The sequence below is a fragment of the Lathamus discolor genome, chromosome 4, assembly GCF_037157495.1.
Source record: "Lathamus discolor isolate bLatDis1 chromosome 4, bLatDis1.hap1, whole genome shotgun sequence".
In the NCBI taxonomy this organism is placed as follows: Eukaryota; Metazoa; Chordata; class Aves; order Psittaciformes; family Psittacidae; genus Lathamus; species Lathamus discolor.
The window spans coordinates 8,144,277-8,277,061 of NC_088887.1; the positions used below are offsets into that span (position 1 = coordinate 8,144,277).

Consider the following 132,785-nt stretch of genomic DNA (forward strand, 5'->3'; position numbering starts at 1 on the left):
GATACTTTGTATTTGTGTGTGTTCCTACTCTGGCTATACAAGCAATATTAACTGAAGCTTTTGCCTGGGCAGTAAAAGTACCTTAAAACACCACTCCTTTTTCCTTTCCTTTCTCCCTCTCATATGTGCAGGAAAGGAAAGGAAGAATAACAGGGAATGGCCACCCTTCTGATTACAGCAGCAGCTCTTCATGTTTCAAGAATACAAAATATTCTGGAGGAAAGCCACCAATATCACTTGGGCTGTTGCAGTAGATACCTTGACTGTAGTAGGAGTCTCTTTTTTCTACCTTTCACTGTACATGTCTGGGCAATTTGAAGTAAAATAATAGTGTCTGTGGTGACCTTGCCAGCCCCTAAATCTCTTTGACTCAGACACAACAGTCATTGGACCCTCCATGGATTTTGCTCTGCTAATATGAGAAGAAAAAATTGCCTGAAAGCCAAATTGCACAAGAAGCTTTAAAACCAAAACCAAGATGCTTCAAAAGCATCCAGAGAAGAAAACTTCCTGATTCAAGTGCACTCCTTACATAACCTCTAATACATATGTCAACCAATACAGTATATTGGATGGCAAGCCTTCCTAGCTCTTCCAGGTGATGTAAATACAATCAAAACGCTTTTCATGTGAAAAGGTGAAGACAACAGCAGATTACTATACAGGCTTAAATGATTCTTTGTGAAAAAAATGGAGATCCTCTGTAGCTCCTGATGAAAAGTTTCTGAGCATTGGTCAGGAAAATCTAGATCTTGGCACATTAGGACCTTCACAGTAGCTCAGTGTGAGAAAATCAGAGAAATTCCTTAGTGTATTGTGGCAGTACTGCTACTGAGCACATACTCAGCATTCAGTGGGAAGATCCACTGCTTTGATATATAGCTGGTAGTGTCAGGAAGAAGTGAGTTAGATTTTACACTGTATAGAATGCAGATTGCTCTGACATGTTTGTCCAGTGATCTTCTCCCAGTAATTAACTGAAGAGGAGCGAGCTTACTCTCCTCCTCATTCTGAGAGTTGGAAGCAGCTGATGTGATTAAGTAGCTGAGTGATTAAGTTGCTCTTAACTGGCTCTGGAACCAGTCCTGCATGAACCGTGCTGGGATCTAGTAGAAATACAACAGCTTCATCCCTGCCTTATCTTTCTGGTAAGTGCACAGAGACCAGCATCAAAAGGAGAATTTGTCTGTGTGAGTTTGCATGTTTGAAGATGTGGGTGTTTGGTGCTTCTTTACATGGGAAAGAGTAAAGATGTTTGCCTGAAGCTTCATTCTGTTCAGAAACTTCTGCAGTGCAGTGACAGGTGAAAGTGCTTTCAGTGAAAGAGAAATGTGGGTGCCCTGTTAAGCCATCCAGCCTAATTTATAATTAAACTTGTGTGATGTATCTTAAGGAAAAAAGTATTAAGATGAATACTGGGGGGGAATTTTCCTTTTTTTTTTTTTTTTTTCCATTAAGTATGATTTCTTGATTCACAGACCAAAGGAGGAATCCGCCACCTTTAAGTCATAGAAAAAGAATTACAGGGTCCTCTACAATGTCCCTGGTGAGAGTAAAAACCAAGTCACTGGTGTTGTGGGTCCCTACTCTTAATAATTTCTCTCCTGCAGCTTAACTACCACAGAAAAATAGAGAACTGAGACCTGGCCCACAGCTGTCTCCTACTGGTTTTCCTGCTTTGGAAACATATCCTGAAATGGAGTCTTGGCCATAAGGAAATGTGCCTGAGTGATTAAGTTACCTTCAGTGAGGGAGCCATGTGAAGGCCTATCTAATTCTGTATGCATCCTATTCATTCTGTGTTACAATTGGCTGCAATCTGATTTATAATCGGGCAAAAATTAAACTTTTCAGCAATAGGGAAAGCCTGGAACGGAAACGATGGAGCTAAATGGCTCCAAAGAAGAGCTGAGGAAACACCTAGGAAACTAACTTTAAGGGAAGACACATATGAAGGTCGAAGCGTCTTTGTAACAGTCAGGTGTATGTCAGGGCAGACACAGAAATTGGCATTAGAGCTATCTAGACATTTGGGTGCTTGATTCGTCAGCATCACTATAACATACAAGAAATTCCCAAGGGATGTAGACAGGTACTGTCATGCTGTGCCAGCCATGGGAGAACCAAAGCACAGAGTTCAGCATTTTGGCTGAAGCCATACAGGAAAGCTTAGATAGAGAAAGGTACAGAATCTGATCTCCTAAGGATCACTCCATTCTGACTCACAAGACCATTCTTCCTTGTTGAGTGAGCTGCTTGACAACAGATCTCAGTCACTGCAAACCACTTTTCCAACAGCAAATACACATTCTGGGCTTTGCTTGAACCAGGTTAAAAGAAGAATGTAGATGTTTCTGAATGGCAACTGGGTAACAACCAGGTTTAGAATCTGGGCAGGATACAACCTGCGAGGAAAAAAGACCACAGTGGAGGAAATAAGTCAAGTCAGAAACTTGAAAGTAGCAGTTTGACAAATCTGGATTAAAGGAAGTATTGCTTTATTGGTTTAGGCATCCTATATTCTTATTGGAATATATGCTTTTATACTATCTAAAGCAAATATCCCTGCTTGTCATCCATCAAAACAAGTATACTTAATCTTTCATTAATAACTCTATTTCTTAAATCAGCCATTGGCATTTCCATTGCTCCTGAATCCTAGACATGTGCAATCAGTACACAGCAGTGTTAATAGATTTTCCATAGTAATCCTTCTGTAGTTGCTCACTTCCCAGGCACCTAAAGAAGCACGTTGCATCAACAGTACAGTGCAGATATAGCTAATGGGAAACACCAGAAAGCTGTCAGTAGGCAGGAGGGACCACCTTACTAACCTGATCAGACACTTTTGAACTTTACCATGCCGGAGAATATATAGAAATAGACTGATTACCTTGCAAATAATTTCTTGTCTCATGTGCAGCTATCAAGAACATGCTTTCTTATGCGTGCATATCCAAGTGGCTAATTGATGTCTCTGGTAATTCCAGTCCCTGTAAAAATAAAACCCAACAAACCTTCATGTTACCATCTTTTTATCTTACATGATCAGTTCTCCTACGCAGGATACCTGCATCAGCACTTTTCTTCTGTGCTGATCTTGCTGACCTGTACCTTTTTGACAGCTCTTAATACAAAGCTAGTTACCGCAAGGTGATGCATGTGAGGAGGTTTGCATTGCTTTTAAACACAGTCCTTCTTGCAACTGGTTATGGATTTTTTTGAAGTAATGTTGTTCATTAGGAAAAGCCATCTCTTTGAAACCAGCCCTGCTAAGGAGAAAGATCACCTTTGCATAAATTGACTCAGTAAAATCTGAGGAATTATGCGGTTATGAGATCTGAATTTAATGTTTTCAAAATGAAACCTTCTTTTTCAACTGGAAAATCTTTTTGTTTCCAATATTTGTGTTTTAAAAGGTTTAAAATATTCAGAAGCTCAGATGGAAAAAGTGGTTTTCAAAATCAGTGTAACGACATTTCAAATCTCTCTAACCTTTTTCTTCCCCCCAGAATGTCTATTCACTATATTTGATAAGCTTAGGGGTGTTGTGCCACCTTAAGAAGAGATAATTCAAAATCAGACCTTCACAGAAACAAAAAATTGCTTGAGACTCCTCTGTAAACTTTCATTATTTTTTCACATCACTGGTGCCTATTCAGATATTGCAAACCAGGCACTCTTCTAAAGTGGTTCTTACTGGGGCCTTTGCCAATAACTTTGCCTATTTTCCAAACATCTGCTTGTGTTCAGCATGTTCATTTAAAATCACAGCCGCTGGCAAAATGACTACATTCCACCATGCCCATTCCTGCAGATCACTACAGGACACTAGGTGTTATTCAGACTTTCTAGATCAAAGAAGCAACCATTTCGTAGTTCAGTTCCAGGGTCTGAAATACTGCAAGAACTATCGTCTGCCTGTACAATACTGTGCAATTTCTACTTTCATTCTTGGCTGATGAGGGAAACTGAAGAGATATGTAAGCACTTGAAAGTATAAATCAAATCTGAACTTCGAGTACTGATGTTTAATAGCTTGGACAAAACACACCTGGCATTGCTGTTGTCAAGCTCTGTATCCAGCAAACAGCTTCTTTTATACTGATTGTGCTAGTCCTGGGTCCCCTGTGGAGATTTGATACTCGTGTTTCAGGGAGTCAATCAGAACCTCAAGAAGGTGAAGATTTAAACAAAAGTATTGCTGCATTACATGCTGCATATAACTGCACGTGTTTCAATATGTGTGCTCTTATAAAAGTGGACAGAGTAGAGATATGTACACATAAAACTGTTGCAAATGTCATTCATTCTTTCATTAGAACATGGGACTGAGCATTGACTATCTCATCTCTAAAATAGGAATAATACTTCCTTGCCTGGGTAGATGTCAGTCTCCCCTTTGGTAAATCACACGTTTTGGTAGTCTTTTAGCTATAGGAAGGGTTAGTCATTTAATAATTACTCCACTAACAAAGTATTTGGCCCTCTTAAAAATTAAATCTTTGATGCTGTAAAAGCAAGGTCCACAGAGTAAGGAACAGTGTCTGCTGTTGCCAGCCATTACTTTCTGATTGCATGACTTGATTTTGCACCTCAACTTTGCTCACATTAGTGTCCCTGGTCGTTAGATAAGGTAACAGTCCCCCAAGCTACAAAAACACTTCAGCATCCCTAGACAAAAGGTACTATGGAAGCACAAAAGAACTGTTTACATGAGTTAAAATATAACTTTCAACCTTTGATCTTGAAGATCTATTTCACCATATGCTCAAAGGCCTGACTGATTCAGCTGCATCTTTTTCCTGCAGATGCACTCTTTGACTTCACAGCCCTTATGCTTTTAGCCTGATGGCATCCAAGATGTTCCTTAGCAATCATATTCTGCCAGCAACACGCATTCTTTGCTCCTCAGGATCTGGGAAATTTGCTGCATTCCTCTCTTTTTCCACACTGCTCTTTGGAGAAGTTAACCTCTGAAGAAACCCAGGCAAATAAACAGAAATCCCTCAAGCATAAGGGATCTGCAGCGTGTTGAAAATACATAGGGGTGGAAAAACAACTCTGTAGTTGTCAGCTGAAACTGATCCAAACAATCTGATCAAAGATGATAACTCGACTTTGTTTGGTGCAAAAAGACCTTTGTTTATACAACAAGGGGAAACCATTAGCTATATTAAAGTAGCTGGCTTGGAATAAGAAATATGATGGCTAGAAGAAAGGAACAGCACCCTGAAGAAGAAATTCAATTTTTATAGGGCTTCTGGTGACAAAGGAGGAGATGGTATGGAATGTGGAAAGTTTGCGTCAGGGCAAATATTTTTTAACTGACACTTTGCCTCTAATAATTGATTTAGAGAATCTTTTGGGGCTATGAAATGGGTAGGAATGGGAACAGAGATGGCCATGAACACCTTACACAATGCACCTGTATGGTGGGTGTGTTGAAAGGTTTTGAAACAAAAAGCAAGGAGGCTGCTTGCCCATTCCAAAGGGTCACAAAGAGGATGAAAACGTGAGAGAGATAGGAGACAAGCAGCTTCACGCTGAAAGTACTCAAGCACTTTCAAGTATTTGTAGATGAAAAGTAGGACAAGTAGATGAAAAGGCAGATTCTTTCCATGCTCTCAACTCTGCCTTTCTTGTCTAGCACTCAACTAATAATCACATCACTCAGCACTGTCTCATTGATGACTTGATCTCATATCCTAATGCATTCAGCTCTACTCTCCACCTCTCCCTCCTGGGTCCCACTCTTCCTAAGTATGTAAGAACACCATCCTCAGTTGTACTAAGAGTAAAAGAACAGTCCCTATGTGGTTTAATTCTCTTCCAGGTTCTAGAAATCCACCAGTTCAAGTCATCCCCAAAAGCCAGAACAGTCCTGGCTGGAACTTTCTGTCATGAGATTGTCAAACCCCATTTTGAGCATATTTGTCCTTTTGGCCTCCATGACACCCCTTGTCGCTGAACTCCACTCTTTATCAGGAAAAGACATTTTATCCCTTTCTTTGTTTGACAATTCTGCATATTGTTTTCCCTGACTCCCAACCCACTTGTATTATGAGAAATGGCGAATTTCTTTTTCACTTTTTCCAAAGCATTCATGATTTTGCAGACCTGTACCATAACCATAACATACCTCAGCTGTACCATCTCCAGACTGAACAGCCTATTTTAGTCTCTCCCTGTCCATAAGCTATTCCAGTGCACTGATTATTCTTACTCCTTTAGTTTGTGCTTCTCCTTGTTCCAGTATATTCTCTTTTCAGTGCGAAAGACCAGAACTGAGGACAGCATTAAAGATGTGGATATGTCAGGCTTTTAGTCTTCCCATGGCATTTCCTAGTCTACTTGGATTCAACAAAAAGCTGAAAGGCAAACAACTGGTAGCTGAACTGCAACCAGTTGCGATCAGTGTTAAGATGCCTCGTGCTTTACAAGACGATAGATGATGATTTTATATCAAACTCCAAACAAAATAAATTGGATTCTGGGAAAGTTAAAAAATTAATAACTGTAATACTTTGTGAGGGTGGAAGGTGCTACTTGGAAAAGCAAACAATGCAAAGTAAGTGTAATGACTAAAAGAGAAGGCAAATGGTGAAAGCAGTATGACAGCTACTGATGGAGGACTACGTAATGATCAACATAAAGTAAAAGGCAGAATACTAACATTAAGACTCTGAAATACTACATGAGATTTCATCTGTGAGTACTGCCATTCAGTCATTCCAGATTGGAAAACTGTGATGATACTGATTGCCAAGCCTTTGTTATTACAAGCAAGTTCTGTTTAAAGTGCTTCCTCTATTTTCAGAGTTTACAATGTGTAATGAGCTGAGTAACTAGATTATAACCGTACTTCTATCAGTCTTTCCCCAAATTTCTAGAAATTTGAGGTGAGCACTGAGAGGCGAAAACTTAAATATCATTGAAGCTCGATTACACTAAAAGTAGGGACCTTTCAATCTGAGGAGTGACTTTCTCTTACAAAAGCATTTTGAGAACTCCTAAGCAAGGCTTAGCCATTTGGAAGAATCTTCCTTGAGCTAATCAATGTTTTCTGGGTTATTTCTCAGAACAGTTTCAGGAATATTCAAGGAATAGGAACATCCAAGGAATAGGAACATCCTTTCTGGCCACTTTTTTACAGCTATTTCTCTCAATTCAGGCAGGTTCCCTTTCTGTTCCCATCTGGCCTCCTTAGTTGTGATTATATGAATGATTGTGAGGCTGTATGTGGAACAGGACCAGATTCAAAAAATTCATTTTCAATTTAGATTCTTTAATCAGAACAATTCCCCAATTTCCTGTCCATGCTCACAGTCAGCCACACACAACAAAGAGGGGTAAAGGAGTTTTGGGGATCAAAGAAACAAGTAGGAATTTCTTAACTTTGTGGCTCTGCTAGGAGGATTTGTTTGGAGCTGTAGCTTCAGATATAGACAGGGGATGTGTATCTTATGTTAGGCTCTTTCTTCCTCGTAGAAATCCAGAACTATTGGTGTTAAGACAGTATGTCCATTTGTTTTATTTCTATAGGGACTTAGTCACTGCATCAGCTTCCAGGCAGAGGAGAGGATGTGGTGTTGGAATCAGTTAGATAAACTGGCCAGTCATTGACAGATAATGAGGTAAACAAGATCATATCGGGATCTGTTATAGCCAATTAGACCAAGTCACAGCTGGTAAGGCGGACTAAAGGCCTAAGTAATAAATCACTGCCCAGCAGCAAAGAAAGAGAGAGACAGTCTGTTTGCACAGTTACTGATTCTTGTATCTGTAACTATCTGTGCAATAATGAATATGGATATTAATTCCAGTGAATTGATACCGATTTGCAAAGGAGAGGCAATACTTAACTAAGTGTGTCTTTGGACCAATGAACTTTTCAGAAGTACTTCCTTAATGGAGGCATTTTGTCATAGCAACTAGGAAGACTGATGTAGAAAAAGCAGGTAGTAGGACATATAGCTAAACATGGTAACACTTCTTCCCTTGCCCTTCAAATGTGATGTCAATATTGACAAATAACTGAGTTTTTAAAAGCCATCCAGGAAATTTTCATTTTCTATAAAAGCCTAAAGAGTCACTCTACCGAAGAAATATGTTCTAAGGCATAAGGGTGGAGAAGTATATGGCAAAAAGTATGTGCAATATAGTAGCCACATTTTATCTTCCTTTTCATGTTTTTTTTTTAAAGAAACAGAATGTACTTTCTGATGTACATGATGGATATCATATCATCCCATTAGCAGCTGTGACACAGAACACAAGGAATTAATTATTTCCTTTCTTTAATGACTTGATTTATTTAGTTATGTCTGAACAGTACATGTGACCATTTCACAGGAAAGCAGAGGTGGTTAATGAGAGCTTCATTAAGACTGATGATCAAACAATACTGTAATAAAGGCATAAATGCAGAGGCTGGGATGTTATAAAGACAGGAGAAAGCACTGTGGACATTAGTCCGACCTTTTCTGTAACAGAGACTGCTAATTTGGAGTCAATGTCCTGACTATTAAAAAAACCACAACAAACAGTTCTGAATTGAACAGATTTATATTGCAGGAGATTGTACCATAAATTGTTTGTAATTGTTCTGACAACTCTATCAGAAATCTTACAAAACTTACTTGATTTCAAGTCTAAATTTGCAGAAATTGAAAACCAGTGCCTCTTGCACTGCTAGGTGTCTGTAAATGCAGGCACATGGGTGTTTGTCCATTGCTACCCATCTCTTTTTGCCTAGCTTGGAACACCAAGCAGGTATGGTTATCTACTTTTTGCTTTACTACCACAAAACTGTCTTCGGCTTTGAAATTGAAGAGTTCTCTGTTATCACTTTCCCCCTGCCATGTTGATACTTGATAGCTGTAATAAACTCACTATTTCATCTTCTTTTTCATAAGCTAAACAAATCTGTCTCTTTCAAATTTTCACGGAGGCATTTCTTTCCAAATCTTTAATAATTCTTACGTCCTTTTTCTTGCCCTTCTTGTTTTAAGGCCATCTGTATTAAAGTGAGAACGCTTGCACTTGATACACCATCCCATCTGTTGCCATGGTGCAAATCAGAGGCAGAAGATTTATAAATGAATCACAGTTTATAAATGAATACTTTTCTGTGCAGCATTGTTCAGGTGAACCTGACATTCATCTACATGCTCAAGCTTTCACAGCAGTTGAGGACTACGCCCTTAATGAATACACGCATGAATGTCAGTGTGTGTGGATTTCTCATAGTGAATGACCCAGCATCAGCTAAAGAGATTAGATTGTTGTGAATGACTGAGTAGAAGTACTAAGGTAAGACTGATGTCATTTTGTGTGAATCTAAAAAGATACTGATGATACTGAGAACTACATCTTGGATTTAAGATAGGGGAGAGTTTCCATCTACATTTCAAGGTCCTGGCTGAAGTATCTTGGTTAGGAGCAAAAACTGCCCCATGCTGCCTCTCTACTCCACAGAGACAGCAGATCTCTTGATAGGACCATATACTTTCACTCACCTTCTGTTATTTTTTATATAGTAAGTATCCTAAAGGATCTGCATTACAGATCATGCTTGCACTGCCAGTTCTTCATCTTTCTATTGTTATTAGAGAACAATGGGAGACAGCAACTAATTTGTAGAAAGGCAGGTCCTTGTGATTTATATGGAGGAGTGCATTAGCATTCAGCCTTTCCTACAGTACAAACTTTCACTTACCAAGATTGTAGGGAAAAGTAGCTATTAACCTTCATCATCATGAATAATTAACCACAAGAGCAGCTGAAGATTCATCTCTCAGTTAATGCTTGGTCCAGACAGATAATACCAAACACAAAACCCACACCCCACCCAGGCAGTCTGTTAGAATCTGCTCCCACCTGCAACCGCATGAAACAGAATTGACTCTTTAAAGAAATCACATTTTAAAGTTCTTTTGAGCGTGTGAGCTAATGAAGATCAGGCTGTTCTTAGAAGGCTGTTTATTATTCAAAGCGTACATTCTCTGGGACAGATCGTATGTACAACTCAAAACTGGAACAGAAATTACAAGAGAAAGAAGTTGGGAGAATAATCCAGAAAAGCAATCTTGTGTGAATGTGGCTAGAAATCTGGCTAAAATGCAGCACTTCTGTGGTATGCTCTCGTAATAGAAGTGCAGCAGAGATCGGGAAGGATGGGGGCTAAGGAGCTGTGGGAAACAAAAGGGAAGATCACGAGGCTTCCTAAGAGTAAATGAACAGTTAAAGTTCAGTTTTGACCTTGACATTTTTTAATACACACATACAGATCCTCCAAAAGCACTTCAAAATGTAGGGGAAGAAACATTCTTTAAGCTATCCATCTGTAGCTTCAAAGTCTGATTTCAATGTAGCTCTTCCTTTGTTTTTAATCTTATGGTGTAAATTTTGCTTGGGTTGTCAGTACTGAAGGGATGTTTGGAAGTCTCCTCTGAGGTCAGATTTGATGGTTCTCCATCCCAGCGCTTCACTTGCGCTAACTGCAGACTAACGCAGGGAGTAACATTTACACACCTGCATATGTACTCATCACTAATAACTCAGAGTGATGTGCTTTAGTCTGAGTGAGGGGAAAAAATACAGGGCAGTGTGCACAAGATTTTTTTCTGTAGTTCTCCTGAACCAAACTTTGGAAATACAGGGAAGAAATAAAGGTGAGAAAATGAGGGAAGACAGTGAGAGAAATAACACCAAAAGGAAATGGGGCTGGGAGATGGGGAAGGGAAAAAGAAAAATCAAACCAAAACAAAGCAAAGCTGACTGAGGAAAGAAGATCAGAGAATAGAGGAGGAGCCTGACTTGAAAAAGCAGACAGCCAGACACTGGTAAACTTTGCCTTCATCTCAGTTATTGTGCTGCCACTGGAAAGTTTTGTATTCAGTGGCCTGTTTTTTTTTCAGGTTAGTTTTCTCTTTTCATTGGTGAGAAGATTGCTCACCACACTCATTTTTGAACAGTTCTTACCAGGCTCTAGAGCTGCCACGTGGAAAGCAATTCCTGCCTCTCAGAATTACTGTTTAAGGTAGCAGCATTCTGGTGAAGATATCACTACGTCCATTTTCACTGTGTCACATCTAGAAAGTTTTCTTTGCCATCACAAAAGGTGGACATGAAGCTGTTCTTGTATCCATGGCTAGCTCCTGAAGCACAAGATGACTGTCATGAGAGAAAACAGCCAGCCCACTAAGCTGCACCAAGTAGGCCAAATGTGACCTATAGAGCAAACAAATGCAAGGACTGAATAACAAAGAAAGGAGCTACAAGAGTAATAACACTTCTAACAGAAAATTCATTGCTGAAAAATTATAGCAAAATAGATTTTTAAGAAGAGTGTGCTCGGCTGTGATTGACAGAGGGACAATGTTCTCTGTGTGCTTCTGCTTTGATATTCAGCAAATACCTTGGAGCTTTGGTTTTAGCTTTTCATACTCCCCAGAGCAGGATATTCCAGTGTTGCTCAACAAATAACTGCTCAAATGATATTGCTTAGGCTGCTTGTATCTGCCAGAGTAGCCCTGCCCAACCGTGCATATCCTTTACAGAAAGCTAAAGAGGGAGAAGAAACTCTTAAGGATAACCGAGTAAGAAGTGCCTGTGCCTGAAAAGGGAATACAAGAACAAAAAGGCTGAAGAGGGAAATGAGCAGAGAAAAGGTAAGAATGGATGTCACCATCTGTTTCCAGATCTGTACACAAAGAACAGAGACCCAAGAAAGTAGAACATTTCAAAATGAGTTTGGAGGTGGTCCTGGAAAATATACATGCAGAACAATTCTGCAATGGCAGCAGGGGGGATGGACTGGATGTGAACTTAGTGGGTCTTTTCCATCTCCAGTTTCTATGAAAACAGTCACCATTCTTTAGCAATATGGTAAATATTTAAAAAATCATAGATACAAACTACATAAAACATATTAAATAACAAGTTCAGCCAATTTAATCATGACTTTTCAACTTTTCAAACCAAGACAGCGGGGAGGAAGAAGGAACAGGCTTGAGATTTTTAGTCCTCTTTGTTTAAGACTAATTCACATAGGACACACCTTCATGAGACTTGTTCAATAACATTTGTGGAGCTGGGCTGGAATTGTTGTTGGATTGCCCTCAGTCCACAGGGCTGCTGGTTTTATCCAATGCACACTGGGTGCTGTCTCTCTCTAGCAGCTTTTAATTCAGATTTTACCTTGTTTATGTTTCACTCCTAGCTGGAGCAGTAGATTTCATTTTGGGTAGTGTAATAGCAGTCTAGTCCTTTCAGCATCTAGATACCAAAACCCGATTCCTTTCTTCATTCCTGCAATGACCAAAACAACATCAGCTGCCCTGCAAGAGAACCTGCTCCTCTGCAAGGGATCCATGTGTTGCAGATACACAGACATCATGGTCCTCAGCAGGGGAAGAAGAATTTTTGGCTTGAAAAACACAGAACTCATTATCTGAGCACGTGGTGTATCCATAAAGTCTAGCTGCAGTGAGGGGACTTGTGTTCCGTGGGGCAGCCACTAGACAGTGGTATAGCTACATCTACACAACCAAAGCATGTCAGCTTCATACCCCTGTAATAGCCCCAGCCTTTCTCTAGCATTTCCTTCCCAGCCTAGCAGCTCAAATTTTCTCTGAATCCCAGTTGAAACTCAGCCTGCATACACCCCTTCTGAGCAATCATCATTTGGTCTCAGCAGAGAGGAAGGCTTGAATAAAATCTTTTGTCCTATACAAGCCAAAGATGAGGAACCTTCTGGGTTAGAGGGAGCCAGGGATATGCCTTGCCTGTGGTGGTCAGCTTGTCCAGTGGAAAGAAGACCTCACCTTCTGGGCTGCCAATCTTCACCAGAGTAACAATGAAAGTAGTTGAGGCAAACATAGCCATTCTCCCTCTCACATACTACCCTAAACTTCTGTAACAGAACAATAGAGCCTGGTTTAGGCTTTATCAGTATAATTCTATTCAGCACGTTCAGCCACCAGTAACCTGGCTCAAATTTGGGCTTCAGCTTCCCAGGCAACTGGCTCAAGCCGCTTCCATCCACACCTGTTGCATTAAGCATATGTCTGGCAAGCACCAGCTGCATCCTCTGAAAGCTTTGTCAGAACAAACATCAGACTTTTCAGTTATCCCATCTGACTTTGCACCTTGTCATCCAGCCTTTACACCTTCTTCCTCACCCTTTCTTCTTCTCCTACTGCATGCACACCCTGGATGAAAGACTCAGATAAGCTGGAAGAGGCCAACTTACAGGAGCAGCAAGTCTGTCCTAGCACCAATCCACCCTCCTACTCAGGGCCAGCTGAATAATGTGGCTGTCCAAGACCTTTTGGAGAGCTGCGTGACTGCTGCACTTGAGAGCTACATGAGTTCTGTTTGGGATGTCACCTACATCTTTGCCCAGATTGTGGATAGAGTTGTCCCTCTGCAGAGTTACTGCAGGAAAATGCTTTTGTGAAGAGCACCCAGAGGGGACCAGCTTGTATGCAAAGAGCAACCTTCAATACTCTGCCTTATAAGCTGACACCTGCCCTGTTCGCACCAATGCATTACCTCGCCACTCCCCATGCCTCTGTGAGACTCCATAGCATCTGCACATTCCCTACTCTGGCTGCTCAACAGGAAAGCAACTTAGTGTGGAGAAAGTCATCCACATAGACAGTATAAGATGGGTGTGCAATGCCATCCAACAGAGCAGTTATTCCTGACCAAGGATCGTCAGAGGCATCATCAAAAGTATCAGCAGCCTAACATAACTTGTCCACCTGTACCCTATAGGACAGGCCATGATATCCTATTTGCCTTAGTTCTGCACAATAAGATGTGTTATATACATAAAATCTCAGCAGGTCCAAGTGACTACAGATGCCATTCCAGTCCATGGTCTCCTCAAGTACTCCTTCCGAGAATCTGCCCACCTCTCTTCCAGCCTGCTTTTGCCTCTGGGTTGCTAATATGCCTGGGCATCTGACAATACACAGTAGAAACCATACCAGCCCTGCAATCAAACAAAACCCTTGCAAGAGGAAAGTAGCTCTTTTTGAGGGTCCTTCTGAACTCTCTCCTTATTCTGTGAGGCACCCCTTGCTCCTCACTGAAGAATCTCCCTACTGATACCAAAGACATCTTTCCATCACAGGGCACCTGCTGCAACTTGACAGACTGGCTTGACAGTACAGCCTTTGATCCCCTGCAAGCAAACCCTGAAGGAGAGGCTCGGTGTAGTAGAGGTGACCACACTATCCTGGAAACCAGAGAAGTCTCTTGTCACCTCAGCTTCTCTCTCCTTTGCCCTTAGGTCTGGTGTTCCAGCTTAGCACTTCCTGACTTTTCTTTCTTTAACTGCTTGCGGTATTTCCAGGAACTAGTCAAAGGTGTTTTGATTTGTCATTTAAAAGTCACAAACAGCTGCATGTTCTCAGTAGTTCTGTGTATTCCTTTTCTCACGTATGGATCTGAAGTAGTAGTGCTCCTCAGTATTTGTTGGTTTACTTCTTCCACAGGCAGTGTACCACTGAGCTACTAATGCTGTTTAGTATTACAATAAATAGGGAATGAAATAATTAAAATAATATATTTGGCTTTCACTTGTTATTTTTAACGCTGTATTTTAAGCATATGTTGCACGTGGCAAAGGCAGAAAGAAGCTGGGACGTAAGGACTAGCTCCCAAATCAAGCTGCTACTGACGCTGGCTTGGATCCAGAGACTCTACTAAAAATGGCCCTCCAAGAGAGTGATAAAGTCAAAGCTGCAATCAACTGTCATTAGCAGAGGATTCAAAATATGAGCATTTCCCCAGTGCAAGGAATTTAATCTTTCTTTTTTCCCCCACCTATTTCAAAATAAAATGAGGCCATGTGCAACAAAAGGAAGGATAGCATAGGTTTAAAGTAATTCTTCCTTTGGGATGCTCTGTGGCCAACCGTTTACTCTATTTCCATGCTAAGTGAGAGATGAGGGTTCAAATCTGCTTAGACACAGGAGGAGGTGAACCTTCTACATCCTGGCTGAGCTCTCCATACACTAGGATTTGAGGGTGTCCTGACAAAGGGCATTCTGGCATGGTCTGCTTGATGCACCATAGGTGAGACACAGGAAGAATGCCTGTTGTGTTGCCCAGGCTTACATGCAGGGGTGTAACTTTACTACCTTGACTTGTCTGGCTGCAGGGAGCAATGAGTTGTCCAGCAGGAGTACAGACGGTCCCTATGGGCTTGATATCCTGCCTCTCCACTGTCCCATTTTTTATCAGTGGAAACAGTTTTTGCTCTGTTGCTACTTACCATAGTGAAAGAAGCAATCACAAAGTGATGAAATGACAGATAACAATGAAGCTACAATTAATATCAAGAGAAATAAAAAATTAAAACCTTCTGTTACATTGTTTCCTGTTTGATAGGGCCACTGGGCCACACAAAACCTATGGTATAAATAGCATGGTTGGTTAAGTGGGGGTAGCGCAGCAATAGCTGATTTACAGACTTTGTGGAAGAAGTTTGGGAAGGTACTGCAATCTGACATCCGACCTGGATCATTTCCCATTTTAGGGGTTTTGTTTTCTTCCATCTTTTCTGGCTCTGCCCGATAACTATAGCTAGATGTTAAACTAGCCAGCTTCCTCTTCTCTTCCAGTTTCTGCACAACCAGAGAACAACCTTGGAAAAGTTTATTTTTGCTGCCATGCCACCTTGTTGTCCTGAAAAACCTGGCTCCAAATACTTGGTGTACCAAGAAATATCTACTCTTTCTCCAAACAAGAGTTTATTTTGACTTCGGATTCGAAACATTAATGCTTCTGTCTGCTGCAGGGAAGTGTTTTGTTTGCTTGGGTCCCTAAATGAATGTTTAGTAACCTCAATAGGGAATTCTCTGCATTCGTAGACCTTTTGTCTGGAACCATCTCCAATTAAGCACGATGAAGAATTAAGGAAGCTATTTGCTCACCTCTGCAATCAGTAATTTCTTTCTCTTTTTAATCTGAAAAGTATTTGCAGTCATTACGCTTATGCAATTGTACTGAGAAACTATCATAAGGATGATGTTCTGTTTCTTAAAAGTTTAATGTACTGCAGTAGAAGCCGGAAAAGAAATGCAATCGTTTACCCAAATTAACTGCATTCTAATACAGGAAATGCTACTTGAGGACCTAAGAGGGCTGAAGTCCCTTCGTAGTTCTGCAGTAATACTTGGACTAGTCATTTACTAAAGTTAGGTCTTATGGATCTCCTTCAGAAATAAAGGTGTCTGACACTTCTTCAAGGTAGAAAATACAATACACTTTTAATATATTCTAAGTGTCACTCTCAGCAGTACATTGCAACACTAACAAGATTTTTGTTGTTATAATTTGGGAAAATGAAAAGTGGACTCTCAGGACAAACCCAGACTGGTTGGGCTAGGATGTAGAGTGGCACCAAAATCTAAGTATGAGATTATGTGCTACTTTTCCTTAAAGAAAAACAAACAATAAAACACCCCAAAACCATTTTATGTGGTTAAGAGATTTCATATATAAACTGTGTAGTGATCCCAAAAGACAGTGCTGTTCTCAACCAAAGCTGGCACATCTTTGGACATGAAAAGCGATGTAGCAACAAACGCACTCGCAAATAATGATGAAAACATTTCGTTCTCTGCATTTCAATTCTTAAGATGGAAATAAACCATCTGATGAGTATAGCAAACCTGGAGCGTGCATGGCCGCACAACCACCCAACACTTTAACTGTACAGACAGAGATGCTGCTTCTGCTCGAAGAGATATAGGTCTTGGTATCTGTACTGCATGGGGTTCAGGTACCAGAGAAGTGGGCAGCCAAGAAGAGATATAGGTCTTGGTATCTGTACTGCATGGGGTTCAGGTACCAGAGCAGTGGTCACCCAAACCTTTTCGGCGTGAACTGGAAAAAGACCCCAGTCATGAAAATAAAACTGAGAGAGCAATGGGGTGCTTTTCTGTCCCCATAGCGGTGCTCGGCTGCAGGGTAAGGACTCGGGTGCCAACCTGTCGAGTGCCGCTGCATGGGGAAGCGCTGGCCCTGCGGCCGTACCCCAGTGCCGTGCAGCGGCCCCCGCACGTCCATCAGCGCAGCAGCGGAGCAGCTCGCCGAGAGGTATCCGACTTCGCTGCCCGTTCGGGCCGGTGCGCGCGATGCCCTGGCCGGGGACGCCGTGCCCGGGAGCAGCGCGGAGCTACCTGCGGGCACGGAGCGGGGCGGCGCGGAGCGGGACGCCCCGGGCGGGTCCCCGCGGTAGCCGCCGCCGCCCGCCCCGCCTTGCGTGGCCCGTGGGAGCGGGCCCGGGTGCCGGAGGCGGCGGGGAGGGCTGGGACGGGGCCCTGGCCAGGGGTTTCTCTCTCCCCCACCCCCTCCTCCCCTCGCCGCCGGTTCCCGTGAGGCTGCAAGTGCCGCCGCGGCAGCTGGGGGGCCGGCGGGGGATGCTGCTGCCGCCGCCCTGCCCAGCGCCGGAGTGAGGGCAGGAGCTGGTGGCGGCAGGAGCAGCCCCGGCGACGGGACGAGGTGAGCGGGGAGCGGGGCCGCGGGGCAGGTGGGTGCGGAACGGGGCCGGGGCCGGGGCCGGGGCCGGGGCGGGCAGTGCTGCTCCCGCTGGGGACAGCCCCACCGCGCTGGGGGCGCCCGGGAGAGGGACGGGGCGCAGCCCGCGGGGTTTGCAGGCGGGGCGGGGTGCGGGGAGAGAGCCCGCAGTCGCGGCCGCGGGGTCTGGCTTTCGGGGTGCAGACACCCGGAGGAGCAGAGCCCCCCGAGAGGCAGGCTGGGGAGCACGGCGAGGGCGGAGGGGAGCCGGGGGCATTTCAGGCTGAGCCCGGCCGGTCATGCCAGATGCAGACGTAATTCCACGGAGGGACCCCTCCGCCTCCCCTCCCCAAATCTTGGGCAGGGTGGCTTCTGAAACATGTAGGATCAGGCAAAAGGCGAAGTTTCCGTAGAGCTCTGACTTGTTTTCTCTGGCTGAAGTTATCAAGAAATAATATTGAGGGGAAGAACAGTCATTCATAACAAAACTTTCAAGAGCATCAGGTTGTTTTACTGAAATCACACGCACTGGGGAAAAAATCACCTCAGGTGGTGCTGATAGAAAACGGCCAATAGCAGTATCCTGCATACCTATTTATAACATAATTAGGAGATTTGGAGGCTCTTAGCACTACTCAAAGCCAATTTCACCATATTTCTGGAGAATCATACTTTCATATGTTTGGCTGAAGTGTTTGCCTTTTTACTGATGATTTTCCTACTTGAAACGGGTGGTCCATTTTGCACAGCCCTCCTGCTCACTGTCAGGCTCTGCCCCCCAAAACCTTCTCTGTGTGTCTTTCTTTGCAGCCCTGGTGCAAACTAGAACTAACCCTGGGTTGGAGTCAGAGAAGTAGGGGGGGTAATGGACCAGTAACCCTACGTCTCCCAGCCGTGCCCGGTGCAGTGCTCTTGTTTCATCATGCATATGGGGAAGAGTGGCCTTGCAGGCTCTTCTTGATTTTCCTTTTCCAGTAGTGTCTCTGTCACAGTCAGAACTTTTTTGTCTCCTCCTCGAGTTTCACCACCTGGTGTAAATGCAGAGAGGATGTGCTGGGAGGGGCAAGGTCAGGGGAGTATTAGTGAGGCATTGCTACGGCTATTTCCCAGGCAGTGCAGCGCCCCTGAAAGCGTTTATGCTAATTGTGGACCTTAACTCCTATTCTGGATTTAGGCTGGGGCTGGGCAGCTGTGGGCTCTTTTCAGTTAATGTCCTCCCCTTCTTGCCTCACCGTGCTGCAGGACTAAGCTCTCCTTTGCCTGAGAAATGTGAGTTCCAACCCCGGGGACAGGATCCGGATCTGTTCCCTGTGCATTTCACTGGGGTCCTGTCACTGATCCCAGTGTTGTAAAGTCTGGATCCAGACATGTCTTCTGGTTGTGAGAGAGGAAGAAAATTAGTAGGATGATTATCAGGAATATTTTTTGCTGAGCTTTACTGAGTGAGGGAGAAGGGAGCTGATGCTGTTCAGATGAAGCACTGTTTCAATAACTAGCTTACATCTAATGAATGTGTTTGAAGTTCTTGAAAAGTAGACAGTTTTAAAGCGGATTGATTATGGCAGGTTGATGATGGGAAGGCATCCCAAAGTGATTTCTTTTATTGTAGGACGTGACGTGGCTGATGTTTGGAATGATCTATAGAATTATTAGGAGGATGATCCCAACTCTATGCCCAAGTGTGTGTCAGTCTCACCACAGTATTTGACACAAGACTGTCCTACCCATGACCTCTCAAAGAGGCAGGTGATGGAGTGGGTGGCATGCAGGCAAAATTTTGACATCATTCTCAAAGTAGCACTAGAGCAGTACGGAGAAGGCTGTACAGTTACCTCATGTGCTAAACTTTATGGCTCAATGAAAGAATTCCGATCCCAGGCCTGTCAGTCCGACATCCTTTGCACTATCCTCAATACTTTCTCGATATTTGGTAAGCTTGTTAGAATTATCGTCTCAAATACAAGTAAAAATGTCAAGTGAAACAGGGGCAGCTTTTCAGTTCACTCCTATTCCTTCTGCATATCAGCTGCAAACTGTTGCATTTACTGTTGGTTGCAAACAGCCTCTTCTGCATAAGTTGATAGAGTTTTTCAGTCACTTATTAACTGCAAGAGTGCGAAATGCTTTACCTGCACTAATCTGTGCCAACGATTGCAAGAACATTATTGACACTCGGGTAGACTGAGGGGGGCATTGACAGAGTGGTGGTAGCTTTATTACCAAAATCTTCTCTGCTGCTGTATCAGAGATAGTTTTTATTCAGCTGAGAAAGTTAGGATAGATGGACCACTCAGCTTACAAAATATGAGAGATTGTAATCTCTTCATATACACATGAAATGCTAGTGAAGGCAACGCAATCTGGAGACTTTGTTGTAAAGACAATTTCAAAACCAGTTCTGGGCTTGGATACTGACCTTGGGCAAACCATTTCCTTTCAGTTTTCCAGTTTCAAAAGTGGGGATAAGAACTATGCCTCACAGGGTCTTGTGGAAATATCTTGTTTAGAAACAGAGGTTTATAAAGCACACTGGAATTTCCATGCAAAAAAGCTCTGTGTTGTTCTGAGGTATGGTTACCATATGGGAACGCGCAAAGCAGAAGGGTGCAGAAGTTTCTGAACCTTTTGCCCTCCATTTCCAGGAGGGTTCGACTGACTGTTGTGGTGCACGGCGTCAGGCAGCCACTTCTTTGTTCTGCAGTCTTCAGGTGGGCCTTGTAACTAGATCCCCTGTACCTGAAACTAGCTTTACTGATCTAAATCCATTTTGGAGTTGGAGGGAAAACTTCATGCTACTGAACTTGATAATAATTTCTGTATATTCATAGTTTGGGGCACATGGAGCTAGCATATTAAACTGTCTCTGCCTGCAGTGCGTGGCACTGGAACAGAGTCTGCTTGGTGGACAAGATACTGACCACCTGCAAGAATGTCTGATATGGGTATGGCAGTTAGTGCCCGGGTTCTGATTTTTGGTTGTTGAAAAATGGAGGGGCAGGGGCATGAAACACAACTGACATTGCAGATAGAGATACGCAACATGCTCTTGTCCAGAAAGTGAGGGCTGTAGCGCTGTGTCCAAAGTCTGGAGGTACATTTGAACCATTGCACATCAGGACTTGTCCGTGTGCTTGTGGTTACTGGTGGCACTTTGCATGCTAACAGTGACCATTCCAGCACATTGCACAGGGAATGGGAATTTGTGGTGCCACACACAAAGAGAAGAAGACAGAGAAAAGAAAGAAGGATGGGGAAAGTAAAAGAGACAGGAGCAAGGGTGGCAATAATCCTAGCAAAGGAAACATTTTCCAGTAAGCAGTTCTAAATGTGATATAAAAAAAATAACAACTGAAAGTTTTATTTTACTACATGGAGCCCAAATTCTTCCTTTGATCTCTGTACAAGCTTCCTTTTGGCATCTGTGGGAGATCAGTGGAGAGAGGGGAGTGTGTAGTCTTGAATTTATGATGCAGCTCATGGACAGTCATAGAATGGAATTCAGTCCTCTCAAAAAATGAATACATAGCTGGGAGTCAACCAGAAAGGTGCACTCATGGTCCTAAAATAAATGCTGAAACTCAGGATGTTCACAGACATCTGACAACCAAAACAGTATGGAAGTTATCTGAATACTCTGTTCATTGCAGCTAAACTGTTAGCATGTATTTAAAACAAAACCAGCCAAAACAACTCCGTGTCCATGCTACTGTCTACAGGAATTCCTAAGCCACTTGATTTGTGTAATAGTTCACACAACTACACAGTTTTTGAGACTTTTACCAGTATTCAGCATCTACAAACAGTTCTCTCAGCTTAATAAGTTAAGAACACAGTAAATAATGAGTACCAATAAGTGTAGCACTTTCTTAAATTATGCGATCAGATTAGTAAATTTTGGTAATTAAACTTACTACTTGAAAATAGCTTTAAAAGATATATAACAGATATAGCAACGTTTCTGAGCAAACCAAACATACAAGAATTCATAGAACTTCAGATGGTTGATTTCAATATTTTTTTCAGCTGTTTGTGATAAGTTATCCACATATAGGTCTATTTATCTACAGAAAGCACACATTAGCTGGAAAGAGTGTGACATCTGATGTTTCTGTTTCCCTACTGTGCTATTGCTGTACTTGGACACTTAGTATCTTGAATTAAACTATTGGGACACTAGGGGCTTTGGGGTTTTTTGCATACATCTTACAAGAAAGAGAACACTTAGGAGCAACTATAAATCATCCCTGCTGTAAGAAGCTCTGCCCGCTCCCTGCTGTCAGTCAGCAAGTCCTTCCAGCACAATGACACTGCTCAGAGCAGCCTGCTGGGTTTTGCAAGTAGCAGGGCTGCTGACCGTTACTTGTCTCCACTTAGGAGGACATCTTATAAACCAGGATAGTGGTTCACAGTATCCTCTTGCAAACAGAAGGGAGAGCTGGTCCCTTCCATAAAGTGCTGAAGTTGTCTCATGCAGATTAGGTTAAGGCGATGAAAGACAGTTCATGTTTCCATTTCCTGTCATCATCTCCTCAAGGCAGAGTTTAACAGATTTAAGTCCTTTTTCATGTAACCTGTATTTTCTGCTTTCTGTTCTCTGTGCTTTATTTTTGTCTCGTAACATTAGTCTTTTTGAAAAGTGGACGTTTATTTCCCATTCCTCTTTTTCTACCCTCTGGCTCACAAATGGCCTGGCACTGTTTTTTAGGCATTTGCTTGTGAGGTTTCTGTGAGACCTGCCTGTGCTGAAGGAGTGCCACTGAAGACAAGCTGTTGGAGGAATGTAATATTTTGGGGAGGTTTCCTCTATCCCCATTACTCCTGCCTCCTCTAGTACCAAATGGAAGCACCAGGAGGGGATGGGAGCAGACTGATCATTTCAGTGAATGCACAACAGATCTGTGTGTCCTACACCGTTAGGGTCAAAGCGTCCAGCAAACTCAGGAGCTCTCCAAGAGCATCTGCTCGTGGCTGTGGTCCCATGGTCCATTGCACAAAACTTTCCATGGAGGCAAGGCAAAAAGGGAAGTTGAGGACTGGTGGTGATGGGTTCATCAGTGAATTTACAGGTTAGTGACTGAGGTAGCAGATGGGTTGTCATCCAGTCTTCTACTTAAATCCTTTTTTAAGAAGTCTGAGCTGATCTAGAGCTTGCAGGTGATTTTGGTGGCACCCCTTTTCCCAGAAAGGATCAGGTACCTTTAAAATACACAGTGAGTACCATTTCAGGTGCACAGCAGTATGGCACATAGCCTGCAGCAGCTGTGCTCCAGAAGTGCAAGGATCTTTTGCAAGTTACATCTGCACATCTTCCAGTGCAGCTCTGATATTCTAGCGAGGCATGGTGTAAGTGAGTTTAAATGTCTAAACTAGTGTCCCAGTAGTCGGTACTTGTGGCAAGGATTGGCTCCTTATTCCCATCTTTTTCCACCTTTCACCTCATTGCTGTGCAATGCAGTGCATGTTTCTGCTCAGCTCTGTGGTGGCACTTGAAACCAAGTTGGAGGAAGCCATGACTGGATAGGTCCTCATGTAATATGCTCAGTCTGCTATGGTAGCTACTTTCAAGATGACCTATTTAGCTGTATGTGTTTTTAAATATTCCAAACATGTAATCACTGGTTCTTATCAGGACCTTCTGATGAGCCCTGAGCAAGTCAGCTGTCCTGCCACAGTAAGTCCTGCAACAGCAAGCCAGTCTTCAGGTACCTGTCTTTGTTTACATCTTAGAATGTTTTACCTTTAGCCTTTGAGGAGGAACTGAACTAAGCCGTACCCAGTCTATGCCAAGCAGTACACTCTGCACCATGCAGTGTTACAGCAGTTCAGATGCCATTCTCTCTACACAAGTGTTTTGTAAGTGTTGCGAATTGTGGAGGTAGCTCCTTCCAGGTGACTTTGTACAGGAAAGACAACAGTCTGCTCAAAGGACAGCTAATCTACAGCACGTTGAAGTCCCACAGGTGTTTTATATCCTCTGCAGAGCCAAGTATTTTGCAAGACTGTCATATTCTTGCACAAATTATAAAATGTCAAACCCTGCTGATGAGTTTCCTCAATTCAGTGCCCTTCAGCCTTGGGAAAATGCACAGATTTATAAACTGAGCTCTAATCCTAAATCTTCCACTGCCTGTGTTTATTATTTCAGGGAACCTGTTTACAGTCCTTATCTTACCTTAGGGAGGCAACTGTAATTCTCCTGGTTTATGTATTAGAGATTGAAGGGGCTGAACACAGTGAGTGAATGACAAATCTGGTTTCTAAACAGCAGAAATAGGTTCCATCTGTTGTGCCACAATGTCATTTAAATACATTACTCCATATGATACCCTTGTCCAAAGCATTGCAATAAGGATACAAATAGTAATAACAACGGTAGTGTGTGAAGGTATATATGAATGAATAAGCATGAATTCTTGATATGATTTAGACTTTCACCTTTAAAAACACATCAATAGCAGATTATGCTTCTTGTATTTCCCAGGATGGTCTTAGCTTGAGTAATTGCAGCAGCTAGCTAAGGTACGATTACTGCTGCTTCCATTTCTCGGGAAGCAGTGTTTGCATAGTTAATGATTTCTGATGTGTCATGTCTATTTTCATGGACATTTACATGCGTAAACCTTTGAAAGCAGCCTCGGTCAGAAAGCTTTGCTTAATCTTAAGGAGATCCTCTATGAAGTGGTGCAGCACAGCGTCAATGCACTGGCTTGCAGAGACGAGATCTCAGCCTGCTAGGCTAGCTGGATGGCACTTCTGAGGGTGGAAAGATCTGTCCCTCAAGTGGATGATGAATATCTGAATGGGTCCAGGGGAGCACTACGGAGAGAAGTGCAGTGGTTCTCCTTGGTTGGACTTCCTGTGAGCAGTGACAAAGCTGAAGATACTCAGCTAGGGGCCTGGATCTAGCCTTTTTTCAGTACTTGTGAAACTGGAAATACTCTAGCTGAAGTAGGACATGTTGTATCATCGGCACCAGGCAAGGTAGCTGTCAGCACAGTGAGACAAGAAGCCTTGCACTGAAACCAGCAGTAGTGAGAGGGCGTGGAGCACATGTGGAGATCTCACAAGAGGCAGTGATGGGTGGGAGCTGAGGCTGGCACTGTCCTGTCTTACAGACTTGCCTAAGTGAGAGGAACAATATGCCTTCCGTGGCTGTGAGAGTGAGCTGGGTCGGTGGGGTAAAACAAGGGCCGACAAGACTGACCTCTCCCCATTTGTTGCGGTGTTTGTGTGAGGGTGGTGTGCTTTCCCTATATAATTCTTGGTTCCTTTCTCCCCTCATAAACTATTCTTTGCTTTCTACATCAACCTGTTATTTGTAGCAATAGACTTCTTGCCTGTTAATGCCACTGAGTCATAACACTTAATTACCGTAATTCTAAGTGAGGATTGCTGGTTATGGCTGCATTTGACATTTTTGTAGACCCTTTAGGTTGGTGACAGTGCCAGGCAAATGACACTAAAGATGCCAAAGACATCCTGCGAGAAGAGACTGTTGACCAGGATTATTAATGCCACTGTGTCAAAATAATATAAATAACTTATTTTGAAATTACTTCTTTTTCCTATAAGCAATGCCATGATATTGTTAGTGTTTGCAATTTTTAGAGTGAAATCTTATTCTGGGAGGTGATTTGTAGTAGTCTTATTTTCTTATTCAGTACCTCTGTTGCCATATTTATCAAGGTGATGGCTGCAGTTACTAAAGACTGGAACAAATCTTGGCACTGTGGTTTATTAACATTGCAAGACCAGCGGAGCTGACACAATGGTTTGTATCCTCTCTGTTCAAGTGCATTGCATAATTACTGACTTGTAATTGAGAGTTATTGACAGTTGTGCCAACAAACAAAAAGGTGTACAGAAGAGTGTAGCTGAGGGCACACTGAGTGCACAGTTTGTTCTGACTTTCTGTTGCCATTAGCAATTTGCAAGACTGAAGGGATAGCCATTTAAAACAATGACATCTTGTAAATTATAAAGAATATACTAGCATACAACACATGTGGAGTATTGGTTTTATAGGCACTTTTTGAAACAGCCCTACATTATATGGCCTTGTTTGAAAGCTTTGCCTGTAGTAAATCAGAGCATGTTGAAATAGCTGTCTCAGAAATAACAAAAGCTGGCTTGATTGAGCCAGGATTTGAACATACAATTCCGGACAGTAAAAACAGTTGACAACAGCTTGGCATTCAGATATTGTCTATCATCCAAAGATCTAAAAGGGCTTTTAAAAATGTCTAATTACAACATAATGGGTTACCATTTTGTATCAAGGATTATCAAAGTAGAAAAAATACACTGCTATAATTTCAGATTCACATTTCAATTGTTGAGTACTTACATTCATATTATGCTCATGTTTTTGACCTAAATATGGGGTTTAGATGGCAACTTGCATTCGCATTTGAAAAGTATCTTATTTCCAGACCAGGATGAAAAGTGAGAATTTTTTATGAGCATATAAAACATTTAAAAGCCTGAATATTTTGTTTCTCCCTGGGATTTGTGCTTTTAAATTTCTTTTGCCTCTGATAATTTTCTCTGACTTCAGGCTGTGGTTGCCACCTGACACATCCATGACAGTTACACTAATATTATGCCACCTTCTTCAGAAGCAAAGCAACCACGAAAATTATTCAGGAAACATTGCAGGAACAATAACTAGGAAGTCCTAATTCTTCGTTAAGCATGTAACATGGCAGTGCTGGCGTGCACCTAACAATGCACATTTCCTCCTAAATGAAGGATTTTTAGGTGAGCAAGAGTTCACATCCTGCTGGAAAAAGGGATTATGAGATATATACCTCTTAATTAAGGGAATACAGTTTCACTGAAACAGTGGCATTAAATAACTCACAGGTCTCATTTTTTCTTTTATATGCTGTGGACTGATAGAAATTTAAGATGAACACAGTGATAAAGGGATGTCTCTGATTTGCCTATACACTTTGCCCAGTTTAAATTTAAGTGCTATCATATTAACTTTATGGCATAGTTTCATCCAAAAAGTACATGGAGTACAGTTTTTCCCTTTCCTCAGTACATGCCAGCCCCGCCTTGATGTTTCTTATAGTTGGGGAAATACCTGTGGCAATTAAAGTTCACCTTCTCCCACTGGCCCTCAGTCATCAATACCCCTGCTGGAACCGCAGGCAAGTGGGTGATGTACAGAGTGGTCCTGTAGCTACATGGTGGCACGCAGGGCTGGAGCTGGCTTCACTGTTCGCTACTCGATTTGGGCAACTGCAAAGATGGCATAAAGCTGTTTTAGTTTCACCTTCTCTGGGCTTATGCCAAGAAAGAATCTAGGCATGACTTGTACAGCAACTTTTTTGTATGTGTAATTGTTCATTGCTGCACGTAGTCCCTTCTCAGTCAGATGTTTAAGCTATGGGTTGTAACTGATGCCTAGATTCATTGTTTGCTGCTATCTTTATTTTTTATTAATAAAGTAATAAAATCTTTATCTGCATGGACTGTGTAAATCTGAAGGAGGCAAACAATAAATCCCTCTTCTACCGCTTATTTAATTTGTACAGCCCACTGCAGTCCTGACATCTGTTTAACACAGTGCATGTTAACAGGTACAACCTAAATGGTTTGGAGTAATAATTACATATAAAAATGTACAGATGTCCTCACTTCAAACAAAATCCATAACTGTAATAAAATGGCAACCCTTATCCCTTTACTCACTATACCTCTATTTATCCTAATGCTTGAAGAAACAGAAAGGATCTTGTGGCTCCTTTGCAGGTTGCCAGCTGAGCTGTCCTTGTTACACTATCTTCTTGGACCACTTTTTCAGACATATTCTGCATGTTCCAAGACTCTACATTGAAACGTATAAAATTACAATAACAGCTCCTGACATGCTATTATTCTAGGAATATATTGCATGACTGTGTAAATAAGCATGGCATGATAATGCGCATCTCTGCTAGTTGAGAAATCAAAAAGCCATTGTTGTTTATTCTATACTGTGATGAAAAATGAAAAAATGGTTGAATAGAGCAGTACAAATTTGGGCTCGCTGCGGAGCTGAGCCAGTTAATTCTTCAGCTCAGTGCCACCACGACTGAAGTTATTTCAGCTTATTTAAACAAAATAGCTGTGATTTGAGGAAAAGCTCCTGCTCCCTGGTTACAGGATGATTTAATCATGCATAAGTAATCAGATAGTTACAAATTGAATATAGATAAAATTGATAGCAGGTTCTGAAATTTGAATTAACTTTACACAGCTTTTAATGTTCAGAAATTTCTATCAGGAATTAATTTCCTTTGCAGTTCGTCATGTATTGTTTGCTATTCCATAGTCTTAAATTAGTAGTTTAGAAATTAGAAAGCACATAAGCAGCTACTGGATCCTCTTAAGGCCATCTGATACCAAGAGAAAGAAGCTTTCTCAAATGTTATTTTTCTGAGCAACTGTCCTGCACCTTTGTTCAAATCTGTGTCCTCTTTTAATCCATCTCCAGGCTTCTGGTACTGTGCATTTTTCTCCCACTGAACCAGGATTTCCTCTTGTCACACCTTCCCCATGTTGCTAAGACGGATTCAGTCTTCTTGCTGTGTGGTCTGGCCAGTGGCAGAGCATGTTTGAAGGCTGGTGCTCTGCAGGCAAGAGGTGTGTTCTTCAGCCTAAGTTAACAGCCCTGCCTCTGGACCTGACCAGGGGTCTGAGCAGTCTAGAGTGCAGGTACATTCACAAACAAAACAGCAGGTTCTTGTGGTTCTGTGTGAATAGGGTAGAGTCTGAGAATGTTTTGGATTATACAGCTCTAGAGGAAATGAGTATTTGATGGAATAAGTGCAATGATGTTAATCAAATCATGGAAGAGTATGAGTTGTATTGGGAAAGTTGTTGGTTTTTCTTCAAATACACAATACAGTTTTGGGTCAAAAAGAGGAAGAACCGTTTCACTGTTGAATGATCATAACCTAATGTGCAGGTGGATTACTTGCTAGGTAGGATGGCCCGGTTCTAGCCTTTCAGCCAGATCAGGGTCAAGTAGACCTAGTTGGATTCCAGAAGGTGTGTGGGGCAGACAAGAGCCCATCTCACCCATGGTACTGGCCTCACTGAGCACTGAGCAATGTTTCTTACATTTCTAGCTTAAAACTGGGAAAGTTCTTGCAGTTCTTCTGATGTGGAATGGAAAAAATTACCTAAGTTCTCTCAGAATTCACTGCATGGGGGACCTCTTTTTACATAGCTTCATTATAGGGGTGGCTGACGCTTGGTTTTGAAACTCCAAGTGACACCTATATAGTAAACAAGTACTCCTTAGACAGGTGTAAACCAAACTCCTGATGCTTTTCAGCACCACCTAGGTTGTTAAGAGTTAGACTTTTAATCAATACCTAAATATACAATTAGTAGCCTACTGGGCTTTCCCAATGCCCCTAATCACTTAGCTCTTTCTAGGCTTCAGTTCCCAAGTCTGAGGACCCAGGCCTGGAGCGTTCATTGAGATGGCAAGTGACAGTGGTATGTCATTAAACCGTAGTCCAATATGTTATCTCTCACTAAATCTCCACTTCTTACCTTCAGTTGTTAATTTCTTCATTTCCTATTGTTAGCAATTATTGTAGCTGTCTTTATTCAGAAATTTGTTTTGCTGGAGGTATATCAGAAATAGGTCTCTATTTATAGGCATACATATTTATAGGCCTATATAAGACACTCTGGCTTAGGGAAAGCTGAACTAACTACAATGATTCATGCATTTCAACATGTGTCAAATGCATAACAGCAAATGATGCTTTACCAGCTGCCTGCCCTCAAGGCCTGAACTTTGTAAGGTGATAGAGCTGTGTAAACCATGCTGGATTGGATCCCGTGTTCCGACTGCAAATGAGACATCATTTTTTCCCCCTAAAACCTGCATTGTTTTAAAGCTGCAGGTAAAGACTAATTTGGTTATTTTTACTGGGCTGACATGATGCAAACTTCATTCAATATGGCTATGTCCCAGAAGACAGCATAGCTGACAGTCTGACTAGCAAGGCCAAAGCCAGGAAGGACAGGCTGGCAGACAGAGACACACTGCTGGGTTTATATTACTCTAAATACATAAATACATTAAAGACCTGAATATAAATCAATGTTTATAAATTCAGAAATATTCATCCCCCAAATACGCAAATAAGAACAGTGATGGTGTGTGGTTCGTAGTTCTTAATGGAAGATATGATGACAAACACACATGGTAAGGGCAATTGAGTTAAAAATGGCTCACCTTTGAAGAAGAAAAAGGAGCAACTGAACTTCCTGGATTTTCATCAGTGTTCCTCTTTTTTTTGTCTCCTAAGTACAGTTTCAGCATTATCTCTTCCTGAGGATCTTCATGTATGCACTATAATGTGTTTGGGGACTCTTACCCAGCCCTTCAGTCAGGATAGATACTGAAAATCAGTATAGGTTTTTAAAAGCATTCTGGATATATACGTCATTCAGTGGAAAATTTAAGCAGCAGAGAGAATTTATAGGCCCAAGAATATAGCAGGCTTGGAAAAATGCTTTATTTCTAAAAGAAAGTAGTTATGAATAGTCATAACAGTAAAGATATTCATTGCTAATGATGAGACTTACTGATAGAAAGATGAAGTCCTTGGGGCTTAAACAACTTATAACTGTTGGAGATGACGGTGGGACCTGAGGTGGGAGGTTCATTATCCCAGCTCAGTGTATCTTGTTCTGAAATACCCAGGGAGGGTTTCGGCTGGAGAGAGAATCATAGAATCATAGAATAGTTAGGGTTGGAAAGGACCAGGCAAGTTCTGCAGAGGTGTGGATCTATATTTTTCTGTGTCTGTACATAAATGTTGGTGCTTTCACTGGAATGCTGATGATCAAAATATCTGTTAAAATATTCTCCCCTTACTAAGCTCTTTCTAAAAGGAATGATAGAAATTTTGTCTCTCCAGAAAGCCCTTTGTAGGCTTCCTCTAAACTCTGAAGACACTCAGTATCCCTCGATACTGACATGCCAGACAGAGCTATTAGTGCTGAGCCTCCAGACACAGAAATTGAATTTACAGGCTCAATAATTTAAGGCTTCAAAGAGCCGAAGGGATGGAGAGATGCTGGCATGAAATAGGATACTTTTCCTGATTCCACTTTTGGGAAATCAAATAAACATTTGCAAATAAAATAATTAAAACATTTTTCTAAAATTAGGTGTATAAGCATTAGCTGTTCATTATATTCTACCACTTGCAAATTATAGTGTGGAGCCATTAGTCTTCCAAGACTGTGGTAGCAAGGCTTAATTTTATGTTTATTAGGAAGTCTTGGATCCTTGGAGAGAAGCTGTAAGAGGAGTATGCAGTATCAGTATCATAATTTTATGTATAATAATATTCTGTTATTTTCTTTTGCTGAGGAACAATGATTCAGTCTCAACATCCTTCATCCTCCACAGAAGAGGTCAAAGCTAATTGTTACTGGCTGGGGGAGCAGAGATTCCTTTCGCTGCATTCAGCATAATAAGTAAATGAAGCTGTCAAGAAGTAAGGCATAACCAGTGAGCACCTGAAATCTTACTGATGTACTTGTTTACAGGAGTACCTACTACTACTGTTTTCTTAGCGATGTTTTTGTTGCTGAGCTCAGAAGGAGGTTACAAATGCTAATGATAGTTTTGTGCTGTGATTCCTTGCAGAAAGGTCATGGAGGGGATGCTTTGTTTGGTTTGAAATTATTTCCTTCAGCTTTGCAAATAGCAAGATACAAGAATATGCTGTCTTCTGGAGGTTTAGGAGCAGCCTGCCTTGGTATTTTATCATTTAAAAAGCTGATTGTACTGAGGCTTTAGCAAGGCTCCTTCCAGTGTTATTGCGTAAAACAGCAAACAAACAAAAGGGCTGAACAATTTGATTAAAATTTGCTGCTCCTGGTCTAAATGTTTGTTGCCTTGACTTTTTCACTGCCTATGTGGTATTTAGGGTTTTCTAGTTTACAGAAATCCAGATTAGCTCATGTGTGTTTCTGTGGTACACCTTAGGTCTGTCTTTTCATTAGTGGGAAGGTAGATAATATGGCCATTATTTTCCACTGATAGATTAATTTTAAGAGTGTTCACTGTATCGTGTTAGCTCTTTAGCTGTCTAAAGATCTGGTAGACTTGGACTTACCAAGGGTGCATTGTGAGTAGTGAATCTGTACAGTCAAAAAGAGGGGAAAACAGGATATCACTTTAGTGAGAAGCCTCAGGAGGGTTTGAAAATGAGTTTTCAGGTGCGGTGTTTGTACTTCCCCTTGTAAGTATGGGCAGCTCTCATAAAAGCAAGGTATCAATGAAATGACCTCTTGCTCATCTGTATTTATTCTCCTTTTGAGGTTTGCTCTTTGCCCTATTCAGTTTGTAAGTCAAAACAAAGTATCACACCATTGCTAACACTGCAGGTTTTAGCCTGCTATCTGAACATCGAGCCAGGCTTGTTCTGCTTCACTACAGTAGCACCCACAGGAAAAGGACTCTGGATCTGGAACTTATCAGTGTTTCTTGTTTATGCTTGAGACAAGCGTACATGTGACCTAGACTTCAACTTTTACTGTGCTGACACTATAGGAAACACTTCCCTTGTCAGTAAGTTGATATGTCAACAGCAGAAGGAGTTACAAGAGTTACAACTAGTGGCTACTTTTTTGGCTATTTTTCTGGTCATTCTTTTAGATATTGTAAGAGAACTGCCTAAACAACTGCAACTTGACAGCTCTGCTCAGGGACTTAGTTCCTCTACAACCAAAGTTCAGATGACCTCCAGCAGGACTCGGTGTCATATCCTTCTTATTCCGTGACAGTTACACATCTGTAGCATATTCTATACACATAAGGCTTGCCTTATTCCACCAGCTTGTGTTATGCCCTGAGGAGCTTGCAGTAAAACTGTCGTGGGACCTACAACATCATAGATACCTTTCCTTTATCCAAATACTATGCATGTCTTTTGCCCCACATTTACTGAGAAGAAACAAGCCTCTGAGTCATGCGGTGATTGCATTCCCTGAAGAAATATGTCTGATTTCTTAAGATCTTGTAAATCTATCAAATCTCTGGGTTTAAGTTTGTTATTTACATCTCCCTGTGCAAGTCTAGGGAGATAAGAAGAGAAAACAGTGAGTTAGCTGCGCTTGGGATTCTCGCCAGTCTTTGTGGATGGAAAATTCCTTCCTAATTCCATATCTGACTTTAAATTTGACCCTCAGCGTGTGAGCAAGATAGACCAACAGACACACTTCAGGAAAAGAAAAAAGATCCTTTCTGTTCTAGCAGGACACTGGTGCAGCTTTTTCAGGGTCCCAGTCTAGCCGCTGCCAATCAGCGAAGCTTTGTCTTCCCTCCAGCATCCGAGCGCCTGCGAGTAAATTGGGTATCAGAAAAGGGAACTGTCCTCTCCCTCCTGCAGGCTGTCAGCAGAAGCCTTGAAACATGAGATTTAGCTGTAGAGTTCATCTCAATACAGAGCTACCAGAAAGATGGGTATGTTGAGGACAAAGCAGGAAACCACTGGTCCTCAGGGAGAGTTGTAGTTTTGTATATTCCAACATTAGTGACCACTGATACATCAAAACTGTCTTCTTCACTGCTAGCTTTGTGTTCTTCTCCATCTTTAACAAACAGTTTCAGTTTGCTATCTAGAGGACTGATTAAACAATACTGGATAGGTTCAGAATGAGATTGATCTCTGGGTGATGTCTTTAGAAATTACTCTGCTCATTGATATCAGGCCTTTAACAAAACTTTTGAACTCTATCCATAAACTAGTTTTGAATCTTTCTATTACTGGAACTTTTTACATTTATACAGTCGTATGCCTTGAAGAAGTCCATGTTTTACCCTGTACACTTGCCTTTACCAAGTCAGCTTTTCATAAGAAGAGCAGCGGGGTTTTATTTTGACAACATGGTGCACATTAACTGTATTTTATCCTTGTTTATTTTTAGGAAAAATGCCGTCTCAACTCATTTCCACATTGTATCCATATTGATGTTGGGGTACGGTGTCTCTAATTTCCTGGGCCTTCCTTCTTTAGTAGCTATTTAATACCTAGGTACACTTGCAGTTCTCTGACCCTTTGGAATTTTCCCATTTTTCCATGAGTTGTTCAGTATCAACACTAGTGGTTCGGAGAACTCCTCATTGAGTTTATGTAAGACTCCAGGCCTGTTGATTCGAAAACATTTAATTTTAGCAGACCTCGTCTCACATCTCCTTTTATTACCTACAGTGAATTTTGTTGTGCTGACGTAATATGGGATGATACATTCTCCAGCTTCATTCCAAGGACAAAACAATGTGCGAAGGACAAAATGTTTATTGGATATTTCCGCCTTTTTTGGATTGTCAGTTGCAGTTTTATCACCCGCATCCAGCAATGGGCTCATGGCCAGGCTCAAGCACACTGATACTCATAAAAATATCTTTTTTGTCTCTTTACCTCTGTTAACTATTAGTACTTCCTTGATTTTATTAACTGCCTTCATAAGTTCCCTGCATACGGTATCTTAAAATGGTTATTAACTTTTACTTTCCTCTTTCTTCCGTGCTACAAATAAGTGATTTTTAGTGTGTTTTATTGCCGTTTTTTTTCCCCAGACATCTTCTGGTTTAGTATAAATATTTTTGTGCTTGTAAGTGCTTATCTGCGCTATGATTGGGTAGGCTTAACACTCCAGTTTACATTTCCCATTTGATTTTACAGTATCAGTCAATTGGATTGATTATTGTTCTAAGCTTAAAGCTTGGCCTGTTGAAAGCTCCAAGCCCACACAGTGGAACCAGTCCTCTCTTACTGGTTGATGACACGTTCTGCTTGCGTACTGTAATTGTAACCATATCACCCAGTGTTGGTACCTGGGAAGTTGCAAGGTTCAAGGAAAGCTCTTAAAACTTCTAGTCCACCACAAACAAGTCAGTGGCTGAGCTGTTTGAACTTCACAGGGAAAATTCTATGTTACCAGTAGAACCCAGGGAAACTTGACCTTCATTTTGTTACTGGCCACTTGACAGGTATAGCACATACCCTTTGCAAAAGCACATTCCCATGACCCAGTTTATTTTAACATAGCTACAGATTATTTCAAGTTAGCAAGGGAACTGTAATAAGAAGTGGGCAGGAAATGTGAGCAAAAAGTCATTGAGAACAATTCTGATGAGATTTCTAAAGGAAGCATGAGGAGTTGCCTGAAAATCCTTAATTCTTTTTTTCCCTTCTGCTGGTTGCTCATGCTTGCTCCATGCAGTTTGCTGCCCCTGCTGTTGTGCTAGTGGAAGCGTTTATGGAGCTGTGCTGTAAATAAGAGCACCACAACCCAATCAGACTTTGTAACCAATGATGTGTTCTGATTTATAGCAGCATTCCCTGGAAGTTTTATCAGACAAATATCTATTCTTGGCAGTTTTAATACCAGCCTGAATAAAGCACAGGACAGTATATCTTGTCCCTGTCCCCAAAGCAGAGAGCTAAGCTGGATATAGGTTATTCTTTACACAGTGGCCCAGTGGGTCGGGGCAACCCCTGGTATCAATACAGGCTGGGGGATGAAGGGATTGAGAGCAGCCCTGAGGAGAAGGGCTTGGGGGTACTGGTGGATTAAGAGCTGGATATGAGCCTGCAGTGTGTGCTTGCAGCCCGGTGTATCCTGGGCTGCATCCAGAGGAACATGGCCAGGAGGTCAGGGGAGGTGATCCTGCCCCTCTGCTCTGCTCTGGTGAGACCCCACCTGGAGCACTGTGTCCAGCTCTGGAGTCCTCGGGACAGGAAAGACATGAAGGAAAGCTTGTGAGGAAAGGCTGAGACAGTTGGGCTTGTTCAGCCCAGAGAAGAGGAGACTCCAGGGATACCTTATTGCAGCCTTGAGTTCTCAAAAGGGTAAGAAATAAGAAAGATGGGAGAGACTTTTTAGCAAGGCCTGTTGTGACAGGATGAGGGGAGATGGTTCAGAACTAAAAGAGAGAGATTCAGGATGGATGTGAGTCAAAAATTATTTACATGGATGTGAGGAAAAAAATCTTTACATGGATGTGAGGAAAAAATTCTTTACACTGAGGGTGGTAAAGCACCGGCACAGGTTGCCCAGAGAGGTGGTGGATGCCCCATCCCTGGAGACGTTCAAAGCCAGGCTGGATGTGGTTCTGGCCAGCATGATCTAGTTGAAGATGTCCCTGCTCATTCCAGGGGGTTGGACTAGACAAGCTTTGAGGGTCCCTTCCAACCCATATTATCCTATGATTCTAAGTGTAGCTGACATGCTCACTTCTGTAACTTCAGTGCTGTATGAGCAATCTTGGCTGCATCTTAAGGAGGTTTTACTCTGAGATATTATAGGGCTCCCCCTTAGAGAGAAAAGGGAGAAAAAAGTCAAGTTAAATACCTGGGATCTTGTTGGGGATGATGAAAGCGCATGAATGAAGGACAATCAGAAAGGAAGGTTGCCCTTTCCACTATGAAGTACAGTTTGGTTTTATTTTTTGGCGAAGGGGAATCTCATCCGCTCTTCTTGCACTCATGTCCTTGCTAAAGGACAGCAATACTAGCCCTAAATGAAGAGGGTCTTCACCTTTTGACATTAAAAAATGGACTGTCTTGCCTCCCTCCAGTTCTTTTTCTGGCATCTCCCGAGGGAAGCCCTTTTCTGAGGGGCTTTGTAGCCTGCAGGAAAGATTACAGGAGTAGCTCAAGGGAGGGCAGGATTCTTTTCTTTCAGTAGGGAGCAAAATTCCTCCCGGGAGAGGGGAAAGTATGGCTAAGAAATGGTGAATGAACATTTGGTTAATATCACAAGTTCATTCCATTCCTGCACCTGGAATAGTGACTCTCATCACTCACCTTTTCTCCCTTTCGCCTTTCCCCTCCCACGTAGAAAACGAAAGCGCCCATTAACTGTGCCTCTGAGAACCATGTAGGGATGGAGTGAAGCCCTACGGACAGGGGGCTGACTCCCATGGAAAATGTTGCTGGAGGTGAAACACATCCAAGTCTGCCCCTCTCTTGTGTTCTTTCATTTGCCACTTGAATCCTGACAGCAGCATAAGCAGTCAGCAAAATGCCCCATTATAAACAAATATACACAGGAAATACCTAGTCAAGGCAGAACATGTGGGTTTGTTGGGGTTTTTGTTGGGGGCTTGGGGTTTTTTTTCTATTCTTTCCTTTTTCCACTTGCTTAAATAAGCACAGCAGAGCTGGTTTTTTGTCACGCTCCTGCTCCTGCATTTTTCCAACCCAATTAGGCCATTACCAGGGCTAAATGAGGCATGGAGCCTCCAAAAGTCACACCGTCGTCCCGGAGATGAAACACGTATCGCTGCAGAGTTGGCAGGCAGGCGAGGTGCTGGGGCTCACCGGAGTGTGACCCCACGTGTTTTTCTGTTCCAGAAAGATCACCTTCAGAGTGGAGCAGGAGGCAGTCAATGCAAACATATTGATTTTCATAGTGCTGTGTTCATGAGGGGTTGCCACACCGTGGGCAGTTAAGGTGGCTGCATGTCTTAGGGATGCACGGAGGAACTGAGTGGCCACAGTGTCTTGTGAACATGGCCAGAAGGGCTGCGAAGGCTGTGAAAGCTGTCGTGTGTCTTCCAGTGGTTTTGGTGGTAGTTTTTCCCTTGCTGGTCCAGGGCTCCCTCCCTGCTGCAGCCTGTGCCAGCTATGCAGTGCTCCCAGGCAATCCGGCTCTGCTGGGGGACAGTCAGTACTCCAGTGACCAAGCCTTCTGTCCAGCTGAGGACCTTCAAGTCGTTCCTAGCTTGTGCAATGAAGCAGGGTGCTCCTCAGCTCTTTCCAAGACACAAATACCAGGTTTGCTTCTATTCCCAAGCTACGGGGAACTCTTTGTGCTGGATGCAGAAATGATGCAGAGGAGGGGGTCACCTGCCCTGAAGCTCTAGTAGCCCTTACCAATCATTCTTAAATTATGAAGTGGAAAAATAATGTTGGAAGCTTCTAACACAAGGGGAAAAAAGCCAGGCTTCATGTAGAAAGACAGAGAACACAAAGCCTAGCAATTAGACTCATCAAAGACAAGCCTGGGATCTCTTTCTTTATTTCAGAGAGGAGCTCTGCCAGGAAGGATAGCAATTTTCTGACACACTGTTTTAAGCAGATAAGATTTTTTGTGCTGAAAGAAAATGAGCATGTGCACTTTTATGAGTTTTATGTTTGTACAGTGAAAAGAATGGATGAAGTCGTTTGCTGTGGAAATAGGTAATGTTCGAAGCTGAATAGCTTTCCTTGTCCCTACCTTCATGTCAGTTCTGCTGTCCTTTCTTACACTGAGCAATAACATAGTTACCAGCTAAATCACATGAAACCTGTTGCAGAATATGGTAGTAGAATCAGATGCATTACTTGAGGTATCCCTCTTGGCAGGGGGGTTGGAACTGGATGATCTTAAGGTCCTTTCCAACCCTAACTATTCTATGATTCACCAGCTAAGTAAATCTGGAAGTGAGAAAGATACAATTCCTTACCCATTCTCTATGGATTAAAAGCATGTTAATGGATTTGTTGAGATAAATGTAGCCAGATGAAGCCCACACTTAAACATTATTTGTCGTGTTCTTCTGGATGTAGCTGCAGGAGTTTGAGGAATTATTCTTACATCAGCATGGTCTTCATCTGGGCTGTCTCCCCAGCAAGAACCATGCTTTAGTGTCATATTCTAGCTAATTTGGTCAATTGCATCCTCAAAGCAGTTTGAGCTAAACTGCCAGAATTTGCAGGAAAAGCTAAGGTGAAGGATTAAGATCTATTTTGATGACTCTTTCGAGCTCCTGATGACCTCCAATAGTGAGTGGTGCAATAAATAATCACAAGTGAGCTAGGATATTTTAGGTGTTCATGTTAGCTGAGCAGAGTGACAGGGAATTTCCAATAGGGGAATATCACTCAGGGATATTAATCAACTGCTAACTAGTGGAGCTAGAAATCTTCCTTTTAAGACAGTGATGCTGTAATTGCCTAGCACACTTGGCATTTTTGAAACTGGTATCACTGGGTACTTCTGGAGACAGTTTCTTACACTAGATGGACTTCTGAGTTGAGTCTGGATGGCAATTTCCATCATCCTCCTATGTTACAGGGCAGAAAACATGCCTCTGTAGGGTTCAAGATGAATCCTCTAAACAATCTAAATGGGATTATTGAAAGCAAGTTTACGCTTGTCCTCCCCATCTGTTACAGATGAGCATGGAAAGTTTGCTTCATACAAACTTGCAAATAACACAGTGCATCTCTAAGAAGGGCAGGTGGAGCAATAGGGGAAAGCTGCTTTGGTATTGCTACTTGCCAGTACTGGCAGTGTGTCATGGGTCTGTGGAGTCATCTTACTGATATCTTCAGCAGGGAAGTGCAGCCCCACAGGCCAAGCCAGCATTTCTTAGGTGAATAATGTAAATAGTTCTAACTGATAAACAAGTCCTTGCATATCTCATTGATCTTCCAGTGCATTGCACAGGCAGGTAAGGGTCACTGTTCCTGTTCAGGGGTCAGTGTACCATACAGTATTGTATTCCACCCTGTGCTCCATCCCCCATGAGACATGCTAATACAAGCCAGCTCTGCAAGGAAGAGCCAGCAAAACCTGCCTTCTCACTCTAGGACTACACTGGGACATGTGCCTGTTCAGGCCAGTTACTCACCTCCCCTCACACATGAATTTCTACACTTGATTTTCTTCTCTGCCTTCCACTGGTACATATTTAGTGATTTGATGCGTTCAACAGAACTTCTGTCCTTGCTAGAGTCCAACATTTCTAGTGAGCTTATGGAGAAAACTTAAACAGGGGAAGTTTAGATTGGATATAAGGAGGAAATTCTTTCCTGTTAGGGTGGTGAGGCACTGGAATGGGTTGCCCAGGGAGGTTGTGAATGCTCCACCCCTGGCAGTGTTCAAGGCCAGGTTGGATGAAGCCTTGGGTGGGATGGTTTAGTGTGAGGTGTCCCTGTCCATGGCAGGGGGGTTGGAACTAGATGATCTTGAGGTCCTTTCCAACCCTAACCATTCTATGATTCTATGATTCTATGATTCCCTTTACATTGAACCTATTTTTTTTTTCTGGGGACCCTATTCACTCGTGCCTTCTTTAACAGAAAGAGGTTACACATAGTATACAGGCAAAAGAAATACAAAAAATAGGAAAGAGTGTTTGAGTATTAGAATAAAAGTAGGGGAGGAAGGAGGGCTGGAGAAGGAACAATAATTATGCCGTTCAGAAAATCGTAAAGAAGAGAAAATAAGCAGTGGGAAAATAGGCAGCAAAGACATCGTGGGACAGTACAGAACTAGAAATGTAAGGGGAAGGGTAGAAAAAAAGACCACAAAAGATTCATAAAGATTTATTAATAAATCATGTTGGACTTAATGTAAAAATAAACCATCCAACACAAAGAAAGTGTTTATTTGTTTTTAATAATAGCATAAATGAGAGTGGAACAGCCAGCCAGGGGCTACTTTAGTCTCTGATTCAGCAAACCACCAAAGTACATGCTAAGCTTTTAGAATCTACTAAATTTCATTAAAGTCAAGTCTCACTAAAGCTAAGCACATACTTTAGTGTTTTTTCTGAATTAGATTTATGTTGAAATTGGCTCGGAATTACAGTTGTCCTTATTGTTTGGTTCACTGAGGATTCTGCAGGGGAAAAAAAGGGATCAAATAAAACATCTTGTTCAGACAAAGGTTTTTTTTTAAAAAAAAAGTAAAATTAAAGGAAATTAGAAAGCAAATTATGGCTTTCCCTTGTAAGCAATTGACAAAGTTCAATTTGAAAAAATGTTCAACTCTCAAATCTGTAATTTATTTTTTTTTCTAGAGAAATGCTGAATCAGCCTTGATTCAGCTGATCTTCAGCTTGACATCCATTGACATGGATGGAGCATAGTTGCGATACATTTCTGAACTTATTTCTGGACACTATAAGACAGATGAGGTGGCACAAGGCTGCCGAGCCAGGCAGAAGAAAGAAGCAGGTGTCATGTCAAGGGTCCTTCTCCACGCCAGCTCTGGCAGAACGTGACTTTCAACAAGACCATACTAAGTGGTGATCAGAAATCTGTTCTCTTAGTTTATTTAGAAGCTGCACTTTACAGGCAGATGGACTTTTCTAGTGGCTTGCTCCTAATACTAATGCATCGCAGAAGGTTTTGGAAAGAATAATTTTGCTGATACAAACCAGATTCTTCTTCTCATGTTTATTTACATGATCTGACCTTATTTGCTCCTGCTATTTTCTAAAAGAATGATCAAAAGCTGGTTTGATTAATGCAGAGAAATACTGAAAGTTAGTTATGCTTTCCCTTATTCTAGTGTTCTTACTCTGTTATTTCACGTTCCCTGATCTTTTGGCTCGCTAACCAGTAGATCTTACTCTGGCCAGTCAGAAAGTGTGACATCCCTTTGAATAATGCTGCACTAAATTGTGTGATTTTAATTACTTGCAAACAGCTGACTGCTTTGGCATCTCCTGAACCACTCTCCCATTCTTTCCTGCCTCACAATGTAGCACAGAATGAAAACAGTTCAAAATGGCTTTATCCTGGTGACCAGTCTTTCTAATATCTTATGTTCTAAACATACGAGACAAAAATTAAAGACGAATGTCTTGGCAGTGTTCAGGGGCAGGTTGGACAGAGACTCGGGCGACATGTTGAGTGCATGGTGTCCCTGCCCATGGCAGGGCGGTGGAACTAGGCAATCGTAAGCTCCTTTCCAACCCAAACCGTTCTATGATTCTAAGATGTAGGGTATATTGCATCCAGGAGGTGATAACAGGGATAGTTCCTTCTTATTCTTTCCAAGATAGACTAGAGCAGCACAGTTTCATAAATTATGTTCTTGGATTGGTATTTCTTGATATTAAAGGATTGAGCCGAACCCTTTTTTCATTTGCTTTTAGAGAAGTGCATCTCAAAAAAAAAAAGAAGCCCTGATGCAAAAGACCCTAAGACAACCATGTTGTCTTACAGGCATGCCTAGCAGGGGAGAAGGACTGTTCTAGAGGGGACTGAGCCCTCTTGTCAACCCCAGAGATGTTTCTTGTGAGCGAGGAAGAAGACAGACCAGGAGCTGGGAAAGATGGAAAAACTTCCCAGTTACATGCGCAGGGTTGTTCTGTAGAGCAGGGATGGACTTTACTTCTGAGGGCTATGAACACAACACCCATTAACACTTCTGTATCCCCAGAAAAAATATTAATCCTACAAATTAGGAATTAAGAGCAATTCAGTTGGGTGACAGCTGCTGGTGAAACTTCTTCACTGGATGTAGGAGGAAAGGTTTGCATGAGATGCAGGAATGTATATAATATGCAGGAATGCAAGGTACCTTGAAAGGCACACAGGTTGAATACCTGCTGTTTCACCTGCAGGCAGAAGTCTGAACTATTCCAATTCCGCTAACAACATCCCAGTGCCATATGCGCCATCCCACAAGGATGCAGAGTGACTTAATTCTGCAGAGCGTTCCCAGGCTTGCTTTCTCCATCTAGTCACTTCCCAAAAGTATGGAGTGAGGTAAAGTAGCTGTCACTGAAATACATGTTCATTAGTGTGGTTGGTGGAACTTTCTTTAGAAACAAGGACAGCTGGAAACACCAATTTCATGAAAAATGGTACCTTAGAAATATATTTCACCTCCTGTTTTACTGCAACTTTTAAGGCTCCTAATCTCCCCTGTACTTGAAGACAAAAATCATTGAAGCTACTGAGAAGCCTTAGACTGATCTTGTATCTAAGGTATCTTTTAACTTTAATCAACTGATAAGATGGTAGGCTTTTAACAGGAGGGGCAGGAAACACCCAAGTTAGTAAACCATGACACAGCAAGAGAAGGTCAGTCTAGAACACAGAGAGGCAAAACAGGACGGCTTTAAGATGAAGACAGATGGATTCCCTGGTTCTTATATTCTCTAAATCTGAGATTGCTTAGGGGTCTGGTGCAGCTCACAGCATAAATTAGGGTAGTTAATAACTGGTTTTGGCAACTTCCCAGAAGGCTGCAGATGGGCTGCTGTGGCTCTGGAACTCCCTAGGATTTGGTAGTCACTCCAAGCCCTGCTGTTCTGCTATGGCTCCCGTGCGGTGCTGTAGCTCTTCAGCATTTCTTGCCAGTTCGTTAAGCAATCTAATGAATTTGTCACATGTTGTTTCTTGTCTAGGCATTTCACAGTGAGTGCTGGGGTGCACCAGAGTGTTTTGCTTGGTAGGATGATACCTTGATAACCTCATGCATCTCAGTACTCCCCATTATGAGTACACACATACACTTTTGCTGCACTTGTAGTGAAGAAGTCACAAGAGTGGAAAGATGAGAAGTTGCAGAATGATCTTGATTCATTCCAGTATTTGTTTCAAACTTTGTGATATGTCTTGTAGAAATGAGCTTTAGCTCTTAGTGCATGAAACTCTTACCCTACAGAGGAGTAAGAGCAGTCAGGCCTGTAAGGCCCTTAGAGCTGCTTCTCAGGCTAGCTTACGGCCATGCCTGTGTGGAAATGGCTCCAAAAACATAGATCACCCTCCACACAGATTTTCACCAAGTACTCATGACTCAGAAAACACTTTCAGCTCTGTGTTGGCTAACACATCCCTGTGTCTGCTAATGGTGTTCGCTGAGTGCATTCAATGAGTCTCTAAGGTATTTTCTGTTACTGCCTCTGTTTCTGTTTTTTGCTTACCACCATCAGCAAATACAGAATTATTTCCACAAAGGGATATCAGTTCCCAGGACCCAAATTATACTGATAAGGGATTTTGAACATGATAGTTATACAAGTTACTTGAGAAGTGTTATGTGAATCCCAAAGAACAGTCATGGTTGAAAGGAGGTTGCTATAAAGCCATCAACCCCAGCTACATTGCTTGGCATGTGATTGTGTGCTCTTTATGAGCCAGTGATGAAGTGGGAGGGAGACCAAAGGCCTCATGACCGCATATTAAATCCGCACACATGGTAAATGCTGCCTTTGGGCAGGTTTTGATTTTTACCTGGTTGTGCAAGAGACAAGAGCCCATGCTCTTCGTGACTGCTTGTTCCTACCACCAAATTTGTATGAGACCCACTGAAGCAAAGTGTTCTGGTTTCCTTTTTCAATATCTGCAGTTCCCCAGAGGCTCTGACAGGACTCTGAGGCTCTTATCAGTTTAGGCCTCCTTGTTCTGAAGTGTCTGTGTTGAACAGAATATCAGCAGTGATATCCTAGGCGTATTTCTGCCACTTTGGTATTGTTCGTGCTAAGCATGGGTCAGGGTGTGCCTCCACACGCTTTCACAGTAGGCTGCTTATTACTTAGACACCTGTACATGAACTTAGGAGTAAGGATAAACTGATTTTACGACTGCCACGTGAAATAGTGTTATAGGTATGGATGTTCTAGAGATTTAAATGGTAACTCACTGACAAACTTAACGATGTTGGGCTTCTTAGATGTAGCAGAATTAAATGTGATGCAATTGCCTGGTTATACTGTATTTTTTAGAATGTTTTATTTATCTTGTAGAATTGATAGTGTTACTGTATGACAAGTGCTTTGGTTTTTCATGGCTAACTTTGGCCATGCCTGAACTCTTCCTTGTCTGTTGAGGGCAGGTGTGTTGATCACGGCTTCACACTTACCATGATCTTACTGTATGCCTTTCATCAATAATTTCAAGGTACAGCAGGGTATCTGCGGAGGAATTCCTGTCACTTCAGCAAGATACAACTCTCTGTTAGAGTGAGGCTTAGCGAATCCCAGATTTAAAAGCCACCAAAACCCCTAATGAATTATTCTGGCACCTGCATTATACAAGGTACAGCTCTCCAGATAGTCATTATTTTATCACATGCACAGGTTCTGAATAAGCTATACTGGATCTTCTGGAAAGATACAGAAACATTGAAACTTGACCAAGAAAAAGCTGAAGAGGGGGTGCTCAAAGCAGCATCTTCTGATAAAGCAGCATTCCATCAGGAAACAGTGATTTGTCAAAAGTAAGCAGCTCTGTGGAAGACTCCCAGTGGGACAGTGCTTTGCTGAGGTGCACCTGGAGTTCTCACACGCTTTTGCTTCGTGCCCATCAGGCCCCAGGGGTTGGGTGAGCAGCTTGGTTCCTCCAAACTACCCGATTTAGATGTGAGAAAACATTTGCCCCTGGTAAGAGCAGAGAAGCATGGGAATCGGGTGGCCTGGCTGACTGACAGGGCTTCCTTCTCAAAAGGTTTTAGAGAAAATATGCCGGGAACAGCACTACCATTGCCGAGCCCTTGTTAGGCTAAGGTACAGGCTGCATGACCCCTCGAGATCCTTTCCAACCCAGCTGTTACGTGAACGTGAGAAGCTGCTGTTTAAAGCAGTGGTTAGTTACTGTTTCATTAAGTACTTCATAAGTAATATATGCTATGAGTCTGCCATTCAGCTTCTTTTCATCCACAGTATGAAGATTCATTGAACATTTTTGGCTTTTCTGCATGGTTTGATCTGACAACTAAAACTTTCACCATCCCTGGAAGTGCTTACACACCATGTAGACAAGGCCCTCAGTGCCATGGGTTAGTGGTGGCCTTGGCGGTGCTGGGGAACAAGTGGACTTGATCTTAAAGGTCTTTTCCAACCATGTTGATTCTATGATTCTAACTAGCATGGTACCAATTGCTGCAAGCCTTGACAGTACGTCCTCAGGTACTGTTTCTGCCATGACAGTAGTGGCCTGATGTCTCCCCTGGATGTTCCTGGAACCACTTCAACTTCTTCTACCAAAGCTTAGGTGAGATAGCTGCTACCTTACTTCCAAGAGAGCTCAAAATCAGAATGTCTGATAGTTATAAAACCGAGTGGAAAAAGAAGTATTAAAGAATATTTTGAAAAAGGGGAGAGGATGAAAAATAGGGCCATATAAAAAAAAAAAAAGAAATTATAATATTTATTGGTTTGTATGTTTCTTGCAAATGAATTCTAATGGCATTGTATTTGCTGAATATACGTACAGGGAAAAGGTGTTCTGCACTGAAGTGCTCATAATAGAAGAATTTTTGTGCTAATAGTAAATGTCTTAAATGTAAAAATACTTGCAAAGGAAACAAATAGCAATGGATTCCAAGCTGCCTTCATAATTCAGATGCTTGTTAATTTATTCTTTTCAATTTATTAGCTGATAACTGTGAGACCCCAGCAATTTGTTCTCTTAGTAATATAATTTCCAGCTATATTTTGCTAAGTTTTATGTCTTCAGGCATGCATTCACAGGTAATTCAATCTTTGGCTGCATAATGCTTTCCTTTAATAAGGAAGAGGCTCATAATCTTAATCCAATTAAAGGAAAGAGAACTGAAGGAAGATTTGCCACAACGAAAGATGATACTAGAGGATATTACTTTGGGGTACTGGCATGAAGCTAATAAACATTCATCAGCAAATCAGTATCTTCAAATATTTTCAACCTCAGGCATTGAGAGCACTTGAAAGCAGCTGGGAGACCTGCATCTCCTATTAAATGAGTTTGAGATACTTGGTTTCACGGCTATAGTTGGTATTTAGGTACAGAGAGTTGTAAATTTTGACACTGAGATTTACAAGGAGCTGGGCAAACAGTTTTGTTTTTTTCTGGCTATCACTTTGTGCCAGAGCATCTTTGGACATTGATCCCTCAGTTTGCTGCCTCAGGGATGCCTCAGGGATATATCTACATCCTACATCCCATCTTCTTCACAAACAGCACCTCTGATATTATCTCACTTCTGTGTTCTGTGCCTAAGACTAGGTTGTTCCAAAGTATTCAGGGGATATCAAGTTGTACCATGAATCAATAACTTTGTTTTCATTGTCTAATCCCTTGTCGTGCTCTTAAATGACATCTTGAATACTGAGTGCTGTAAACGCTGTTTTAAAATGAACCCTATTTTACCAGTTTAGATCTTCCAACTTTGTCTACTGGTAGAAAAGAGAAATAAGAATGCGAATTTACTCTTTCTACACTTAAAACTTCAGCCACGTACTGTCTGGTGGCAAAGAGTGCTTCCTAAATCTTCCATTGCGTCAGCTCAAACCCCTCCATAGCATCCCAGAAAGCTAAATTACATTGCCTGCCTGTTCATGATGAAAACAGTTTCCTTTTTCATAAGCAAAGAACCCTGAAGGTGAAAGAAAGCGTTATTAAAGGAAAGGCAGAAAACCAATAATATATCAGCAGGCTGTGGTCTCAAGCTTACCCTCTGTCCACAGCAGATGGGGAAGTCACTGATCCCATCTCACCTTGGTTGAGTCTTATGTTTGGTTTCAGGCTCAGGAGACCCCATGCTGGCCTCCTCCATCCCTGCCCCTGAAGGACCATGCAGTCAGGTATCTTTGCTAGCCAGGAGGAAGAGAGGGGAGGTGATGCCCTAGGCTAAATAGCATTAGTCAGACCATCACATCTCTTTGTCCCTTCAGAAATTGTTCTACCTGCTTCAAACATCTCTCTTGTAAGTCCTGACCCCAGCTGCACTGGCTCTCACCTCAGGATAGCTGAATCAGCTTCTTACCTGCTGCTTCTTTGTTTTATAACTTATGAAGGAATTAAAATCCACACCCCCCTTCCTCTTGTTTCCCTTTCTTAGGGCTCCTCCCTGCTCTCCTGGAAGGCTACATTGCTGACTGGGGTGACACCCCCCCTCAACAGCCTACCCCTGAGCACAGCAGGGTTTGCCCATTCCTTACCAGATGTGATTAACATCATTTTAGTCATAGAATCATAGAGTCATAGAATAGTTAGGGTTGGAAAGGACCTCAAGATCATCTAGTTCCAACCCCCCTGCCATGGGCAGGGACACCTCACACTAAACCATCTCACCCAAGGCCTCGTCCAACCTGGCCTTGAACACTGCCAGGGATGGAGCATTTACAACCTCCCTGGGCAACCCATTCCAGTGCCTCACCACCCTAACAGGAAAGAATTTCCTCCTTATATCCAATCTAAACTTCCCCTGTTTAAGTTTTAACCCGTTACCCCTTGTCCTGTCACTACACTCCCTGACGAAGAGTCCCTCCCCAGCATCCCTGTAGGCCCCCTTCTGGTTCTGTAAGGCTGCTATGAGGTCTCCACGCAGCCTTCTCTTCTCCAGGCTGAACAGCCCCAACTTCCTCAGCCTGTCTTCATACGGGAGGTGCTCCAGTCCCCTGATCATCCTCGTGGCCTCCTCTGGACTTGTTCCAACAGTTCCATGTCCTTTTTATGTTGAGGACACCAGAACTGCACACAATACTCCAGGTGAGGTCTCCCAAGAGCAGAGTAGAGGGGCAGGATCACCTCCTTCGACCTGCTGGTCACGCTCCTTTTGATGCAGCCCAGGATACGGTTGGCTTTCTGGGCTGCGAGCGCACACTGCCGGCTCATGTTCGTTTTCTCATCGACCAGCACCCCCAAGTCCTTCTCCGCAGGACTGCTCTGAATCTCTTCTTTGCCCAGTCTGTAGATGTGCCTGGGATTGCTCCAACCCAGGTGTAGGACCTTACACTTGTCGTGGTTGAACTTCATAAGGTTGGCATCAGCCCACCTCACAAGCGTGTCAAGGTCCCTCTGGATGGCATCCCTTCCCTCCAGCGTATCAACCGGACCACACAGCTTGGTGTCATCAGCAAACTTGCTGAGGGCGCACTCAATCCCACTGTCCATGTCAGCGACGAAGATGTTAAACAGGACCGGTCCCAACACCGATCCCTGAGGGACACCACTCGTTACCGGTCTCCAGCCGGACATTGAGCCATTGATCACAACTCTTTGTGTGCGGCCATCCAGCCAGTTCTTTATCCACTGAGGGGTCCATCTATCAAATTGATGTCTCTCCAATTTAGAGACAAGGATGTCATGTGCGACAGTGTTGAATGCTTTGCACAAGTCCAGGTTGATGATGTCAACTGCTCTGCCCCTGTCCATCAGTTCTGTAGCCCATCACAGAAGGCCACCAAATAGGTCAGGCAGGATTTCCCCTTAGTGAAGCCATGCTGGCTGTCACCAAGCACCTTGTTGTTTTTCATGTGCCTTAGCATGCCTTCCAGAAGAATCTGCTCCAATATTTTGCCAGGCACGGAGGTGAGACTGACTGGTCTGTAATTCCCTAGGTCATCCATTTTCCCCTTCTTGCAAATGGGGGTTATATTTCCCTTTTTCCAGTCGTTGGGAACTTCACCTGACTGCCATGATTTTTCAAATATGATGGCCAGTGGCTTAGCAACTTCATTTGCCAGCTCCTTCAGGACCTGCAGATGGATTTCATCAGGTCCCACTAGTTACACTATCCTCAAACCTAAACAAGAATGCTGTGCCCTAGCACAATTGCTGTGCCCGTGATGACAGCTCCCCTGCACCCCCTCAGTCTCTCACAGATGCAGGCAGAGGGCTCCCCATAGAAAGGGGCCTCTGGCCAAAGTCCTAGGTTGCTTTTCTTTGCCCTCAAATGTCAGCCATGAGCTCTTAACTATCACAACAGGCTCCATGTACTATTTATAATCTCAGATCTTTTCTGCTCTTCCTTTGTATCCTCTCTTAATTTAAACAGTGCCAACCTCTCTAAACACAAAATCACTCCTGGACACAGAACTTTTTTGCTGGTTTTCTCAGCTGCTTTCATTTGGGCTCTATGCTACACTGGGAAAGGTGTTTCTGAGCCAACAGTAGCTGCAGGCATACTTAGATTGACTTTAATAATACTGCCGCATTACTTCATAGTTTTTAATCTCGCTTTGCTGCCCAGAAGAGCATTTTACTTATTTTTGACTGATCTTTCTTACTGAACTGTCCAGAAGAGAACCCAATTTTAGCCTGTGTTATTGATTTTCTTGTGACTGCTCATTCTGGAACATGCACAGAAGCTAATCAAAATGAGTGTAAAATATATATTGTTCATCTCATAGTTGCTTCTAAGAACAGAAACTCCCAGCATAACTTTTCATGCCTGTGCCAGACAGAAATGGTGGTTAAGCAGGATGTGTATCTACTCAGATATATCAATGAAGCAGGCAAAGAGGCAAGTGCAATCAGTTGCACCAAAGGCAGAGCACACTTCTCCACTGGGATGCAACACTGGGACTGGCTGGACCAGAGCTCGTGTGTTGGACCTCACTTGTCACCCCAGTCCCTCACAGGATATTTGCAGTCCCCAAAACAATTCATGAGGGCCCTGCCCACCTCTGGATGTGGTTGAAGAGCAGACTGAAAAATAGGTGAAGCAGTTCAGCAAGGACAAGCAGAGTAGCGGCTGGGATGCTCTGGCCATGGTTCTCCATGTGGGTGGAAATTTTCCAAAGTGCTCCTCACACTGGGGCAGGGAAGGGGCTGTGAGCAGATGCAGACAGCATGCATGGCATACTTAACCTTCCCTTCTGCTGTATGTCTGATGCACTCCTGAAGCACAGAGCTTGCTGCACATTCACTGTTCTGTCTGGCTGTATGCACAGGAAGGCTAGCTATGTGTCAAGACAGAGGGCCATGGTGTAAAACACTCTCCTGCAGCTGGCATTCCATGTCTGTCTTCCAGGCACAAGCCCAGAACACCCATTCATACTTCCATGGGGCATCAGATGGCAGGAGGGCTTTGTGAACCAGGACAGAATGGAAAGTGTCTGCAGCTGACTGCAATGATTGTTTGCCTTCCAGTAATGTGTCTCATAGGATCTGGCAGAGTTAGCCTTAGCCAGGTGGACAGAGAGAACATCCATCTGAAAAATGTCTGATATGCTTTTTCATCTTTTCTGAATCCATAAGTGCTGGGAGGAGGATGACCTTACCACAGCTGAAATGTGACAGTGTTCCCTTCCTTATTCTGTTGGGCACCAAAGAAGCAAGAGCTACCATGCATCTGCCAAGAAAAATGGGAACCCAAAAGCTTGGGGACACTTACTTGTGTATCTCAACAGCTAATCCTGGCTCTGATTAAAGTTTGGTCATCCTGCTGTCAAAGGTCACATGCCAACAGTGGCTCCTTAGTGAAGGATACCAGTCAGATGTTAAGACAACACACGAGTGGTAGACAGTATTGCATCCTGACTAGAGCAGTGTGACATAATTCCAATTGCTTGCCAGAGGGACATCCTGAAGTGTTCGACTGACAGGGTCAGCCGTAACTGGACATTTCATGTCCATGTTTTAGATTTTGAGAATGGTGTTGGAATCCCCAGTCAGGAGGAGGGATCTAGCAGTCAAGTTTGTAAAACACGGGAGTTTCTGACTTTGGATTGAGTCACTTGGGTGCTGTGAACATGAAATACATATTTTTTCATGTGAAAACCATATGTTCCTCCAAAATCTCTTCATGTGACTCCCCATTTCCTGGTAGAAATTTGTTTACTTAGATCTATTTTGATCTCCAGCTGTAGATTTGATTGCCCTTGCAAATAAATTGCACTTATTCAAGCCAAGACCAAAGAACAGAGTGGACCTACCACACACAAGTGCAGCATCTACCCAGCTCTCTAAGTGTGTTGACCACAAAGGCATGAGAATGATGCAAGCTTTGTCTCTTCCCCCATTGACTGCTGCATCTGGACCTCCATTTTAATAAAAACATATACAATATTTGCAAATGCTTGGCGTTCATACAGCATGTGTAATCATTAAGGGTAGCTGCTAGAAGAACCTTCATGATCACAGTGTTTCCTGGCAGTGTCTCCTTTTTTTACCTAGGTAGAGATCAGGTCCGTCTAGGTACATTTAGTACATACGTTGTCATCTTCATAAGAAGATTCCCAGCACTTGAAAACTCTCAATGTCTTGCTTCAGAAACGCACTGTCCTCAGGATTAGCAGCATATGCCTAACTTCTATTCCAAATTTTACTAACTCTAGATTTGTTCTACTAGCTTTAAGACCTATTCCAAATAGGCTGAAGAGCTGTGTATTGTGATTTTTGTGTGTTACTTCCTCCCCCATAGCCATATCCATTTTCATAAGCCGTAATTAAGTTAATTCTTCATTTGGCAGGCCTCTAGATGTGCTGCAGGGAAAATATACTGAGCACAGAGAAGCTGTAATATTTCTCATCCCAGGATGTAGGCTTTAAGGCTCTACAGCTAAGCTTGCAATGACATGATCACTGAGGCTTGCAAGCCTTCATGATTCCTTATGGAGAATTATCTGGATTTCAAAGGCTTCCCTGGAAGTCATCTTCACTTTCAATCAGAAGGAAGTCTCTCTTGTGTCCTTGTTTCATTTTTAGCAAGGATAAATTCAAACCAGAGTCAAGAACAGTCAAGGGAAAGGAGGGGTGGACCAACATCAACAGATTATCATAGTTATTTGCTTAAGAGAAAGGTCTGATTCTCACTGCATTTGATGCGTCCTTATTTCACACTTGCCTATCCAAGTCTCTCACTGTGCGCTGTCTTTATGGACATCCAGTCACAGGTTTTACAGGGTCTCCTGTGACCAGTCACACAGAGAACCACAGACTCAGGCATCTCACACTTGTTTGAGGAGATGTGGCTGGCATCAGTGGGGTGCCTGCCTTGCTCTGTCAGGGTTGGTATGTGTCCCAGGCAGGTTGTTGAGTGGGGGCATACTTAGGGGCATACTGAGAGGTTGATTTGACAAAGCAGAGCCACCATGGCAGCGTGGGGCGCTGGTGTGTAACTGGGATCACTTTCCATGTCTTTCTTTTACAGTTCTCAGAGATGGGCTCTCCGTAATGCTTTGGTTATGAAGAAAGAAGGACTGCTGAATTGTTGTTTTGCAATGGAGAAGACAGAGGGAGAAACATCAGCACTGCGGCTGCCACCTTGTTGCTTATTTCCCTGCAGACATGTGTCCCATATCCTCTCTGTGCTATATTAAGGAAAGGAAAAGCTTAGACATTACAACATCTGCTTTCTTACATCATCTTTTCCAATTTTGCATCCTATAACTCCCTGGTGAAAAGAGGAACAATGACTTTATATAGCTGCTGCTTGATTCTTTTGCTATTTACCTGGAACACTGCTGCCTATGGGCCAAACCAAAGGGCACAGAAGAAGGGAGACATTATACTCGGAGGATTGTTCCCCATTCATTTTGGAGTGGCTGCTAAAGACCAGGATCTAAAATCAAGACCAGAATCAGTGGAGTGCATAAGGTAAGCCAGAAGAAGTTTTGCTGAGGAGGTCTTGACCTTTCTCAACTTCAGGTGACATGCTATATGTTGTATAAATACACTCTGTGATCTGATGCTTTTAGGGGCAATGGGAAGGTATGGTGTAAATAATAGAAGAAACAAGTGTGTAAGGTCAAGAAGTGAATATGTTAAAGAGTAACATAAATATTTGGACAGTGAAGGGGGGTAATCTTTGTATTACTCGAAGCTACCAAAACATGAATTTACTGATCTATTTGGCCATTCACAGTAGATACTTGAATAGAATCTGAAAAGCAGCTTTCCTACTAGAAGGATGATAAATAACCTATAGCGCCCTTAAGTTCATTTGGTTACAGTCATGCACAGCAAAATAGCTTAGAAATACTTTTTTCCCCCAGTTCTGCCTCTCACCTTCTAAGATTTTACAAACTGCTCACTTGCCTGAAAACTGAATAGGTGAAAGTGAGATAGGTCACTGCGTTTTAAAAGTTCCCACTGAACACATAAGTGTCTCTTCAGGACCTTTACAAAGTCCCAGACTTGAACTCCTTACACAGGCTTTCCTCACCCGAAGTCCTTTCCTTCTATGCAGACAGGGCATGTAGGTTTTGTCTTCAGCCGTTGGCAGTTACGCCTGGAGGAAGAAATGTACATGAAAACAATTTCTCTTGTTATTGAAGTGTAGCCATTTTTAGGATGAACCTTGAGGAATTTTTAACCTTACAACCTGACACATAATACACATCCACAAATGGAAAGTGTGACAGAAACTGATTGCAACTGAAAAGTTATATAAACAAGATATAAGAAATTCATGTGGAATTTTGTCATGTCCATGCATGGAAAAGCACTTCAGTGTTATGGGACCTCTTCCATAATCATACATGAAAAATTGTGTACCTGGAATTCTTTGGACTGCTCATCCTAGATTGGTGATGTAGTACAGTTTTGTTGCAGATGGCAGTGAAGAATGGCTGACAGCATTCCTGATATTCCTGATATTCTTGATATGCTTACAGATTTCAGGTACAGTTTCCCACTGAACAAGACACGTCCATCTAGGTTAGGAGACTGTCCCCAGATGCTTTCACACGCAGCACACAGAAAGAAGTGCAGTTAACAGGGGTTCTTTTGGCTTCTTCTGTACATGCATAGGAAAGACATGAACTAAACGGATGGGGAATGACTACTTCATGGAGCAAGAAGCTCTGCCAGGTTTTCATAATTTTTTATGATGTATTTTGAAAGTGGAATGCTGAAAAGCAATAGATGTTTTCAGCTTCATTGTCTTCTTCACTTACTCCAGGTGGCAAGCAGGACAGTGCAGATATTTGCAAACTGAACATAGCTTTCATTTCTGTCAGTGCTGAGTCAGCCTCAGTGACTGTCTTGACATGGTCTCATTATTAGAATGGATCACAGGACAATGTTCCCCCACAAGTAGTAGAAATGTGTGGTTGCCAAAAGACTTATTAATGAGATAGCACTGCCAGCAACAAATGAATCCTGAAAAGCCAGACCAGCTGTTTTGAGGACACAACAGGAGATCCTCCTGAGCAGCATTTGATCTGCTCAAAGGTATCTTCCACCTGAAATTTGCCTGGGTAAAAAATCTGTGTGCCCGTTATCCCTGCACCAAGAAGCTGCAGGTGCAAAAAAAGAGGAGTTAACTGAAGAAGCAGGCATTTGTGGCACTTTACTGCACTCCTGCAAGGAACTGGGTAAACTGTGAGTTGACAGCATAATGCAAATGGACGGAGAATTCTTAATGAAGGTCAGAGGTCTAGCTGCAGAAGTAGTAGCAATTACGATAGGAACAAGGATAGGATGGTTGGACCAGAGAAGACTGGAAGTTCGTTGGTTGCAGATGTCTTTACCAGAAAATGACCATTTCCAAGAACTTTAATTCAAAAGAAATTGGGTTGAGAAGACTTTTGTGACTGGTCATCGTATTTTAAGGATGAAGATAATTATTCCATGGGACAGTTTATGTGTATTCCTTGTTACTGCTACAGTTAAATTGAGAGCAGATAATTTTCCTGAAAGGATTTTCAACTTTCAGCAGCATTTAAGTCAGAGATTTCCTCTGGCTGGACTTGTACAGAGATCTCTCAACACAACCGTGGTGGTCCTTTACGGTTTTGGACTCCGTGGTTCGGTGGTAGCCTGTGGCAGGTTTGTGCTTGCTGACTCTAGGAGTCCAATACATTCTTCAAGTCATGAGCTAAAGGCTTTCATACCGCGTTTGAGTTTCTGCAGCTCTAGACAATTGCGTGGTCTGGAATGATTGAAATGATATTTTCAGGGAGGGAAAGGGGGGCAGGGAAAGGCTCCAGTTTCTTCCCAAAGTAAAATCTCCCCAGTCTTCCAGTGTCAAAAAGTTCTGTGGGGTGGGAAATCTGCTAGAGAAGCTTGAATGTGGCTGTACCTGGCCAACCCAAATGTGCTATATCTGTCCCATACCTTTGGCTGTTCTTGTTGCCCTTCTCTGAGCCTTCTCCAGCACTGATGTATTCTTTTCAAGGCTGAGGCTAATCAGTTTAGACCTGTCCCCTTTTCAGATATCTGTGTAAGTAGGAAAGTGTCTCATATCGCATACGAAAATTAGACCCAGGTCACTGCAGGAGCATGGGCATGCTCCGTCTTTCCTCATACTCTCCTCCATTGGGCAGCAGCAAAGTCATCAGACCATATGAAAAGCTCCTTGCTTTGAAACCAAGAAAAGGGACCTAAGGGTCCCACTGAAACCCTGTGAGTGGTTGCCCCAGTCTCTTCTGGAGTTCAGTATCAAACAATTTAAAGTAATGTGGCTTTTCCTTTCTTTTGAGGACTGTTCAACCTGATCTGCGCTGTTTGAACCTTTTTCCGCACATTTATCTGTGTTCAGTGGCATACCTATGCTCCCAAACAGGGCTTCTCAAAATGGGTAGGACACTTACTGTACCCGTTTTCACTTTTCAAACTCCTCATACTTTTTCTCCCCAGCTCAGCATATGTACTGGCCTGAACCTACTGTGCACACCTTGCACTTGATTATATATACATAACTCAGCAGAGAAAGAAAAAGAGTACAGTAACAGTCTGTTCTCCATTCTTTTGGGCAGAAAATACGTCTTCATGCTTTAAGCAGATTTGTAGAGTCCAAAGTGAAAAATTAGTCTCGATTTTGCCACACCAAATGTCAGATAGGAGTACAGAAAGTGAGAGAAATTTTGTTTCCTGTTTATTGCTTAAGCAATCAAGTATCCCACATTTGATATAAATACACCTTCTGTCTATGTATGCCTCAGGTGATGTTGCAGCAACTTTCCATGTAACATTCTGTGATGCTCATCTGATGTGTGCAGGGGAGACAGTGGCTGAGCACAGCACAAGCAATCCCTGACCCCTGTTCCTTGTCAGCACCTGCAAAGGCCTATTCATAACCTGATTTCTCTGTCCCTTCTTGTTTTCGGGTAAATTAGCAGTAGTGGTAGTGGTGGTATCATTGGTGTTATTGTTAGCATTATTTCACTGATGGGCCATACCCATGTGTTCCTCTTACTGTAATGAACTGCAATGAGGAATGCATCTTCCTGAGGTGTGATACAGTGTGGCCAATATGGTGTCACTAGATCATGGGGTTTAGCGCATATTACCCGTATTCTGATCAACAATCAGGCCAAGGTTCCACACTGTGACGCACAGCTTTCAGCTGTGGTGAGACATCATCCCCATGTCATAGTGCAGGGCTTCACAGAGTACAGGTCTGGGACATGTTAGCTCACCGAGTCTGTCCATCTGAGAGAACAGTTTTAATTCTTCCCTTTGCAGATGTATTTTGCTAATCCCGCTGCAGCACTCAATACATAATAGGATATTTAACATTTCCTTTCTGAGGCCAAATTATTTCCTTTTCTGCTTTGCATTCCACCCACCTTCTGAGCTTTTAATTTTTAATTTTCTTTGGTCTGCACAGGACCCATAGTCCTAGCTCGGAAGAGTGGTAAGCACTCATTATACCTACCGACCGCAGGAATCCAGCAAGTGACTGAAGGTCTCCCCTTTGCATAGCTTAGTAATAGCAGTGGTAGTAGCAGCAATAACATGTAATTAATGTACTGGAAATCTAGAGAGAACAGAGAAATTAGTATGTGCATACAACCACTAGAGAAAGAGGAGTACTGGCATGAGCCGAGAGGCATGTGCAGGCTTTGCCACCATTCTTGAATAAAATTACCTGTCAGATATAGGAAGGTAAGGGAAAGCTGTATTTAGAGCTTTCATGTTACTTTCTCCTTCTTTTCCTTCCTATTCTATTGCTTTTAGTTTAGTGCTTTGCAAGTGTTGACAAATGAAGATCATGAATTCACATGAGACTGTGAATTATTCCTTTATGGAGACCAGCAGGGATCAGGACTAATTTCCATGTGGGATCCAGACAGTAAGAACTGTTCAAACCAAGCCAGACAAACAAACAAGCAAACAGGATGAAGCTACGGTGATCTTAAACCGTGCAGTGGGCTTGTGTCCTTTAATTTACATACCCTTGTAACATTGACTGGGACACTTAAACCAGCCTGAGCATCCCTTGACAGACACATTCATAACAACTAGAAAGAAACCTGTGGGCATCAGTGACATCTTGCGAAGCTGCTATCTAGCAATCTGCTGCAAAGATAATCTGTCCCTTGCAAATATGACAATTAAACTGAGGATTTGCATAGGAATTGTTTCCAAGTTGTCTTTCCCTGTTTGTGCTCCTGCCTGGGAATAAAAAGATCAGTGGGTTGCATGCTCCGACGGGGGGGAGAACAGACATCAGAAGGAAAACCTTTAAAGAAATGAGAGTAAATAAAAATGCCTCTCTGCACCTTTGTGCACTGAATTATTTACATTAATCTCTCATTTAGAGCTTAATGGCCATTTTTCGTAATACCACATCTCAGAAATGTTAAAATATAAGACTATTGCCAACATACCTTAAAGTAATGTGGCAGAAATTAAGTTTTGGAGGCAGCTTCTTTTCCACTAAGAAAATATCAATGGCTGTTTAAATATTCTGGAAATCTAATGGAAAGTTTGCTTCTGTTAGCAAATCCTTTCCAGTTTTTCTTCATGGAAATTACGAGCTAAATTTCTGAATGGTTGACAGAGCATTCCATCGACTGGTCATACTGCCTTCTCTGACGCTGTATCAGGTATTAGAGAAGATAGAGCAAGATGTGTTTTTCTCCATCCCATCGGATCCTCTTCTTCCCATCTGCTGATGCTGTTATCAGCAGAGGTACAGCTGAAGAGCACTGCATGTCTCCTGCCCAGGCTAGTTTGAGGTAAATTACCAAGAGCATCTCAGAGACATTTTTGAGTCTAGTTCCCAGAAAACACCCCCTGCCCTCCTTTCCCCTTCAAAATCAAACCAGTCCTAACTCAAGGCTGTGCTGAAGTACTGGCCTTATGCTGTATGTAAACGTTCATCAGGAGCATTTGTCACAAAGGAAAATAAAATCAACTGCGTATCATGGGCCTTCATCTGCATTTACTTAAGTCAGTGGCAAATATTTTGTTTGAAGACAAAGGGGAGACAGTCCAGTTCTCATTGCTTTCGAAGCTGTCACCTGAAAATACCACCTTGTGGCATTTTAAGAAGTTAATCCAAATTGCTGTCAAGCAGGCTAGAAGATTTTGTGTCGTATTCCACCTGTATCATTTACTGTGAGGCTTAAATTTACTTTTGCACATACTCAAATATGTAAAGCTTTTCACAGTAGCGAAGTGGTACCTTTGAACTTCCCAGCTCCTCAGCAGTCTTCCCTTTAAATACTGAAAATGCTTTCAGATTTTTCTCTTTTACATGAGGAGCCTGGATATAGGTTTTTTGGTGGGGTTTTTTTGCTTCAAATCCTATTTTCACTGGAATTAAAAAGATCTGTAAACACATTTAACTTTTTAAAGAGAAGTGTCACAAAACCCCTCCTTGCTGCCATTCATCCCATGCGCATTACTGACCACATGAGGCAACATGGTGTACCCAGCATGTCTTTTTCCTGTGCACAACACTCACTGCCTCATTCACTCTGAGACTTTCCCTTTTGTTCCCGAGCTCTCCTACTGCATCTCACCCATCAGCGGTTTGGAACTAGAAGAAAAGATCTTCTGTATGACCAAGTTACTTCTCACACTGACCCACACTCCCATGTTCTAAAGGGTGTCCTTAAAAAGAGTGATCCTGAGAAAGCTGTCCCGTGGGTCATAAGTTCTAAGCAAGGATTTTTATTGGCCTCAGACATTTTGTACTGAAACTGTGCTGTCTGGGCATTGAGGTACAACCTCAGAGCAGAACCACATTTGGGACTTGGCCAAAGATGTCTGGAGCAGGTGATGGAAGCTGAATAAAAGAAGTTTTTAAGACTTAAGGATAAACCTGAGATGTGGGATCTTTAGAAATTCTGATCCCAGATGAATCAGCTAAAGCTCCTGGAATGGAAGTAATGTGGCTGCGTGCATTCCGTTTGAAGAAGTCAGACACAGCTGACATCAACTGGAAGTGATTCATTTAATCCAGCAATTTAAAAAGATATAAAAATCGAATTATGTATCCAAGAGATGGAAAGTTTGTGATTTCATAAAGTTTATCTTCAGAAATCGTCACGTTGTTAAAAGAAACATCTCTCAGAGCATTTCAGAGTGGCACTCAAGTGAAACCTGAAATTTACCGTTTCATATAGAATCTGTTCTTGGGCAGGCTATTTCCCCAGGTTCTTCCAGTTCTGGGAAGAGCCTGTCAGTTTCCCAATGGATCTCAAGCATAAAAGCTTTGACACTTTCCTGTTTTCACCTGCAACTCAACACAAAACTGCAGACTAACTGCTGGCCTGAATGCACCCATAGTGCATTACAAGGAAAGGTAGGTTTCAGTTCATAAAAGATTCTGCCATTCCAGCTGAATTACCCTAAAACACAGCAGCTTCGCAGGCACACACCTGGTTGCTTGTGCAGGAAGAAACACAGTAAGTAAAACTTGAGAATAACATGTATCAAAGCTTCTTTCTTCCTGCTGCTTTCCACAAAGAAGCTTCTCTCTCTTGTGGATGCGTAGTCAGCCACCCTGCATCAGCTTCTTTCACTGCCAGTCCTTGCGATGCTCTGGACAAGGACTCCCAGGTCCTACAGCACACTTGCACCACTCTGCAGCTCTGGGTTAGCTCCATGCACTGATGAGAGGCAGTCAGAAAACTCAGCTTCTCCATTTTAGAGATTAGAGAAGGCTTCAAAAAACACAGTTTTTCATAGGGCATCTCTTAGGGCATCTTCTGAGTTCATGTCTAAAGCAGATGTATGAGAGCACTATAATAGTGAGAAAAGTCATTCCTTCAATGAAAGCACTGAAGTAACTAATTAACAGCTTAGCAAGTTACGCCTGGGTTTCCATTTATAGCATGTCTGTGTTCTCTGGTACAAACAGGTTGACTGTGCTCTCTCTTCACAATGTGAAGTGTGTGATGTTGTTAGGCCCAATTTCCCTGAGCAGAGCTCCAGTGGCATGCCAGTGCCGTGTCTTAGCTTGCTTTGCTGCCTAAAGCCATGAGGAGCTGACACACTGAGTACCCCTGAGCCCAAGTCCCTGGCAGCATCACGCTCAGCACAGGCTTAGCACACACTGCCATCTGCATTCAGAAACGTGTCAGAGGAGCCTGTAAGGAAACCTGGTAGGTGCAGCTTTGTACCAGAGCATTTGCTTAGAAATCACCAGACCCAGGTTAGGGTCCTGAGCAGAAGGGACAGGCCAGAGCCAACCTGCAGGCAGTGTTCTTGTTCAACTTTCTCAGACTTTAGGGGACTTAGAAATCCCATCCACACGACCTCTGAAGTGAGCTTGCAAACTGAAAAGTCAAAAACCAGGCAAAACCTTGTGGCATATGCACGCTCTTCTGTAACCACTGGAGACAAAATTAAAGCTTTCCAAATCTAGTAGGATGCAAGAAATGGCAAAAATGGCTTTTGTGTCTTTTGTCTCAGTCCTGCTCTCCTCTGCTTCCCTCCTTCTCACTCTATTTCATTGTTATTTTTGCTCCCCCAGGTATAATTTCCGAGGCTTCCGCTGGCTCCAGGCTATGATCTTTGCCATAGAAGAAATAAACAGTAGCCCGACTCTCCTTCCCAACATGACGCTGGGATACAGGATATTTGACACTTGCAATACAGTCTCTAAAGCCCTGGAGGCCACGCTGAGTTTTGTGGCCCAGAACAAAATAGACTCCTTGAACCTGGACGAATTCTGCAACTGCTCAGAACATATCCCTTCCACCATTGCAGTCGTGGGGGCAACCGGCTCTGGCATCTCTACCGCTGTGGCCAATCTGCTGGGACTCTTTTATATACCTCAGGTACGCATTCACTTCTCTTGTTTAGGTTACAGAAGTGGCCTGCGCCTCTGTTCTGCAGAGATTAAACAAAGGTTGTTTCATCTTTGCCGTTTCCCATAGAACCTCAAGGAGAGAAACCAATACAAAATGTGGGGGGTTCTTACAGTGGAAATCCATCTTGCTAGCTGTTTGCAATACCCAAAACTCAAAGGTTAGCAAGCAGCCAATAAAAACATACAGCCAACTTAATCCAGGAGGACTAGAGTCCTTTGGAGTGGTGTAGTCCGTGAACATGGGTATTTTAGCTCAGTCACTGGCAGTTGCCAGCCTTGACAGGTTAGTTGTCATGTTGCTTCACCATGGCCACTACCTAGTCATGCCCACAGAACCCACGTAAGGCAGAACTCAGTCACTACCAACTACTGTTAGGTCTCTCAGCATCTCTGGTTATTCAGGTAGATGACCTGTAAAGCTTTTGCTTGTGCTGATCAGGTGCTGTGAAGGTTTCTTCTGGGCTGACCTGCCTTTGTTTTGCCCTAGGGCCTCCAAAAGAGGGTTTGTGAAATGTATATGCCCCTTCTTGTATACGCCAACATGTATATGCCCCTTCTTGTCCTGGGGTCATCTGTGTGGTGGTGTAGTTATATCAGCTCCCATGTCACAGCATCCTTCTTGCTGTATGCTGTCCCTGCTGGGGTCAGCGCTAGTATCCGTGGTCCCATCCTTTTGTTTAACAAGCTTGTTGCTCTGTCAAGACCATAAGTATGAGGCCAGCATATTATAGCTTAATGTTGTTGCTCTTCCAAAGACAACTTTGGAAAAAATGCTTTGCCTTATCCATTTATGTGTTGCCTTGCATAGTCTAATACTTCAAGTTCCTCTGCTAGAGCTCACATCTTGTAACAAGATTGTGTCCCACCACGCTCTCTGTCTATCCTGAGATGATACATCTTTACTTCAGTCAGGGCTCCAATTCTCACCTGCGCGGCAAATGGAGAAAGAATTCCTGACTGCCTGGTGCACAGTAATATATCTTGTCTACTTAATGTTATCAGTCGACTCCCTCACAGGAGGCTGAAAAAATGCACATTTGGTCTTTGAGCAGAGTAAAAGAATGGTTTAAGCCAAGATCAGTATGTGCTACCTAGGTATTGCCAGGCGTAGTGTTGGAAAGTGGCTACGTTATTACATTCTGTGTAATAAATACCATAATGGCATATAAGGGGCATTGTTAATTTACACATCACATTACCAGCTGGACAAGGGCAGCCGAGAAGGGCTGGTAGGTTGAACTGAGCATAAGAGATGTCTGCAGTTCTCAGATTTTCCCTTTGAACGGTGTGTGTGCTACAAGGCAGTAGCTGTATTTAGAGGTTGCAGAAATGGGTAGGTGTCAGGAGGTTCAGCTCTGAAACAAAGTCTCAGCCAGGTGGTTAAGTATGACAACTGAAAGCAGGCTTTTAAACTGCGAGTTGTTGGGCAGCATTAGAATACACATTATCACTGCCATTTATAGCAAGGCCATTAGCAAATCCATCCTTAATAGACCCTGTGTTTCAGTATAAGTTGGAGATATATTTTACAATTAATGTAGGGCTCATTACTCATTCCATTGACACAGAAACGGAAAATGTTAGGACTTCTGTTTCTCAGTATCTCCCCTCAGGGTACCCTTACAGCACATGCTGGAGTGTGGTACCTTGCCTGTACCTCATGGCAATAGTTTCTAGGAGATGAGAGTAGCATTGAGCAGGAGCTTGTCCAGGGGAGAGTGTAGCTTTGTGAAAGGAGTATTCCTGTGGCCCTTGAAACTGCACTAGGACACCTCCTTTTCTTCCTTCTTGCAGAAGCATTAAGTGCCAGTGTTTAAGGAGGAGATAAGGTTTTCTGTAAATTTCCACTTTGTACAAAATGAACTGCTTATAGAAGATCTTTTCAAATGAGAGTCGGTCTTAAAGTGTTCAAATGCCAATCTCAAAATGCAAAGATAAGTGAGTTTTAAAAGTTCTCCACATCTTTAAACTATTCTTTTCTGGGTTTTATGGCTTTCATCCTGATTGTAGAAAATCCAAATTATATGTTAAAAGATATGGCCCTTGTTCTGATTAGGAAAAGAAAAAATTATTTCTAAATAGCTTTAGAAAAGGAAATAAAATCCCATTTTAACTGTAAAAAGTGGCGGCTTATGGAGTATGGAATGCCTACTGGCTTCTTTGCTGATTCTGGCCAGCAGTCTGGAAATACTGCTAAGGTAGTATTGACCATACTGACCATAACACTCTGCAGGGTCAGGGCAACAGATATACATCACATTCTTCTTCCTTCAACTAGCACAGATTGTATATAACATGAATAGAGTGCCGGGTGGAGCCTGTTTAAGGATGGGGACAGAGGCAAGGAGAGGCAGAGTAGGTTCAGGGTGGCAATACCAGCCTGCTGTCTCATATCATGTTCATGTCAGAGGAAACCTGCATTTTGTCTAAATTATCTGTATTGCCCTCATTTATCTAAAAGACACATTCTTCTTGTACATGGATTTGGAAGAAAGTGCAGTGAGGTGGCTCACCTCTTTGCTACTCCTCCAAACTATTGTCACTGACTCTCTCCTTCAGGTCCTTGACCTTATTGGTGGACATGAGCTTGCTCCAGCCTCTTGGGTCTGAGCAGCTACGTCCATATGTGTGCCTCTGTAAGATAGTTGGCTACAACACAGATTCTCAGAGCGGATCTCGTGCACCCGCAGGCTAAGAATGCATGGCTGCCAGTGTGGTGCTCAGCTCTCTCTTCATCTCCTCCAAGGTTACACAGGTTGACAGTGATGCTAGATAAATGTAGGCAATTTATTCTCAGGCAGTTCTCTTCATGGTGTGTTTTCCTTGTTTACTGTGCCCTCACAGGTCAGCTATGCCTCATCCAGTCGTCTCCTGAGCAATAAGAACCAGTTCAAGTCCTTCCTCCGCACAATCCCCAATGATGAGCATCAGGCCACAGCGATGGCAGACATCATTGAGTACTTTCGCTGGAACTGGGTAGGCACAATTGCAGCTGATGATGACTATGGCAGACCAGGGATTGAAAAGTTTCGGGAGGAGGCGGAGGAGAGGGATATCTGCATTGATTTTAGTGAGCTCATCTCCCAGTACTCAGACGAGGAGGAGATCCAGCAGGTGGTGGAGGTCATCCAGAACTCCACAGCCAGGGTGATCGTTGTTTTCTCCAGTGGCCCAGACCTGGAGCCTCTCATCAAAGAGATTGTCAGGCGAAACATCACCGGCAAGATCTGGCTGGCGAGTGAGGCCTGGGCCAGCTCTTCCCTGATAGCCATGCCGGAGTTCTTCCGTGTCATTGGCAGCACCATCGGGTTTGCATTGAAGGCAGGACAGATTCCAGGTTTTCGTGAGTTCCTGCAGAAGGTGCATCCCAAGAAGTCCACCAACAATGGCTTTGCCAAGGAGTTTTGGGAGGAGACATTCAACTGCTATCTGCCTGATGGCTCCAAAAATTCTCCATCTTCAACTTCCTTCCACAAGAGCCATGAAGAGGGACTGGGAACTGGAAATGGAACAGCTGCCTTCCGACCTCCATGCACAGGGGATGAAAACATCACCAGTGTGGAGACACCGTACATGGACTACACACATTTGCGGATATCCTATAATGTGTATTTGGCAGTATATTCTATTGCCCATGCCTTGCAGGATATATATACCTGTACCCCTGGGAAAGGACTCTTCACGAATGGATCCTGTGCAGACATTAAGAAGGTTGAGGCATGGCAGGTAAGTCTTTCACTTGTGTGCCTGTGCCATACACTTGAATCAAAAAGACAAGCTGTCCCAGGTGCCTTCCACAGTCCTCAGACACAGCATAAGGCTCCTGGGACATAGGATATCACTGTGTGTGAGTTAGGCGCATACTCCCACCCCACGGGGAATGTAAAGTAGGTTGTGTTAGGTTTGCCTGCAACAAAAGGGACTTAATCAAAGTTAAATCTTCTTGCATTTGCTATGGTCCAAAAGTGCACTCACAGACAATTACCACAGCCTGTAACTTGATCATACATTGAGCCTTACATAAACAAGAGGGCCTGGAGAGATCACCTAAACAAGGAAAACAGTTTTTAGGGTTCATTTTCTTCTGCAAGCTGTATGTTTTACAATCCCACAGCAATTTTCTATACAGGCTGTACTTTTTTTTCCACAGTTTTAAGCTTATATAGGATCAAACTAAAGCAGGTTAAATAACAAAGGAAAATAATGTGTGCTTATTGGTCAAATGATAGATAGACGCTTTGATTTGGCAGTGATACTTTTGAACTGACAAAATGATACTAACAACTTAGTCACATTTATCCATTCATTCAACATGTGCTGCCCACCAGAAGATGGATAGTATTCTGGCATCCTTTATGAATACTCTGTACCTTAGCATATGTTTGGTTGTGTTATCTGATGTGATATTCAGTATGTGTTTTTAATATCTGCTGCATTCTTACATCAGATAATTAGTTTGTAAGGCTATCAAATGAAGATATGCCAGACTGATAGCAAATTCCGTTTGCCCCATTCTGGTCATCACAGAAGACTTAGGTCTGAATATGCACGAAATCAGAACATTATGGGTGAATATCGACTGATGTGAATCACATCCCCATGTGCATGAATAATTTCTTCTGTTTGGGATAATCTAACCAAAACTAAGGCTATCTGTGCCATAAACTTTGCAGGTATTGGGTGAACATTTGCAGTGGGAACTGCAGTTTGGTTCCTGTCTAGTCTCAGTCAACTCAAAGCATCAGTCAGATCAAAGTAAAAGGCTTTGTCTTGGCATTTATGGGAAACCTGCATTGCTCTAGGTACCTGATTTGGGTTTACCAAAGCCACTTTACTCAGAGTTGATGAGTTTGGGGTTTGAGCATGATTTAGGGGAAATTGGTGATTGCTGGCTCTTTCTGAGATTTGTGTCTTTCACAGCTATTCTGCTTTTCAGGAGCACGCTGGCAGAAGCGGGCAAGTCACAGGCAGGTTTAGCTTTCACTGTGTTGGTAAAAATGATCCAGAATAAATGTATTTTTAATTTGTTCCTTTATGCCTTGTCAGCTTGGAAAGTAAGGCAGGATATTCATACCACAGCTAAGTAAGCTAATGTGGTGTTTGTTGAGGATTCCACAAACAGGAAGAATGTCCGTTAATTTTGGCGTTGCTTGTCTGGTGCTGAAGGATGGCTGTACCAATGTGTAGAGCATCCTGGTCATCTAGGCTTTTGGGTATGCACACTTGCCTTAAAGGAGGGAATCGGTATCAAGAAAGAGTATGTGGGGGATAACACGACTGAGCAGGAGCAGTGGGTGCTACAAAGGAATAGGCTATACCTGAAATGACTACCATTACGTGGTGCTGGCTGTCAAGCAGATTCAATATTTGTGCGTTTTTTTCACTTCATTTAAAAATCAAACACATGAATAGCAAGTAAATGCCAAATCTGTGTGCACACCTACTTCATATCAGGCATTGCGGCTCATTACCCTCAGGAAGCTTTCCCCAGCCATGAGGTTAATGAATTCACCTCACAAACGAGCATCCTACAGCGTATGACAACCAGAAAGAAGACAATCTCTCTGCTGAAGTCAGTCCCATTTTCAGTAGTGCTTCTGCTGATGGTCAACACCAGCTCCCTCTTCTCACAACCAGCTGGACAGGAGGTGACTGGGGAGAGCAAGGACAGTGTTAGGAAGCATCCACACCTGAGACTAGAGGCAGCAGCCACTAATACTGTCTGCAATTACTGACCAGGTGGCATGGGGGACAGATAAGGCAAACCTGGTGAACTCATGGCTGGATTAGCCTGATCCTGTACAGAGCAGCCCTTGCCAGCAGGGTTGGTGGCTGGGAAGGATAAATGGTGCGTTCCACAATTTAATAAGGTACCATTTAGTTTTGTTGCCTTTCAGTGGTGTTACCCCATTAACATATGTGACTTGTTATTTATCAATCACCTCCTAATTGTTAATTTTATGTACTTGTAACACAAACCATTTGGAGAAACTGTTTTATATAATTTGTGGAGGATACTTGTGTGGGTCTGTATAGAAGAATAACATTTTTACCTAAGTGATCATTTGAACTGGACAGCAGGAAGCCTAGCACAGGATTACTGTGAGTTGGTTCAGTTGAGTGTAGTTCTTCTATTAAGAATTCGCCATTTACAGTTTAAGAAAACTCTAAGTATGTTTCAGCATGGGAAGCATGGGATTTTTCTGTGTCTTCCAAGCTGAGACATCAAATACTAATAACTTTCTTCTCTACTTATTTACCACTGCTTCTTTAAGAAGCTGCTTGCTTGTTTCACCACCAAGAGAGTTGTGAGATGCTGGCACAGGCTGCCCAGAGAATCTGTGGTTGCCCCATCCCTGGCAGTGTTCAATGCCAGGTTTGAAAAGGGCTTGGAGCAACCTGGTCTAATGGAAGGTGTCCATGCCCGTGGCACTGGGTTGGGAACAGATGATCTTAAGCTCCTTTCCAACCCAAACCAGGCTGGGCTTCTGTGCTCTTTTCCATCCGAGTGGGTGGTTTGTGATGACAGACCCTATCCACAGACCCAGAGGCATTGCTTTGTTTGCCTGTGAAGCTGGCAGTGGGCTTCCCCACCGGAGATGGGACTGGTAAGCCTGAGCTCACAGGCTACTGCAGCACATGCGGAGATGTGGGCACAGGCAGAGCTGGTGAATAGGCAGGGCAGGTTCCAGGAAGGAGCCGTGTGGCTCACTCCATGTGCAGAGCTGCCAGCAAGGTTCCATCCTCTATCCTCAAAATGGGAAAACTGGTACTTCTGTACTCTACAGAAGATGGCAGACGTTAATAGGATGTGTGTGCTGCCCTTATTGTGAGCAATGTGTGTGCCTTAAAACATGACAGCTTTAAGAACCTACCCTGCTGCAGAACAGAAAGTAATCCACATTCACACCTTTGCAGCAAGAAGCTTGCAAAGGGCAGATGGTATTCTCTGCACGTACCTTTGTTGTGTCCTGCAAAATATTGGTCAAGGTTAGATCAATTACTTCTTTTTGCAGTGTTTTGTTCAGGAAGCGACAAGGTGAGGGGCAATCTGGGAGGAAATTATCATTGATTTTTGTCACATTTGGAAAAGGGAAAATTTTTAAAGCACCGAGGTTTTAAGTGCAGGACAGCAAATAGAAAACAGAATGACTCCTCTTAAAAGACTCCATCACCTCTGATTATCACATGCCCATTCTCTTCTGCTGGTGGGCTGTGAATGTTTTTAAGAGACTGTATTGGGTAGAGTTAATTCTATGTGTTGCTCTGATTCACGAACTGGCATCCCCCAAATACAGGCTTTCTCTTAAGCTACAGAATAGCAGTCGGAAGGTGAGGCAAGAGCTGGGACATGGACTCAAGACTTCTGCACTGATGCTGCCTCTTTTGCAAAATTCCCTGCATCTTTGGCCTGTTTTTCCATACCCGTTCAAACAGCTTTTGAAGCCCTTTTTTCTTAATATCTTCCTGGATTAGATTTCCCAGTGTCTTCAAATTACTTCATTTTATTGGTCTTTGTTCATGCGGCTATTTCCATAGTCACTTCTAACAGCAAGTCCATGTGGTCTTTTTCAGTTCCTGTCTGTGCAAAGATTTATAACCCTTTGAGGCATTTACAGGAGCCTCTCAGGTGCCTCCCTCTTATTTCAAACACTGGGTAAACCTGCAGAAAAAAAATAGGGGAAAGCAGGTAGGGAATCCTAATCTGGAGCAAATCATAGAATCACAGAATGGTTGGGGTTGGAAATACTTACTACTTCATATTCTTTCTGTGTGAGAGGAGGAAAGCCCTGCCTTTTCTTCAGACACAGTGTTTCTGCCCATTCATTTGGCTGTGTGATGACTGCCAGCAAGCAGCTGGTGGGCCTGTGGGCCTTTCTGACTCGCATGAAGAGTATGGTGACTAAATGGGAAAGAGGCTCCTGTGGATTTGAGAAGGCAAAAGGTGTGCAGTCGCAGGCTCACAGAGCAGAGCATCCTTAGGTGGATTCCCAGAAGACTTGCAGCTTGTGGTTATGCTGCAGGCTGTGAACTTTGGCAGGTTCATGAGTGAAAAATGAGGTAGTTCTTCTAGGCACCAAGTCAAAGCATGCTGCACAGGCTGAAAAATGAGCCGTCCTAATGATTAGCAGGTTAAAGATGTGCTCCTGTAAATTATGCTGTGCCTAGAAATCTGATTGACCTCAGCCTTTGTGAAAAGCTGCCATATGCTGTTCAACAAAATCAAAGCAAACACGAATTGGCTTCACCTAGCAACACCTAAAGCTTATTGCACCCATGCACCTTCCAGCCAAGAGTTCCTTCCTCTGTGCTGGTGATCTGTGTTATGAAAAGGTAAAAATGGATTGGTACCTTCTTCAATTTTACATTTAGGTATGTCTGGCTGGCTGGAAATTGATTCTGCAAGGCTTTAAAGGAGTGAATGATGCCTTAGATGACACACGTCTCTCCAGACCTTTGAGCCTAATGGGTTATCTAATCAATTTTGTGTCTGTTGAACTACATGGGCCTGTCTGAACAATTAAAATGGTGTATGGAAAGCAGGTGCTTTGTGGTATAGAGAATGAAACACTCTCAGAACAGGTATTAACTGAGGCTGGTGTGAAAATTAGTCGCAATTGCTGAATATCAGGCAGCTGCAAAACCTCACCTAGTCTACCTTACAAATGCACTGGAGATGTATTTGTTATGAACAGAAAGGAAGCATTTTCCCTGCTCATTGCAGGGGGATTAGACTAGGTGACATTTGGAGTTCCCTTCCAACTGAAACTACTCTATGATTCTATGATTTTACCAGGGTGCGTTTGTTACAGGAGTCTGAATTGAGAGGCAGAGAGCTTGAGCCACACAAAGAAATGTGTGGGTCAATGGAGCAAACACAGCCATTTCCCCACAGGATCAATAAGAGATGATCACTTATTCATCAGTTTGGAGATAACAACTTGCTGTCAGTGGAGAACATGGCTTGTGAGCTCTTCATGTAAACAGACAATAAATGGAGTAGTATTCAGATGTCTCTGTAACTAAAAAAACAAGACTTCACTGGACCTTACTAAGGGTAGGAGAGGGAGGGTGTCAGGCCTGTAATGTCTCCAGTAGAGAATGCACAGGGAAGCCATCACCCTTCTTCCTAGGAGAAGGGTGAGTGAGCTGCATACAGCAAACACACAGCCTCTACGTTGTGAAGTGAGGAGTTGTGGTTATTAATTGCTTCATAAGGCATGGCTGAGATTCTTCTGAATCAGGGTAGTACACGCTGCCTGATGACAAAAACCACAGGATTCCTGACCACCCCCAAACATGTTGCATTTTTTATAAAAGTAATTTTTAATATTGTCACTTATGTGCTGTATTTGAAAGGAAGCCTTTTCTAATATTTATGAAACTTATTTGTACCTTTGTCACTTGGGGGAAAGAAGTCAGTTTTGCAGCCTGTATTGGACCTGGGAATTTTAGGGAAGGCTCCATGTGATGTTCATATTATGTCTCTGCCTGTAGTGACTTTGGATGATTATCCTTTGAATTACCAAGGCATCGGTATCTTTTACTAAGATACAGCATGTCTTTCTTACACAAAAGGATGTAAAGTTTCTTCTAAGAATGGCCTTTTCTGATGCTACTGACAAATGGAGCTGATGACAAAGGGCTCCTTGAGAGCCCCCTGAAAGGCACTCAGAAAGTGAGGTGAGGAGACAAGTGGATTTATAAAAAATTCACTTTTCATGTTATAATCATTCCTCTGACTTGGCTGATTTCCATTTATCCCAAGGTAGTGTTGAAGCTAAGTTCAAAGGCATGATAATCATAGCATAGTTTATTATTTCTTTTCTTCATGGGTGGTCAGTCATCTGCACAGATGCTTTATTGACCAGCCACGTAGTTTTAACCCCAAAGTACACTTTCGTGCACTATGAAGGACCGGTGTTGCTCCAAACAGTGGGCCAAATTTGGAGGAAGGAGAACAAATTGCCTTTCCTGACATACATAGGGCCCTTTTGCCTTGTAGAATTAAGAGTGATCTCCCTACTGGACCAGAAACAACACCTTGCTTACAAAGGACTGTTACCTCTGTCTCTAGGAGGAATTACATGAAGGTTATTTAGGAACTGTAGAAATTAAAGCCTTGACATGAGATTTTTTTGGTGGCCAAAACCTATAAAGGAAATAGGAAAAAACCCAGTTTTAAGCTAGTAGCCAAGCGTATCATGTGTCTAAACACAGTAACAGTGAATCTACTGGGACTTCAGTTGGCTGTTGATGGGACCTGTGGCTGTGTTTGCAAGAGGTGCCCGTTCTAAATGCATGAAATGGTTGCATGAGTTCAGTCAACTTGATGAGACTATAGGAAACTTTAAGACTCTATTTTTATTAACCTTTTTAATGGATAGTAGTTCTTAGATAGACTATAATAACCATTGAGCTGAGGTTTGATGAATGGCCATCGTTTCATTAAAAGAAATGACACCAAATACGCAGTGTTAGTTGGTTCTCATTCTAACAGAGAGGCAGCTTACCCAGGCATTGAAATAATTCATCCTATAGTTCCAAATAGAAATGAATTTACAGTCAAAATCTATGACTTCCTCCTCTCTTAGAGAAAGGCACGATATCAGCAAATCAATATTGGCAGTGTTTGCTGCAAGATGCAGTTTCAGACCTTATTGGGACATTGATCCATAAAGGGCTGTTACAAGAAAGCAACATCAAATGGGTGCAGAAAGACTCGTATACAGATGCATTCTCTGAAAAGCTGGGTAGAGGTAGTGTTAAACACCTCCCAGAAAAGATATTTCCATCAGTTTTTGATTATACAAGATATTATATGTGAATTATGCTAGTTGAAAACACTGAGCCATTGGCTCTATTATTAGCTTTAATAATTGGACAATTAATTCTGTATTATTTAGCATTAAATTTAGACTTAAATTAATAGAAAGAGCCCTACCTCAAGTTTTTCGTTAATTCACCATAGCAGTTATTGAGCAGTATTCACCATTAGTACACACACAGCACCCTGGGCCATTGCACCCAATGGATTTCTCCATATTATATTTGTTACAATGGAATTTGAAAATCAATGGAATTATAGCATCAAGGCTAGAGTAGGTGGCCATGATGGTTCTTTCATATCATGGCTGTAGGTAAAGACAGTAGCAAACATAGTACAAAATACCATCTAACAGCACTAACAGTTAGCTCTTCCTGTACCTGTACTGTTGCCTTTGTCTGTCCAGAGACCATCTCTCTCCACAAAACCTTAATAAAACCTAAAGAATGTTCAATTGGATCCACTTCCCAAATGATCATGCAGTCTGAAATCCTTTGTGTATTAAAAAATGTGAATTTATGCCATGTTCAGGAACATAATCTTGATCCAGCTAAAGGATGCTTCAGATTGGTTGTAAAGCCTAAGTATTTAACTTCTGAAGGGCCATGTTTGCCAGTCAAACTTGTGTTTAGCAAGACTTATTTTCCCCAAAGTCGTACTGACTAGTAGACCTCTTTTACCAGTATGATCCATGCCAGGTCCCACTTCTTGTCACAGATTGTGTCTTATTTCTAGTTGGGATTTAACTGACCTTTAGTTCTATTGGTCATTACTTGGCCTTGCTTTATTAGACTTAACAGTCCAGACAAAGTACTCGTACTTTTTCTCCATATGGTATTTATGCAATTGGATCAAATTATTCCTTGGTCTTATCTTGATAATTTAAACAGAATGGGGTTTTTGGTCATGAAATATGTTTTCTGCTTTATTTCTGTATCTTGTCCTCTTACTCACCCTTTTTGGCACATGTTCCGTATTGCTTTAACAGCTCAGCACAGCCAGTGAAAAAAAAAGATCCCACATTTACATACTCTTATTACTTTCTTATTTATACATGCACGAGTTACATTAGACTTGCTTTTGCCACAGCATGCATGGAAGGTTACATTAAGTTGCCAGTAATACTTTGCAGGACATGGTACCCTTTCTGTGCCTGTGGCTTGAATTTCTTATGCCTTGATGAATAAGTGTAAAATTCACTGTATAAAACACAGATGTTTGAGAGCTATCTGGGGGAGATGCTTTGTCTTTTTTTTACCTTTACCTTAATCCATGTGTTTTCTGCATATTTTCCCAGCAGCACCTTTGTATTTCCTATGAGAGTATCGTTGATGAACATACTGGGTAACAGTGAGGCTTTACTGAGACTGGAGAAATTCTCTTGTCCTAGGAAACTGTTGTTCTTGCTTCATTGTTTTCCAAGCACTCACAGTATAGCATGAGGCAAACGAAGCACCAAGCGCCTCTGCTGAGCAAGTGAGGTATTTCCAACACAGCTCATCCAAGTTCCTTCCTCTCCCAGTTTCTTCGAGTTTCTGTGGAGGGCCTGCTTCTCTCTCACAAAGCAAAAACAAATGTATGCATGGTTACCCATGTCAGCACCATTGCTGCCCCGCCTCAAGCAGAGGGCACTGGTCGGTTGAAGGCGGAGAGGGATCTACCTCTCAGCTGACTAAGGATCTCATACCCCTGATGGAAGCAGAACCAAACCAGTTATCAGTTAGAATATGCTTATCAGCACATACTGTCATGGCAGCTTGATGTCTTGTACTTCTCTGGAGACCTGAATAGTCACTTGGCTTTGCAGGGATAGGGGTCTGCTTCTGTGAGAATGTCACCTCTTTCCCACAAATAACTACACAAGTCGTAAGCAGTTAAGTAATTCCACACTTCATTTCCCTTCAAATGGAAGTCAAACTGACTGGCTATCATGACCACCTCTGGACCTCTCTAATCTCCCTTTAATTTTGTTCTTTTCTGATCAAGTGACTAGAACTTGCTGCATTTTCCAGGGGAAACTGTACTATTGATGTACATACTGGCACCAGATTTTCACTGTCATTTTCTTTCTTACTTTCATATCCTAATATTTTGTTTGCTCTTTCAACTGCATAATGCACAATGATTTTACTGAACTGCCTACAATCAACAGGTCTTTGTCTTGAGTGGTTAATTAATTTAGTTTCCAATAAAAGTAATCAATAGCTTAAATTACTACTTCCAACACATTGCACATTGTATTAGTCGTACCCATTTATCCTTCAGTCATGCTGTCCATTGACGCACCTAACTTTAGCAGGATGTTGCTCAGGTCTTATCAAAGCATAACAACTTTGAATGTTCTTGAGTCATTCTTAGCCTTTGTATTCTTGTGTCTTGAACTAAGCTCTTTCTTTCTTCCTGTTTTTCAAGTCACTGGCTGACCTAGCATTCCATGAGAGCTGGGATGTCCACCCCATCTAGCCAGAATTCTTTTGCAGTATTGTCAATGAATCTCTGACTGACTATCTATGTCAACCTCTTGATACCAGCCCTTCTTCCAGAGTTTATCTCCCTTTGTTCATCTGCACTGTTACCAACCTGACAGTTTCACTCCTGGAGTACAGCCCACTTCTCATGCAGTAGGTGAAGACTAGTGTTATCATTTCCAGGCTTCTGGAAACAGGTATTACTGACTCTAGGGGCTAAGGCCAGCACCTTTCTGCCTGCTCAGTCACTTGCATCAGAACTGGTCAATAGTGTGATGACAGCATTGCCTTTGAGAGAGCCTAAGAGTTGGCCCTACATAAAAAACAGGCAGAACAAGATAACCCAAATTAGAGAATGTAGCAGGAATTAAACATTCATATAGACAGTAAAAATTAAGCTTTGCTAGCATGTAAATAGAGATTGACATATAGATAGATGGAAACAAGGAAGAAATAAAAAAAAAAACAACTATTGGTTCAGGGAACATTTCTTTTAAAGCATTTTACAAGTGACTCTTTCAGAATTGCCATGGGCATGTTTTCTCCTGATACTTGGCCACTGGCAGAAACCAAATCCTGTATGCCATGACCCCTGGGCTAAAGTGATAGCTGAGCTCTCAAGTCCTTACACCTCTTTCAGCATCATGAAAGTGTCTTTTCCGGGTGCTTGATTAGGAATCCAGAACAAGAGTGGAGAATGGGCCCTCAGCAATTCAGAATGAAAAGAAGGATGTGCTATCTTCAGTGTAGTTGCCAGCTTCTCATCTTCACACTGAGCCATGAAGCGGAATTGTTCGCTGCTCTCAATATGGGCACTCTGTCAAAGTAAAAGAGAAAAACATTCGGTAGCAATTGGTCCAGACCTGTTTTACAGGCCTGGATATAGCTAGGTGGGCAGAATTAAAACTCAGTGTGGGAAAAGCATCAAGAGAAGGGGGAATCATTTGTCTTTTATGGGGACAGACACCTATAATGAGCCCAGGGTCACTTCCCTTGCAGGACTATTTGGCCTAGTGAGGAAACACATTAGAAAGAAACTGCAGAAGAAAGCAAATGATATTAAACCCTTGCCGGTATATGGAGACCAGTTAAGGACTTGTCACACTTGAGACAAAGGAAATTACAACCTGTAGCAGATCTGGATATTGATGTTTATTTAAGAATTATCCAGACTAGAGCATTTAACCTGCTTGGTGTCTCACACGCTCACTTGCTTTCCCCACACCGTTATATTCACCAGGTCTCAACTTCCCCTCCCAGCAGGGACACGGTGGTGTTCTGTCAATGTGGAAGTCAGCAGTTCGTGCTGTACAGCTTTTCATTTACCAGTCTCGAGCATCATCAACCTGGACAAGATCACTGGCATCCCCCAACATTTGTCTCCACACATCTCCTCCTCCAGGATCTTTCCCCACTTTCAGTGTTTCGCATCCAGATATGATCTTCGCTATCTTCTTTCTAGCCCTGAGCCCTAGGTTTTGGTTGCAATCAGTTTCCTAACTGGTGGTTCTGTCTCACATCTTGTTACCAATTGGAGGGTCTTGGACATGCCACTTTTGGTTAGTCCAGCTGCTGTCAAAATGTACAGCTAGTACATACTGCTTGCAGCTAGCTTGTGCTCCAGAGTGTAACAGTTCAGCTTACACACAGCACACACACAATTATTGGCTGCCTGACAATGTTCACAGTTTAAGTGGGGTTTTTTGCCTGCTACTGGCTCTAATACTAGTGAAATAAAGTAAGTGTCTACTGTAGATCACAAAGAGGTGAAGAAAAGCTAAGGGAGCTGGCAAGGCAAAACAAAGGTATTGAGTGGTGTTTATTGAAAGTGAGACAGCGTCCTTCAAATAGCTGAGTTATGTCCAGTGAGTAAAACAGGAAAGATCATAAACTCTGGCAGGTTAAATGCAAAAATAAAATAAGCAGGCCAAAAAATAAATGAGGAACAGGCTGTAAATGGGAAAAAGCTCATAAATCCTTATTTAAACACTTCAGCAGTAGGACTGTCTGTTGAGCCATAGATTATCACTGCAAAAGACAAGGTGAGGCCTTGACAGAAGAAAAGTGTGCTTTTTACAGACGAACTTGAGAAAGTTCCTGCATTTGTTTACTTATGAGGCACTTGTAGAGGTTCTGTCTGAAGTGACTGTTGAAGAAGCCATGGGACACAAGAGCGAAATGAACCTTAATACTTCAGTGCAAGTGAATGATGTTCACCTGAGAGCTCTGCCAGAGCTCACAGATGAAGTAGCTCACAGATGAAGGAGTTGAAGTGCTGGCTATGGTGCTCAACCTGTCACTTGAAACAGTCTTAGGCCCCGAGGCCTAGAAAGTTGACACATGTAACATCAATTTCCTAAAAGGGTCCTGGAGGAGATCCAAGGAACTAGCAGGGTCTGATGAGCCCATTATTAGAAACATTAGTAAAGAAAATAATATATATATCAGGAAGGAAAAACAGGATATACTGAGGACTTGATGACTTTTGCAAAGAGAAACTGTGCCTCTCCTGAAGCTGTTTGAAGGCATTGGGATGTTTATGGATAAGGTTGCTCATGGAGAATGCTGAGGCTTCTAAAAGGCTTCTGGTAGCCTGTTACCAAATTCAGTCCTCACATGGATGAATAGTTGGTTGAAAGTTAGCAGAGGATAAAAATAAGTGGTGAGTTCTAACTAATCACAGATGTGATCTTCAAGCTTGAACAGGTCCTTGGGTGAACTCCTCAGGTCTTAAGCAGTAATTAAAGAAGCAAAGGTACTGTTAGGAACAGTCACACTGGAAAAGGGACAGGGAGGTAAACAGAGTGTCCTGGGGCCACTTTATTAACCCTTGGTGCCCTCACTTCAATATCATGTTCAGGTCTCAGAATGGATGAAAGAGAAACTTCCAAACTGGGAAAGCTTGGAGAAGGGTCCAAGTAACAGCTTCTGTACAAGAAGCAGCTAAGTCAGATAGGGCTCATCAGCCTGGGAAAGAGGTCGCTGAAGAGAGATCTGACAAAGGCTTCTAAAGTCCTGAGAGGCATGGAAAACATGACTAGCAAATGACAAGTCTTTTCCAACATAAGCATGAAGGTCATCAAAAGAGATTTGTAGCTACTCTGTTCCAACAGGCAAGAAGAGTTGCTTTTGACATCAAATGTAGGTCTCCTTGCTGTCGGAGGCTGTGGATTTGAAAAGTCTGCACTGGTGCAGAACACAAATGTGCAATGTCTTGGTCGAAAAATCCACCACAGATTACCAGGTACAAAGGCCTTTAGCATAGGAAGTAACTGAGCTGCAGAATGCAAGAGTATTCTGGGGAATTATCACATCCCCTTCTACTCTTGTGTTGGTATTCGCTGTTGGCCACAGTCAGAAGCAGGTCCTGGGAGATGGGCTGCCAGTCTGCCCTAATACAGCTGTATTTATGATCCTCCCATAACAGTGAAAAGCACATGACCCAGAATATCAAGCCTGGATAAAGCATGGGATGCTATGATGCTGGGAATGGCCTTACCAGGAATAATGGGAATAGGGAATAGGGCAGCTTGCAAGTCCTTTCTGATAATAGGTGTTTTAATGAAAAAGCATTGCAATTCAACGTGAAGCCTGTGACAGAGGGGGAAAAAAAAAGAAGGAAAAATTCCATCTGAAGACAGCAGCTTGCACAGTGCTGTCCCTGCAGGCTTCCACCAGCCACTGATGGTGCATTCAAGCCATGCGGTCAACATTTCTTTCATAAACTTTTGGTTCCAGACTGTGACACACGCATCTCTGACACGTGCTCTTGCCCTCACGGAAACAGGGTCTTTTAAGTCTTCGTGCATTGAGTCCTGGGTATTTATGTTTCTATTTTTAGTTACAAAACACAGTGACACATTCTTAACTGTAAAGCCTTTAGCTAATCATTGATAGACTGCTGCCTGTAAAAGAGTGCTGTAGTTACTCAGAGTCTACAACTTCCTCTTTTAAAGTTTAGTGCTTCTGTATTCCTTGGCTGTTTAAGCTGTATTTTCATCCTGCTGAGAGCAGAACTTGTATAGTACACAGATATCATCCTGGGATTTTCTTGCCATCTAAACAAGGATCATGTCCTAGTAGTTGTTCAGTTACCATTTCACAAGCTGCCCTTCAGAAATTTAGACTTGAAGGCAAGCTTTGGTATTTCCTGGAAAGAGAAGCCAAGTTTTGTTACTCCTGTTATTCTGTTGCCCCTCCATTTGGTATTTTAAATAGGACATGTGTCTTTCCTGCATGAACTGATACACCAGGCTCTGCTGCTCCCTAGCTATGGCTGCATATCTGAGGCTGCTATTCTGTGCCTGAGGAAAAACAACATTAAATGCAGATCAGTGCTTGTATATGAATATCTACCTGCCAGATAGAGATATCAGCCCATACATGAAATGGTTTGTAACCTGAATCTTCAGGTGTAGGTGGGGAAAAATGCTGCTAAACTAATCCTACAAAACCCCGCCAGGAGCTAGGGATATATGTCGCTTTCTAAGCAGCCTAACGTTAGGAATAAGAAAAGACTATAGGAAAAAGCAAAGGAATAGACTATTGAGATGAATGCTGTGAAAAAAAAAAAAAAAAACAACCAAAAGAAAGTGCATCGAGGGAACCCAGAACTTTCCACTGTTGATCTTGCTGACTATAAAACCAGCCAGCCTCCTTCCAGGAGAGGCAAAACTCAAAGTGGAGAATCTTCAATATGGCTCTTGTAAGATTGTCTCCTAATGTGTGTAGTAGCTGTAATCAAAAGAAGTGCAAAGCCTGCATCTCCCTATACAGATAAAAGTCAACCCAGAAGTGATATCCAGTCAGCATATCCTGGTGTTGTTCTGCAGAGTGCTACAGTGCTGCATGAGAGCGCACTACGGAGTTAAGAGTAAGGAGAAACACAGCATTCAGCTCAACGATTCAAACCTGATCTGGATGTCACAGCTGCAGGTGCCACCCTGTGGTAGGTGTGTCATGGTTTAAGCCCAGGCAGTAATGCAGTACCACGTAGTCTCTCTCTCACTTCCTGCCTTCCTCCCTACCCGCTCCCAGAGGGATGGGGAGGAGAATCGAAAGAATTCAACTCCCACGGGTAGAGATAAGAACAGCCCAGTAACTAAGGTATAACACAAATCACTGCTGCTACCACCAATAATAATGATGATAAGGGAAATAACAAGGGAAGAGAATACAACTGCTCACCACCCGCCAACTGATACCCAGCCCGACCCGAGCAGTGATCTCGCCCTTCGGGGTAACTGCCCCCAGTTCTACATCCTGGGCATTACTTGCCATGGTACAGAATACCTTTTTGGTCAGTTTGGGTCAGGTGTCCTGTCTCTGCTTCCTCCCAGCTTCCCCTCCTCCCTGGCAGAGCATGAGACTCAGAAAGTCCTTGGTCAGAGTAAACATGACTTAGCAACAACTAAAAACATCGGTGTTGTCAGCGCTGTTCCCAGGCTGAACGTCAAAATCACAGCGCTGCACCAGCTACTAAGAGGGAGAAAAATGACTGCTAGTGCTGAACCCAGGACAAGGTGCTAGAGAAAAGTCCTGCTTGGGACTTCACACTGATGATGAACAAGGTTCCTGCTACCATGTCCAAGATTGCAGCCCCAGTAAAATGAGGCCAAAGCGAGTTGATGCAGCACAGACATCACTGGGGATCTGCAGACCTTGTATCACCTGTTCTGAACTCAGAGCTGCTTCTGCTGTGTTCTCACTGTTCCCTGATAGAACTGGGCAAGTAGCATCTTCTTGACTGCCACTCAGGGAGGAGGGGGAGGAAAGGAGAGCTATGCCTTCTTTCCTTCCCCACAGCAAGCAGGAATGCCCTGGCTCTCCACTGCAAAGTGCCAGAGCAGAGCACCTTCTTTTGCCATGTCCATCAGAGGGTGAGGTCTTCAAAGGACAGGTCCTGGCTTTTAAGTGAGACCACTTCAGCTGCACACCTTATGGAGCAGCTGGTCTGCAGAGGAGGGCCAGTGGTGCTGAGAAAGACAGAAAGAAATCCTGCCTCCACCATCTCATCCATTATCCAAAGACTGAATACTGGGGCAACATTTTGATGTACTTCCATCAACATCACACAAAGCTGAAAAGGTGCTGCCAGCCACATCCTGCCTAGTAACACTGTGATTTTTCCAGACCCTGTCAGGCTGACATTGATATAGGCAGTGAGAGGAGGGTATGTCAGTAGCCCTGGAGATTTGAGCCTGAGACAGGAAGATCCCAAAAGGAAACAGAGAAAAATGAGACAATTCAGCAAAACTGATGGGAATTAATGAAGTGATTCTGTTCCCCTGTCCCCGTGCTTTCAGGTGGAAAGGCTTCATCAAAACAATGTTGTCTATTCTATGCCTGTGGGGTGAGGAGTCCTCTGCCTGCTGAGACAAGTTAAATTCATTGTGTTGTTTCTTATATGTTGCCATCCAAGATTGTAAGTTTGGGTACTCGCAAGTGAGAGAGAGAAGACTGGGCTTACAGGCTGCCACAAATGCTAGAACCACAGCAGCAACTATATCTCAGTGATCTAGGGACAGCTGACAGCCCCCCGAGTCACCTCAGCTTTCCATAGATGACCTCTACAGAGAAACTAAGAATCAGAGAATCCTAGAATATTTAGAGTTGGAAAGGACCTTAAGATCATCTAGTTCCAACCCCCTGCCATGGCTGTTAAATGATGGGCGGGAGGGGGCAGAGAGGGAGGGCTGGAAATCTGAAAGTGCATAAACCAGCAGCTTCTGAAGATCTATGGATGAACTGTATTGCAGTAGCCAGTACAGGCTTTCCTTCATGCTGCGGTTTCTTTGGTCTACTTGTCAGGCCATCTAGATCATGAATTTTGCAGCTGCGGTTGTCCCTGAGGTTAACTGCGCTTGTCTGCAGCATATGACAGTTTAAAACATGAGGTGAAAACTACAGGAGTCAACACATGGGGACAGGCAGAATGTGATTACTTGAAATTACACAACCAAAAGCCAGGATCAAAGAAAAAGGGGTATGAATTCTCCAGCTTGATTTGTTGGTTTTTACTGCAATGCGTTGAGCTTGGGGTATTTCAATGAAAAGTCAATTTTGAATTGTTTCTCAAGCATTCCCGTTTTGAGTGTTGGATTGTTCAGAGATGTGCAATGCCAACTGAGAGCACTTATGCAAAGTGGTTACAAGAGCAGCGTGAGAGGGATGCATGGGTGACCGAAACACTTCAGTGGCTGCAGTCACTTCTCTGCCCCTGACGAAGAGCTGCCTGATGGGTTTGCAGAGGTGTGTCAAAAGGGACTGAAGAGGAATGCTAAATGGTTGATGGGGTAACAACTGTTGTTACAGATGTGTGCCGACCACCCTGAGGGCCATGAGACCTTGTGTTGCCTACAAGGTTTGTACAGGCTCTCTCTGTGTGTGATGTCTATGAGAGAAAGCCTGCTACTACTGTAATTAATTAATTTTTAAGAGATTAAGAACTGTAGTAAAGTAATTATTTCCAGTTCTGTCTCCATAGCAGATGTGTGCTGTGGTAGAGTTGTGAGAGGCAAACATTCATGATGTCTCTTCATCTCTCTCTAGGTGCTCAAGCATCTGCGACACTTAAATTTCACCAATAACATGGGGGAGCAAGTGGATTTTGATGAATTTGGGGACCTGGTAGGGAATTACTCAATAATCAATTGGCACCTCTCTCCGGAAGATGGTTCAGTCGTCTTTGAAGAGGTTGGGCACTACAATGTTTATGCCAAGAAAGGGGAGAGGCTCTTTATCAATGAAAACAAGATCCTGTGGAGTGGATTCTCTAAAGAGGTAGGTGCTTAAATCCTCACAGCACCATTTCCCAAGTCTCTGCGGACTGAAATTTGAACTAACCCTGCACACTTCTCGTATTATGGCTCTGTGTCTCATTAGAAAGATCCATTCATCTTACTGTATACATGGTCTCTGCCATAGTCTCTCACACCCTGATTACACACTTCTGGAAATAACAGGCACCTGCTTCTCCTCTCCTATACATTTGATGAGCCTGGGTATTAAGCCCTGTCAACCTGCCCAGGTTCACTTGGACATGGTGCTCAAATAGAGATGCCAGTGCCTGCTACTGTTTTTAATCTACCAGAAGGTGCTTCTGCAGTCTTAAGAGTACACGATTTAGCCATTGATTTTAGTCAGGCCTAAGTCCTTCTCCACTTCCTTGCATATGTTAGAACTTTTCAGCATAACCATTGTCGCTAGCAGCCACAGTTGTGTTCTCTCGTGTGATAGGAAGGTGGTGGAGAGATCCCTGGGTAAGAGCCCCCTCCAGCCTAGACAGAAACTGTGGTTTCCAGAGGGGATGCTGAGCAGGCATCTGGCATGTGGCCTGGGAGGTGGCACAGGAAGCTTAGAAATGTCACTGTGAGGCCTGGCTGCAATGTTTAGATGTATTAAATCAGTACCTGATTACTAAACAAGGCAATTCACTTCCAGGTGACAGATAGGTAACTGCTTCTGCAGTAGCTATACTTATCTAATACAATTACACTATCCATTAAGCCTTACTTACTCCAGCTAGCCCAGCTTCTCTTACAGCTTAAATCCAGAAATCTCTGAAAGAGGCATGGGTCAGGCAGAGCACATTACAGAAATACTGAGCTCAGGCTTTTCTAAGCCAAGCTGGAGTCTTTGAGACAAGCTACAAGCAGCATTTTAAAACCCTGATGTCCTAACCCCTCCTTCTGATCATTGCAAATGCCACTGGCACCTTTTCCAACAGCTAAGATGTTACTGGTTTTTACTTAAACCAAGTAATTGTGTTCTGTTGGTCTGAACTCCTCCAACAGCACTGTATTTACCTCCATTCTCTGTCCTAAATTGTTAAAAGTTAGACTGGATGTTGCCAAGTGTCCTGTAAATTGTGTGCCAGTGGAGGGGTTTGTGATCCCTGTGTCTGCTGCAGCTTATTTTGTCAGTTTATAGAGTCTGAATTTCTTCCAGGTAAAAGGCTTTGCTCAAAGTGAGTAGTCAGTACTTCACTTGCTGAAGTTTTCTGTGCCTCTGCCATCCTCAGAAAAAGATTAAATGTAGTTAATTCTAACACAGGAACTTCAGTGTTGGCCAGACTCGCAAAAGAACAAGTTAAAGAGTAGGTAAGATAGATTCATTTTGGCAGAACTTGATGAAATTCCCCACAGAATACTTAAGAAGGCAGCCAAAGCAATCTCAAAAGTGCTAGCAATTTATCTTTGAGCAATGTGGAGGATGGGTGATGTCTCAAAGGATTAGAGGAAGGTGATTGTGAGGATTATAATCTCAAAATTGTAATCTCAAAGGATTACAGGAGGGTACCTGTTTTTAAAAGCAGAGATAGGAAGCCAAGGGAATTACACACAATTGAGCTGGGTTTCAGTAACCTCAAAGACCAGATAAAAAAGCCCTATTAAACAGTTTATAAGCACAGGATAATAAACTGATAAGAAAAAAGCAAAATGGATTTGTCAAGATGAAATCGTGCCAGACCAATTTAATGTTCCTCCTTGGAAGCTCAGTCAGCTTAGTAGATAATGGGGAGGCAGTGCCTGACTTCAGTCAGGCCTTTGATTCAGCCTTGTTCAAAATCGGCAGTGACTGTCCAGACTGGTGAAGTCCTCTTGGTGGATGCACTGCATGCTGAAAGACTGTCCCAAGGAACAGGTCTTAACAGCAAAGAATGCTTCAAGTGGGGAGCTTCAGTATTTGTCCTGGATGTGTATCTGTCCAATGAATTATGCAATCCTGATTAACAGCTTAGAAACGGTGTTCCCAGACTGTGCTGCACCTGTACTTCAGAGTGAGAGGCAACAGCGACCACTCTCAGCTGCAGGTGAATATCAAAATGGGTATCTCCACATAGGAGTTGCCACTATCAAGGCAACTTACTTGCAGTACTCACATACCCTGTGGCTGAGGTCAGTGCCTGTATACAGGAAATACCCAAACCATATCTCAGACTCACCACCTATGTGCATCCACATAGTAGGTTCCTGGAAATCAGCACTTGAGCAAACTAGCAGTAAACTCATAAAAAGATGAATAGAGGCTTCCAACCAGAGCAGCCCTTAAGTATGTATGGATCACAGTACTTTGCTGGCAGTGGAAAATGTGGGTTTACCTCCTCTGAGCTAGGAAACTCATCTGTGCTACCTCTTTCCTTAATTTAGTTGGGAAAAAGGTGAGTCCAACCTCCAGTTGTGCTCCTCAGTAAAGAAGGCCCAGCCTTCTACTTACTATGCTGAACTCATTGTCAGTGTGCATCAGGCATGCAGGGAGCATGCCTATACAACCACTTGCTGCAGGGATATGACCATGGCCAGGTGGACTCACACACAGCATAAGTGCACAGCCAGCAGGGGACACAGCTCATCATTTGCAGCAGCAGAAACCTGGAAGCCTTTGGATTTGCATATAGCTGCCAGTTTGCATCTTTAGATGCTCAATGTTCCAAAAACAAGGCCTTTATTTCATACGGAAACTCCTCTGGTTTAGTTAATTTACCTGTTTTGTTTCTGGGTTGGAGAGGGTCTTCAGCAAACAAGAGGAACTGGGTTTCAAGAAACTCTTTTAATTCCCATTAATTTGTTAGCACTCAATATGCAATATATGGAATATATTTGCAAGGTTGACTCAAATTCCTGCCAGTAGAGACTGGTTGTCTTTTAACCCTCTAATGACCATCTTCTGGTATTTGTATCATGGGTCACATATGAGTTCAGAGTGCCCACAACACAGAAGAGATTACAAAGATCTGCTGATCTACCATCCCTTGATGTGGTCTTTCAAACAAATACCACTGCAGTGAGCTGGGGGAGAACTACTGTGCCAAATGTCTGTTGTGTGGAGCAAAGAGGTGAGCTTCTGAGGTTCTCCATCCAGCATGTTAGTCAAGCAATAACACCCTTGGAGGAAGCCCAGGGTCCCACTGCAGAGAAGCTGCACATGGGGCACTGACACTGTTAACCTTTCTTGGGCTCTTTTCTTGCAGGTGCCTTTCTCTAACTGCAGCAGAGACTGCCTCCCAGGCACAAGGAAGGGCATCATTGAGGGAGAGCCCACCTGCTGCTTCGAGTGCGTGGACTGCCCCGACGGGGAGTACAGCGATGAAACAGGTAATACCCCCGGAGCTGTGCTGGGCTTGCAGAGGATCACAAGAGCCCCTGGGCATCACCTGCGGTTGTGCTGAGAGCACTTCCCTGCAGTGCTGAGCTGGGGGCTGCCTTGCCAGGGGGCTGCACAGAAGGTCTGCAAGGGCTTCTGAAAAGCTTACAGGAGTTGAGTCCTGTGGCCCCCAGATCCGGTCTTCCACTAAACCTGCTTGTCCCTGCTGTGCTCAGTTACAAAAGTTAAGGCAGAGAACTTGAGAAAAAGACTTGCATATAGGAAGCCTCTCAGGCAGCCACAGATAAGCTCCATTGCACTGTAGCAGTAGCTTTTATTCCTCCAAAAACCTGAAGGAAGGAGACACTTCCTACCCTAATCCTAAATTCACAGAATCACAGAATCACAGAATCCCAAGGGTTGGAAGGGACCTAAAAAGATCATCTAGTCCAACCCCCCTGCAAGAGCAGGGTAACCTACAGTACATCACACAGGAACTTGTCCAGGCGGGCCTTGAATATCTCCAGTGTAGGAGACTCCACAACCTGCCCTCCTCCGTCTTTTCCTCATATTAGCATGGTTTTATTTCATACTTTATGAAGAAATAAAGTCAGTTCCATCCCTGACTTCACAAGCAGAGAGGATTATTTCCCTTTATGGAATCATCAAGCACAGTTTCTGTTGAGCACTGGCACTGCAAGAGAACCAAAATCTCAGGGTCTTACCAAACACCCATGGACATCTTGTTTGTTGGTTTCAGTAGGATCTTGGATCACGCCACTCAGGTTCTGCAGTGGAGGGAAAAAGTAGCCTCAGTTTTAGAACTGACTGAAAAATTCTGTATTTCCAACACCATTAGTGCTCCCTCAGCGCTGGGCAATGAAGGCAAATAAATCCTTTCAGAACAGTAGTTCCCTTCACACTGAAGAACACTTGGGATTTCATCACACCCCTTCCAGCAGCACTGGTCCCAGTGCACACTTGCAGACCTTGGCCAAGATGAAAGCTTCAGTAAGCTGCTTGCAATGCTTAGAGCAAGCATTCTTCTTTGGGAGAATCTAATTTGTATCCTGTCACACAGGAATTCTGTTTTTAGCATGAACATATACTACTGCAGGATGCTTGGGAGAAGCATTTTCAGATTAAATGGAAGAAGTTCTGGCCATGTGTAATAGGGGTCTTTTGGTGTTTTCCTCCTGATTTTGGGAGCTAGCACTTGGTGCACTGGTGAAATCTGTGGGGCTGAGGGGGCAACTGCCTTCTGACAGTTTCCTGCTTCAATTTCAGCTGACAGTAATACTCTTTATTTCCTGCGATTGCCAGTCTTATAGGCATAGAGAGCAGTTTTACAACCAGTCTCACCAGCTGAGACAGTGATGCTATCGAAGGAGACAAGCTGTTGTGTCCTCTCACAGCTGCATGCTCCCACCCTTTGTCTGGGAGCAGCACTGGTACTCTGCAGCCAGGGAGAGTTGTACTGAGTCTCTAGTCTTCCTGAAAACCAGCTCTAGGCAGGCTGAATTTCCAGCTAGAATGAGAACCTGTGTGACCTCTAGTGCTAACACAAAGGAAGGGGCCAGAATGAGCAGCCTTGGGGGAGGAGAGAGACCTGGTTTACTCCCTTCTGTGGCAGCATGGTCTCTGAAGTCACCTCAAGCCAACAGTGAAAGCGCATCTTTAGGATGCAGTGCTAGATAGCTGCCCTGTCTCTGGTAGAGGTGGATGCAATCCCTGCTATGTGAAGTTAGCTCTGCCTTTCCTGCAGTTTGCAGGAGATTTCAGGTAATGGATGTAAATGAAATGAAATGACACATGGTGATGGGACCTTCTGACTGAGCTTTTGCATCTAGTGCCAGTTTTTCACATCAACAGCTTGGGTGAGGCAATCAGTCCTTAGGAAAGCAGTATCAGGTTACAGATGCTCCTTCCAACCAAGCCTGCAGGAGAGAGCTTGAAATCCTCTGTCCTTCTTAGCTGGGTATTCCTGTCTTTCTCATTAGCACCATGCTCTGTTCTGCAAGCTATGCACTGAGTCTCCGTCAGGTGCGAAGCTCAGAGGGAGGCTGCTGCTAAGGGAGTTTTCTGAATGTTTGTTCCCAGAGCTCACTGCAGGCCATTGCTATCCTGCTGGAATCCTAAAGGCTGAGGTAGCTTGTGACTTCCAACTCACTGCTCTCAACCCCTTTCCACTGCCATCAAAGGAGTCGTGACTGCCTCCGGTGGAGGCCAAGACCCATTTGGATCAAAGGAGAAGACCAGAAGTAGCAGGTCCTTGCCTTTTGATTATGGCAGTCATTGGAGACATACATTGCTATCCCAGCAAGCACAACTAGTTTCATGCAGAGGAAAGAGATGGAGGCATCAATTTTCCCTCTGAAAGTACCAGTGGGACACTGGGTGTGGGGAGAGTGATATCTTTAAGACACATCTTCCCTGACACTCCAACATGAAATGAGTGTGCTGGGAGTCAAGGGCATTCCCTGCCTTCAGGAAAGAGCAATTTAAACACTTCTAAGACCTGCCTCTGTAGAATATGAACAGGATCTTAAAGCACTAAAGGAGGCAGGCACGTTTTTCATTTTCTCTGTAATAGAGACACGCAGGACGTTTCACATGATGGTAAAAGTGTGAGAGGTATAAAGACAGAGAGAAGTAGATGATAAAAACGAAGGAACAGGAAGAAAGAGGAATAGTGCCTGTGTTACAGTAGTTGCAAAGTTTTGCCAAGAAATGGATTCCAAAAGCACAAGGGCAGGGGCAGGACTTCCCAGCTTAAAGCTGGAACTAAGCATGCCTTGTGATCTCCTGCCTGTGGGAGGCTGGTTGTTCCAGTGTAAAATACTCTGAAACACCAACATGCGATTCTGTGAATCTGTAGACACCTGAAGGGAACACCCCATGTATTTAAGATGAAGGCTGGTATGTAGCCGCAATACGTGTCAACCCACGTTTCAGCCTCTCAGTGTGACAAACCTTCCGTCTTCCTGTCACTTCTTTTTCAGATGCAAGTGCCTGTGACAAGTGCCCTGAGGATTACTGGTCCAATGAGAACCACACATCCTGCATCCCCAAGCAGATAGAATTTCTGTCCTGGACCGAGCCCTTTGGGATCGCTCTGACCCTCTTTGCTGTGCTGGGAATTTTCCTGACCTCTTTTGTCCTGGGAGTCTTCACCAAATTTCGCAACACACCCATTGTCAAGGCCACAAACCGGGAGCTGTCCTACCTCCTCCTCTTCTCCTTGCTCTGCTGCTTCTCCAGCTCATTATTCTTCATTGGCGAGCCCCAGAACTGGACTTGCCGTCTGCGGCAGCCAGCTTTTGGCATCAGCTTTGTCCTCTGCATCTCCTGCATCCTGGTGAAAACCAACCGTGTTCTGCTTGTCTTTGAGGCGAAGATCCCCACGAGCCTCCACCGAAAATGGTGGGGCCTCAACCTCCAGTTCCTCCTGGTCTTCTTGTGCACGTTCGTACAGATTGTCATCTGTGTGATTTGGCTGTACACGGCCCCGCCATCCAGTTACCGAAACCATGAACTGGAGGATGAGATTATCTTCATCACCTGCCATGAAGGCTCCTTGATGGCCCTTGGCTTCCTCATTGGCTATACTTGTCTCCTGGCAGCCATCTGCTTCTTCTTTGCCTTCAAGTCTCGAAAGCTGCCTGAGAATTTTAATGAAGCCAAGTTCATCACCTTCAGCATGCTAATATTCTTCATTGTGTGGATCTCCTTCATCCCTGCGTACGCCAGCACATATGGCAAGTTCGTTTCTGCTGTGGAGGTGATCGCAATATTGGCTGCCAGCTTTGGGCTCCTGGCCTGCATCTTCTTCAACAAAGTCTACATCATCCTCTTCAAGCCTTCCCGCAACACGATCGAGGAGGTGCGCTGCAGCACAGCTGCCCATGCCTTCAAGGTGGCTGCCAGGGCCACGCTGAGACGGAGCAACGTGTCACGCAAACGCTCCAACAGCCTGGGGGGCTCCACCGGATCCACTCCTTCCTCCTCCATCAGCAGCAAGAGCAACCACGAAGACCCCTTTCCTCTACCAGCCTCCGCTGAGCGGCAGCGCCAGCAGCAGCGTGGCTGCAAGCAGAAAGTCAGCTTCGGGAGCGGCACGGTCACCCTGTCACTGAGCTTCGAGGAGCCGCAGAAGAACGCCATGGCCAACAGGAATGCCAAGCGCAGGAACTCCCTGGAGGCTCAGAACAGTGATGAAAGCCTGATGCGGCACCGGGCGCTGCTTCCCCTGCAGAACAGTGAGCCCCTCAGTGCTGAGCCCAGCTTCCAGGCAGCTTCCAGCCCAGAGACCAGCTCGCAGGAGTCAGTGGTGGGTGAAACCAAAGAAGAGGTACCAAGCCCTGAGGTGGAGCCTTCCCTGCCATCAGCTAACTCCCGAAATTTTATAGGCACTGGAGGTGGCTCTGTAACAGAGAACACGGTACATTCCTAACAAAAGAAGATCGTGAAAAGCACAACAGCCCCCAGGAGGAACTTGCTCACCTCTTGCTTCTGAATGGGAAAGACAACAAAGACACATTCCTGTGGCACAGCCCCACCAAACCTTACTGTTAGCACTGGCAGGGTAACACACCTGCCTCCAGAGGAAGGACTGTGTCTGGGGAGCCTTGGACTGGATTTGCTTTCGCTTTATTGAAACCAGGACATCTCAGAAGGACAAGTGAAGACCGCCTCTGGTGGGGCTTAAGCAGAAGTCTGCATGCTGCCTTGCCTCCATAAGCTTTTCCTGCCAGACTGCAACTCAGCTGACTATGGGAGGCACTAGGCAATTCCATTATACTCTGCTTTTACATTTATGTATAATATTCCTCTTTCCCACTATGTATAATATTCCCTCTTTATCCAGTATATGTGATCTGTAACCATGTGCATCAGGACTCCCAGCTCTACCAAAAGCAAGGTACACGGTTTCACTTGGGGAAAGCACGGTCATGGGGAAAATAAAAAAGCCCCCAACATCCTGCATGCTGTGTACAGCCAAGGGTGTGAACATGTAAAGTATTTAATGTGACAGAGCGCCCTGCTATTTATATTTAGTAATGTCCCAATCTCTCCCTTCTGCCCAGCAGGAAATACTGGACAATACTCTTCATAGACTCCATTGCACTAGCCCAAGCTACTAGGTTCCTACTGGTTTCCTCCAGCTGAGGTAGTTTTACCTCCAGCCTGCCTGCTTTAATGGAGGGGGAGAACAGCTTATAAATCCCTCCCAGAGAACGTTGTGAGAGCACAATGAGATGTATCCATGATCGATTATGTCGCTAGTAGTTGTATGCTTAACAAAGTGTTGCTGCTGTAATATTCCACATGGCATACATGGCTAACCCTTTCGCACCATAGTCAGTGTTGTGCTTTGCCATATTAATCTGCCTTGCACCTACACAGAGCATTTGAGCTAATTGTGATGATACTGGTGGGCCTGATACAAAGCAAATGAAACAAGTGAAATTGAGTTAGGTGTGGAGAAATAGCCTCCAAGTGTGGTGATATGATTGCAGGAATGGATGAGCATCTAAGTGTGTGTGCTGGTACATGACTGGATGAGGAAGATGTACAGGCCTAGGCTCTGAGACATGCACAAAGACAAATGGATAAATCAGATATGTTTTGGCTCCTATAGGCCACCGATTAGGTTATTTCCCTCCTGGCCTGTCTTGAATAGAGGGCACTTAGCACAGGAAGGGTGGACTGAACCTAAGTTAAAACTGTAAGGACTTCAGAAGAGAGCATAGCAGAACTTCATTACTCTTGTTCTGCTCCCCCAAAAGCAGACATTAAGTTCTTCTGATTTTGCAAGGCACACCTGGATCTTCTCCATCCATGCTGGAAAGGTTGAAGTAAGAGAGTCATTAGGAGAGAGATTTGGTGCAGCCTGATGAGAGAAAAAGCACCCCTCAGCAGCCTAGCAGGAGGGGGTGGGTTACACTGCAGAACTGATTTCCCTCTTCCCAGGTCCCATGTGCAAGAACTGTCTGACATGAAGATGTCAGCACCCTCCATCATCAAGCGTGAAGGGAGTCTTAACCAGTATCGAAAGGTCTACAGCCTAGTGTGAGCAGAGATGAAAGGACTATGTGAATGCGTTAGGGAAAATACCACAATTCTCTTGTTACTGTTTTTGCTTGGTTGTTCTTTTGCCAGGGCAGGAAATAAAACTTACAGGCGACATTACTGCATAAAAACTTTGTTTTGCCACCTCCACTTGTTGCTGACTAAGAACAGGGGTTTTGGCTTAGGAGAGCAAACTGGAAGTCCAGAAGCCCAAGAAGCATGCTATTCAGACAAGTTATTTTAGCCCGTTTGGTGATCTGTTGCATCCCCCTCAGAGTGGGCTCAAAATTTAATTGCAGCACATAAGAACCAATCTGACTTCAACTGTAAGGCCTGCAAATTACAAGCACTTGAGTTTCAAGAGCTCTGTTTCAAACTCAAAATGTAGTTTGAAAACACAAATCCTTGTGGCCACAGTTTTGGAAACCACATTCCACCCCTGGACCCACTGAAAGTTACTCAAAAAACGGTCCCTTCTTACCATGGCTTCTAGGCATAGTTTGGGTTATGGAATCGAGATCCTCGGTCTCCTCAGTCTGACTGCAAGAACGGAGATTGGCACTAGGTGGCAGAAAAGGCTAAAAAAAGTACTTCGGCTAAGGGCCATACTTCCCAAAATATCAGTAAGCGAACAGTTTTAGTGCTTCCTACGGGCCAAACCCAAACTGAAGCGCAACTGACAGCACTGAAAGCAGAGAAGAGCGTAATGAATGAGATGAAAATGACACAAGACACAAACCAAAGACTGCACAAACACGTGCAACAAGAGAAACTAAAAGTCACCACCCTCGGCTGCCTTGGTTGGAGAGCAGTATTCACTGGCTAGGCAAACAGTAGGTAATGTTGACATTTGGGTGGTTTTCATTCTTTGGGTAGTTTTCATTCTTTAGATGTTTTTTACTTCTTTACATCTACTTAAAAGGAATTTATAGCCTGGCACACAGTGAGGCTCCAACAGCTGCCATAATATTACACCAACAGACCAACCGTGCTCAGTTTGCTGGGGAACCCCCATCCACCCCCAGTGCACACCCACCTGGAGTTCTAAGCCTCAAGCCCCACACACTGCGTGACAGCCGCGCCTGCAGCCTGTAAAGCGACACATACACTAGACGCAAAGAAAGTTAAGCAGAAAAGAACCCCACACCCTCCATGAAGGCAGTTTGAGGCCAGACCCCTTTTCGCATGCACAGAGGAGGGTGTCTGTTCTCCTCCTGCCAAGTCCAGCATAGGAGATTTGCTCAGACACCCACCCAAAAGCCGGTCACTCAAAAACCAGTGTCACCCAAGACAATACTGACGCTGGGTAACACCTTTCTGTTGAAAGCTCAAGCTTGAGAAGCTCCACTGGTATGCCTCACTAGAAGCTGCCCACGTGAATGGTTGCCCCATCCCCACCCCAACCCCTACCATGGCTCAAAAACCTACTGGAAAGCATGTGCCACTGTGGTGATTCCTGAACCAACCAGCAGCAAAGCAGCAACAGAGTGTATCTGCTCTGTGGTGGGATTTCTATTGGCAAACTTGGCTGATGGGCAAGGAACTGCCCCAGTGAAGAGCCCGATCCTTCATTCCCACTCCACTCACAAACATGGCAGAGCTCTGCCTTCCCAAAGCCCCAGCAGGGTGTTTATTTGCCCTCCACAGAGAAGAGAGATGGTACCAGGGGAAAGAAATACTGCTTCCTCATTCTGTTTCATGCTTCTCACCATGTCATCCATACCAGTGCAGGAAGTCCATCCAGTATGCAATACCTCCTGCTATGAAATTTAGGGTTGTATTTACTGAATTTTCCAAGGGGTGCTAGGAAGCAGGGGGGAAGGTAGGGTTTTGTTCTTGTTTTTCCAAGAAATCCGGATGTTTGGGGGAAAATATAGCTAAAAGCTGGACATTCAGACTGCAGTCTCACCAAGCGGGGTCTCAAAAGTTGGATGATTCAACATGGCCTTCAGTTTGCTGTCTGAGGAACAGCAAAATCAGCCTGGGAGAGGGAACAACATGGTGAACGAGGGAGTCCCAGATGTGGAACTTGCCATGGCACAGCGAAAGGTGACGGCTGCTGGAAAACGTGACACACGGGGAAAGCCAACTGCCGCAGTGGAGGCGAGCACAACCCTCGTGTGGAGCTGTCACAGCGGTGTCCCCGCTGGGGCCGTCCTGCAGGAGCTCTTACTGCCATTGGCTTCTAGCTTTTACCCTGTTCTACTTCCCTGCCCAGCCAGCGCTGTACCGCAACCACCGCAGCCCGGCTGCCACCGCACTCACCCAGCCCTGCGGACCACCCGCCCCAGGACCCGCCCGGTGCCGCCCCCGATCCCGCCCCCCGCCGGAGAGGAAGGGGTCGGAGCGGAGCGGAACGGAACGGAGCGGCTGCCACCATGTTGTGCGGCGGCGCCTCGGCGGTCCGGCCCGCTACCGGCGAGACGCAGCAGATCGTGGACGAGGTGAGTGGCTCGGGTGAGCTCCGCGCCCGGGCAGGGCCTGGGGTTGCTCCCACCGCGCCTGTTGGCGTTCGGAGCCCGCCGGGCCGGGCCCCCCCGGCGGGGCATGCACCAACCGGCGGTAGGTTCGATTGCGCCGACGGGCCCCGACCCCCCGTGCGGGGGGACGGTGGGGTCCGGGTGCGTGTGTGCGAGCTGAGCGCGGAGACGCCTTTACTCCCATCAGCAGGAAGGCTGGCAAGCGGCGGGGATGTGTGCGCAGTCACTGCCTGCCCGGAGCCTGCCCGGAGCCTGCCTGGCCGAGCGTGGCTTTATTCAGAGCAGGGTCAGCGTTTTAGAAGCGCGTTTGTGAGCGTTTGGAGGGGACCCGCCGGCGGCGTTGAAGCGCTCCGGGAGAGGCGGGGTGCGCCCAGCTCCGTTCCTGGCTGTGCAGGTGGTGTGTTACCTACCAGCGTCCGCGCAGGGCCAACGGGCGGCTCTGGTGTGTGCGTGTTCTGGAGCTTGAGGAAGGACCTCTGGTGGCTTTTACAAGGTCTGAACATCGTAACCACGTTCGTGTGCTGGGGTTTGGTTGCTTGTTTGTCTGGGGGCTTTTGGAGGGTATCAGGGGATAAGCAAAAAAAATGTGCTGCTTCTGCTATTTCCTAACACAGAATTGAGCTCTAATCACTGCCGGCTCCAAATCCTGATACTACTTAAGAGTAACTTAAGTACTGCCCATATTTTTACTCTGAAAATGCCAATGTACAAGTGAAGTTCTTTCAAAGCACGTGGTGGTGTTTCAGTCCCGAGAAACCCAAGTTCCCTCTGCTTTTCGGTTTTAGGTAGGGTGTGTCAAGCCAGTGATGAAAGATGAAGGAGGAGCTCCAGCTTCTTACGTGCTTTGTCATTGTTTATTCCCTGGGTTTATTCCAGCCTGGGTTTATTCCCCAGGCTGCAGCTGTTTCTAAGCATGTACAGAGTGCCCAAAGGCACAGTAGTCATTGAAATGAACGTTTAGCTTGTAGAATCTGATGATCTTGCATTTAAAAAAGAGATGTGCATCTCCAAAGCACCAGCGTGGGTTTGCAGTAATGACTACGTTACTGAGAGTTGCTGAGAGAGAGTCACAATTACTGTTTTGACCTGAAAGGGCCCACATGTCGTGTTAATGGTAATGCAAATATGCAATTAGCGTTGCACATGGGCTGAACACTAGGTTTGAAATCCTGATTTTTCTATTCTGTGGCAGGCTGCAAGGGGTTGGCAATCCAAAGCTGAGATGAAGAGTATAAAAACAGCACCCAGTTGGATTCAGAAGTGAACATAATTAACAAAAATCTGTTACTTTCATTTAAATCACACAAACACTTCAAAGTTTGTCCAGCTTGTTTTGACTGCCAGTTTAAATTACTGAAATACATGTGGGAAAACCCAAAATGTCACAGACTGTGAAGGAAACATTAGTTCTGTTAAATAAAGGTAGATATCTCAAATTGTTTTGTTTGCTTAAAATCAAATCTTTGTGGAGATTTGTTAGAGCCTGCCAGTTCGCTTGCCATAAATACATTTCCAGTCCTTGCCTGCGTTGTATTGTTTCATAAGAATTCTGGTGATGACCAAATGTGGCCCTGGCAGGTACTGCTGCTCACCTAGAGCAGGTACAGCATGAGACAGAGCACGACATCTTCCTTCTGACGGTGTCTGGTTTAGGAGACCCTTAGGCACTGCATCTTACACTGCAGGGATTTCCACCCAAGCCTGTTCAGCCTTTGGCTTGTCACTGGCAGCTGTGACAGAGGTTAGTTAGGGTGATTTTAAGCCATCTGCCTTTTAGTAACTGCTCCGAGACTAAGCGAAAGGGCCACACTGAACAGCAAATAGCCTTTGGGGTATGATCATTTTCAGCCCTGTCATTGAACCACAGATTGTTTGGGTGGGAAGGGACTGCATCTTCTGTCTGAATGCAGGGTCAGCAGCCCCAGGCTCCTTGGTACTTTGTCCAGTCAGGTCTGAGGATGGGAAACTGCACAGCTTCTCTGAACAGCCTGCTGTAGTGGGGGAGTGTCCCCAGGGGAAAAGCTTTCCTTATACCCAGTCTGAACCTCCAGTTTCAATTTATGACCATTGTGTCCCGTTATTCTGCCATCACCCCCCAGTGACCTGACTCCTTGTAGGTACTGGAAAGCCTCAGTGCCTTCTCCAAGCTGAGCAAGCTCATTTTCTTCTCACAGCACGAGTGCTCCAGACATCTGAGCTCACTACAGTTCATTGGCATCTTTCTTGTATTGTAGGCCCAAAACTGGACACAATATTCCAAATGTTCTCCAACAAGCGCCAATAATTTCCTGCCTCTCTCTTCCAGCTAGGTTCCTGCTGATGTTATTGTGTTACTGGGGCACAGTGCTGGCTCATAGTTAGTGCATTGTCCACCAGGACCCCCAGACCTAAACTGAGATCACGAACTAGCAGGGTGGGCTGATACCAGATCTTGCACAGTATTTCCCTCTGTGCTCTCCCTCTCCATACTGAATCAGGGTGCTCACTAGTAACTAGTAAGTAACATGCTGTGCTGAGTCACTGCCATAAGCTTGCAGCCACGTCTGGCTCTGAGCTGTCTGTGGTCATAGAGCCCAGTGGCCAGCTTCCTGGTGGAAATACAAAACATGCTGAGCCAGAGCAATTCTGAGACTATGAAACCAACCTCGTACAGTGCCTAGGATTGCTAAAGGAGCACAGGGCAGGGTAGAGTCAGTGGGATACCGATGTCTGTCCTCTCCCCTGCTTGAGATTTGTAGTAGTAGCTCTGGTGATGGCAACTGAATCCACTTCCTGCTTCCTCTGACTCAGGGGAAAGGAAAAGTGGAGGACTGAGTCAGTGTGCTTTCTGGGCCTGTACCCTTCCTTGTATCTTAGAATGCAAGCTTGTTGGGTGCACTTTGATTTGCATATGGAAAAAAACATGTGCAAAAGCATCCAAACATCATTATCCTACTTTTGATGTACTGTTCATAGCCTGGAAGAAGTGTAGAGACCTCTGAGAGAAGAGGTACAGTATGGTCTTGGCTGCCAGGGACAGGATGGTCACTGCTGAGCTGTCTTGGAAATGCACCAGGGTCTGGTCCTGTGCCTTCTCAGTGCTGGGAGAGGTGGGAGAACGTACCCTGTTGCAGGAATTGTTTCTGTTCCTACTTCGCCGAGAGCAGTGGCAAACTGGCACTTGTTTACTCCCAAGGAAGCAGGTGGGATTCAGGCAGGAGAGCAAATGTATTTATTCCCCTTGAATTTAGGAAGAAGCAGAAGTACACTATATGACTGGAAAGAGAAGATCCGCTCACTGCTTGGTACAGTTGTACTCAGAGTGGAGGGAAGGCTACATAATGATGCAGTGCAGGAGCTAAGGCCTGGGTAGAACTGCACCTGCAGCAAGGACTTCTGAGACTAATTCATCCCACCCTTGTAAATAAAGCCTGAAATCATCTGCTTTCCTGACCAGGAATTTCACCATCTAGCCATGACGTTCTAGAGAGTCAAGCATGGGAGAGAAAAACTGCAACTCTTACGAGTTCGTGCCTCCCTCTGGGGCGCTGAACAAGTTATTCTGACTTCTTGAGCACCGGTTTTACACTCTGAAAACTTGGTTGATAACTCAGAAGGCTTTATGCTTCTGTTATTTTTAGGAAAATATTTGCAGTTTTAAAACGTTACAGATTCCAGCAAATATGGAAGAACTATCAAATAAGAGTTGTAAAAGCCTAGGCTTAGGTAGTTTGCTTTCAGACTGTGGATGGATGTCTGTTCTGTGATGCCAGATCAGTAAGAACTCGTTCTGAATTTGAAAAGGGAGCTAATGCTGAAGTAGCCCTTTTTCTTGTTGTAACAATGATGTATATTGAAATCTTCTCTTTAAAAAGATACAGTCCTGTGCATTTAGATCCTGAACCACTTTACGTTTGTTGTTAGATATACAGGACAGAAAGAGAAGCTCAGATATCAACAGAGGAAATAATTTGTCGAATGAATCTGGAATGCCCTCATAGTTTTCTGTTGGAGACTCCAGACTTGGCGACTGAATCATACCGCTGTCCTGGCTTTGCTTCTGTCTATGTTTCTGGTCCTGGTTTAACACAAAACTTAGCATTATTCATTTTGATTTTTTAATAACTAAGAAAAGCAGGATGTCTCTGTGTGGGAATTCAGCAGCAGTGACCTGAAGGGTGCTGGAGCACACTGATAGTGTAAGCTTTAGGTCCTAAGCTTCATTCTTAAATAACCTCTATTGTTTCCTTAAGGTGAAATCTCAGCTAGAAGAAAAAGAAGGGAAAACCTTTGATGTCTTCACTGCCGTGGAGTTTAAAACTCAGGTGGTTGCTGGAACAAACTACTTCATCAAGGTAAAGGATGCTGAGCAATGAGGCTTTATTTTCTTTTTTAATTAACATGTATAATATTTGGAGTAGTGGGGTTTGTCTTTTTGTTCTGGTTTGGGGTTTTTACTTTCCTAGAGAGGAATCCTTATGATTTGGCCTGAATAAGAAAAAACTCTGTTCATTTAAAAATACCCCACTGTTAAAAAACCAAACTTAATAATCCACCCACCACCCAGCCTGTATTAAATGGAGATAAAAATACTTCTCTGTTTCCATAATTATTTTTACTTTTTAGTTATTTTCTGAAGCTTGGTTTGGGGAATAATTACACGTGTGTGATGTTGAGCACTAACATTGCATTAAGTGAAGTCCAGATGTGCAAAGACACAATAAAGCATCCAGCCTGCTCTGACTTTGCCTGTAGTGCTACCACACATAAAACCAAGCACTTGTTGTGCCAGATAAGATGAGAGCATTTTGCATGTATTTAATGCAGTAATAACTTCTCTGCAACTCCTGTCTGATTCCCTCCCTGTATGTTCCCTATCTCTGGCACAGCGAGGATTAACAAACAGAACAGGCAAAGAAGAATTATGTGGTGTTTCCACAGTCATGACTCCCATTCTGGTTTAAAACAAGACCTCACCTTCTGAGGTGATGGGTTTTCTTACTACTTCTCTGCTTCCCCATCCTTGAAACACACCAGTCTACACCATCCCTCCCACTGAAGGCTGCTGTTACTCCATGGAGTAACTCACTGGTTTTCATGCTTTGCAGGTCCATGTTGGCAACGATGAGTTCATGCATCTGCGGGTGTTCAGAAGCCTTCCTCATGAGAATAAGCCACTGAGTCTCCACAGTTACCAGAGCAGCAAGACTAAGCATGATGAACTGTCTTTTTTCTAGCAAGCTTATCTTGGGTGTTTTATTACAGTTTCTTGTGTGCATTTTCTATAGGCTGCAAAATACTGATTCCTGTGCCAACAAAGGAGAAAAGAAAGTATCTTCTTTTTTTAACTTAATGCTGGGAAAAAAATTCCATGGTTTTTACGCCATTCCCTTCCTCTGCAGCATCTAAATTTGAGTCACACAGCTCTCCTTTCACCTTCACTAATGCAAACCCAAGTGGCTGCACTGACTTCAGTGCAGCTTAACTGGAATACTGTGGCTGAGTCCCATTTGTGGACTTCCTTGGTCTGGAAATTGGAAGGGGAGTGACACTAGCACTCGTGTATTTGCAGCAGGGAGCAAGAGGAAAGCCTGAACCCTTTCTGTGCTGTTCTGCAACTGTGAATATATCTGTAGATTCAAATTGTACTATATATTTTATTGGGAATGCCCTGAGGAGAGACTTGAGCTGAAGCAATTTTGAAAGTAAGAGGAGGAGTGTATCTTTCGTAACAAACATTCCTTTGGTAATCATGTTTGTGCTCTTGCAGCAGTAGAATATAACGTCCAGTAGAGGGTGTATGAGTTTAAAAGAACCCAAAAATCTTGCTTATTTTCTCAGTCCTAAAGAAAAGTCCGGGAAAGGAACTTAAGCTGGACAAACATGTCTGCACTAATAACAATAAATATTTCTCTTGACTTGACATGGCATATTTGACTGGTGTTTCACTGTTCTCTTTACTGGTTTTCAGTATTGGTTATTATCTTGCTCAGATTTTTTTTTCCATATTTTCATATGGGAAATACGTTTTTTTCGTATTTCAGATAACCTTATGTTTATGTCTTAATTAGAAAGATCTTAATCTGGTGAGAGACATGTCGGGTAACAAAGACTTCTGCAATAGAAGGCACACTAAGGAAAATGGGCTCAGTGGAGCAGGAACCTGCTGACAGAGGACACAGAAGAGACTGGGGGACTCAACGCTGGCCCTCTCTCAGCTTTTTCTGGTAGGACTTGCTTTCAGGAACTTGAGGTGCCTAAGAGGAGCAGAAAAGTCTGGAGAGCAGAAGAATTCCCTCAGTAGAGCTGGATCAGGCTAGGGAAATACTTAAACTGGCTGGACTTAGGCAATGCCATGGGGTAGGACTGGATGCATCCGTGGATGCTTTGGGAGCGGGCCAGTGCCACACTCAATACTCTTTGAAAGGTCATAGGCATGAAAGGAAGTTCCTGAGGACTGGAAGAAAGAAAATGATGCTCCTATATTCAAGGAGCATCTGGAGGCTCATCAGCTTCACCTCAGTCCCTGGAAAGGTAGTGGAGTGAGTAATGTTGGAATTCATTTTCACAATTATTAAGGACAAAAAGGTGACTGGAAATAGCGTGGGCTTACAAAGGGGAAATCATGCTTAATCAATGTGATAGCCCACTAGGATGAGAGAAATGTCTTGGTAGAGGAGAGAAGGGCTATGGATGTTATTTACCTTGATTGTTCAGTATGGCTTTGGATACTGTCTTCCACAGCATCCTCGTAAGGAAACTAAGGGCATGCTAGGTAAGTGGACTGCAAACTAGCTGAATGGCTGTGCTCCAGAAGTTCAGCAGCACCTAGTCTGGCTACATGTCAGTCCCTAGTGGTGCACCATAGAGGCTGATACTGGAACCAGTGCTGTTTAACATCTTCATCAGTGACCTGGACAATGGGACCGAGCACACTCTCAGCGGGTTTGCAGGTGATACAAAGCCCAAAGGAGTGGCTGATACACCTGATGTCTCTGCGGCTGTTCAGAGGGATCTCAAGAGGCTGCAGAGGTGAGCAAACAGACATCTTGCAACTCAGCAAAGGGAGGTGCACATTCCTGCACCTGGGAAGGAAAAACCAGGCTGGCTGGAAAGCAGCACTACAGAAAAGGAGCTGGGATTTGTCCCATCAGACACCTTTCAGCGAAGGTGACCAGTGGTATGCATGGGCTGCATTAGGAAGGGCATTGCCAGCAGATGGAGAGGCCATTCTCCCCCTTGCACTGGTGAGGCCACACCTGGAATGCTGTCCCCTGTTCTGGGCTCCCCAGTACAAGGCAGCCTGGGCATCACCTACACATGATGAGCTCCAGAAGAGTGCCACCAACATTGCAATCCACCTTTGCTTTGCCACTTAAAACTACATCTGTGTACTGCCTCTCTGGGTAGTGCTCTCAGGGGCCCCAGAAACCAGCTTCCCCAAGTACGAATATCCAGACCCTGCTCCTAAGCCTGAGGAGCCAGGACAGAAAGCTGGTGCTGGGCATCTCCTGTGCTCAGCTTCTGCAGCTGCTTTTAACCCAAAATCTTTGCTTTCTACAACAGTATGACACCCCCATCGGAGTGTGCTTCTGCATTCAAAGATCTGCAATCTTTCTTATCTTCTTTATTCTCTTTTAGCACTGACTAGTTATTTCATGTTGCTCAAATGTTATTTCAGCCGGTTGAGCAGCTTTGTGTCTCTCCCATCAGGTCAGAGCTGCAGGGCTGTCTGAACTGAGAGCACTGCTTCCTGGGCTGTCACTGGAACTGGCCATCCCTCTCCTCCAGGCTTCCTGGTATGTGTTTCAGCTGTTTTCTGTATATAACACTACCTGGACTTACATAAATTGTAAAAGTAAAAAGCCAAGTCCCCCTCCTCCTATTCAGATGATTAAGACTGAAGTCCACTAGTGAAAATATAAATATGCTCACTGTCTAGATCTACAAGCACATTCACAGGTCCTTAAAATATCATTACATGCTCTCAGCCTGTCCAATATCGCACATGGATCTTGGCTTTCTGCCTGAGAGATACACATCTCCTACTCACTAGCTAGTCCAGCCTGATGCTTGTTAGCCAGCTGATGCACATACTCACACACTTGTGTCATAGGCATCCTCAGCACAAATCTTCTGGCAGTCTAATATTCCTGCCTGAATCCTGAGCTTGCTACTTGCCAGCTAGTCCAGCTTGAAGTTTGGTTGCAAAGTACACCATTATGACTCATTTTGAAAGAAAAACATCTTGGTCTGATAAACTTAACAAAACAGATGCTCTCATATTCCACATACCCTTACAAGTATGACTTCCCATACTTTACAAGTGATACCAGCCTTCACAGAGAGCAAGATCTTAGGAGGACAAAAGGAGAGTTGTAGAGCTGGTGACTGAGGAAGAGACAACAAAGCTCAACAGAATAATTCAATTAGATTTAGACTTATGCAGGATCCATGCCTCTTAAGTATGGTCTAGCAGACCCCATGCCCTGTAGCAGCTACAAGTCAACACTATCTATTGCATGTCACTGTCTCTATTATATCGGAGGTTTTAATGCAAGTCCAGCCATGGCTTCCCTGTCAAAGTACCACATGCTGCTCTGTCCCACACAGTATTCAAAGCTTTATGAAGGCATTCTTAGACCCATCGTAACCACCTAGTGCGACAGGTCTCTGAAACTTCCCTCCCTTGTATTTCTGACTGTGGTTGGGCTAGTGCAGTTTCTTCTGAATGGACACCAGTAGTGTGTCACATTCTTTCAACAAAAAAGGCAACCAGAAATTTAAAAAAATTCCACCATCATTTCTTGTTGCTTTTGTGATGAAAATTCATTTTATGCTGAAGCAGATTTTCAGTAAAGTTTTACGTGACAGCACAAAACAGTTTTGTGAAAACTGGAAGATTTTAAACAGCTAATAGTGCAACAAAGGATGGAAGCTGACTCTGGGAATTGTTCTAGTGATGATTTTGTAATATTGTCCAGAATGCCCATTAGTTAATTTCAAAACCAGCAAAGGGGAAGAACATCTTCCAGTTGCATGATCCTGTAAAGCACGTGCCCAGTGATGAAAGGTAAAAGATAATATTTATGAGGAAAACCAATGTTTGCATAACTAATTCTACAATTCACTAATGATGAATTCAATTCAATAACTCATTAGATGATCTTTCTGGTGTTTGGTATTTGGTCATATACACCAGAGCAGAAAGAGTGAAGCCAAGGCCCCTTGAAAGATGGTGGCCACACTCAGGATGGAATGAGTCCTGAGTACCCATACTACAGAGGAAACTCCAGCAGAGCTGGAGCAGAGGGATGCTGGTTTCTATAAAGAAGAGTTCCAAGATGACTCAAACCATGTGATCAAGTATTGACATTCATCACACCTCAGTAAATTCTCTTCCCCTCGTGTTGTCAGTTGTTCACCATGTCCAGCAGTTTTCTGGAGAAGCAGCACTGAAGATAACATTCACATAAGAGTGTGCTTGTTTTACAGTCACAAGATGACAGCAACCACATACAGACTGAGTTCTCAAGACCACAACCTCTCAGTCCATTCCCCACCTAGCCTGTATTTGTGTTTGGTATTGCCCCAACCCAGGTGTAGGACGTTGCACTTGACCTTGTTGGACTTCATAAGATTGGCACTGGCCACCTCTCAAGCGTGTCAAGGTCCTTCTGCATGGCATCCCTTCCCTCCAGCGTATCAACTGAACCACAGAGCGCAGTGTACGTTGGCCAGAAAAGGAAGATTAAAGGAAACATACACACTCCAATACCCTCTCCCCGCAACAAGTAAGACAGGAGAACTGGTGCTAACTGACATATCCAATTGTGGGTGGATTGATTTGAAGGGCAGTAGGCAAACCAAGTAGTAAATGTTCAGTTCATAGTCTGTGCCCATCATTTGCCCATTCTAATGAGAAACAAAAGGAGTGAACTCCCCACACAGATTTGATGCCACAGATGCCAAAACCCAAGGTGTGTAAGGTAATTTGGCACCCCACAAGTGCTTCTCACTGCTTGCCCTCCCTCTGTGTCACTGCTGAGAAGACGCTTTGAGATGCTATTTCTGCTCCTCCTTAACTGCAAAGGGTGCTGAGGGGCTGGCTGGGAAGGCAGCCCTGGAGATGGCAGCGGAGATGTCAAAGCTGCTCAATTTCAGCTACAGCTGAGCGAGGTTTTCAGGGTGCCCAGCAGGTCCCCATCACCCCGATGGCCTCATCTGGAGCCTCCCCAGCCACACATCATTCCCCATTGGTCCCAGCTCTGTATTTAAGCTCAGGCTGTTTTCCTTTCCTTTGGGAGCTGTGTTATACATCTTTTGTTTTTCTGTGAGTGTCTATATTTCATTGTTGTCTTTAATTTCTGTCTTTATTGCAACAGTGCTATTGAATTGCCTTTGACTGCTGTTTAGGTACTGTGGGGTTGGGGAGGGGTGGGGGGAGAAGGGGGGGGAGGAATCTCTGGTTTCCTTCTGTCCTTTAGGTTTGTTTGCCTTCTGATTTCATTGTCATTTGGCTGCATTGCCTTAGCTGGTACCAGTGTGTGACTTCCTGTGGTTTTGCTTCTGTTGCCTGACAGAAGAAGGCTGGAGCACGTTCTTTTTAAAGCATGCTTGTTAACTTTTGCCACATTGATTACACCTAGAAATGCTCAGTCTGCTCACAGCACAATGGTAGATTCTTGTTATCCTGATCTCTGGCAAGCTACTTGTCTTTTTAAGCCTAGTTCAGATTAAAGAGGCTCTTCTGGGGACCTGTACCTACAGAGAGCCATATGGGATCTCCTGAGAGTAAAGACGCCTTCTTCAGTTAAAGTCAAAGCCCTGGAGCTTCTCTTCTTGCTCTGGAGATGTAAGCAAGGTCTGGAGCACTACTGTAATTCCTGAGATTCCTTTCCTCTATCCTTAATCTATATGAAGAGGGGGAAAGCTTGAAGCGATAATGCTGGGATGACTATTACCACCTGTGCTATGGGGTGTGGATTTTGGGGAGGCAGGAGCAGGAAAGGCAAAACTGTCATCCCAGGTACAAAGGCCACCTCGTTTGACCTGGGCCCTACAGACTGTCATTTTACCCCCTGGCTCCTGCCATGGAATTCTAGGTGGCAAAGCATTAGTGGATATCCATGTTGGTGGCACTGTTCTGGAGCTCACCATGTGTAGGTGATGCCCAGCACCAGCTTTCTGTCCTGGCACCTTAGGCTTAGCATCAAGGTCTGGATGTTCACGCTTCGGGAGCTGGTTTGTGGGGCAGCAGAGAGTGCTGTCCAGTGAGGCTTTACCCAGGGGGAGGTTTTGGTTTTGCCGAGGTGAGCAGCTCCAGAGAGGACGCTTCAGTGCCAGAGTGAGAGGAAACACCGCGTCCAGGAGCCTCAGTTCTGAGCAGCGAGAGCCACCGAGGGAGCCTCGAGCTCTTGACAGGCCTTGCCCAGGAGCCGGCAGCGCTGGTGACGTGAGCAGGGACTCATAGGGGACGGTGCCAGGAGGGACGGCTAAAAGATGTGAGGGGAGCTGGACTGCTTGCTCCAGGCCCAAACTGTGCAGGGACCACTAGCGTCCACCATGGCACATACAGAAATGGAGGGCAGTAATCCAGGGAGCTGGGAACGAGTAATAAAACAAAACCAAAAAAAAAAGGGAAAAACCCAACTAAAAAAGGAGGAAGAGGACAATAAAAGCAAGGGGCTTCCTCCAGAATCAGATATCTCCATTTTCAAGAAGAGGAACATGGAAGACCAGGGAATTACAGACCAGTCAGTCTCACCTCTGTGCCTGGCAAAATCTTGGAGCAGATGCTCCTCAAAAGCAGGCTAAGGCCCATGAAAAGCAATGAGGTGATTTTCATGTCATGGCTCATGTTTCAGCCAGCATGGCTTCACTAAGGGCAAATCCTGCCTGACCATTTGGTGGCCTTCTATGATGGGGCTAAGGAACTGATGGATTGGGGCAAGGCAGTTGACATCATCTACCTGGGCTTGTGCAAAGTGTTTGACACCGCACAAGAATGAGGTCTGTTTCTCACTTCACAAACGGTGTCAACTTATTTCTAGGCTTCTTGTCTCTCAGCCTGCAGGCAAGACCCGGGTTTGCATAATTTACACATGCTCACAATTCAGAAACCCTCTGGGTGATACTCCATCATGATGCTCCGTTCTTTTGTCGTAAAGACAGCTTGTTGCTCTTTGACACAAATATCAACAAAATCCCATCTCGGTGAATGATCACTCACTTTGGAAGATGCATTCCACAAGAACAGTCATCACTGTACAGAAAAAGTCATTTCTATGAGCATTAAGAGTGGGGATACAGACAGGGCAAGGATGAAGAATGAGTGAAATAAAATTTACACTGTTTCCTATTTCTTACCAGAAATATTTCAGTTCATATGAGGTATAGTTAAAGGGCTCCAAGCTCAAACAGAAAAAAATACAAAGCTCATGTTAGCCATAAAGCTAATATAGCAGAATGTGTTGATTTAAAGAACAGCTGACATGTTTCTGTGGCATCACTTTACCACATTTTAAAGGTAACAGTAATTCAGTAACAGAGTTACCAGCTGAAAACCCATTATAATTTCTATTTCTACACACCCTCCCATAAGACTTTATTTTAGCTGGATAATTCACATTCTAATATACATATATATACACAGAGACACAGGACAAATCTCCTGTAGCATTATGTAGCATGGAAATATTTGATGCATTTTTATTTTTTAAATATTGCCTAGCGTCTCCTGCTGAAAGTAAATGACCCAATCTTTTAAATTTATTTTCAAATCATAGTCTTTTATTTCTTATAGAATCATAGAATGGTTTGGGTTGGAAAGGACCTTGAGATCATCCAGTTCCAACCCCCTGCCATGGGCAGGGACACCTCAGACTAAACCGTGTCACCCAAGGCTCTGTCCAACCTGGCCTTGAACACTGCCAGGGATGGAGCATTCACAGCTTCTCTGGGCACCCTGTGCCAGTGCCTCAGCATCCTCACAGTAAAGAACTTCTTCCTTATATCTAACCTGAACTTCCCCTGTTACAGTTTGAACCCATCACTCCTTGTCCTATCTCTAGAGTCTCTGGTGAAGAGTCCCTCTCCAGCATCCTTGTAGGCCCCTTCAGATACTGGAAGCTGCTCTGAGGTCCCCACGCAGCTTCTCTTCTCCAGGCTGAACAGCCCCAACTTTCTCAGCCTATCTTCATACAGGAGATGCTCCACCTCCTGATCATCTGCGTGGCCTCCTCTGGACTTGCTCCAGCAGCTTCATGTCCTTATGTTGAGGGCACCAGATCTGGACTTAACTACTTTTTGTTGATAACTTTTTGAGACAATATTATCGCTGTACCTAAGTGCATTATAAATACTATCATTTTAGTCTCATTTCTTCTATACCTTAGAACCTTGTTCCCCTTTTTGCTTTCACTGAGCAGAGACCTTCACTGAACCATCCATAACAATTTTGTTCCACTTCAGAGTTGCTGCACTGAAATGAGAATCTTCTTAAATCTTAAGGACCCTGAAAATTGTAGGAATAGACTGCACGGACTGGACAGGCTGGTCAGAAGTATCGGTTTCTTTGGTAACCACTGGATAGTTTTAACAGCGCAGCTCCTTACTTCAGCCTTAATTGTAACTGGAATAGTTGAAAAAAAGAAAGCACAATTGGAGAAGGGCAGTCATATAGAGGAAAAAATTACTTCAGAAAATGCACAAAAGCACAAACAAATCATTACGTCTGCAGACCTTTTATGACCAAAACTGAGAGAAGGAAGGGGCACTGAATGTATCAGTCACCTTGCAGAGAACCTGAACCTTGCAGCAACAGAATAGTGGAAGCCAATAATAGCTTACCAAAAAAAAAAAGAGTAATTCTCAGTGGAAAGGTGATTTTCTTCTAAGAATAACTTTCACCCTTGCTGTGAAGTTAAAGAAGTGATACCTGATAGCAACCAGAACTTGGCTGAACTGCACCTGAAGCTGGCTGTGTTCCCAAAAGCACTTCTGAGGGCCTGCTCTATCCATCAGCTGGTCCCAATGCAGTGTCCAGGTGATGCTGTTTAAATCAGGGCAGGCTCCAGCCTATAAAACCTGAGGTGGGGAAAGGTAGGGACATTTTTCTCAGTCAGGCTCACCTCCTATAGCTGTGGGTATGGAGAGGGCAGAAGCATGCGTTTCTTTTTCTGGGGGAGGAAGACCAGCAACTTGGCCTGGAGAAAGGTATGGTCTTTGCTGTGGTTATTAACTTGTGGTTCTGCCCTGTGGTGTTGTTGTTGACTGGTGTGGGAAGGCTAGTTGGGCAGCTTTGTGGAACCGCAGAATGGCTTGGGTTGGAAGGGATCTCAAAGTTCATCCAGTTCCACCCCCCTGCTACAGGCAAGAACACTAGACCAGGTTGCTCCAAACCCCATCTAACATGGCTTTGGACACTTCCAGGGATGGAGCAGCCACAGCTTCTCTGGCCAGCCTGTGCCAGTGCCTCACTGCCCTAACAGGGAAGAGCTTCTGCCTAATAACTCATTTCAGTCTCTCCTCTGGTGGGTTAAAGCCATTCCCCCTTGTCCTGCCCCTACAGGCCTTTGTCCGAAGTCCTTCTCCAGGTTTCCTGTAGCCCTTTTAGGCACTGGGAACTGCTCTAAGGTTCCCCCTTAAAGAGCCTTCTCTTTTCCAGCTTGAACCAGCCCCGCTCTCTCAGCTTGTCTTCAGAGCAGAGCTGCTCTAGTCCTTTGAGATCCAAGGATGGGGCATTCACAGTTTCCCTGGGCACCCTGTGCCAGTGCTTCGCCACCCTCCTAGTGAGTTTTTTCCCAGTAGCTCCCCTAAATCTGCCCCCTTTCAACTCGAAGCCGTTCCCCCTTGCCCCGCAGTCCCAGTCCCCCTCCCGGCACTGTCTCTCCTGGCAGGGTTCGTGCCTGCTCTTGGGCTCGTGTTGCCCGTGCAGCGGGACGAGGCCGATCCCTGCCCTGCCAGCACGGAACGTGCTGCGGGGGCTGCATGGAAACGCCCAAATCCTTCCAGGATCCACAGAGCCCCGGGCGCGCGCTGCCCGCGGGAGGCTGTGGCGCGCTCCGCGGTTTGGCGCGCTTCGGGGTTTCCCGCGCTTCGGGGTTTCCCGCGCTCAGCGGTTTGGCGCGCTTCGGGGTTTCCCGCGCTTCTGGGCGCGCCTCCCGCGGCTCTCAGCCGCGCACGGCCATTGGCTGCCGGTTCCCGCCGCCTCGCCGAGGGAGCCCTGCCATTGGCCGGGGCGGGGCCCAGTTGCCGGGCAGATCGGGGCTGCCGGCGCGCGGGGCGTGGCTCCTGCGCGCGCAGCGGGGCGGGGCTGGGCGGGGCGCGCCGGGAAGAGCTCGGCAGCAGCGCGGGCAAAGCGCCTCGTGCTCGTGTGCGCCGCAAAGGGCCCGCGAGGGGCGGTGCGGGGGCTGGGCGCGTTCGCCTGGCGCCCATGGGCGCTGCTCGGAGCGCGCAGCTGCGGCGGTGCCCGCGCTTCGGGCGCGCTGCTTGCCTGGGGCTGGGCTGAGCTGAGGCTGCCCTTGTGCCTCTGAGGGGCGCAGACAAAGCGGCAGAGCCGCTGCGGGGCGGTGGCTGCTGCGTGCGCCGCAGGCGGCGCGGAGCTGCAGCCGGGGGCGGTGCCTGTGGTGGTGTCAGTCTCACAGCCAGACCCGCCTCCGCGCTGTGGCTGCTCGGGGCTGGATGCGGGGTCTGTTCCCTGTGGCAGTCGCTGTTGGCGACCCGGGAGCTGTTTCTGCAAGGGAGGTGTGGAATAAAGAAGGTTCCTTCCTCAGGAGGATGGGTTGGACTGGGAGAAGCTTCTGGGTCTGGTGCTCGAAGCAGGAGCAGCTTCAGAGTTGGAGCATGCAGCCCAGGCGTGTGACTTGTCCTGGGGGGCAGTGAAGCCCCACACAGCTGCTCCCTCCATTCCGCTCCCTCCATTCCACTCCCTCTTGCTGCTGCCATAGGGGATGGAGGAGTAGAAGCAAGGAAACGTTTGTGTGTGTCAAATAGTGGAAGAATTTGAAGAAAACAAAGCAAATGAGGCAGAGGCAACCACTCGCCACCTCCCGTGGGTAGGCCGATGGCGGTTTGTGAGCAGAAGGTGGCTCATCCTCCTAAAGCCCTTTCTGCTCTCATTGCTGAGCATGATCCCTGTTCAGTGTGGGTCACCTGCCCGGTGGTGCTCCCTCCCAGCCTGCTGTGCACGCTCCAGTAGTCCCTGGTGAGGCAGTGATAAGCCTCGGTGCTGTGCAAGTGCTCTTCAGCAAAAGCTGCATGACTGCGTTGAGCTGTTCTGGTCAAAATCTGAACCACAGCAGCCTGTGAGCAGCTGGGAAGAGCAGCCATTCTCTCCTGGCCAGGGCCAGTGGGTTTGACTGGAGGAAAGTGTCCAAAGGTGGTGGTTGCCCTGCGGGCAGGTGGTGCCAGGATCTGGTGACTCACACAATGAGTGTGTGTGGGGGATGGTGAAGGGGAAAATACGGGACAAAAAAATCCAGAGAAAGGAAGAAAAAAAAAAAGCAAAACAGAAAAAAAAAGGGAAACCGACCCAAAAAGCCTTGTGGTGTGGAAAAAACCCAACAAAAAAAAAGGGGAGGAACCACTCCTCCCACCACTACCAAAAAAACCCTCCAGGTCCAAAATCCTGAAAACCAAACACTAAACAAATGTTGAGAGGTGGGGGAAGTTTGTGTGGGAATAAGGGAGGGAGAGAAAAGGGGGGGGGGGGAGCTTTGAGGAAGTAAACCCAACAACCAGGATAGGAAAAAAAGGGGGGGGGGGGGGGGGAGGAAACTATCTAAAAAAAACAAAAAAAAAGGATAAAATCTAGTAAAATAATAATAAACTGAAAAAGTTAATAGTAAAGAGGAATCAAGAAAAGCCAAAAAAAACCCTGAAAAATCCTTGGAGGAAGGAATCTAGGAAGAAAAAAACCCAAACTCAACGACAAAACAAAAAAAAAAAAAAAACCCAGCAAAAACCACCCCACCATCCAAAAAAAAAAAAAGCCAACAATAAAGACGTTAATGGGGGGGGGGACACGACAAGAACAGTAAAATAAATAATTAATTAAAACCCCATCCCGTGGGGATGAAGGGTGGCAAATAGAAACCCCTCACCAACTGGCAGAGGGGAAGAAAGTGTGTGTGAGGAGGAAAGCTGGGGGGGGGGGGGAGTGGAGAGGGGAAAAAACTCGGGGGGGGGGGGGGTAAAAAATGTGGCCCAAAAAATGTGGTGGAAAAAAAGTCCAGGAAAGAAAAGGAACCTGGGCGGGGGGGGAAACGCCAACAAACCCCCCAAAAAAACCCAAGAACAACTCGGGGAGGAAAAACTCAGCCAAAAGAAAAGGGGGGGAACACCTCCCCCCAAAAATATAAATGAAACTTCTGGGAGGGGGAAAGGGCAAAAAGAAAAGGGGGGGGTAAAGTTTGTGGGGGGAGAAGGGAGGGGAAGAAAAGTGGAGGTAGAGGAACTGTGGGGAAAGCGACCCACAAACCAGAATAGGAAAAAGGGGGGGGGGGGGGGAAGCCTGTGTGTGTGCGGGGGAAAAAAACACAGAACAAAAATCAGGGATAAAATCTAGCATGATAAAAATAATAAGCTAAAAAAGTAAATAATAATTTAAAAAAAAAAAGAAAAAACCTAAAAAATCTTTGGGGGGCGGGGGAGAATCTGGAGGAAAAAAAACCCCAAGCCAACAACAAAAAGATAAGGCAGCAGAAACCATCCCACCATCCAAAAAAAGCAGAACTAAAACAAGCAGCAACAAAAACACTAACCTGGGGGAAACCCAGCAAAAAAAAAAGGGGGGGGGGAAATCCCAAGAACAATAAAATAAATAAATAAAAATAAATAGTAAAAAAAATCGTGGGGGATGAAAGGGGGGAGGGGAAGTCTGGAAATAGAAACCTGTCACCAACTGGCAGAGGAAAAAAAGTGTGTGAGGAGGAAAATTTGGGGGGGATGGGGCAAATGGAGAGGAAAAAAACTCGGGGGGGGGGGGGGATGGTAAAAAGTACAGACCGAAAAACATGATGGGGAAAAAAGTCCAGGAAAAAAAAGGAACCTAGGGGAAAAAAAAAAAAAACAAAACAAAACAAAAACACCAAGAAAAAAGAACAAAACCCCCCCAAAAAACCAAAACCTAAAAAAACCAAGAACTGGGGAAGGAAAAACCCAGCTAAAAGAACCGGGGGGGGGGGGGGCGGGCAAAAAAACTCCACCCAAAAGCACCAACAGAAACAACCTCCCTCAAAAGATACTAATGGAACTCTTAGGAGGAGGAAAGGGTGAAACCAAAGTGGGAACAAAAGTAGGGGGTGGGGAGTTTGTTCGGGGGGAGAAGGGAGGGGAACAAAAGTCGGGGTGGGGGAGGTAAGCCCACCAACCAGAATAGGAGGGATGGGGGTAGGGGAGGAAAGTGTGTGTGTAAAATGAAAACAGGAACAAAAATCAAAATAAAATCTAGCAAAATAAAATTAATAAATTATGAATAAATAAAAAATAATAATTTAAAAAATGGAATAAAAAAAAAAACGAAAAAATTCTTTGGGGGGGGTGGGGGGAATCTAGGAAAGAAAAAAAGCCCTAAACCAACAACCAAAAAAAAACAACCTGCAAAACCCACACTACCATCAAAAAAAAAAAAAAAACAACAATAAAAATACTAACCTGGGGGAAACCCAGAAAAAAAAGGGGAAAAAATAAACCCCAAGAACAGTTAAATAAATAATTAAAACCCCATCCCGTGGGGGATGAAGGATGGAAGGGGAAGTGTGGAAAACAGAAACCCATCACCAACTGGCAGAGGAATAAAAGTGTGTGGGAGGAGGAAAGCTGGGGGGGCGGGGGAAGTGGAGAGGGAAAAAAACTCGGGGGGGTTAAAAAATGTGGGTTAAAAACCATGGTGGAAAAAAGGGAACCTAGGGGAAAAAAAAAGAAAAAATAAACCCTGGAAACCCAATAACTAGGGGAGGAAAAACTCAGCCAAAAGGGGGGGGGGCAAAAATACCCTCACCCAAAACAAGCAAAAAAAACCCAACCTCCCCCGAAAATACAAATCAAACCCCTGGGAGGGGGAAAGGGCAGAAACAAAAGTGGGAAAAAGAGAGGGGGGTGGGGAAAGTTTGGGGTTGGGAGGGGGAGAAAAGTTGTGGGGCGGAACTATGGGGAAAAAACACTAAGCAGAAGGGAAAACATGGGTGGGGAAACAAGTGGGGAAGTAAGTGAATGTGTGGGAATCCATGGGGAAAAAAACCCTCCCAACTTGGGGGGAAACAGAGGAAGAAAGAAGGAGGGAGGAAGGGGGGGGGGTGGGGGCAAAAAAGGGGTGGGGGGCAAAAAAGGGGGGAACAAAAAAACACCACGGAAAAAAATCCAGTAAAATAAAACCTGCCCCCAAAACACCAAGGAAACAATCCCCCACCTCCAAAAAAAAAAGTTAAATACCCCAGACTATGGGGGAGAGGGGAGAGAAGGAGGGAAAAGGGGGGGGGGGGTAAAAGTGGGAGGAGGGGGGAAGTGGAATGGGGAAAAAATAATTGTTGGGTTAAAAAACATAGAACAAAAAAAAAAAAATGGTGGTGGTGGGGGGAATAATCCAGACAAAAAAAAAAGTGGGGATAAAAGCCACCAAGCAGTTGGAGGAAAAAAAAGAATGTGTGGATTGCCATGTTGGTGGCACTGTTGGGGGGGGCACCATGTGTAGGTGATGCCCAGCACCAGCTTTCTGTCCTGGCACCTTAGGCTTAGTGTCAAGATCCAGACTTTCGCACTATTAGAGGTTGTTTCTCAGGCACCTGAGAGTGCCCTCTGTGTAGGCAGTAGGACTGTAAGCAAGGATGGATTGCCATGTTGGTGTGAGAGAAACAGTCTTGTTTTCTTGTATTGGGGATGAAGCTTTGCAATATTAAGACTTTGCAATACTGGGTCTTGGTTAAGTTACTAAGGGAATGAAACAAAGGGTTTGAAATACCATGACTTAAACAGACACACTGTAGTTGTCGTGTTTTAAACCAAGCCATACAGCTCGTTCAGTCACTCCCCCCCGCTTTTCTCCCTCTTTCTTTCCTTCCTACCCCGTTCCCCCCACCCAGCTCCCAGAGGGATGGGGAGGAGAATCGAGAGAATGCAACTCGCACGGGTTGAGATAAGAACAGCCCAGTAACTAAGGTACAACACAAATCACTGCTGCTACCGCCAATGATAACAATGATAAGAGAAAATAACAAGGGAAGAGAATACGATACCACCGCCGAATGAGTTCGACCTCCCCCGAAGAGAGCCCGTGCCCTTCCGGGTAACTCCCAGTTACCTCCCTGGGCATGACGTGCTGTGGTATGGAATACCTCTTTGGCTAGCTTGGGTCGGGTGTCCTGTCTTTGCTTTCTCTCGGCTTCCCCTCGTCCTGGCAGAGCATGAGACTCACAAAGTCCTTAGGGTAAACACTACTTAACACCGATAGTTTTTAATTGTTGCTATCAGCTCTGTTCCGAGGCTGAAAGTCAAAACACAGAGCTTGCACCAGCTACTAAGGAGAAAAACTGACTGCTACTGCTAAACACAGGACAGTTCAAGATAGTGTTGTCTTTGGGTGACAGACATGCTCTGTGGGTCAAAAGAATGCTCCCTTTGTACAACCTGTGAAACTACGCCGGTGCAGGCTGGTTCTGTAGTTAAACAGTGAGCTGGGGTACCACATGTCTGCAACAGAGTTATGAAACCGAACCATAAAAGGAGATAAATAAGTGAGAGGAAGGGGCTTATGAAATCGAGTAAGGGGAGATGTAACCAGAGGCAGGACAGCTGGCATGTTGGATGCGCTGTAAACGTTTATACGTGTTGGGCAGGCTGTAAGCCTTGGAGTACCCAACCAATGGGGAAATAAGGAAGGAACCTGAAGTGGGATAGGAAATGTGGATGCAAGTTTTGCTTTTGCTGTGTGTGCCTCCTTGCCAGGACACCCGGTTTTGCACACTTATTAAATAAACAGCGGCATCGCTGTTGTGTCTGCCCGAGGCCTGCCTGAACCTAGAGACCGGTCCTCACAAATCTGCAAGAAATTGATTTTTTTAACTGCAAGGGGCATCGCGTTTCTGTTTTCTCTGTGGGTTAAATACAAATGATGGAGTGTCCCAGTTGAAAGAAAGGCTTCATGTTTCAGTCGTTGTTACTGACACTGTTACCAACAAATAGAGCTACATGAAGGTGGATTGCGCTGGCACAGGTTGCCCAGAGAACCTGTGGCTGCCCCATCCCAGGCAGCATTCAGGGCCAGGTTGGACAGGGCTTGGGGCATCCTGGTCTAGTAGAAGGTGTCCCTGCCCATGGCAGGGGGTTGGAACTGGATGAGCTTTAAGGTCCTTTCCCACCCAAACCAGCCTGGGATTCCATGATTCTCTGATGTGCTAATGTCACTCACTCTCCACTTCTCATAGGTGGACATGACGCGCTGTTCCACTGTCCAGGTTGAGTGGTGACTCCCTGCATGCTCCACCTCTGGCCAAAAGACGCAGGGGAAGAGCAGCCCATGAGGGACCTCCCCAAGCTGGCTGGGCAGAGGCTGATACCACCATGGCAACTACCAGAGCACCCCTGGGCTACGTGTCCAGTGGCCATGGGCTTGATGCTGCTGCCGTCACAAAGTCGTGGTGATCTCTGTGGAGATGCCCATTGTGAGGGGGCCCCCACATGACCATGGGTATTTAAGGAGCGAGAGCCCTGGAGTGACCAGTGCAGAGAAGACACCTTCCTTGCGAGGCTGCATCTCCCTTGGGTGCCCTGCGGATCAAGGTACTTGTTGGGCTGAGAAGGGAAAAGAGCAACTCTGTTTTCATTCCGCCATACAGAGATGTCCTTGTGTTCCTCATAGTCATTTAACTTTTCAATTGTATTTTAGAGTTCTTAAACACATTTTGAGTCTGCTCTAAAGGGGGAAGCTGTCAATAGACAGGTCATCTAAGGACAAAAAAGGCTTGTTTCAGAAGTGATTCATCTGCAGTCATGGTCTAAAGCTTAATTTAGTCTCCAGCCTTGCAATCACACCTTCTACTTGCCTCAGTCACTGGGATGATTCTTTAAACCACGAGAGTAGTGTTCAAGTTGCCTTGGGTTCCTCAGATACTGTTGCTGTATGGAAAGGCTGCCATAAGGTCTCCCTGGAGCCTTCTCTCCTCCAGGCTGAACAAGCCCAGCTCTCTGAGCCTGTCTCCAGGGGAGAGGTGCTCCAGCCCCCACAGCATCTCCATGGTCCTTCTCTGGACTGGCTTCAACAGCTCCACGTCCCTCTTTGTTCTGGGGGAAATGACAACATTTGGTTAAATTGAAAGGGGCAAGAATCCCATAGCACTGGAGCTGTGCTTGTAGGTCGCTGCTGTGCTTGAAGCGTTCTGCTACAGTGATCCTTAGCAGTGCATCAGTTATGTCCTGGTGCCACTTAGATGACCTCAGCATCCCTCAGCTGCTTTCTCAGTGTTCCACTGAGGTCATGAAGGACTCCTCAGCTCTCATGGGACACCAGTGCTGTGGGATTTCATTGCACAGTGCCTGATATGAGACAACAGGAATTGCTGTCATCCCCAGGGTGAGATGAAGACACCTGCTGTTCAGATCCACTATGGTCTGTCATTTCCCAGTTGCTGCAGATTCTCTTGCAATACCCCCCACTTATCCGTGGCTCTCATCTTCCATGTGCACTTAACTGATGCGAGACACTACTGAATGGATTTCTAGTGTCCAGAGAGACTATCATAAGGTGAGGGCAGGTATCCCAGGTGCCCACAGCAACATCTAGAATCAGTCAAAACCCCATGAATGAAAACATTGATTACTTTGAATTGTTTAATGTTTCAGGTCTAATGACCAGCATTTTTTAAATCCTGATTTTTAACTGCAGTGCTTCTGAGGAACACTTAATGCAAATGGATGGGTCTGGACATTCACACTTTGGGAGCTGGTTTGTAGGTGAGCAGGGAGTGCATTACACAGATTGAGTTTTAGGTGGGTAAGTAAGTGAGGATATCCGTGTTAGTGTCACTGTTCCAGAGAGCACAGTGTATAGGTGATGCCCAGCACCTCCTTTCTGTCCTAACACATTAGGCTTAGGAGTAGGGCCTGGACATTCTCACTTAGGGAGCTGGTGTCTCAGTCACTGGAGAGTGCTGAAGCAATCAAAACTCTGAGAATTAAAACCTTAAATTACTTTGAATTGTTTAATGTTTCAGGTCTAATGACCAGCCTTTTTAAAATCCTGATTGCTAACTCCAGTGCTTCCGTGGAACTTTTAATGCAATTGGATGGTTAAACGTAGACTCATAGAGTCACGGAATGGCTTGGGTTGGAAAGGACCTTAAGATCACCTTAACTCAAACCCCCTGTCATGGTCCAGGGATGCCTCACCCTAGATCATGTCACCAAAGGATCTGTCCAACCTGGCCCTGAGCACTGCCAGGGATGGAGCATTCACAGCTTCCTTGGGCAGCCTGTTTCAGTGTCCCACCACCCTCAGAGGGAAGAATTTCTTCCTTCTATCTGACCTGACCTTCCCCTGATTCAGTTTAATCCCTTTACCCTTTGTCCTATCGCTACACTTCATGAAGAGAGAATTAACTTCAGGCAGCCACTTCCACATACTTTGAAGAAGCTGTCTTCTTCAGCAGGTGCTTAATATTTCCTGGCAGTGAAGGCTGTTGAGTTTGCTTCTCATAGGACTTGCAAAGGTGATGACAGGTTTGACTGTCACAGGCAGCTTTTGCAGACAATTGGCTTCAGCTGTGTTACGGTGGGGTTTATTAAACAGAACATGGGTTCTGTTTCATTTTGCTGCCCCTGCATTCTGTACCTTGGCTGGAAGCTTACACTGAATTTATGGGCCCTGTGCCTTCCTGCTGGCAGAGCTCAGGATGTCATAAAACATCATTTAAAACCCTTCCTGAGCAGACAAATCACTCCTTGTAGACCTGAAGAGGTCCTGATTGCCTTTGACCTCTGCTGCCACTGGCAATGACGATGAGAAACTTGCCATGTGCAGTGGCTGATTTTTGACTCCTGTGCACAAACAGCAGCAGTTCTAGCAAAAGCTCATGATCTGCCTCTTCGTGTGGGGGCATTAGCTTTGCCTAAGGATGACTGTGAATTGGGAATATGTACTAAGAATTAGAGTGTGTTTCCCTATAAGTCTTAGGGCCTCGTTTGTTATGAGCTTGGACTTGTATTCCATTTCTTGTTGAAATGCAGGTTTAGGGAGAATTTGTGGTGTTCAGGAGTGCAGGGAAAATATTTGCACATCCTTTGCTAAAGTATTCCAAGTTGATGCTAAAGAAGGCATTGTCCCAGTAGGACTCCTTAGGCCCCTAATACATGGTCTCTGCGGCTGCAACAGTCTTTGTTCGATCGGCCATTTTGAGCAGAAGGTAAAACTTGAAATGGCGGCAGATGTTCTGAGGCATCAGAAAAAATGGTGGAGCCGAGTCCCACACCACCATGTGGCTCAGAAAATATTTTGGGATGCCATCCACTGGGCTCACAGGGGGTTAGGAAAAAGAAGTTAGTGGAAAAAAAGAAAAAAGAAAGAAAAGAAAGGGAAAGAAAAGGAGACATAAAAGGAAACTGGTATACGTAACTATTCATAAATAATTTATACAATGTTTATGGTTTTGTTTTCAACATATGCAGATATGCTCGATAAACTCTGCGTTTCTGAGGGATTGGCTGGGTAGCTACAAAATGCATATTGGTAACTACACTTTGGATTAAACGTATTAGGCAAGGAATTATGTAAGGTAAGATAAGTAACATAAGGAGTCCCCAGATTAAGTAATAAAGTACCCTTTTAGTCCATGGTCCTCCTGGAAGCCAGGACCACATATCAAAGTTCCACTCACTCCATGTCTGAACAGGAACGTGTGCCAATTTACACATGCCTGGGGTAATCCTTTTAACTACTTTCCCACTATCATCAACTTGTAGGCAGCAGTTAGAATTGTTCAGTTTTCCACAAACTCCTCCTTCCTCTGCTAGTAAGTAATCAAGAACCAATCTGGATTGTAAACTTGCTGTCCGCATTTGAGTGGCTTGCACGGCCAGTAAATCCAAAGCTTGTTGCAGTTTGATTTGTAATGATTTCTAAAACAGCTTGTAATTGAATGATAGGATTCAAATTATAGATAGGTTCTTGAGCACCACTGATGGGTTCATAAGGGTTCCAGGTTGCAGGCCCGTAATTTTCAGTAATTCACTGGGGAGGGCCATTTGTTATCTTTCCATCATTGCGTGGAATCACCAACAACAGAGATATCAAGGGATCATTTACTTTTTGAGATATCATCATAAACCGGAACTCCTAATTGATCACCTTTGTTATCATTAAGTAAAAAGAACTAAGGGTCGGATCATTCCAATATAACACACGCCTGTCCAATTGGCAGGCAGGTGTTTATACGCGCATTGTCTGCATATCCAGTAGTGACCTTTTAGGCTGGGATAACCATTTTGAAATAGCCCTGTCCAATCTTCATTAGCCATCTATTGGCTCCAGTTTCCAAAGTAGGGGCCTATGGGAAAAGGGGATCACGCTCTGTTGGGACACCACCATCCTTGGTATCCCATGCTATGGTGGTAGATACAATTTCCCCCCACTTGTGTCCAAACTCCACAGGGAACCCGGGGTTTTCCAGGAACCTCCAGTGGAGTTGTACCACCCCCCCACACAAATGGCAAATTTGTCACTGCAGTTTGAATACCCACTACAACCCAGCCAAAAAGTCCACTCCCATTGACCTTCCCCCATCCGGATTCCATTTGATTGATTACGAGATAAACAGTAGTGACCCCTTCCTGGGGGGTCCGTGGGGTCCTGTGTTTTCATTTAGCAGGGGAGCTACCATATCACCAGAGGAACTTCCAATGATCCAAGAGAAACAAATCATAGTTGGCTAGATCCCCCTTTTTAGTGGTAACACAGGCGTTTTATAAGAGTTATTGAAACCAAACCAAACCACATAAACAAATACATGCAATCAAAGTCCTTGTTCAGAGGTTTGGTTTTTTTCTTCTATGCGCAGCTCTACATCCTGTATACAAATAAAAGAAAATTCTCTGTCCCTGTTAGAAGGAAACCAGATCTGGTATAGGTTAAAATGATGGGATGATCCATCAAATATTAGTTTTGTGCTCTTTTCCCACTACATCCTTTGCCTTCCAGGTGTATTCATGGAGTGGGGTGTCAGGCACTAAGGGAACTTCCCCTACGGTTGGGAGCTTTACTAATACTGGTTGTCCAGGGTAATATAGTGGGTTTTTAGGATGATTGGGACTTTGAGGAGCAGGTAATATTGTTGGAGGTCCTGGGCAAAAGGCTGTGATTTTGGGGCTCCCAAATTTTCCCCATCAGCTGTTTACTAGATTGAGAGCCTCCTGGATTCGTGTTGCCCATCCTGAGTTTTGTGGTTTAAGGAACCGTTTAAGCAGACCATTGGTTCTTTCCACTGTCCTGTTTGCTTGAGGGTGGTAGGAGGTGTGAAAAATTCATTTGATCCCTTCCTCGGTGGCCCAGTCTTGGTCAACTTTGGCAGTGAAGTGGGAGCCATTATCTGATTGGATTGATTAGGGGTTTGGAAAGAAGCTGAACCATCCTTTTAGGGCTTGAACTGTATTTTCTCCTGTTGCACAGGCAAATGCTTCTGCCTGCACTAACTCAGATACCACTTTGACTCCTGCTAATATGTATTGTTCCCCTTCGGATCTGCAAAAAGGGCCAATATAATCTATTTGCCAAGTGTCCATGATCCTTTCCCACTTTCAGTGTGTAGGGGAGGTTGGTCTAAAGGGTGTTTATCAAGTCGACTACAACATAGGCTGCATGTGGAAATGCAAGTACAACAGTTTTCTCTGGTGACGGGCCAGCCTCAGGCGTGTGCTTTGCAGTTGAGATTCTTGCTACCTGTATGCCCCCTCTTAATATGTAGCCATTCTAACAACCTTTCCCAATTTTCCATTATGGGTTCGTTTTGTAGGGAAGCCAAACGAGATGATTCTTCTACATTATTGTTCCACTGACTAGTTGGATCGCTTCCATTCTGATGGGAAGCCACCCAGGCTATGGCAAAGTTTCCTTGCTTAGCAATTCTTAGGATATCTTACCATTTTTCCTTTTGCCATAGTTGCACCCGATTCACTTCCCATTCATTTTGTTTCCAGAAGGGAAGCCATTCAGTACACCTCGTAAAGACAGCAAAGGAGTCACTATAGATGCAGACAGGAGAAGAAGATCGAGCTTCGTGTCAGAATACGCTCCAAACTGCACCTAGTTCTACTTGCGCACTTTCTTATCCCTCTGTTATAATTTTTTCCCAGTCTGAGTTTGCAGAGCCACAGCCCAGTATTTCCATACCTTCCCCTCACATCTAGCTGAGGCATCAGTGAACCAAACCTTTCCTAACTGTTTGGAAAATGGGGGGCAACCTGTATAACTGGAGACAGAGGATCATCCATATGGCTTAGGGAAAATTCCTCTTGTATAGCTAATTTTGGGGTGTGCCCTCTGATACTTCAGAAATGGAGCAGTAATGTTCAATCTGTGCATACCATTTTCATACGGAAGTGCATTGCACCACCCCATCAGGGGGCGGGGGTTCCAGCTAGGATAGGTTTTATTACCTTGAAAGGGCCTCTCATAATGCTTGGCTTACCACAAACATTCCTTTTTCCCATACTGCATAGCATTTTCCAGCATCTTTAAAGCTGCGTGAATAAAATCCAGTGGGTCTTGGGGGCCCTTCTGATCTCTGTTGCCAAAGACAGATCAACAGACCTGAGTGAACCCTCATTCAATTTCAGTTGGGTCAGTGGGGTGGAAGGGGCCCTAGAGGCCTCAAATATCAATGACTGCAGGGCCTCCTCATGGACAGGGGTCCAATCCCAAGAAACACCTTTTCGTAGCAAATCATATAATGGCATAGCTATTGTGGAAAAATCAGGAATGTGTTTTGGCCAGAAAACTAAGGTTCCTAGCTCTTGTTGTAACTCTTGTTTCCAGGTAGGTAGTTACATTTGTTCTAGAACTGAGGAAGTCTCATCTGGAATGCACATGGCACTTCCCTTCCACCAGGTTCCTAAAAACTTTACCTCTGGGGCAGGAGCTTGTACCTTTTCAGGTGGAATCTGTAAGCCTAGCCCTTTTAGATGTTTAATAATTATGGACTTGTGCCTTGCTTACTGATTCTATTTGCTTGCCTCCTATTAATACATTGTCTGTGTACTGATAGGTTTTGACCTCCCCTTCCAGAGAAATTTGTTCTAATTCCCTGGCTAAAGCATGATGTGCTAAAGTGGGGGAGTGTTTGAATCCTTGGGGTAATCTGGTGAACGTATACTGTTGCCCTTCCCAAGTGAAGGCAAAACAAGTCTGATCTGGTTGGAGAGGAGCCATGAAAAACATGTCCTTGACATCAGTAGTAGCCAAAATTGGATGGGCTTGTTCTTGAATAGTACTGATGAGTTCAGCAATGTTAGGAACAGCGGCAGTTAATGGTCCTGTATTGGCGTTCAATCGACAATAATCAATTGCCAGCTGCCATTTCCCGTTTGGTTTGCATACTGGCAAAACCAGGGAGTTATAAGGCAAGTGAGTGGGGATTACAATTCTTTGTTTCCACAACTCTGCCAGTATGGGAGCTATGCCTTCTCTGGCTTCCAGGGGTAGAGGATATAGCTTTACATTAGTTAATTTAGAGGGGGGAAGGAGAGGGGTCGGGACCAGTAGTCGCAGATTTAACTTAGCGACTCCAAATGTCCAAGTGCCCCCTGTATTTTCTGTCCATTTACATCCATTTAAGATATCTATTCCCAACAGATCTGATGGAAATTCCTCCATCGCCATTTGTACAATGATTGAATTATTGTCTCCTTAAGTCTAAGAGAGGTTTGCACCAAAGTTTGTACCTTAACATTTCCGAATGCATCTCATACCATTAGGGGCATTTTGGAGGGTTTAATCTCACATTGCTGGGCATCCTTTTCCTGTATGGCAGAAATTTGGGCCCCTTGATCTATCAGAAAAGGAATGGGTATTTGTTTAGGTCCTACAATACAAAAGAAAATTAAATCAAATCACCTCGTGGGGTAAGAATGTACGAGCCTAATGTATATCCACCCTTTGCCCGTCCGCTCACTAGAGACTGGCAAAGGAATTAGTTTTCCTCCTTCTGAGGAGAAAGTTCAGAGAACACTTCCACTACAACGAGAGGTACTTCCACTACTGTCACCCGCAGCAGTAGTTTGTATTGTCCATTGCTTGCCATTTGTAGTTTTGTTTTTTTCTTTGACCATTCTACTATCAGCTTCTCTAGTTGCTCCACAGGGCCCCCATCCATATACTTCAAAGGTATCCCCTTCCGTTTCCCTATTATCCCCAATGCTTTTCTCCAAGACATTCCATCCTCTTTTAGCCTGTCCAAACTTGGAGATGCTAGTTTTGCTTGGCATGCTCTGCATGCCTTACATTTTTGGGCTTGGACTCATATTTCCATCTGTAATCGATTAATTCCTGAGCCACCTCTCCCCATGTCCAGATTTTTTGTCCCAGAGTGCAGCAGTCTGGGGTCAGTACTCCTGCTAAGGCTGCCGCTACTCAGGCACTTTGCTGGGTGTTGGTAATAGCATTTTGGAATTGGATTCCTAGGGGGTTTATCAAAACAGGTAAGCCTCTAATGAGGGAGTTATTCTTTCTGGATCGACTGGTGTCATCACTGGGGATTCCTGCCTTAATTTTAGCTCCCAATCATACATCATCTGTAAGCAAGCTGCCTTTTGTACATTTTCTACCAGCTGATCTATGGATCCTGTGAGTGCGAGAGGATCTCCGCATTCCAATGGATTTAGGCCTCCAGCCCAATAGGCTGCTCGCTGTGTAAGTGACCCAGGGGCTCCATGATCTCCAGTGGAGAGAAATACTCCCAGCCCCCAATATCCTTCAGCTTCTCATTCACTTAACATTATTTGATCTCCACTGGTTAACAACACTCTCCAAACATACTCTGGCTCAGATTCCTTGGGGTTATGCGAGTACTCTTTTTTTAGTGTAGCTAATTGGGTTGCTGTATATGGCACCTCCTTGGTTAACATTTTAGGGCTATGATCCTCATCATGTTCATAAGCATGTTCCACCTTAACCAACAGCCTCAAAGGTTGTGCAGGTTCCTGCAGAGAGTCATATAGAGCCTGAACTTCCTCTAATTCTGTGGTAGGGTATACATGTTTCCTTTTGTGGTAATTGTCACAGCAGGAAATAGCTTCCTGCCTTCAAGTTTTCAACCCAGGCTTCTTGCAAACATTTAAGATCTTTTCTTGTAAGGTTTTAACCTGTTCCTTCAACCCTTCATGCTCCTGTTTCAAACCTGCTACTTGCTCCGGTAACTATTGCGCTAACGCTTGCAGTGCTTGCGGCGTTTGAGTGGGATCTTTCAGATCTTGCTTCTACAGCCACTACTAAGCTCACGCCCAAAACAGCGCATACCATAGCCTTACCTTTGCCTCTTTTTATTCTAGCTTCCCTTTGCAATGCCTCCATTCACTCTACAAACTTTCTTGATACCAGTTTGTTTGGGCCCACTCATCCCCTGATGAAGAGGGACATGCCTTAAATTTCCTGGAGAACTCACATAAAACTTTCCTGTTTTCCATAGCTGTAGCCATTCCTTTTAGGTTACCTATACCTTCCAAAACTCGAGGTATCCTGTCCATGATGCCAATTTAAAATGTCAGGTTCCAATTTAGGTTTCGCTAGCACAAGGCTAACCCTAACCCTGGCCCTTGACAGCAACCCACAGTTAACACAATGCAGTCAGCTCCAAGTGGAGCCCACCGACAGATTCTTTGGTGTGCTCTCCCTACCTGTGGATAGGGTACACCCCTCCCTAAGAATCTTGACTGATAAAGAAATAGAATGGACACCCCTGAGCTCAGACAACGCACAGTTGAGGCACAATGACCTAAACTCGAATTGTTCCATTAGTTACAGTCCCAAGGGTCATTATCTAACCTATAGAAAAAGAAAGAGGAAAAACAAAAAGGTTAGAGATAGAAATAGCCACCACCATGGATCCTGTGGCATCCCATGTGTTAGCATAAGAATAAACACATAACCACCAGAATGGTTATATGAGGTGCTTTATTGCAGCACTGGGAAACCAGGGGCACTCGCCCAAATCTGGCTTCGACCTCATCACATTGCGTTCGCAATTTATACACTAAAAATTTGGTCACTAATACATATTCAACACGGATTACATCATTAATACGTATGCATCAAGGATTACCACGTCAGTCTATTAGGACATCAGCCTCTTCTGCGCTTGCGCCAGCCCCCTCTGGTGGTCGCATTGATGAAGTAAGGAGTCTTCCTCGGATGAAGTAAGAAGTCTTCCTCGCTCTGTCCTTTTCACCTTTCTGTTCTTTGGATATATCCCAACCATTGTGTGGACGCCAGCATTCTCTTATTCTCACTTGACTACCCTTGGTGTGTCCATAATTTCTGCTTCGATAGACTTTCACAATACTTCCTTAAAGCCACCCATATACCCTTCACTATATATGGTTATGTTAGCTCTTGCCACCAAGCCTACCACTGTTAACATTGGTTACTGAATAACTATGGAACGAAACTACAAACAGTACTGCAATATTACAGTATTTCAAAACCCACACTATTGATTTATTAATTTCTCAAATATAATCATTTCTACTATTTATATAGTTATCGTAAAAATTTTGCCCTTTCCTAACACATGGCTCTGTTGATGGTCCCCAGCGGTCAGTGGTGGGTGCACACACGGGTTCTTCAGTGACGCTCTTTTATAGCTGCAATTTCACCGAGTCATTCCGTGTGAGCCATTTTGTGCCGATCACCTTTGGGAGGGGCAGGGGGCATTCCTGGCTGCCATTGAGGTGTGGTCGATTGTTCTCCATGGATCTCCAAATAAGGCATTGTCCCAGTAGGAATCCTTAGCCCCTAATACACGGTCTCTGTGGCCACGACAGTCCTTGTTTGGTCGGCCATTTTGAGCATGTTATAAAAACTTGCCACAGACGTGAATTTGTCTGATTAATTTTATTTACAATTGATTAGTATTGAGAGGCAATAAGCAAGCAGCGCTGGGTGCGCCAGGGAGTCTCCGCTCCACCTACGACGCACACCTATTCCCAAAGATTCTGTCTTTTTATACTCTTTTGTATCTGGTATACGTGTCCTTTCACATATTGTAAAGTGTCCTTTTATGGTATGATCCGAGTCTGCGCCAGTCTGCTGCTAGAGGTCTTCATCTTCCTTCCTTGAAGATTGCTGAATCGAAGGTCTCAAATCTTCCTGTTTTGTGACTTCTACACAATAGGTGTCAAGCCTTGTTTACATTACCGGATATCTGCAGTTAGCATCAGGCTTAGCATCAGCATATCTGTACGTCCGTGCTTGAGGTTACAACCTTGCATAAGCATGTGTTAGTTTAAAGTTTATCTTGGTTAATACAGTTAAATGCAAAAATAAATTCAATAGTTTTCTAAGTTACTGACACGAATTACATCCACATTCCTCACAAGCAGAAGGTAGAACTGGAAATGGCAGATTTTCAGAGGCACCAAAAAAATGGCGGAGCCAAGTCCCACACCACTCTCCCCTTTATGAGCATCTCCCTGGGCACTAGAAATCCATTCAGTGGTGCCTCACATCAGTTAAGTGCACATGGAAGGTGAGAGCCATGGATAAGTGGGGGTGTTGCTGTTAAAGCATGGTGCTCTTCTGATAAAACGGGAACTATTCCTGCAGCAGCGGGCCTGCTCTCAAATACCCTGCAGCCAGCCTGCCAAGTTTTCAATTGAACACAGGAGCTTCGACAGAGCAAACAACCGCTTCTGCCTCTGAACAGCTTTGGCTGCAGTCCTCAGGCATGGTTTAAAGAATCATCCCAGTGAGGCAAGTAGAAGGTGCGATTGCAAGGCTGGAGACTAAATTAAGCTTTAGACCATGGTTGCAGATGAACCATTTCTGAAACAAGCCCTTTTTCCCTAAGAGGACTATCTCTAGTGACAGCTTCTTCTTCCTTTACAACACAGACCCACAATGAGTTTAAAGATAACATCAAAATACAATATAAAAGACAAATGACTATTAGAGACAGCAAAGACATCTCTGTATGGCTGTATAAAACACAGGAATTTCTCTTTTCCCTTCTCAGCATAACATGTACCTGGATCCCCAAGGACCCAGGGAGAGGCAGCCTCACAAGGGAGATATTTCCTCTGCACTGGTCACTCCAGCGCTCTCGCTTCTTAACTACACCATGGCCACCCTGGGACCCCCCTCACAATGGGCATTCTCCACAGAGACCACCGCAGCTTTGTGATGGCAGCAGCATCGTGCCCATGGCTACTGGGCACCCAGGGGTGCTCCGGGAGTTGCCATGGGACAAGCAGCCTCTGCCCATACAGCTTGGGAAGGTCCTGCATACTCTGCTCTTCCTCAGCAACTTTTGTCCAGAGGTGGAGCACGAGAGGGGTCACAGCCCAACCTGGGCGATGGAACAGGGCTTCACGTCCACCTACGAGAAGTGGAGAGTGACCAAGGTTTGACATTAGAGAATCACGGGATCCCAGCCTGGTTTGGGGTGGAAGGGACCTTAGAGCTCATCCAGTTCCAACCCCCTGCCATGGGCAGGGACACCTTCCACTAGACCAGCTTGCTTTAAGCCCCATCCAACCCAGCCTTGAGCACTGCCTGGGATGGGGCAGCCACAGCTTCTCTGGGCACCCTGTGCCAACGCCTCAGCACCCTCACAGGGAAGAGCTTCTTTGTGAAATCTCAGTCAACTTTAGTGTACATCTTTTGTTGTTAAAAGTGTCAGTAACAATGACTGAAACATGAAGCCTTTCTTTCAACTGGGACACTCCATCCTTTGTATTTAAACCACAGAGAAAACAGAAACACAGCACCCGATGCACTTAAATATATAATTTCATGCTGAGTTTCCAGAACAGGTCTCTAGGTTCAGACAGGCCTCGGGCAGACACAACAGCGATGCCGCTGTTTATTTAATGTTTATGCAAAAGCGGGTGTCCTGGCAAAGAGGCACACACAGCAAAAGCAAAACTTGCATCCACATTTCCCGTTCCACCTGCAGATTCCCTCTCTGGTTTCCCTTGTAAACCCTGGTGGTACCATTATTTAGGTACTCTAAAGTTTACAGCCTTGTCCAACACGTATAATCTACATGCCAACTGTCCCGCCTCTGGTTACATCTCCCATTACTTGATTTCGTAGGGCTCTTCCTCCTATTTATCTATCCCCTTTTACAGTTTGATTTTATAAATCTCTGGCAGCCAGTGGTACCCGGACTTACTGTGACAGAACCAGCCTGCACTAGCTTAGTTTCATCGGTTGTACAAAGAGAGCATTCTTTCGAACCAAAGAGTGTGTCTCTTTGAGTCACGGCATGTCAAACGCTTGGTTTCATTCCCTTAGTAACTTAGCCCCAGTCCCGGTATTGGAAAGTCTGAGTATTGCAAAGCCTCATCCCCTAGTATGCAAAAACAATGCTCTTTCTCTCACAGGCATCACCCGTACACAGTGAGCTCTGAAACAGTGCCACCATCCTGCTGATCTGTCATCACTTTGCCACCCAAAACTCCATCTGCAAACTGCCTCTCTGGTGCCTGCTCTCAGGCACCCTGGAGCACGGCTCAAAGAGTACGAACATCCAGAACTTGCCTCCACAGCCGAGGAGCCAGGACAGAGAGCTGGTGCTGGCTATTACTTACATAGGCTGAGCTCCACAGCAGTGCTGCCACCTTGGTAAATCACCAGCACTTTTACACCAAAAAGTCCATCTGCATATTGCCTCTCTGCTGCCTGCTCTGGCTATTCTGAAGCACAGATGTGGTCCTGGAGAAAACGCTGTTCTTTTTGCTTTAGTGAAGAGTCATTTCCTCTCTTTGACCCTCCATCTGCTACAGACATCAGCCAGAAAAATAACAGCCTATTGCTCATCCTGCATCTTTTATCCCAGCTGATGGTTTGCCCCACCCCTGCCCCAGGGCATGCAGGGAGGGGTGGTGGGTGTTGCCGGAGGTATATAAGGCACAGTGTTCCGGGAGGGGGCTTATGCAGCTCTTCAGCTTCAACGGGGTTGGTTTTGTGGTGTTTGTGTTTTGTAGGTTTTGAGTCTTGTAATGTTTTGTGTTGCTGGTTTTTTGATGGTTTTTGAAATGCAATGAGTTGAGTGAATTGTTTCAGGACATGGCAAGGCTTCCCAGTGTATGTGTTAATAAGAATCTCTGTAAGGTTTTCTTTCTTACAGAGTTACATTCATAGGAGGTATTTAGGGTTCCTTAGGTTGTTTATTGGTATGTTCTCTTTCTTTTCTTTTTTCTGTTGGATACTGTATGTGTTTTTTGGTGTAGCCTGAGTTTTGAGGTTACTTTTTACTGCTTTAGTTCTGTTTTGGGTTATTAGCTGAAATATTTACTGTTGGCAGAGCCAAAGTAGTGAGAATAAAGTGGAACTAGGAGTCATTTTTCAGGTGTTAGTAGCTAGCTATTGTTGCTCATTCCTACACCTGGGGTCCTGTGAACAGTTGCACCAACATGGCAATCTGTGTGTGTTTTGTTAGCTGAGGATCTATCTCTGTGCTGCTTCTATGTAAAACGTGGTTGGGGGTCCTGGAGCAGAGCTCACACAGTGCAGACATGCAGCCCCTGCTTCTACAGTCAAGGTGCCAGTACAGGCAACTGCAGCTGGTTAGCCTTTGCATCTCAACACACCTGGGAGGGTGCTGCCAACAAGGCAGATCATCCTAGCTTAACCCACAGCAGCCACCTCGAGCCCCATTTGTATATGGCCATTGTGCTGAGTGCCCTGAAGTGTCCTGAAGCACGCTGTGCAGGGTGCAAATGTGCAGCCCCTGCTCCCACAGCCCCTCGAGCAGGCAGAACAGAAAGCTGGTGCTGGGCATCACTTACACAGGGTGAGCTCAGAAATGGTGCCACCAAGCTGGCAGTCAGACCTTGCTTAGTCAGCTAAACCTATCTGTAGAGCGCATTTGTTGAGCGTGAATGTCCAGCCCCTGCTTGCACGCTTGAGGTGCCAGGAGAGAAAGCGGATTCTGCAGGAAACCTGAAGTAATCTTGGATTAGAGCTTGGAGGAAACTTTCCTTTGCAGCAGCAGAAGGTTGCTTTTGTCAAGAGACCCTGACATGTGAAACATCTGTGCAGTGCTAAAAACAGGGGGCAAAGTGTATGGAAGCAAAACCTCCAGAATTATTTCTGTCCCCCCTTCCCCAGCCTATTAACTAGCAAAATGGGAATCTGTAGAGTTGTGAGCATATGGGGTGAAAACTAATAAAAAGATGAATAAAGTGAAATGATTTTCTGGCTGGGCAGCGGTTTTTTTGGCATTGGTTTCATTTGTGTATGTCAGAATTGGGCTGGGGGGGAATAATATTGCAGCTGGACTGGTGTAATGCTACTGAAACCACGATGGACCGATTAGATGGAATTAATTGCAGCACCATAGGCTGGATGTGGAAATAACACCATGTTCAAGAGAGTAAATGAGAGAATGGTGGCACTGCCTGGTCTGCCAGATCCATGCAACCCCTTTGCATTAAGGGAGTCTCAAATTACCCTTCCTTTGCTATACCCTGCGTGTGACCTCATTACAGTCCCCTCGACCTGTAATGGCTCTGGTTGGGGTGGTGGCAAGGCACAGAGCAACCTCTAGTTAGAGCAATTTCCTACTTGGAGATCAGCGTTAGACGTGTAGTACAGCTACTTAGCAGATGTCATAGCTGAAATTTCTGCTTCACTTGAAGTTTGCATTTAGGGGACTGGTTTGTGGGTCACTGAAGAGTGCTGTCCAGTGAGGCTTTACACAGATGGAGTTTTAGGTGGGCAAGGAAGTGAGGATATCCATGTTGGTGGCACTTTCCTGTAGAGCACCATATGTAGGACATGCCCAGCTCCTGTTTTCTGTCCTAACACCTTAGACTTAGCTTCAGGATCTGGACTTTGGCACTTAGAGAGCTGGTTTGGGTGTCCTCAGAGAGTGCTGTCCAGTGAGGATTTACACAGAGATTTAGCGGTGTATGTAAGTGAGGATATCCATACTGGTGGCACCACTGTGTATGGCACCATGTGTAGGGTATGACCAGCTCCTGTTTTTTGTCCTAACACATTAGGCTTAGGAGTAGGGTTTGGACGTTTGCACTTAGGGAGCTGGTGTCTCGGTCATTGGAGAGTGCTGTCCAGTGAGGCATTACACAGGTGGAGTTTTAGGTGGCTAAGTAACTGAGGACATCCATATTGTATTTGCCACTTTTGGTACTGGTATGTGGTACTTTCGGTGGTGTTAAGTTGGATATCATAGGTGTTAGGCTCAGTAATGTCAGTGGTACTTTAGGTGTCATAGGTGTTATGCTGTGTATTGTACGTGGCACTTTTGGTAGTGTAGATGCCAGGCTGGATACTGCAAGTGGCACTTTTGGAACCATAGATGTTAGGCTGGGTATCGTGAGTGGCACTTTAGGTAGTGTAGGTGGCAGATTGGGTAGTATAGGCGGCACTAAGGGTAGGTATCAGGCTTGGTAGTGCAGATGGCACTTGAGGTAGCATAGGTGTTAGGTTAGGCAGCATAGGCAGCACTTTGGGTGTGCTCATGCAGCTGACTGGGGTTAGCACAGCTTTATTAGACTGGTTACATCAGAGGTGCTTGGAAGTGGAAGAACTCATGCTCAGCTCAAAAGGCATGCACACATGGGAGATGGCATGGTCCAGATGTCTGGACTGTCAGGTGTATGGTGATGTTTTGGCATCATGGTGTAAGGGGGCTCTTAGGAAGCAGGCAAGGAGGAGGAAGACAAAGAAGATGCAGGAGGCAGCCACAGAGGTCTGTATGTGGAAAGCAGGTTTGTTGCATCTCATAGGATAAAGGCCATTATTTGAGACGGATTTGGGTAGGTGGGTGCATTGGGAAGAACAAGGGAAGCAAAGGCCTGGAGGAGAGACTAGGCACAGGTCTGCCCATGCTCCACATGCCTGTGGAGAGGCAGGAGGAGATGATGAGGGATAGATATAAAGATGGAGCATGGCACTTGGGAACCATAGGTGTTAGGCTGGACAGCATAGGTGGCACTTTGTGTACCATAGGTGTTAGGCTGGGTATCATAGGTGGCTCATAGGGACTGTAGGTGTTAGATTGGCGATGGTAGGTGGTATGTTGGGTATCTTAGGTCTCAGGCTGGGTAGTGTAGAGATGGTGGTGGTGGTGGGTGCTCTTCTTTGCAGGCAACAAGCTGGGTATCTGAGGATGGTTGGTGATGACAGCTGCAATTCCAGAAGGGACACAACGTTCGGGATGGACTCTGGGCAGGTATAACGATCCCCTCCCTCCCCTCCACGGGGAATGGAAGGGGTTGGGGGGACAGAAGGGGTTAGGGGAAGGGATAAGGGGGGGCAGGGAGGGGCTTAGAGGAGGGAAGGGGTTAGCTGACTCCTTCCTTCTGCTTTGCCCCACCCTGTCCCCCTGAAGCCCTTTGGGTGGGGGGGAGGGAAGAGAGGGAGGGAGGGTGGGGGGAGAGGGAAGGGGGGGGAGGGAAGGGGGGGGAGGGAAGGGCGGGGGGGGAGGGAAGGGGGGGAGGGAAGGGCGGGGGGGGAGGGAAGGGGGGGGAGGGAAGGGCGGGGGGGGGAGGGAAGGGGGGGAGGGAAGGGGGGAGGGAGGGGGGGAGGGAAGGGCGGGGGGGGAGGGAAGGGAGGGGTGGGGTGGGAGGTAGGAGAAGATGGGGCTGCTGCACTCTGCCCTCCAAAGGATATAATCTTATATGACAGGCGAGAGTAAA

The 132,785-nt window shown here is 44.5% G+C and overlaps 2 protein-coding genes across 5 annotated transcripts; both read left to right on the plus strand.

Annotated features, from left to right (window-relative positions):
- Nucleotides 1–1,094: 1,094 nt before the first annotated feature.
- On the plus strand, nt 1,095–90,394 carry CASR (calcium sensing receptor). Of its 4 annotated transcripts, XM_065676195.1 has the most exons (8): nt 1,095–1,148; nt 11,565–11,675; nt 52,168–52,613; nt 60,673–60,979; nt 63,856–64,737; nt 81,859–82,089; nt 85,280–85,403; nt 88,395–90,394. In XM_065676195.1, exons 3-8 carry the CDS (start codon nt 52,429–52,431, stop codon nt 89,843–89,845), a joined length of 3,180 nt encoding a protein of 1,059 aa, XP_065532267.1. In that variant the 5' UTR covers nt 1,095–1,148; nt 11,565–11,675; nt 52,168–52,428; the 3' UTR covers nt 89,846–90,394. The 4 variants fall into 4 exon arrangements, with proteins under 4 accessions (XP_065532267.1, XP_065532266.1, XP_065532269.1 ...); XM_065676194.1 differs by lacking the exons at nt 1,095–1,148; nt 11,565–11,675 and adding an exon at nt 17,281–17,526; XM_065676197.1 differs by lacking the exons at nt 1,095–1,148; nt 11,565–11,675 and adding an exon at nt 42,015–42,071.
- A 3,379-nt stretch (nt 90,395–93,773) lies between these two features.
- On the plus strand, nt 93,774–99,846 carry LOC136013006 (cystatin-B-like). The gene is made up of 3 exons (XM_065676199.1): nt 93,774–93,908; nt 98,177–98,278; nt 99,032–99,846. Exons 1-3 carry the CDS (start codon nt 93,843–93,845, stop codon nt 99,158–99,160), a joined length of 297 nt encoding a protein of 98 aa, XP_065532271.1. The 5' UTR covers nt 93,774–93,842; the 3' UTR covers nt 99,161–99,846.
- Nucleotides 99,847–132,785: the final 32,939 nt, after the last annotated feature.

Coding starts and splice junctions, on each gene's coding strand:
- CASR (XM_065676195.1), top strand. CDS start 52,429: ATGACTTTATATAGCTGCTGCTTGATTCTTTTGCTATTTACCTGGAAC. Junction 60,980..63,855: donor GACTCTTTTATATACCTCAG/GTACGCATTCAC, acceptor GTGCCCTCACAG/GTCAGCTATGCCTCATCCAG. Junction 64,738..81,858: donor AGAAGGTTGAGGCATGGCAG/GTAAGTCTTTCA, acceptor ATCTCTCTCTAG/GTGCTCAAGCATCTGCGACA.
- LOC136013006 (XM_065676199.1), top strand. CDS start 93,843: ATGTTGTGCGGCGGCGCCTCGGCGGTCCGGCCCGCTACCGGCGAGACG. Junction 93,909..98,176: donor CGCAGCAGATCGTGGACGAG/GTGAGTGGCTCG, acceptor TGTTTCCTTAAG/GTGAAATCTCAGCTAGAAGA. Junction 98,279..99,031: donor GAACAAACTACTTCATCAAG/GTAAAGGATGCT, acceptor CATGCTTTGCAG/GTCCATGTTGGCAACGATGA.